This window comes from Lycium ferocissimum, chromosome 8, assembly GCF_029784015.1.
Source record: "Lycium ferocissimum isolate CSIRO_LF1 chromosome 8, AGI_CSIRO_Lferr_CH_V1, whole genome shotgun sequence".
Classification (NCBI taxonomy): Eukaryota; Viridiplantae; Streptophyta; class Magnoliopsida; order Solanales; family Solanaceae; genus Lycium; species Lycium ferocissimum.
This window is the reverse complement of record NC_081349.1, coordinates 25,846,783-25,990,961: the sequence shown is the minus strand read 5'-3', so window position 1 is coordinate 25,990,961 and position 144,179 is coordinate 25,846,783. Positions and strand designations below refer to the sequence as shown.

General features: G+C 35.7%; 10 protein-coding genes across 11 annotated transcripts in view; 5 read left to right on the top strand and 5 right to left on the bottom strand.

Moving 5' to 3' along the window:
- LOC132067727 (protein decapping 5) overlaps nt 1-7,461 on the top strand; it is a 7,871-nt gene extending 410 nt beyond the window's left edge. Inside the window, exons 2-8 of the mRNA XM_059461031.1 lie at nt 2,145-2,245; nt 3,551-3,622; nt 3,698-4,639; nt 5,596-5,661; nt 6,529-6,711; nt 6,817-6,927; nt 7,002-7,461. Coding sequence (XP_059317014.1) covers nt 2,145-2,245; nt 3,551-3,622; nt 3,698-4,639; nt 5,596-5,661; nt 6,529-6,711; nt 6,817-6,927; nt 7,002-7,193 — 1,667 coding nt within the window. The 3' untranslated portion in view covers nt 7,194-7,461. The remainder of the gene's footprint in view (nt 1-2,144; nt 2,246-3,550; nt 3,623-3,697; nt 4,640-5,595; nt 5,662-6,528; nt 6,712-6,816; nt 6,928-7,001) is intronic.
- Nucleotides 7,462-8,187: 726 nt separating this feature from the next.
- Nucleotides 8,188-11,703, bottom strand: LOC132066173 (uncharacterized). Its single transcript, XM_059459538.1, has 5 exons — nt 10,976-11,703; nt 10,454-10,525; nt 9,889-9,981; nt 9,676-9,789; nt 8,188-8,676 (listed from the first exon to the last, which is right to left on the bottom strand). The coding sequence occupies exons 1-5, from the start codon at nt 11,570-11,572 to the stop codon at nt 8,515-8,517; spliced, it is 1,038 nt and encodes a 345-aa protein (XP_059315521.1). The 5' UTR covers nt 11,573-11,703; the 3' UTR covers nt 8,188-8,514.
- Nucleotides 11,704-12,937: 1,234 nt separating this feature from the next.
- LOC132066760 (clavaminate synthase-like protein At3g21360) lies at nt 12,938-15,606 on the bottom strand. Its single transcript, XM_059459978.1, has 3 exons — nt 15,104-15,606; nt 14,393-14,646; nt 12,938-13,582 (listed from the first exon to the last, which is right to left on the bottom strand). The coding sequence occupies exons 1-3, from the start codon at nt 15,467-15,469 to the stop codon at nt 13,237-13,239; spliced, it is 966 nt and encodes a 321-aa protein (XP_059315961.1). The 5' UTR covers nt 15,470-15,606; the 3' UTR covers nt 12,938-13,236.
- A 15,183-nt stretch (nt 15,607-30,789) lies between these two features.
- Nucleotides 30,790-34,354, top strand: LOC132067726 (probable transmembrane ascorbate ferrireductase 4). Its single transcript, XM_059461030.1, has 4 exons — nt 30,790-31,093; nt 31,187-31,238; nt 31,686-31,882; nt 33,774-34,354. The coding sequence occupies exons 1-4, from the start codon at nt 30,941-30,943 to the stop codon at nt 34,092-34,094; spliced, it is 723 nt and encodes a 240-aa protein (XP_059317013.1). The 5' UTR covers nt 30,790-30,940; the 3' UTR covers nt 34,095-34,354.
- Nucleotides 34,355-40,707: 6,353 nt separating this feature from the next.
- LOC132067724 (uncharacterized) lies at nt 40,708-49,222 on the top strand. 2 transcript variants are annotated; one of them, XM_059461029.1, is made up of 11 exons: nt 40,708-40,982; nt 41,841-41,927; nt 42,294-42,467; nt 45,243-45,358; nt 45,491-45,579; nt 45,690-45,787; nt 46,105-46,207; nt 46,338-46,413; nt 46,509-46,623; nt 47,116-47,647; nt 48,863-49,222. In XM_059461029.1, exons 1-11 carry the CDS (start codon nt 40,733-40,735, stop codon nt 48,951-48,953), a joined length of 1,731 nt encoding a protein of 576 aa, XP_059317012.1. In that variant the 5' UTR covers nt 40,708-40,732; the 3' UTR covers nt 48,954-49,222. The 2 variants fall into 2 exon arrangements, with proteins under 2 accessions (XP_059317012.1, XP_059317011.1); XM_059461028.1 differs by having other exon boundaries at nt 45,684-45,787.
- An 11,412-nt stretch (nt 49,223-60,634) lies between these two features.
- LOC132067722 (protein CHUP1, chloroplastic) lies at nt 60,635-66,656 on the top strand. Its single transcript, XM_059461026.1, has 9 exons — nt 60,635-61,230; nt 61,421-61,512; nt 61,814-62,566; nt 63,050-64,426; nt 64,511-64,642; nt 65,121-65,302; nt 65,507-65,618; nt 66,159-66,302; nt 66,420-66,656. Exons 1-9 carry the CDS (start codon nt 61,119-61,121, stop codon nt 66,510-66,512), a joined length of 2,997 nt encoding a protein of 998 aa, XP_059317009.1. The 5' UTR covers nt 60,635-61,118; the 3' UTR covers nt 66,513-66,656.
- Nucleotides 66,657-67,216: 560 nt separating this feature from the next.
- On the bottom strand, nt 67,217-72,625 carry LOC132067723 (uncharacterized protein At1g26090, chloroplastic). The gene is made up of 7 exons (XM_059461027.1): nt 72,329-72,625; nt 70,021-70,164; nt 69,862-69,936; nt 69,535-69,725; nt 69,283-69,454; nt 68,804-69,205; nt 67,217-67,614 (listed from the first exon to the last, which is right to left on the bottom strand). The coding sequence occupies exons 1-7, from the start codon at nt 72,578-72,580 to the stop codon at nt 67,483-67,485; spliced, it is 1,368 nt and encodes a 455-aa protein (XP_059317010.1). The 5' UTR covers nt 72,581-72,625; the 3' UTR covers nt 67,217-67,482.
- A 2,584-nt stretch (nt 72,626-75,209) lies between these two features.
- LOC132066759 (uncharacterized) lies at nt 75,210-76,921 on the bottom strand. Its single transcript, XM_059459977.1, has 2 exons — nt 76,481-76,921; nt 75,210-75,329 (listed from the first exon to the last, which is right to left on the bottom strand). Exons 1-2 carry the CDS (start codon nt 76,827-76,829, stop codon nt 75,316-75,318), a joined length of 363 nt encoding a protein of 120 aa, XP_059315960.1. The 5' UTR covers nt 76,830-76,921; the 3' UTR covers nt 75,210-75,315.
- Nucleotides 76,922-89,301: 12,380 nt separating this feature from the next.
- Nucleotides 89,302-91,829, top strand: LOC132067721 (uncharacterized). The gene is made up of 6 exons (XM_059461025.1): nt 89,302-89,456; nt 89,564-89,643; nt 90,427-90,535; nt 90,657-90,816; nt 91,014-91,177; nt 91,275-91,829. The coding sequence occupies exons 1-6, from the start codon at nt 89,349-89,351 to the stop codon at nt 91,602-91,604; spliced, it is 951 nt and encodes a 316-aa protein (XP_059317008.1). The 5' UTR covers nt 89,302-89,348; the 3' UTR covers nt 91,605-91,829.
- A 41,619-nt stretch (nt 91,830-133,448) lies between these two features.
- On the bottom strand, nt 133,449-135,102 carry LOC132067720 (transcription factor CYCLOIDEA-like). Its single transcript, XM_059461024.1, has one exon. It carries the CDS (start codon nt 134,778-134,780, stop codon nt 133,656-133,658), a length of 1,125 nt encoding a protein of 374 aa, XP_059317007.1. The 5' UTR covers nt 134,781-135,102; the 3' UTR covers nt 133,449-133,655.
- Nucleotides 135,103-144,179: the final 9,077 nt, after the last annotated feature.

Here is a 144,179-nt window from a genome sequence, read left to right as displayed (position 1 = left end):
TTTTAGTTTACTTTTTTTTCAGTTTTAATAGAAAAGTTATGTTGAATTATATGCGTTATTCAAAGTTATTGAAAATTGAGATGTTTCCTGTTTAAGAGCTTATTTGAGTATGTTCTTTAGTTAGTCACAAAGCTGGCTGGAAATTAAGTTTTTTTTTTTTTTTTCAGTTTTAAGATAAATATTGAGTTGAATTATGTGCTTTATTCAAAGTTTATTGAGAGTTTTACTGCAATTTTTGGTGATTTTATTGATTTTTTAAAGTTTGATCCTTGTTTATTTGATTGATGATTGACTTCTCTAGCTAATTTTGTGTGTTTAGGCGATGTTGCTTGCTTAATGGAAAGCATGCTGGAAATTAATTTTTTTTTTTTCAGTTTTAAGATAAAAATTTGAGTTGAATTATGTGCTTTATTCAAAGTTTATTGAAAATTGATATTTTTCCTTCTGAGATAAGTTCCTTCAGTTAATCGCTTACTAAATTTTACTGCAATTTTTGGTGATTTTATCGATTTTTGAAGTTAGATCCTTGTTTATTTGATTGATGATTGACTTGTATAGCTATGTATAGCTAATTTAGTGTGTTTAGGCGATGTTATTTGCTTATCGCGTCTTTCGAGTTTTAAGAGAAAATTTGAGGGTCTTTCGAGTTCTAAGATTCTTGGAGTTTTAATTGAGGAGCTTTTGAGTTTTAAATGAAAAATTGAGCTGAAATATGTGCTTTATTCAAAGTTACTGAAAATTGAGAGTCCAGTATCGGTCTTCATAACAGTACTTTATGTAGTTGCTCAGCACAAAGCTGGTTGAAAATTAGGATTTTTTTTCGTTTTCAAATATTTTCAGTTTTAAGAGAAAATTGAGTTGAATGATGTGATTTGTTCAAATCTTATCAAAAGTTGAGATTTTTCCTGTTTAAGAGCAAACTTGAGTTGAATTATGTGCTTTGATGTGTTTCGTTGGGTTCTTATACTATATTAATACATGATTTAGTTTATTTTTTAATCTTATAATTTTTGGTGATTCCGGCATTTCAAAAAAATCAAATCTGTATTTGTGCGATCCATTACTGATTATGTGCTTAGTTCAAAGCTCGTAGAAAGTTGAGATTTTTATTGTTCGAAGAGCAAAAATGATGTGAATTTGGTGCTTTGGTGTGTTTTTGAGAATTTGTATATTGCATTTTTTGAGTATGTTAGTGTAAGGATGTGCTTCTGCATGTCGAACCTTTGGTAAGATGATGGAATTTTGCTGCCGGTATCTGGTATCAGGGCGCTTGTGTCTTTGTAACAAAACTGAACTTATGATGGATGAGTTTAGATAATTCATTGCAGAATTTTTGGAAATAAGTTCACTAATTCAAAGTACTACAACAACAACAACAACATACCCAATGAATCCCACAATGTGGGGTCTGGGGAGGGTAGAGTGTATGCAGACCTTACCCCTACCTTAGGTAGAGAGGTCTTTTCCTGAAGACCCTCGGCCAAGAAAAGGCATATGAAAGGTTAGATACGGCAAACAATTCAAGCAATTATGAAAATGAATACAACGAAAGTGAATAAGCCATGATAAACCATTCTCAAAACAAATATCGCGAGAAATCAAGGGATAAGAAACTAAAGATCAATGCAGCTACTCGCAAGAAAGGATAAACGTGACTACCTACTAGCCTTCTACCCTGATCTGAGTCCTCCATACCCTCCTATCTAAGGTCATGTCCTCGGTAAGCTGGAGATGCGCCATGTCCTGTCTAATCACCTCTCCCCTATACTTCTTCGGCCTACCTCTACCTCTTGTCAAACCGTCCATAGCCAGCCTCTCGCACCTCCGCACTGGGGCATTTGCATCTCTCCGCATCACATGCCCAAAGTTCACTAATTCAAAGTAGCATTCTGAAAATTGATCCTTACATAGAACCATATCTGTAGTCGTACTTTTCTACTTTGAAATTCAAAGAAAAAGTTAAGCTTTGGTCCACAAAGCCTAAATGAGGAGAAATATTGATTTTTTTGTTGTTGGAAAATTAAATTTTGTTGTACTTGTACCATGATAGAGTTTTCTAGGTTGAGCTTTTGTTATTAATAGTGTGTTCATTGAAGTATAAAGTAACTTTTAGGATCTGACAATTGGTTAACTTGTCATTGCAGTAAGATCATTTGGAACAGAGGGAAGAAAGAAGGATGGTCCTCAAGTACCTCCAAGCGACAAGATTTATGAGTACATACTTTTTCGTGGAAGTGATATCAAGGTAATGTGCTCTAACTCTAGTCTGCTATGGACTTTTATGTTGTTTCGGTTGCCTTGTATACTGAAATGCTTTCACCTAGCTCTTGGCATCGTATTCTTTTTGTTCTGTCAGATCTCTCTCCTTTTATTTATTAATAGTTCTGTAGATATCTTTAATGCATTTATTTCTTCAAAAAGTTTCTAGTATTTTAATTGTTCAAAAGCTTATTTTAGAAGTTGGAGCATGCTTCTCTCTGGATTTATGGTACTTTGGTATCCAATTTTATCAAATTATATGAAGAGCCGAACTTTGGGATTGGTGTAGGAAAGAAAAAAAGCACTTAATAAAAGTCTGAACTTGTTTTTCAGCCTAGTTCGCACCTTTCTTTTGATCTTTGTGATCAATAAACAAGTTAACTACATTATGTAGCCCCTGCATTTGGTTGGATTGACCCTTAAGTCTAAGTCTTTGTTTTTTTAGCATGGTCCTTAGGTAAGAGGATAGTGTCAATATCCTTTTGATTTGATTATCTGATCAGCAAATCATTTTCATTGATGGAAGTTAGAATACTCAGTTATAGGGTGAGAGAAAGTTATTTTATCAAAAGAGGGTCAGGAAAAATACAAACAAGAGGTTTTCAGATTTGTTCAAGATGGTGAAACCAATAAGCACCTTTTCTTACACTGCAAGACAGCTACAATGTGGAACATTTTCTTTTGTATCCTTGGTATCAATTGGCCTATGCCTAATACTACTGTGGAGCTTCTCAGATGCTGGAAGAGTGTAGGAAAGAGAGGTGGAGAAGAAGACTGGTGGCAGATCATCCCAGCTTGTGTTTGGTGGACAATATGGAAGGAAAGGAACGCTAGAATTTTTGAGGGCCCTAATTGCTCTATCCAGAAAATTAGGATGAATTGTCTGAATCTCTTCTATTTTTGGTGTAAACAAAATTTTTTTTTTTGGGGGGGGAGGAGATAGGAGACCTGGTAGATTTAATAGGACAAGTCTAAGTGTAAGTTTTTGTTGGGTGCTCCTTATAGTTTTGCTGTAAAGATTACAATTCAGCTTCAATTGAGGCTGAATTTTACTGTGAATACAAGTTGTTACCAATTTCCAAAAAACAAAAAAGAGGGTGAGGAAAATTATCATTTGTGCGTCATATTGTCATCTATTTGCGTGCCAAGTCAGTATCTTTAAATGCAGACATTTAGTGAGAGGGTGGTTGTAGATCAGCCCTCAGCTCTTCTTTCAAAATTCTCGAAGATGATGACTTATCGGCTTCTTTTCTTTGTTCCTAAAATTGATTAAATGTTTTGCTTCTTGCAGGATTTACAAGTTAAGTCTTCGCCACCTCTTCAACCTACACCAGCTATAAACAACGACCCAGCTATTATCCAGGTAAGTAGAAAGAAATTGCACCGATGTTTAATATTATGTTTGATTGAATCCTAATTCTTCTAACCAACCTTTCAGTCGCACTATCCTCGACCACCTACCACATCTGCAAGTTTACCTGCTGCTGTTGGTGGATCTTTGACGGATCTAAGTTCCCATTCTGCTCAGCCAGGACATCCTGGCTCAGCATTCCAAAGTGGCCTGCCTTTGTATCAACCTGGAGGGAATATAGGATCTTGGGGTCCATCACCTCCTCCTCCAAATGCCGGTGCTGGTGGACTTGGTATGCCAATGTATTGGCAAGGTTTTTATAGTGCACCTAATGGACTACCACAAATGCAGCAACAATCTTTGCTTCGTCCTCCTCCTGGACTTGCCATGCCTCCTTCCATGCCGCAGCCTCCTTCCATGCCGCAAATGCAGTTTTCTGGTTTCAATTCGTCTTTGCCAACTGGAGGATCAAGCCTACAAGCGTCTAACTTGCCAGAATACCCTTCTTCATTGATGCCTACAACTACTAGTTTAACCTCTGGCACTTTACCTACTGCTACTTTGCCTTCCAGTGTGTCCCCTCTGCAACCTGTGGTACCTGCCACTGAAACAATATCCAGCCTTTCAAAGAAGGCTTCTGTATCTGCTATCCCTGCGTCGACATTAAGTGCTAGTTTACCGACTTTACCTCCTTTGACAACAAGTCCTGATGTAAATCCTGTTGTTCCGCCAGTATCTATTAAACCCAACCCAGTACCTAGCCCAACTTTGTCTCAGTCTGTATCTACTGTTGTGGGGCCATCCAGTTCTAATCTAGCGGAGACACCCACACCGTCGCTGGTAACACCAGGGCAGCTGTTGCAATCTGGACCAATTGATGTTCCATCAACTCAATCTTCGCAGACAGCTCAAAAAGATGTAGAAGTGGTTCAAGTATTGCCCACACCATCTTCAGAACCTCCAGCTCCTGTTAAAGCAGAAGCTCAGCCACCAATATTACCATTACCACCTCAGACCCGTCAACAGAAGGTGCTCTATTATGGTTATTTGTTTTATACTGAGTGTTCGGAAGTTTTATTTACTTATTCGTTTATTTTTACGTTTTGATCTTCCTGAGTGGACAATATTTGGCTAATTATTCCTATTTCCCAGGGTATTATAATCTTGTTTGAACTTCTAATTTGAAAAAAATAGTGGATGCTTGTGATGTAAGGGGGCTATCCGTAATTAAGTTGGGCTACTTGATTAAGTGCTTAATTAGCATATATTTAGCTGCCTTTTCTGGCAAAAATTAATGAAGGCCTTTTATTTCACGGTTTATTTACTTGTAATAACGAAAGAAGGAGATAATTCTTCAATCTCAAAAAAAAGAAAAAAAAAAGAAAAGAAAAGAGGAGACAATTCTGCGAACATCGGGTTAATCTGACTAGATGTTGCTGTAAGGTTGCTATGCAGTCTGCTCTAGACAATAATCATGGCTGTTGCCTTTTAAATGGTGTCCTGTGCTCCAGACTTTGAAACATGATGGCTATTAACAGTGGAAGGGATGATAAAAAGTTTGGTGTCAGTTTAGTTAAGCCATACTATCTACTACCTTTATATGTATTTGATGCTTACGTTATGACTGGAGCATGTTAATAATATTCCAAGGCTGCTTGGTTAAGAAAATACTTTAAAGTGACCAGTCATCTGTCAGTCTTTACATGGCAATGTTCTGAATGCCTCTTTTGCTTTCCCTCTATTGCTTCCATCTCTTCATCATGGATCTTTGGCAAGAAAATTAGACCCGTGACTTAAAAAATAAAAGGGTAGGACTCGTGATGATGTACTTCACAATGATGTGGTGGCTGACACTTATACTTTTGTGGCTGACACTTATGTCATCCTTTGCATTATACATATGCCAAAAATTTCCTAACTGGTGGCAAAATCATATGATATTGATTGGGAAGCTAATAATCTCCTTTCATTTTCTTTTCTTCTAGACAAATGGAGCTCCATATCAGCCGCGTTACAACAACTACAGAGGGCGTGGTGGAAGAGGAATGGGGGTAATGGATTATGTGCATATTTAAGCCATTATTAACCTAGATCTTTTTATGGCATTATAGTCATAGCTGTATCTGATGTATTATAGTTTAATCCATCTGTTCTTTGTAATTAGTTTCAGTCTGGAGTTATAAGTCCTTTTATGGAGGTCACAAATTCCAAATGTGGCCCTTTCAGTGATAAAAGCTTTCTTCTGTGATGAATGGCCAAAAGGGGATTACTCCAAGATTCTTTCATTCAATCTAAACCCTAATAGTTGAGTTAATAGTTGTATATAATTCAAGCTATGCATTGGAGCTGGGTTTACCCTGTGTGCACCCCAAGGGTAGCGGCTGCCGGTTCCCATGTCACCAAAAAAAATAATTCAAGCTATGCATTCATTGTAGGGGACTCTGTAGGCAGAGTATTTCTTAGAACATTGATTTGCTAGTAGCTGTTATTAGCATTACCAAACATTTGAGAGTGCATGAACATACAAGTTATGTAGGAAGGTTTGATAACAAAATACAAGTAACGAAGATTGGTACATGATACCACTTCTGTCTGACCTTTTGAGTTTCATTGTCATTGACCCTATTTTGCAGTTCTGATAGCTGTTATAATAGTTGGACTTGTATGTTTGTTCAAGTTTCTGCTACATTTATGAACATGACAGCTAGCTCCCATATTTCTAGGATTTGCTATCTGTGTTTTGACTTCACCGTTCAATATTTTCACGTAATCTACATGCAACCTTACATTGAAGAATGAAACTTAATTCCATAATTTGTGCCCTCCAATGTACAATTTGACTCATTTGCTTAAATGATTAGTAGACGACCATTTCTGGGAGTAGTCAATGATGATAGATTGATTAACTTCCTTGCCAGGTTTCAAGACCAGTAACAAAGTTTGATGAGGATTTTGATTTTATGGCCATGAACGAGAAGTTCAAGAAAGATGAAGTATGGGGTCATCTTGGCAAAAGTAACAGAGAAGGAGATGGAAATGGCAGTGATGAGGATATTTCTTACATTGACTACGAGGATGATCTTCCTAAGATTGATGTCAAGGTGTTCATTTAAATTCTCCTCAACCTCAATTTATAGTACATAGCAATTTCCATGCATTTTGGACGTATCTTTGTATTTATGTTTAATCTACCTTTTTTCCTGCAGCCTGTTTACAATAAGGATGACTTTTTTGACTCTTTATCAAGTAATGCACTTGACCATGACTCAAATCATGGAAGGACCAGGTTTTCTGAGCAAAGGAAGATAGATGTTGAGGTATATCTGATTCTTCTGCTCTACTTCTTGACTATGATTATTCTTCAACGAGCTAATCTGTTCTATGGGTGCAGACATTCGGAGATTTCTCAAGATACAGGGGCGGCCGTGGTGGTCGTGGTCCTGGACGTGGTGGACGTTCTCGAGGAGGATATGGAAATTATGGAAGGGGAGGATATGGAAGTGGAAACGGAAATGGATATGGATATGGTTATGGCTATGGTGGTAGGGGCAGAGGCCGTGGTGTGCCATACCGTGCTTCGTAAATGCAGTTGGTGTATTTTCAAGGTTGACTAGAAGCAAATATCTGGCTCTTGTAGGCAAGGATATTGTTAGTACTATGTAATTCTGTAACGTTTGTGCATTGTCTAGTTTCCGAAGAATAAATTCAGGCTGTAAAAGTATGCTCGATTTTCCTCGGGCTAGAGCTCAGTCTTCTAGCTGCAAATTTCACAATCACAATGGCTGTAGTCATTGGATGTAGTTTGCTAGTCGATTGCAATGTGAAAATTCGACATTTCCTATTTTCCTTCAGTAATGTTCTGTGTACAACTCCATCAACTTTGAAGAAGTTTTATGAAATTTCAGTTGGCGCTTGGACAATATGTGTTTGAAGCTGAAAAGAGTATTCGAAAGTTGTATGTTGGGACATGAACTTCACCTGGAAACAAGGTTTATGAAAGTTGAGATTTGTGAATAGGAACACTTTTATTTCACTTGAAATATTCAAATAGACATTTTATATTTAACCAGTGTTTGAATTCTGTATGTGCAAAAAAAATGATGGTCAATACCAGTGTTTGCAAATATTCGCGTATGGATACAATATGAAGTAGTGAATTTTCCTAGGGAAGCCAAGTGGGTAGCATTCTTTTAGCAAGTCTTAAAGTCCAAAATTTTGACGGATCAATTTGGTTCATCTCACTTTAACATGCCGTTCTCTCAAAAGGGCGGATTACATAAACTTGATTAATTTTGACACCTCTATATTTTGAACTTCTTTTTTCTCTTAAACTGCTTTTGGAAGCTGCACACAAAGTTAATCCGCACGCCTCTAGTTTAAATAGTAAATGATGTTTCATATTTCATAAATTCTGATACAAAGCATTTGGTGAGATAACATAATGATACTTGTACGAAGTATCTTAATATATTGAAATTCTACTAGTACAATTTACTTCAAACTTCATAAATGAAAACTTGGTAATGCATAAATTCTACGCATAACAGCAGTTCATTATATGCAAACATATCCACAAAACCCTGAATTCACAAATCTAAAAGGAATGAAACAAGTTTACAGTTTGGCTAAAAAACAGACTAAAGAAGACTGGCAGTTCTTCACTATGCAATCATATCCACAAATCTAAAAAGGAATGAAACAATTTTACACATTGACTATAAGCAAACTAAAGAACACCTTTTACCAAATTGGAAAACGAATCCTGAAGCTTACTTATTGAAAGAATACTAAAGAATGCAGCTAACCTATACTGACTTAAATGGCAGTTAACTAGTTCTTCTATGACTCGTGAATCTAATCCAGTTAGTCCTTTTTTTCGCTGAATTGACTTGAGTAACAAGGTCTCAGAAATTGGTGAGTTTATAGTAGCAATTATTTCCACTTAGCAGAATCTGATAGCCTTTACCACAGGGACATTTGAAATGAAGTATCAGACAGCTTCCCATTCTCTCAACCCACACTGCTTCCTCACACAATGGTTCTCCTCCACTCTCTGTCTCATCATCCTAGTGGAAAACAAGAAAGAAAAAAACTCATCAGCAAACAACACTAATTTTAAGTGTTTTAAAAGGTAATTCTCTTTTGCTCTATCATGAACATTAAACACAACAGCAAGAATCCCATCACAAATTCACAGTAAACAAAATTAAGAGTTTAAAAAGTAAATCGTTTTTGCTCTATTAGTGAACATTAAACAAAACAGCAAGAACCCATCACAGTAAACAAAACTCATTCTAAGTATTTAGAAGGCAAATCTTTTCTGCTCTGTTATGAACATTAAGCAAAACAGCAAGAACCCCATCACACTAAACAAAACAAATTCTAAGTGTTATAGAGGTAGAGTAAATATTTTTTGCTCTATTATGAACATTAAACACAACAGCAAGAACCCCATCACGGTAAACAAAACTAATTCTAAGTGTTTTAGAGGTAGAATAAATCCATTTGCTCTATTCTGAACATTAACCACAACAGGAAGAGCCCCATCACAGTAAACAAAACTAATTCTAAGTGTTTTAAAGGTAGAATACATCCTTTTTGCTCTATTATGAACATTAAACACAACATCAAGAATCCCATCACAGTAAACAAAAATAATTCTAAGTGTTTTAGAGGTAGACTAAATCCTTTTTGCTCTATTATGAGCATTAAACACAACACCAAGAACCCCATCACAGTAAACAAACTAACTATAAGTGATTAAAAGGTAAACTTTTTTTTTTTCTTTTGGTTGCTCTATTTTGAACATTAAACACAACAGTAAAGAACCCCAACACAGTAAATAGAACTAATTCTAAGGGGTGGAGTAAATCTTTTTTGCTCTAACATGAACAATAAATAAATCAGCAGGAACCCCATCATGGTCACAGAAAAAAAACAATTCTAAGTGACTTAAAAGATAAACTTTTTTTTTGGTCTATTACATTAAAAAGCAGATCAGCAAGAACCCCAATATCATAGAAAATGAAAATTTCAAAGGTAAAGAAGGCAAAATTGTTGAATACCTTTACAATCTTGTTTTCTTCAGGTTCAGTTTCTTCTTGAACATCTTCTTCTTGAATCATAAGGTCACACCATTGTCTCATTTCTCTCATTCCATCCTTCATTCTCTTCAGCCTCTGCAAATTACACAAACAAAACAGTAAAGATCCCAACATTGAGAAAAAGAAACTGAAATTGGAAATCAGCTAAAAAATGAATAAGTTATAGAAACAAACCATTGCAGTAGGAGATTCTCCATTGTTAATAGAGACACCTAATTCTTGAACATTTGGTGACCAACTAGCTGTTCTTGTAAGATTAGGAGATTTCTGGAAATTGAAATTGAAAGAAAGAGAAATACCTCAATATTAATAGACTAGAAATCTCAATATAAAAAACTGCACAAACACAAAAACTAGACCAACTATAACATAAGTTGTACCTCAAGAATTTGCATCAAACTCTAGAAAATAGAAAAAATAGCAAAAAAGACAAAATTGCACCTTCAAACATGAGTTATTAAAGCTAAATCTTTTTTATAAAACAACTTCCGTTAGGCATAATTTGTTAAATATTTGAAGAAAATCATAAGGGATAATTTTTTGTTATCTTTTCAAGTGTTTGCTACTGTCATATTATTGCCAATCTAAATGCAACACCAAAAGAGTGCTAAAATACAGAAGTTAGTTAGTGGAAGATGCATATTGGTGGCCACCACTGATATTAAGATCAAAAGAAAATTTTAAAAATCGAAATCCAAATATGACAAAAAGAAAAAATATCCAAGATTTAGAAACAAACCATAGTAGTTGGAGAATCTCCATTTGATGACCAACTAGCTGTTCTTGTGAGAGCATAGTGATTAGGGGACTTCTGGTAATCGAAAGAGAAACACACCAATATTAATAGAAACAAAATTTAACAAATCGAAAACCCAAATATGAAAAAATGAAACAAACCACGGTAGAAAAAGTGCGTACTAATAACATTAATAAACTTGAAAAGGACCCATAATTTTGACTCAAACACGTAATACATGTGAGTACTACTATGATTTATATATTTATCAACTAAATTCTTTTATATCAGTAACTTTTAAGCATTTATCACAAATAACCATTCCTTCGTCATCATGCAAATGACTATGATCAACTAGGCATTCTAATTAACACAATGTGTAATTAGTTACTAGGAGTATGCAATTATGGGCCAAGGTGGACAAAAAAAACGCTGTGTAAACTGCGACTAATTCAAAGATAAGGACATTAGTTATAACCACAAAACTAAAACATATTTGATATTTCTAACAATTTAGAAACATACCATAGTAGTTGGAGATTCCTCATTTGGTGACCAACTAGTTGTTCTTGCAAGGGTATGGTGAGGTGGCGGAGTAGGCGATTTTCTCTTGTAAGAACAAGAACCTGTCGGGTCAGAAAAAGTCCGATAAAGTGGTGGTGGTAATGGTGGCTTTGCTGGAGATGGAGTTGTTGAAGTTTCAAACTGTTGGGGTTTCAAGAAAGCCTGAGTTTCAAGATTACGGTGGTTTTCAAGTGGGAGTTTGATGAATCCTTGCAAATGGTTGTTGTTGTTGTCATTGGATATGGTGGAAATGGTTGGTAAAAGGGTGACAGTGGCAGTTCTTTTCGGAAAGGGTTCTTCAAGAGATGAAGAGAAACGAGTGTTTGAATATCTCTTCTTTGTCTTAGTAGTGGAAATGGGTGGTAAAAGGGTAGTTTTTTCGGGTGAGAAATGTGGTTGTTGTTGTTGTTGATTATTGAGGGAATCAAAAGAATGGCATTGTTGTTCTGTGGTGGAGTTGTGGTGGTGGATACCGGTGGTGGTGGTGTTGAGATGGAGCATGGCTAATTGAGAATCAACTGAATGTTGTTGTTCGTCTTGTGGTTCTTGAAAATTCATTTCTATGTGGAAGAAACTGTATTAACTGAATTGATGAAGTGATTTAACCGCCACAGTATTATTAGGCTGTGTTTGTTTGGATATTTATAGAGTAAAGTACAAGTTTTTTCGCTTATTCTACTTTTCTTCATGGGATTTCTGTAGAGTATGACCTTTTTGCTTATTCATTTTTTTAATATTCAATTTAGTTGTGGTATGTTCAATTTCTAAAAAAAAAAAGATTGTTTAATCATTTTGTATTCAAAATTCATGACCCCTACTAATTCAAATTCGAGTCGCGTAGAGACAGTGGGGGAGCTACATGCATCCAAGGGGTGTCACCTTCGCCAAAAAATTACACTGGGTAAATACGTAAAAAGAACTTTTTTAGTATGTAAATATACTATGTGTTGAACTCCCTTAATTTTGTCGTATTTATACTTTTTTGTATTTTGACACCCCTTAGTAAAAATCCTAGTTCCGCCACTGTGTAGAGACCAATTTAAAGGGAAAGCATTTTCTATTATGAATCGTTTTATTCCTTTGACTCAAATTCGAGACATCTAATTAAAGATGAAGAGATCCCATCAATATTGCCTTTACGTCCCTTAGTGATAATTTTCTATACCTGTTTTTTCTTCTTTTGCTCCTCTTTCGATTTATTGATCCCCCGGCCCCTCCCCCGTGTATCATTTTACTTTTGTATATGATGCATAAGCCTATTGTTACAAGTCTTTAATTGAATAGATCAGTACCGGCTAATTAAAAGTACGAGCCAATATTGGTTGAGATAAATATAAGTTGAATGTCATGATATACCACTATTCTCCTAACTCAAGGTTAATATTTTTTCCTTCAGCCATTTTTTGTGGACCTTAAGTTTAATCCAAGGATGATGAAAAAAAAAATATTTCTATAATTTAAATTCTACTTTGATATGCGGAATTCACTGACCCGACTAATTCAGATTTGTGTCTTGTAGGACTCATGTAAGAGCGAAATGCTCTCTGCCCATGACTTTTTCATTCTCAAAGCTCAAATTCGAGAATTCTAATTAAGGATGAAGGCATGTCATCCATTCCACTGCGCCCCTTAGTAGTCCTAGACATAATTATATCTTTATTTCGTTTTCGGATAGAAACATAAGAAACTATTATAGTCAAAATAAAGTGTAAAGAATCAACAATTGTGTAATATAATTTTGGCAAATTTTAGTCGAAAACTTTGACGGATCACTTTGGATTTAACTCATTTTTGACATCTGATTATCTGAAGCTTAGATTGTTTTTGACAATTTGAACACAGTGAGCTAATTTGGACACCTCTAGTTTGAAATACATAAACAGATACTTCATATTTCAAAATCTAGGAGGACTCAGATGAAACAACATAACGGTACATCTCCAAATTACATTTATTACGAAATTCTACTAGTACATTTTATTTCAAACTCACAAACAAAAGCTTGATAATACATAAAACTCTAGGAAGAATCTGGTGATGTAGCAAAATGATACATCTCCAAAGTCTCTACTTCCCTTATTTTCATACTCTAATAATACCAACTTAAAATGATTAACTTATTTTTCGACACGCCTCCTCGCGTAGAAACCATCCCGATTATTTTTCATGAGCTGAACACGTGAAAATTCTCTTCTCTTCTCAGCTCAGCTCAGAAATTTAATTTACTTGCAAGTAGCAACAAGGACCTTCCTAGGTGGAAGAGAAGGCCTTCTACCATGAAGTGTAGCTAAGTTATCAAGGAAGAGAACATCATTCTTTTGCCATTTGAATTGTATGCTTTCTTCTTCAATTATCTCTTCACATTTTTTTACTATTTCCTTTGGTATTTCAGTTCCATCAAACATCATGGCTGAGCTTATATCTTTACCATACATGCCAACCAATGTGTTGAACCACATTCTTCTTCCTTTTCTCCCATCAAACACCTTTGTTAAATATCTTGGTCCCAAGATCGCCTTTACACCACCATTGGGTAGCCATTCCATCTCCATTCCAAGTGCTTTAGCCCTGGAAAAAAATGCATCAAGATTGAAGGTATGGAGTTAAATAATGGATGTTTGCTTAACAGTGTTTATGAGTTAATTTCACGTATAATTACTGAATTGCATTCACTGTAAAGTAAAGTTAGAGAACTATTTGTTGTAACATTAGAGTAATCGAACTATACTTGTGAATTGCTCAGGAAATACAGAATGACTAGAAGGTTTAAAGTCTCTTATGGTTAAACTATTTTTTATGGTCATCTTGTATTTTTCGTGCAATTTGCATGTAGTTTAGTTATTTTAATGTGATAAGGTATCATGATCTCCATGTGATCGCCACACCATAGTTTGTTCTTTTTGGATAAGAGTAGTGTTTACGCTCGTTTAATTTGCGGACACGTACATCTCGACTATTCCTCCAAATACTTGCTACCTTCCACTAGCATAAATATCGAATGACTCTACTTGCCAAAACTTAGGCGGTTCACAACCATTGTTTCATAAATTTCACTAATTGTTACTTATTGATTATGTTGGGGAAAAAAATCATATTCATTCTTTCCTTGGGCTACTAATGAGAACTCAAATTGATAAAGTATTGGTAAGGATGTAGAGCGGTAAGTGATATTTCATCCTTAACCAAAAGTTTCGAGTGTAGGGAGTTAGCACTTTACTCTCCGGAAAAGTTTCGAGTGTAGGGAGTTAGCACTTTACTCTCCGGCGCGAATCTAGATTAGTCGGCCATAAAACGAGTACCGACCACCGGATAGAAACCAAAAAAATGTACCAGTATATATGTTTACCATTGGATGAGGTAGAAAAATGATTTACTTACCTTCTTTCAGCTTCAGCAGGATCAGAAGTACCAAAAGTATCCTCCCAGCCTCTGCCTCTCATGGAACCTTCGTCATTCTTACTTGGAGCACTGAATGTATATTTCAGTCCTTTCTTTTCTATTTCTTCAACAGCTTCTGGGAATTCCTCTATCATTCTTTCTGTTACTCTAAAACTTGGAACAAAGGGTGTTTCCCCACCTTCTGGTGGTGGTATTTCACAGTACAGTATCACTTTCTTTGGGAATTCCTTTATCTAAAGTATGTATACAATAAAAAAGTTAGTTTAATCACTCAGATTTAACTTATATACTGAGTGTGTAAATATAACTTTAATATCCAGTTATCCACTCGAGCAGTCATGGATCTTTAAAGGAAAATTTCCTAATAATTTCCTTCCTATGTTAATTAATTAAGTTGGAGGATTTAGAAGAACATCAATGTTCTGGCACAATATTAGGCTTTGGCAAACTAAATTTGTTTTAAATATTTGACGTTTTATAAAAAATAAGACGCATTTAGTGTACTTTTCCCCAAATATACACCCTTATAGTTTAAGTGAGACGTTCAATGAGAGATAAAGGGCAGTTTAAATAAATATTGTTATGTGATTAAAAATCTTAAACGTCTTTTTTAAAGAGTGTGCAAATTTTTTGAAAGACAGATAATACAAGCAAAGGAGTGAAAAAATTGAGAATTAAGAAAATACTTACAAGGACCATTTCATGATGATAATATATGAATTCAGAAAGAGGTCCTTCATTAGCAGTCCATACTCTCTTGTAAATATGTGTCCTTGGTGCTGGTCCAACATATCTAATATCTTCCCAACCAAAAGTTTCAATAATGTCATTGAAATTTTGTGCATTTTGCACATCAAATCCTCTTAGAAGAACAGCACTATTTTTTGTGATCATATTATCAAACCATTCCTTGTTATTGTCCAAAGCTTCAAGCAATGATTTGATGTCATTCTTGTTTGGTTCAATAGGGTTTAGAACTAATGGCATAGTTTCACCATCTACCAATTTTTCTCCTTCACATTTGCCCACCTTAAAATCCTTGCAAGTGTATTCCATTTCTCTCTTAATTTCTTTGTGTTTATTCTTCTTGTAATTGGCTCTTTGTTTTCTTGGTTTTTTTGGCTATGGATTCTTGAATTGGAAAGGAAAGGGGTTATGGTATTTATAGAAGAAAAGAGAGGTGAATTATGGTACAAAGGGAATTAATCAAAATAATGACTTGGTGATAAATGGCCAACTTTGGTCTTGGGATTCCTCATTTGTCTTTGTGTGGTTAGTTATTTGTAAATTGGGTTGGTGTTTTGTTTGTGTCATTTTATTAATATTGCTAGGTACTCACGTACTTTGTAAACAACTACAAGATTAGTTAGAAAAGGGGACAAAACCAAAAGAGGTAATCTTGCTAATTATATATATTCTTACTACTCCATTTGTTCCTTGTTAATTTTCCAACATACTAAAAATAAGTTTTTATTTTACATGTCTACTTTAGCAAATTGGGATAATTTTTTTCCCAACTTTATTCTTAAACCATTTGACAATCTAATTGGAGTACCAATAATCAAACTTAGATTTTCAAAGTATCATTACGTAAGGATAATTTAGTAAAACAAACACTTAATTGGTGCTTTCGTAAGGAGTGCAGAAAACAACTGGACAAGTAAAAGAGAATGTATTAATCTTACTACTTGCATCTCTACGATACTTATCTTGTGCATATTTTGAACATTGTTGGGACTCTATAGTTATTCAACATATCTACAAAACGAGTCTCATATTAATGTGGATGCTAAGGTGAATTTGTGTTGAATTACAAATATTCGACAAAATCATAAATCATCACAATCGGCATAAGGGGCAAGCTTAGCACATATAGAAAATATAAGATAAAAGAATGTCGTTCGACGTAAGTTTGTCATGTCCTACGTCGACAACCAGGTGCATCAGTCTATGGGTGTACGTGAAACTCATAGTGAATGAAAATATTAAAGTGGCAGACCTAAAATCACATAAAAGACTCAAATATTGTAATCTCTTGAATTAATCCATATAGACTTAGCGAAAAATAGGCCACAATAAAAATGAAGATCTATATAAGCAATACCATTGAACTGTGATTATATTTCGCCATGTAAGTATATTTTTAGGTCCAATATTTGCTAGAATTTAACGAAGCGTCAGTATAAGAAAGTTGTTAAGCTTATGAATAGCAGTCTCTAAAACAGAAGAAACTAAGAGGTCCAATTTGTCTTAATCCCGTCCTTTTAATTAGCTTGACTTTTACCTGAAAAACTCAGTAACATTGTTGACATCGAACTGTAATAAAGAAATGTGATGAGAAACCTTTGTGGTAACGAAAAAGTTCTTACATATGCTAGTTAATTAATTAATTAACTTATGGAATTATGGACAACTACTAATGGACATATGCTGCAAAATTGGGGGCATCGACAACTGAGGCACTTCATTTTAGATATAACAATGACCTCAAGAGAATCCCCAGAAAAATGCTATTACAGTCAAACCATTTTATAAAGATATCTTTTGTTTGAATATTTTTTGATTGCTATAGTGAAATGTTTGTTATAGAGAACATATAATATAACATAAAATAAAAAGTTCGACTCCAAATAAAACTTGACTTGTAGTGAAATGTTATTGTAAAGAAAAATTATTACAGAGAGATCTGACAATACTATCCATCTTCTCAATTGAAAGAGCTTGAATATTATAACTGAAGCGACCAGATTCATTGACATTAATCTAAGAGTGTATTTGGAAAGCCACATGAGAATTGGATTTGCGGGTAATTACGAAGTACTAATTATAAGTAATTAATTACTTTCATGTTGTGGCTTGTTTGTCCGATCAACTAATTATGCGGTCAAGAATAAATTGAGTGTAAGTAATCCAAGAAGTGCACTTCTATTTTATTTTATTTTTAATTCTCAAGGGGGTTAAAAATTGGTGGTAACTATATCTCGTAATTACGTAACTATTTAGATATTCTTTTAAATGAAAAAACTGGTATAAGTACCCGCGCGATGCGCGGAGAACAACAAAAGAAAACAATCACATTATGTATTATGCACAAACTATTTATAAAACCAAAATTAACTGTAACATAAATGTTTAAACAGTTATTATAAGATGTTTAAAAGCCTAACTCGATTTTATACTCGGATGCCTTCATTGCATTGGATGAACCTTGAGCATAAGAAAAAAATGACATTAAGAATAGCAACACCATTACCGCCATAGCAATGACCTCCCGTGCTTGAATCTCCTGCATAAAGCTATGTAAATAAGAAACACTAACAACTTCGAGTAAAAATGTGAACAATATTAACTTATCAGTTGAATTAATATTCTTGTTCACTACACTACTTTTAATATAATATAACATAAATAAATAAAACCTTTTGCCTGAGTTATCTTTTATTTACTTTTTATATTATTTTTCACAAGTTGTCTAAAATTATAGATACTACTCTTTAAATTATTTAATTATTAATTTTATTTTTAAAATGATTCAAATGTATAAATGACCTCACGTTATCTCTATCTGTACGTTTTTTGTACCTTCATAATTTAATTGGTCTTCTCTTGTTTGTTATTTTACCTATTATGAAATATTGTCATGGTTAAAATTAAGATACAACTTTGAATTCGTCCAAAGTATAAAAAGAAAAATTCTTATTATTATATTATCAAGAAATGTACTGATATTTGTCAATGATTGTTATTCTTCATTACGTGTAGAACTTAAAATTTTCTTCTTTGTTATTATCAATATAAAATTTGAATTTTAATTATAAAAAAATTAACCATATTTGTAAAAGTATACTGCTCTTTATTCATTTGCCTACTATCTATATTTTAATTAGCTTTTACCTATAATCCAAATAATATCATATTTTACCCTAAATTGTAATTTTGAAGTAATCTAGAAACAAATATATAAGTCCTTTGAATATTTTGTTGCAAAATCTATTTATATTTTTATAATTATTTCTTATATTAATTATAATAAGAAATTGAATTTTCTGCTCTCTTTTGTTATCATTATAAAATTTTAAGATTTAATTTTTCATTTTGAAATTACCTATATGAAAATTGCATTAGTTCTTTTACTTGATTTAATATCCAATTCCCGCAACTCTTCTTTTAATTTATATAAGATAGATATAAATAGAAGTAGAATCTATTATTATTGAAATAATTTTTTTATATATATATATTTATGGTATAAATTCTATTGCTCAAAATTCTTCGTTGTTTAAGCTTATCAATAATATATTTAAGTATTTATTATTTACTTTTTATTTTATTTAATGTAGCAATTCTAAATTTAGATGCCATTATATCATCTGTATTTTATTTTCATTATAATTTTTTTTTTTTTTTTTTTGTTATGACTGTCCTGCTTCAATTATGTGGTATTATTACAATGCTTTAATGTTTTTGTCCAAAAACTATCATGTGGCTTTTTCTAACGCATCACTTGACTTAATAAGTTAATATCCAAGCTTACGAAGAGAAGATAAATTGCTTTTAAGAAATTTATACCAACTCAAATTTCAAAATAGTATCAGTTAATGAACTGTTAGGAACATAATTTTTTTAATCAGAAAAAAAATGTATAGGATTTTAAGATCCTGTTATTCTTATACTTCAAAGATATGACTTTCTAGATAAGCCCGGCAAAAATTGAATGGCATTGTTATGAACAATTAACTAATTTTACAACTCTTAGTATATTTCTTTCCATATGAAGTTGCATTGAGTATGTTGACAAAAGGATAAGTGTATATTTAAAGTGTCATGCCTACTTCATGATTCAAGCATGCTTGTTCCTTCCAATTGAGTTGGTACATTAGTACAGTATGTGTTCTCCTTCAATAATGATATGAATTTTTATGAAACTTACCTCTTCCTGGTCTCAGACCCTTTGGCTCCCCCGGGAATATCCTCTTTGAAACGCAACAATGGTCGTTCCTGGCCAATTAGAATAATAAGAAATCGATATCGTGATCTTCATTTCATTTTAATTTTTGTGTATTGGAGAAAAAGATGTTGCACTCGACAATGATGCTCTCATTGTGCTTTGGCTGTAGCGCCCCCTTTTTAGGAGGGTGCCACTTACGAATCAAAAGCAAATTTCATACCTCAACGTTCAAAATAAATTCACTCAATAAGACATTCACGATAATTTAGTAGCGAAAATAGGCCCATGGAAACAAATTTCAAAGTGCATACCTAAGTGTGTGTGGATTATATACAAGTCCCCCAACATATGCAAAATGAACATGCTCGTGCAAATGTGATCTTCTTTTAAGCTTCCAAATAGTCTACCTCGATAAAGTAGTCCTTAAGTCTCCCTCGGAACATCACCTACGATAGTAACAAACTATCGTAAGCGTGAAGCTTAGTGGTACATAACTTAACTAGCATTTCGTTTCAAAAAGAGAGACGGAAATTAGGAGCACACAATAAATTCTAGGAATCGGCTTGTCAAAATTATCATAAAGTACATAACGATAGTATAATGGTTTCGAGGAGATGAAATATCAACAAGTTCTAAATCAAGGTACCATTCCTTCGAGAACGTAAGTATCATATATTCAAATAGTTAAAGATATCAATATTCAAAACCTCGCGTATCAAGAAGCTTTCCAAAGCAATTCCAAGAATTTCCACCCTTTGGTAAATTTGTATATATGAATCAAATATAAGTATATTCAAGACGTATATTTGAGTTATATAAGTAGTTAATATATATATTTGAGAGGGTCGCTAAGCCATAAGATAATTCAAGATACTAATATTTCAAATACTAAGTGTCAAGAATGCCTTCGAAGTTTCAAATACGTCTCAAGAATGCTTTCGAAGCTTCAAATACCCGGTGTCAAGAAGGCTTTCGAATCTAATTCACGAACGTCATTTAGTTAGTTAATTTCGCCCGAACGCATACTTCATGCTATCACATCAAGCACTATCAAATATCAAGAAGGACCGAAGCCCGTATCAAGAGGGACCGAAGGCCATATCAAGGACCGAAGTCCGTATCAAGGGGACCTTTCCGTATCAGGGGACCAAAGTCCAATCAAGGGGGACCGAAGTCCGTATCAAGGGGACCGAAGTCCATATCGAGAAGGGTCGTCACCCAATAATCAAGAGAATCAAGAGCCATTTTGAAAGTGGCTTTCCACTCGTACTCGAAAATGGACGAAAACCCATCGTCAAGACGAAATGCAAATCCAAGGTCAAGATGGGCAAGATCCGAAATCAAGAAGAATCGTCACCCCATAATCAAGAATGCAATAATGCTCGAAGCAATCCGTATGTGTGGGCGAATTAAGTCGTCGTACGAAAATGCTTCATAAAACACCAATGTGATTTTAGCATACTTGAACCTCAATTTACAAGTCATACTCTCAATGATCACGTTGCCATATTGATGTGTCTCAAGATATTCTTCACAGCCCACAAAGCAAATAAACTATCCAAGTAGCACCAAACTCAATATGCCAACAAATTTTACGTGGTTATTATTTCACCAAGATTAAAGCTTCTCACAACATCTCCAAACCAAATAAATTGAAAGCAAAGTTCAAGTTTAGGTGCAAACCTTAGAGCTTTAGAGCTAAAGCTCAAACAAACGTCAAGAACTTATAAACCTCCGAACACGATCAAGTAGATATGTCGACTTCCTTAGCCAAATTTTCCTTAGTTTGTATAAGAGTATATATATGCCTTAACACGCAATCAAATATCTAATTAAGTTCAATAGTTTCAGCACATCAAAACTACCCACAATATTAGCGAAAATCACCTTAAACTGGAAAAACAGAATTTCTGGACAGTTCTACTGTCTTGTATTGTCGCTCAGTTTCGAAGGAGTAATTGACAAAAATAGACTTGGTGGCCTCAATTAAAGTTGTATATATATGTCTTAGGGTCTTAGGGAAATTTGAATCACTCCTATATCAATTTTATACAAAGAGATATGCTCAAAATACTAACAGCAGTACATGCAGGTTTTTGCAAAACGAAAATCTGGGCAGCACCTGCCCTGTACTTCTTGGCCCCTTTTCGGGTGGATACAAGCAAAACTGGGTTTTAGGGCCTGAACGAAAGTTTTAGGTATATGAATTAGCTTTCCAAAACATCTTGAATCACTCAAAACGGAGCTTTACACAAGGAGTGATGCTAAAAATACTAACAGCAGTCCAATCTAAAAACGGGTTTGAAACTTACCTTAATCGCGTGGAGTTGTTTGGGGCTCCTCCAAGGAAATTCTTGAGGATTGATTTAGTAGATGAATGTTATGAGAGGAGAGAAGTTTCTAGGTCTCCTTTGTCTATAGAGAAAACGAAATTGTGGAGGTGGGAGGAAAAATAAGAGACAAGGGATACTTATCTTACTTAATAAGATTTGAAGAAATCAATAAAATATTTTGTATCTTCCTTGAGAAGTTTGCAAGAATTTATTAAAATGAATCAAGTATCATACTTGATAAGATTGCAAGAATTTAAATAAAATAATCTAAAAAGGCTTGCCGCTTTTGTAAATATCCATCTAATCCATCAAATAAATTACTAAGATAATAATGGGAGTATTTTACATACTACACCATAACACCTCAAACAAGTTTCAAATGTCGTCAAGTCCATATTCGCGAAATGTGAAGTACCATATGCCCTTACTATCAAGATGTGGTCGGTTGACAATTCAAGTGTTAGTAAAAAAATTTCGAGGTGTTACATTGGCCGTGGACAACAGAACATTATCTGCCATTGCTGCAGAATTTTAATTGTTCATCGGCAACTTTTGTGGCCATGCCATTATTTTGTGTGTGTGTGTATTGTGTTTTTTTTTTCTTTTCCTCAAAAGATGTTTAAGAAAACAGAGTCAGCTTATTATGAGGAAGTTAAACATTTTTATGTGTGTAGTGTTAGTGTGTGGTTGTGTGCACGGAAATAGGGGTAGTTAACGTTCATATTTTGGATTGTGGGATTTGGGACGTGGAAAGTTAATGTTCATTTTAGGGATTTTTCACTTTAATATATATATATTTATATATATATATATATATATATATATATATATATATATATATATATATATATATATATATATATATATATATATATATATATATATATATATATATAATACATAAAATACACATGGCTAAATCAAACGTTAATGTTTCACCTTTATTCCAAATACTATCATATTTTATTTTAATTTGTGATGTTGAAGTAAATAGAAAAGCTCGTTTATAAGTTTGCTATGAAATCTAGGTTTTCTTTTATTATAGTAGGATGTATTATATAAGTAATTTCAAATTCAAAAACTTAAACTGCTTAGGATATTTATTTGGACAAATACAAATTCAATATAAGAAAAAAGGAGACAAAAACTTGTGTTTTAGTTGCTACAAAGAAGGAGCCTAAAAATCGGTGTTTTAACCGTGCATGTGTGTGTTTGTGAATTAGTGGGGTAATGCGGCAAGTGACGTGCACTTGGGTAATTTTTTTTTTTTTTTTTTTTTTTTTTTTTTGTCTTTTTATCATTTTGTCGTCTTATCTTTGTTCTTTTTCTTTTTATTTTTTAAGGATAAAAATAGGGTAGTAATTCTTTTTTTTGGCAATAAAATATGAAAGAGTAGTAATTCTTGTTCATAAAAAAAAATGTGTTTATTTTTCAAATAATTTATGTTCTAATCTAAATTCTTTATCTTTTAATTTAAATTAATCCAATTTATAGATTTATGTGTTTCCTTTAAAAAAATAGATACTTAATTATTTTTAAATTAAAAAAGCAATAACTAATAACTAATTATTAACTAATTAACTACTTTTTGTCCTAAAACTACTACTTGTCATAATCCTACGCTGCCACTTGTCACAATCCTAGGGTAAACTATCCTCTTTTTAATAATATATATAGATATTCCTTAAAACTACTCCTGGTTTCTTCAAACCTTCTTAAACATCTCCTAATCTATTTTTCAGCTGTGTTTTAAAAGGCGGGGCCGTAAGGCGAGTCGTTTCACATATGTCTCGGCGAGGCGTAAACCCCAAGGCACAGGGCGTAAGCCCTATGGGTGTGTGTGTGCGCGCTCGCTTGGTCCTCACAAAAAACTAATCAAAACAATCTATTATACGCCACTTATACCTTGCAATTATATGTCACATAATTTTACAAGTATAAACAATACAATGAAATAAAAGCTATTATGAAATGCAAATCAACTTAACATCTTAACTTTCAAACAATGAAAAAATCAAAATTTCTTAAAACAATATTACTATCATACTATTCATTTTGTCTCCCTATAAGCAAATAATCAATAAACTATATCAGTATTATAATTAAAACGTAACTCCTTCAAGAATAGAAATAAAATAACTTTCAAATAGCGAAATAATAAAATATGATAATTTTGATACATAGGACAAAAGACCAATGACAAGTGAAAATGTACAATTCGGCTATGCATTTAAAAAATAAATATATTGAGTGATAGTCACCCTCAGGATGTTCTCAAATAGTAAATATGCAATACTATGACTTGTTAGTTGAATTACAACCAATCTTCTTATTTCTATAGATGAAAAACTATTAAGTATCATTCATTTGTTAAAAAATTATGAGGATCAACGATTTTAATTAATGAATTTAACATATAATTTGTGTAAGAACTGTTAGGTAAGCCTAGAGCGTTGAGCGTTAAGTGTGTACAGTCGGGTGCTTAGGGCATAAGCCTCACAGGAACTAAGCCCATGAGCCCCGAGCGTTGAGCGTTAGGTGTGTACAGTCGGGCACTTAGGGCGTAAGCCTCACAGGAACTAAGCCCTGCACGTGAGCCCTGGGGCGTTTTGCCAGTGACCGGCCTCAAGGCAAGCCCCGACGCGAGTCCTGAAACTACCTTTTAAAACACTATTTTTTAGTACAAATATTTGTTATCAGAAAAAGACGTTCATGTATAAACAAATTTTAATCAGATTATATATTATCATATCACAACCTTAATATAAACGTACTTTCATATTCAGAAACTTAGTAGGCGTTTGGCCATAAAAATTATTCACTTTTTTCCGGAATTTTTTTTCACTTTTTTTACTTTTAGCGTTTGGCCATAAAAAGGGAAAAGGGTCAAAAATACCCCTCTACTTTGGAAAAATGGCTAAAAATATCCCCCGAACTTATTTTGGGTCAAAAATACCCCTCTCATCCTTAAAGTTTTCAAATATACCCCTGTCTTGACGGATATTATTCCCCAAAATAACCCGAAATCATTATTTAAACCCGTTCCATCATTTAAACCTGATCCAACTAAATAATAACCCATAAGATCCCTTTATTCCCCCAATTCGCTCAAACTTCAAACTTACGTATTGGGGGAATATGGGGATTTTATGGGTTATTATTTAGTTGGGTCGGGTTTAAATGATGGAGCGGGTTTCAAAAATGATTTCGAGTTATTTTGGGAGATAATTTCCGTCAAGACAGGGGTATATTTGAAAACTTTAAGGATGGGAGGGGTATTTTTGACCTAAAATAAGTTTGGAGGATATTTTTAGCCCTTTTTCTAAAGTAGAGGGGTATTTTTGACCCTTTTCCCCCATAAAAATTATTCACTTTTTTCCGGAGTTGTATTCTGGAATACTAAAAACAAGAAAAACTTGTTTTTCAAAAAATTTCAACTTTTTTCACTTTTTTACACTACATTTCACCAAAAACTACAATTTCAAAAACTATGGTCAAACACAACTCCAACTCCAACTTCAAAAATTCCAAAAAAAGTGAAAAAGTTTTTGGTATTTATGGCCAAACGGGCCCTTAATTTGCTTATCATTCAAGGCCGGCTCGGCAGTATTGTATATCTATATTGTAGAAATTATTCTTATTATTTTGTTTTTGGAATATGGTAGAGAGATTTTTTTTTAAATAGACAATGTTATGTAGATAAATATTTAAATTTCATAACATGCAATATGTATAAAATATATATATATATATATTGATGACGAATTAATAATGAAAAGACAAAAACAAAAACAAAAACAAAGTCTTTTGTAGTACTTTTTTAGAGTAGATTATTTCTTGTAAAGAGTGGATGAATTCATTTTTACAATTCGGAATAGACTTGAACTATTCTAAATGTCTGAAATTATTTTAACATCTACTTAGTAGCGAGTACAAAATAATTGAGATCATTACATGAAGAAAACTTATAAAAATAATATATGTACTATGGTGTTTGTAATAAAAATATTCCTGTAACCTTGGTGAATAGAGTTACTAGATTGCTTCGATGGCGGGAGCTAGTAAGTGGTCGAATATGATCAAGATTAGAGGTGGATCCAGGATATAAATTTTATGAGTTTAATGTTTAAGTTTCTTAGTATTGAACTCACTGTATTAGTAAAACTACGGGTTGGAGTGACTATTTTTGCAATCTTAGTGATTCTTTATACATAAATTTGTGTTTTGCGTTAAAAGTATTGAATTCAAATAAACCCGATATTTACATGTTGCATCCGCCATGGGTGAAGATGTAAAGATAGACCATACACAATCATTACAAAACGAAAAGAAAACAAATATATAAATTTTATTAATTAAATTTAGGGCCTTTTTTGTGAAGGTTGGCTTTAGGCCACCAATTTCGTTGAGCCGCCCCTGTTATCATTCTTATCGCAATTTCATTGTAAAGAAGAAAAAGGAAAAAGTAATTAAGCCAAAGTCATAAGCGGCCCCCTAAACTTGTCATGAGATTCCTCATAGCCACCTGAACTGACGCTTGTTCCAATTGAACACCTGTATTCCTAAAAATTTGTACTTATTAAACACTTTTTGCTGATGTGGCAAAGTGTGTATAATACACACAAGAGAGGCGCGTGACATTATTTACCCTATTTTTTTTATTTTATTTTTTTAATTTCTTCCCCTTCTTCTTCACGTTTTCTCCTTACCGTTGACGCCGCCGCCACCGGCAAACTCTAGTCCCTCCACTACGTACGAACCACTGTTCCCTCATCTCCCCCTCTCTTCATTTTCTGTCGTCTTCTCCGCCTTCACCAGAGAAGTCATCTCTGTCGAACCACAAGCAACCACGACACCACCACCACCGGCGAACTCGTCTTCCTGCTCAAACCTTCCCGCAACTAATTTCCCATCCCCCATTCCCCGTATCTCTCTCTATCTCTACCATTCTTCTTCTTTTTTTTTTTTTAATTTCTTCTTCTACCATTCTTCTTCTTCTTCTCTCTCCATCCCCCATTCTTCTTGCTTTGCCATCTCTCTCTATGTCGTCTTCCTTCTTTCTTTTTTAATTTTTAATCTCTACCATTTTTAATTTGTTTTTATTCATAATCAGATCTAGATATTAAAAATCCGGCAAAGCTCCATGTTTGGGAGTGGGAGCTAGTGGAGCGGGGAGTGGGCTCGATGGAGAGGAGGAAGAGTGTTTTGGGGGGGGGGGGGGGACGCAGATGATTTTTTTTTTTTTTTTTTACTTATAATTATTTTGGACCCAATGTCACATGTCATTTTTTAATTAGTTATTTTGCCACGTCATCGCGAGTGTATCACACACACTTTATATTTTTTGTTGATTATCAAAAAGGTGCTTAATGGGTTCAAATGTGTACTGGTTTAAGTGTCAAATTGGAACAAGCGTCAGTTTAGGTGACCACGAGGAATCTCAGGATAAGTTTAGGGGCCGCTTATGACTTTATCCGAAACTAATGTTGCACATTTGTTTTTGTTTTTTTTTTTTTTTTTTTTTTCTCTCTTTTCAAAACTACGTGACAAGAGGGGCGCGTAAAAAAGAATTAGTTTCACGTAGACCCTCTAAGGTATTTCTTGAATTCAGCAATGACTTGACAGTTACCACGAGTAGTTCTACTACTGCATCCTGAAGTCAACATTATTAAAAACGCAATGGAACAATTTGATTTCTTGGTACAGAAAACGTAGATAAAAAGTGACATTAATTTGCAAGAAGTTAAGACCTTCATTAATGCAATTTAAATTACTCCACAATACACGGGTTTGTGTTTACTTGTAAATCCGTCCCATAATTTGTCACGTTTGGCTTTTTCAAGTCAAATTACATAAAGTTTGATTAATATTTGACTCTGTCAACTAGTACTCCCTCTGTTTCAATTTATGTGAACACATTTTGACTGGGCACGACATTTAAAAAAGAGGAAAGACTTTTGAAACTTGTGGTTCAAAATACGTCTTGAATATTTGTGTGGCTGTAAATCATTCATAAAGTGAATTTGTTTCCAAATTAGGAAAGAAGTCATTTATTTTGACACGAATTAAAAAGAAAATAGGTTCACATAAATTTAAACAGAGAGTGTGGTAATTAATTTTGTAATAACTCCCACCTTTCGCTGCCCCTATTCCCTCCTATTCACTTCTTGGCCCTTTATCATTCTTATCGTAAGGGACTAGAGTGAGCCGTCTAACCTTTCAAGCTAGACGCTCACCATTTTTGTCTGGGTGGAAGCTGGCGGACAGGGCTTGCTTAACCGGATACACGAAATTGGGATCTTTGTTGCATGCAGATCTTTCTATGTTCTTTCACCATATTGATATGAGAACAATTGCAATTTACAATACTTTTCCTATAGTTTTTGAATTTATAAAATTTAATTTTAAAATATTAAATTAATCTAATCCAATTAAATTTAGAAAATTAATCAAATTGACTCTCAGAAAGCCACCCTAGCCCATTGAGTGCTCTACCTCGGGCTATCGACATCATATGCTTTACTGAAATAGATTTCGTGAAAAAATGAGTTGGTGGCATTTTGCACCCTTAATGTGTGTTCTATTTTGCAATTTGCACCCTATCATATTATTTTTATTGACTTGCACCCTAACCTCTTTAATTTCTTGCAAAACAATAAAATTACTCTTTTATATAATTTTATATGAGGGCAAAATAGGAAATACAAATGAGAGGGAAAAATTAAAAAATAAATGACATTACATTTAAAGAGAGCTGAAATAATTTTTTTTGTCTCACTCCCCTTCGAAACCAAACTTTCAGGCTAACATTGCTAAACATTAAGCTAAGAACATTCGTCCACCAATTCACCCACATAAAAACCATCGAAAACCCCTTTCCTCTATTCCTCAAAATCCATGGTTGTCAAAAAGGATCAACAAGAATCAAAACAAGGGACATTATCACTTCGGCTGGAGCCTAATTGTCTTGTTACACAAATCTCCATTGCTAAAGAGTTGCCGATCAAGAGTGTGCACAGCAAAGGTGTTGGTTATTTTTTTTTTTTACCACTGGAAGTATTTTAGCTGAAAAGAGGAATTCTTAAAAAAAAAAAAAAAATGATCCAAGCAGACATCAATACAACTCATACTTTATGTTTCCACTGTTGGCATTGCAGTTCAACCACATCAGGTTTATTGTTGACAATTTATTCAATTTCAAAGCACAAAATCACTCTCTTTTACTTAGTTGTGATTTATAGACGCCTTGCATAAATCAAGATCCAACCTTTTTGTTCCTTTGGAAAAATATGTTTTGGGATAGCCAATTCTATACATTTATTTAGGTGGCGGGATGAGCGATTAAAAAGGAAAAAGCATAACTAGAGCATAGAATTAGCAAGAGGAAACAGAGCTCCAAGAATTGATCATATTAATAAGTTTACAACTTTATAGCAAAGCTACAAAGGTAACTGGTAGAAATTAGCCAATGAAAACTAATCATGACCATCAATATAACTCTACTAATGAAGCAGATAACAAGAATAAAAGATAAGACATCAAAGTTTCATGAAAATACAAGCAGACGGATAAATAAAGAACCCAAATCAACAATCTTTTAACATTTTCTTCATAATAAAGTACAGTGAGAGAGAGAGAGAGAGAGAGAGAGAGAGTAACGAATTCCAAGAATTGTTTAAGCTCTCTTTAATGTACTTTTATTTGTATTTCCTATTTTGCCCTCATCTAAAATTTATCAAAACAGTAGTTTTATTGTTTTGCAAGAGATTAAAGAGGTTAGGGTGCAAGTCATAAAAAATAATAGGATAGAGTGTAAATCACAAAATATAACACACATTAAGGGTGCAAAACGCCACAGACTCTGAAAAAATAGATATATCCGATCTTGGTTGGCCTTTCACCCCCTAGCCAGAAGTAATCCCCGTATTTTTCCACATACGTGAATTCGATCCTCCAAAGCCCGTTAAAGCTCTCTTTTTGTTACAACTATTTTGAGATGAAGGGAGTGCATTTTTAAGTCGTGGTGCTCAATTGCCTTAAATTTTGAAGTACATAATACTGTGAGGATAAATTTGGATCTTTTTGCTATATTCTATTTTTGGTATAGAGTTTTATTTATTTATTTAGGAAACTATTACAACAAATTATAAAAAGTGATCATCAAAAGTGTCCCGTTTAAAAGAAGGTGACCAATACACAAACTCAATGATATTAGTGGTAAAAAGTAAAAAAGGAAACGAAAAAAAGGGTCAAGATGTGATTGAATGAAGGCCTAAAATAAGTTGTAACGTATAATTGGATCAACGCTTGTGATATTAGCCTCTTTTGTAGTGACATGATTTGCCCACCCCACACACTGTTACTCCTAAATGATGCCGATTTAATTTAATCCTTAGAAAGAATAAAGTTACAATTTTTGACAGTGACAACTACTAAGTGTCGTTTGGTAGCTGGTTATGAGTTATATTATTCTTGTTTTAAGTCCAACATGTCAAAAATATCCATTTATTTTGAAAAAAAGGCTAATAATATTCTCCGAATTTATTTTGGGTAAAAAATATCTCTCCTGTCCTTAAAGTTTTCAAATATACCCCAGCCTTGACGGAAATTATCCCCCCAAATAACTCGAAATCCTTTTTTAAACATGTTCCATCATTTAAATTCGACCCAACTAAATAATAACCTATAAGATTCCCTTATTCTCCCAATACGTAGGTATGAAGTTTGAGGGAATTGAGGGAATACGGGGATCTTATGGATTATTATTTAGTTGAGTCGGATTTAAAAAAATAATTTCGGGTTATTTTGAGGGATAATTTCCGTCAAGAGAGGAATATATTTGAAAACTTTAAGAACGGGAGGGGTATTTTTTACTAAAATAAATTCGGAGGATATTTTTAGTCCTTTTTCCAAAAGAGAAGAGTATTTTTAACCCTTTTCCCTAAATAATATCATGTTTAGTAGTATTTTTTTGCTATGCATAAGTTACAAGAAAATGGCAGGATATGGAAGTACGTGAATAACTATACCTGCATAATTAATTTATGTATAATATAATAGATAAATTTCTTCACAATTAATACCCGAATAACGCTACCCAAGCTACCAAACAACTCCAATTATTAGCATACAAACAATTGTAATACATTAAACAATTCTATTTCTAGGCGTTGCATTGCTTTATTCAAAAGTATAAAAATCAGTGTCGGTAGCTCAGTGCAAAATAGCATAAACACTACTACTTCCATGGCTACTTCACTATCACTTTCACCATTTTCACTACTTGTCTTAGCAAGATTTTCAGCTTCCATTGTTGCTCTTCTTGTTCTTACTTGGGCTCTTCACTTCAAGACTAGCTTTTACTCTCATTCTTCTTCTCAAGAAGACCTTATTTATGCTGTAAAGTGACCTTTTCTTCCCTTTAATGTACTGCATTTGAGCTAGAATTTGTTGGTTTTGAGTTATATGATCCTTTGGTTTTTGGTTTGACAGGTGCTTCATCCATTATTAATGGTAATTGGGTTCATTCTTGTAAGTGGAGAAGGTGAGCTTAACTTCCTTTTTTTTCTTGAAGTGATTTTAGAAGGTGGGGTTTTTTCTTTCTTTCTTTATTTATCTTGTCAAAAGCTTTAGTGCATTTTGCATAGAGTACTTAACTTCTTTTTATCTGCAAGTGATTTTGTAAAGTGGGGTTTTTGTTTTCTTTCTTTATCTTGTTAAAAATTAAATCTTTTTTTTTTCTGGTAATGTAGCCATTTTAGTGCATTATGCATAGACTACTTAATTTTTTTTTCTTTTCTGGAAGTGATTTTGAAAAGTGGAGGTTTTCTTTCTTTATCTTGTTAAAAATCAATTCTTTTATCTTTTTTGAGTATTGTAGTCATTTTAGTGCATAGATGACTTCTTTTTCTGGAAGTGATTTTGGAAAGTGGGGCTTGTTCTTTCTTTCTTTATCTAGTGAAATCAATTTTTTTTTCTCTTGGTATTGTAGCTATTTTGGTGCATAGATGGTTGCCAGGTTCAAGAAATTTGAAGAAATCAGTGCACTTGTGTCTGCAAGGGCTAGCTTTGGCTTGTGGGATTTTTGGGATATGGACAAAATTTCATAGTAGAGATGGGATTGTGGCTAATTTCTTCAGTTTGCATTCTTGGATGGGTCTCATTTGTGTTTCCCTATTTGGTGCTCAGGTATTTCTTCTTCACATTTTGTCAGCAAATTCCTTGAATTAAAGAAAAAAAAAATGAAGAAGTGAGGATTCATATGGTAGACCCCGACTTATTTGGGATTAAGCCGAAGTAGTTGTTGTAAAGAAAAAATGACATTGAAAAGGCAGAAAGATAGAAAGGTTCTACATTGAGTTTCAAGAATGTCATTGAAACTGATTCTGAAAGTTGCCTTATCTTTTGAGAATGTAAAAATTACTTATCATACATGAGTACTGTTTATCCTATTAAAGTATAGAGTATCTTATGAGGTACTCTGTTTTTACTTCCTATTTGAGTAGTTTGGTGGCATGTCACATCTTTCAAGTTAGCATTAAATCACTTATTTGTGCAATAATTGTGCATAGAGAAGCTTCGACGTGGCCTAGAGATTTGATAGCTGTACTACGTGTTTATTTGAGCAAAGAGATATTTAAGGGCATGTAGAAATGGTCCTACTATTGGGGTCTTGAAAACTTGATAGTTGTGTGTTGGAATGGACAGTGAAAAGAAGGGTAACTAGAGAATATACCTACAAGGAAAGTGATCTATAAGCCTCCCTGTAGATCAAGCAAAGAAGGAACCAGCGGGATGACAACTAGTTCTTTTGGGCTATGTTGCTCGGATTCTTCAAAAATGTCGTTAGGTGTGTGTCGTCAGATCCGCTAGAAGTAGTGCATCTTTGGAGGATCCAACATGAGTGCGGAGACATTTTTGGCGAGTCCGAGCAACATAACTTTTGGGATGCTGAGTCTCTTCTATAACTTGGTAGTGCCGGTAAATATATTTGGTCGAATCTACATTATCTCCTGGTGCAATAGGCTTAGGATTTTAATGGACTACACACGCTTTTGGTTAGAGCATTCATGAGCTATGATGCTTGGATCCTTCAATAAATCAGATCCTCCAAAACTAATGCAATATTGGAGGGATCCGACAGGGGTTCAGCTGTATATTTTGGTGGATCCGAGGGACATAGCTCATGAGCACATGCTTCAGGTTAGCGCAGAGAACCTTTTTGAGTAGCCAAGACCACAACAAATTTAGCACATACAGCACATACCTTACTGGATTCACAACTTTCTTCTGCTCTAGAGTTGAAAAAGAGTGCAATAATGGATTATGGAGTAAACTAATAGGTACATCAATCAGCTTCTAAAAGAAATTGTTCCGATATCTGTGTGCGAGATCATACACATTGTACTGTGCTCAGGAAAAGAAAAATTATGTGCTTTGTACCTGCATTGTGTAAGTGGGAGGGGGTTAATAGGGTAATCTTTCATAAGGCGCAGACTTAATTTCTTGACAGAGCAATTGGTTATATATCATTGCTACTATTCTTGTTCACATTACAAATTCACCTAGTCAAAATCCAACTCCTACAAGTTACATTTCTGCTCAAGGAGATCATAAAATAAAAATGATTAGCATGAAGTAAAGTATAATTTGAGCAGAAATTTGGGGACAACTGTTTAGTAAAATGACGCTCTTTTTATTTCTCTTGCAACTTATGGACCTTTTAGACCGCAGTCTAAAGATCCCTTTTGAGCAAACTGAAAATCTTATAAAGAAACACTAGACCACCGTTTAAAATTTTGTAGATTTTAATTAATGTTGACAGTCCCAAGGGCTATATTTACACAATTTTTTAAAAGAGAGACAAAATCTAAAAGGTGGCGGTAGAAAGCACATTTGCTTAAATCACCCGGAATTTAGCGGTTTTGCACTGTAGAATTGTGCAGAATAGTTTATTTATCAGAGAGAGAAATTTTGTTCTGCTCAAGAACTAGTGAAAAAGTCAAGCATAATGTTTCTGTTTGCATCTCAACTTGTTTGTTTAGATTTATTTATGTGATGCTGTTTCATGTTACTGCAGTGGTTGATGGGCTTCTTAAGCTTTTGGCACAGAGGAGAAGTGCGAATGACAAGAATACGTATTCTTCCATGGCATGTATTCCTCGGCCTGTACACATACGGCTTGGCAGTGGCAACAGCCGAGACAGGACTTCTCGAGAAGTTAACCTTCTTGCAAACAAAGGGAGCTGTGCAGAAACGTTGCACTGAGTCCATGATCGTAAATGGTATGGGGCTCGGTTTAGCTCTTCTTAGTGGCATGGTAATATTTGCTGCTGTGTTGCCTAAGCATCAAACGCCACATTCGAAAAGTGTTTACTCTAGTAATAAGTTACATTCTTAGTTTTTCATACATGGCTATACCGATAATTCTCATGTAAATACGCTCTTTGTCGGTGCTGTTTATAAATGAAGAAGGTCCAATAAGTTCCTTTTTTCAATCTTTCTGGCAATTTTGGTAGGCCAGAATCGTCTTGCTGGTTCTTCTTCAGTGTGCTTGGCATCTTCCAAGGGTTGTATTTGTGCTTTTTGCTAGGTTTTGTATATTTGATTTTAAGAAATTTGCCTAAACATAGGTCAAAAAAAAGGGTTGAGTTTGCCAACTTTGCGTATGATCTAAATTTGTCTATAGCTGCTGCAGGGGCGGATGTAGCTTAGTATATGGGGGTTCCCAGGAACCCCATGTATTTGTTCGGATCCTGTAGTTGTATTGAAAAATTCAGTAAATATATATCCAATACGACTTAGGAACCCACAAGCATAACCATTCTCTTTATATTTTTTAATTTGATATGGGTTGGAACCCACAAGCATCAAATCCTGAATCCGCCTCTGAGCTGCTGCTATTAACCAAATTCAAGCCATTTTGGTAACGACTGGGGTAGGAATGAGACACTTCTAACGGAGGGTAAAATTGTTTCATTTCGCATATTTTGGGAGTATTGTAGACCCTTTACCCTTTTACTTCTAGTAGGTGTTTGGACATGCGATTTCATGTCATGATTTCAAGTCATGAGATGAAATCAGCGTTTACATGCAATTTCATAAATCCCAAATTATCCAAAAAGGCATAATTTGGGATTTCAAATCATGATTTCAAAATTTTTAAATGTAAAATTTGACCTATAAGTTTATATCTTGTAAAAAAATCCATAAGTTGATATATATTTTTTTAACAATTACTCCTACCAGTCATTTACTAACTTCATTAGCTTCTACCAACAATTATTTATGTTCGTACCATGTGGGAGGATTATATTAAAGAGTAGTTACATTACTATACATGTTAAATTTTTCATTTTATTGAAATAAAGTTTGACAAATTGATGTTGCATTTTTTAGAAAGGTCTTCTAGTAACGTATTAATTTTGTTATGAATTATGAATTGTTCATTTGGTAAGATTGTATAAAAATTGAGAAAGTTTTGATAGTTTTCACAACTTGTGGGATTTTTATGTCTATAAAAAAAAACTTAAGAAATTGAAATTGCATGTCGAAACATATTTTCAACTTACGGTTTCAAATTATGATTTCAAATCATGTCCAAACGGCTCCTAGTATCGTAAAACTTAGTAAAATTCTTTATCGAGTTGCGAGCTTCCTTTTTTTTTAAAAAGACATCATACTATAAGTTCAAGTGAAGTCCATCTTTTTTGGTTTGATAATCGCTATGTATGAGCCTTTGATGGAATTCGAACCTTGGTTATCATTCCAGTTAGTACCATCTTTTACACTTCACCATGCGATAAATTCGCGTTGGAGAAGCTTTGGCTTACAATATGCACAAGTATACACTGCATTTCAATGCCTTAAAAAAGTAAATCTGACCTACAAAAGATAAAACAACCAAACAAAAAAGGAAAAAGGGAGAGAAATAGTCTTTCCTTTCTATTACTATAAAAAATTATACCAAAATTAAAATAGATTTATAAAATTAAGGGAAAGAAAAAGAAAAAAAAAAGAACAAGAGCATTGCACCTTTTCTTTTCATCTTTTGTTGTATTTCAAAATTGAAATCTATTGACCGATTAATCTACATTTGCATCAATAGACATTAAATTGTGTAAACAAATTTTAATTCAAACCTCAAACAAACTAGAAGTTTTTTTTTTTTTTTTTTTTTTTTGTTGCTTAACCATCTGATATCCAAAATATACTAAATACAATCATAAGGTCTCGTATTTAAATGGCATAATATATAAACAAGTCTTCAAACTTGGCTTCAGCTGGCAAGTATGCCCTTCAACTTTGAGTGTGCACAAGTAGGCATCTTAACTTGTACAAAGTTGATGTAGCAACCCCCTAGGGAGGATACTGCTAATCGAAATTCATTCATACTAACTAAATTAAATATTCGTCCCGAAAGTATTTTTGCAAAATAGACTAATAACTAAATTTAAGGATAAAATTTATGACAACATGTTCACGAGTAGAACAAAATAATAAATACATATGTATTCAAGCGTACCACAAAATGTAGAAGAAACAAATTTAAGACAATGACTTGATCATGTGGTAGCGGAAATAGGCCCATATGAATAAGTTTCGAAATACGACATATCAACATAGTAGGATATAAAAGAAACCTCTAAAAAAAAAATAGAAATATCCAATCATAAAAATGGACAACACCTATTTTGAGTTAAATCAACACTTTAGAATTCATCAAACACGTAGTGGAGGAATATTTTTCATGCTACAACATATAAGGCTCATACCAAGCATGAAATTCAACTCCAAATCTCAAAATACAAACTAGTTAAGTTCCCAAGTTCAACACAAGTACTGAATTTAAAATATTACAAGACTTGGGCATGGACACTCGCAAAATAGTCGAGTCATTCATCAAAACCAAGTTACAACATATTAGCATCATGACCCGAATTTCATTCAAAAGTGCATATCTAAGTGTATCACATAGATCACGTACAAGTCCCCCAAAGTATACAAAATGAACATGCTCATGCAAATGTGATCTTCATCTAAGCATCCGAGAGTCTACTTCAAATGACCATCCTCAAGTCTCTTTCGGAACATCACTTAAGATAGTAACAAACTATCGCTAAGCATAAAGCTTAGTGGCACATAAACTTAACTAACACTTAAAATAAAAATATAATGTAAGGAGTACAAGAATAAATTCTAGGAATAAGCTTGTCAAAATCACCATCAAGAACTAAATGAAGGTACAATCCTTTCAAGAAAATAAAATATCAAATATTAAAATAGTTCAAGATATCAATATTCAAAATCTCAAATATCGAGAAGCTTTCCAAAGCAAATCCAAGAAATTTCACCATTTGGTTAATTTCGCCCAACACATACATCATGCAATTACATCAAAGCATAATCGAATAACAAGAAGGACCGGAGTCCAAATCAAGTACGGTCGTCACCCAATAATCAAGATAATCAAGAACCATGTTGAAAGTGGCTTCCCCATTCATACTTAAGATGGACCAAGATCCATAATTAAGATGAAATGTGAATCCAAAGTCAAGATGGGACAAGATTCGAATAATCTCAAGAGGTATGCCAATATAAGTGACAAAGTCACTATCACGAAGAGGACAAAGTCCCAACGAGAATGCAATAATGCCCAAGCAATCCGTATATGTGTGGCGAGTTAGTTTGTCTTACAAAAGCATTCCACATGATACCAAATGATATTCAAAGTTGCTCAGTGACTCAAAGTATTCATACACAATTAAACATAGCAAAATAAGAATTTAATTAGTAACAACCGAATAAGATAGCAAAATAAAGTAAAGACAAGTTTTACCCAAGCTTAAGATATTCAAAAGACTTCAACTAAATAAAATGTGAAATTCAAGAATATGTGCAAACCTTGGAGCTTTAGTGCCTCTAAAGCTTAAGAAAAACACCAAGAAGTTACAATTCCCAAAGCAATGATCAAGCAATTATATCGACTTCCTTAGCTTTTACAAGAGCCTCTTGTACCTTAAATACACAATGGAATACTCACTTAAGGTCTAGAGTTTAACGATATAGAAGCTAAATCATGACGAACAAAAACGGGGCTAAATGGGTCGCCATTATTGCAAACTTTTAAGTAGAAAAATTTCTGGACAGCAGCTATGTACTGCCTTGCAGCCCATTTTTGACATAGTAAACAGAGAAATTAGAATTTTCGCAAAACACGAAAGTTGTGGGTAATTTTCTTATCTTTCCACAGCCTTTTGAATCACCAAATTCCAATTTATAGATAAAAAGTTATGGTCAAAATACTAACTGTTTCCAGCTCCAAAAACGTGATTACATTTCCTTACTTTAAGGTTTCAAAATCTCTAACAAAAACTTGAATATTTCACCCAATAAAATGTGGAATAACAAACTTACCACAAGATTAATTGAGCTTCTTCACAAATCCAAAACCTAGGATTATCAAAACAAGGCTTAACCTATTTGATTCTTGATGGCAACCTTCCAAAATATATACAAAGAATGAAAACTAGAAGGATCTTAATGATATTTGAAAAGTAGTTTATGTGGATTGAAGTCTCTAATGGGGGGTTTAGGAGAAGAAGAAGAAGAAGTAGAGAGTTTTTTTTTTTTTTTTTTTTGAAGGGTGATGAAATAGTCTTTACCCTTTTGATATAGGAAGCTAATACCCCTTTTGATCAAGTGGGTCTAAGAGCCTGTTTGGATGGGCTTAAAAAAAGTTAGGCCAAACGAGCACAATTATTTTTGGGCAATTCCCAGAATTGCCCTTCTTTTGGGGTGGTCTTTAAATTTTGCCCCTCATATTTGAAATGTTTAAATTTTGCCCTTCTTTAACACCCATAGGTTCTAGGTTCGAACCCACGCGCGGTAAAATTTTAAAAAAAAAATTCGCAAGGCAGTTTAAATTTCGCTATGCCGCCAACGGCATACACTTGTGAAGGAATTACCAAAGTTATGCCGGACCCATCATACTTATGCCTTGTGGGCAGACTTGGCATAAGTATGCCGGGTCCGCATAACTTTGATAATTCCTTCACAAAGTTATGCGGATCCGCATAAAAGTTTGCCCATTAAAAGTATGCCGCCCCCACCGCATAACTTTGTGAAGGAATTATCAAAGTTATCGCCTAGTCCCAACAAATAAATATTTGAGTGATAAGTCATAGCATGTTTTGTTACCGATTATCCCGGAAAGTGGTTCAAAATATTCATCATTCTTGTGGAAGCTTGCTAGGTGTATCACGTGGAGGACCTAAAGTTTCGACATTGTGGATAGCATTCAGGTGCTTGGTGACCATCTATAGCTAGCTAACTTACACCGAATTATTGTCTTTAGCTTTATCTAAGATTTACTTCGACAGGAATAAACATGCTCTTGTCTTTGGTGGAAATGGTACGTAATCTGGTGCAAATGCAATTCATGATGAGGTTGTCAATCGTGCGTACGTGTTAATATTGTTAAGTTTGGATTCGTTTATTTTAATTAGGATGGGCGTAGTTAAAAATTATGTGAAGAATCGACTTTTCTTGAATACTTATGCGCATGGCAGATTGCATAAGTATCTCGTCCCAGATAACTTTGATAATTCCTTCACAAAGTTATGCCGGTGGGGGCATACTTTTAACGGGCAAACTTTTATCTTAGATGCATAATCTTTGTGAAGGAATTATCAAAGTTATGCCGACCCGCATACTTATGCCAAGTCCGCCCACAAGGCATAAGTTTGCCGAGTCCCATAACTTTGGTAATTCCTTAACAAAAGTATGCCGGGTCCCAAGATAGCGAAATTTAAATTTCGCCTTGCGAATTTTTTTTTAAAATTTTGACCGCGCGTGGGTTCGAACCTGGAACCTATGGGTAAATAGTCAAGGGCAAATTTTAAAGATTTCAAATATGAAGAAAATTTAAAGACCACCCTAAAAGAAGTGGACTCCGCGCAAAAAAAACGATGATTATTTTTGGGCTTGTTTTAAGCATAAAATGGCTTATAATTTAAAACACTCAAAAAAGAAAGAACTTATGTTCGTTTTCACCTACTTATAAGCCAATCCAAATGGGCTCTAACATATGGGCTTCATCCAATAAATATGACAAGTCTCAATTTTTTTTTCAAACAAAAACTAAAATTTTAAACTCAAGAAAAATAATAAAAGTAGTTACTACAAGAGCAAGATTATTTAAATGTCAATAATAAATTTAGGGTGTTACAGTTGAACACGTAAACACAAATGTTAACATGGCACTGACGTGACATATAAATTTTGGAGGTGTCTAGATAATCATTTTATAAGTTGGAGTGTTCAACTGACAAAGTGGAGACAAGTTGAGCTGCCTACTTATGCACACTCAAAGTTGGAGGTCATACTTGCCAGCTGAAGCCAAGCTTGAGGGCCTATTTTTGTATTATGCCTATTTAAATTGCAGCAGATGCGAACACACTAGATGATTTCTTCCCGTCTATCTTAGTTTGGTGGACAGAATTACTCGGTACATGTGTTGACCGGAGATAGCAGATATCTCGTAAAAATTTAAAATTATTCCATACCTAGTATTTATACTAATCCGATAAACATTTGACACACATCTTGAAATACAATCTTATCATTGGATTATACTTGACAAATTCTCACTTTAGTTTATGCCTTAATAATAATAAATTAATATAATTTGATATAAATATCACGTGTAAATAATTTTTTATCCTTACAAAATCAATAAAAATGTGCACAATTATAAAATAAATAAATAAAAAATAAAAAGGAAAAATCAGTACTCCAACTTATCCAAATTTGCATAATAGTACATCAAAAGGAACACTAAAAAAATTGAGAGCAGAGATTCCATTGATAAGAGCATCATCACAGTTAGGTGTCTGCATTGATGCTACTTCATACTCAACTCTCCTCACTAGAAGAAATGAAGAACAACTTCAAACTCCAAATTCTTCCCTTTTTACCATTCTAAACCCTACAAAACATTACATACATAACCTAAAACCCTAATAAAACAGTCAAGAAATGTGTTCTTCTATAACCCCATTTTCACTTACTTTTCCACAAAAATTCCCTTTCATTAACCATCAAGATTTCATTTTTCCCTCACACCCTTTTCTCCTAAAGACTAGAAATCCTAAATTTTCACTCTCAAATTCAGTTTCAGAAAATACTGAAAAAGTTTCTTGGAATATTTCTGATCCAAATGCTTTTGATGAGTACAATGGTTGGGACTTTGTGGAACCTCCAGTTATCAAGAAAAAGAAAAAGAAAGGTAATTTTCTTAGTTGCAATTTGCCCCATGTTAGTTTTGGATTAAGTTGTAGCTGATTGATTGGCTTTTTTGAGGTTTGATATGAATAAAAACTTAATCTTTTGTCAAGAAGGAAAAAAAAAAGAAAAGTGTTTTTGTTAGTTACATTTGCCTCATGTAGTTTGGGATTTCTTTTTGAGGTTTGATATGAATAAAAATTTAATCTTTTGTCAAGAAAAAGAAGAAACAGAAAGGTAATTTTCTTAATTACAATTTGCCCCATGTAGTTTGGGATTAAGCTGTAGCTGATTGATTGGCTTTTTTGAGGTTTGCTATGAATAAAAACTTAATCTTTTGTCAAGAAGAAGAAAAAGAAAGGTATTTTGCTTAATTAAAATTTTCCTCATGTAGTTTTGGATTAAGTTGTAGCTGATTGATTGGCTTTTTGAGGTTTGATATTAATAAAAACTTAATCTTTTGTCAAGAAGAAGAAAAAGAAAGGTATTTTTAATTGCAATTTATTTTGAGTTTTGGTATGAAATTGGTTCGAAAAGAGGGAATTAGGGAAATAGATATAGAGGATTTGTATAGCCCACCCCAACTAGTTTGGGATTAAGGTAGCTATTGGTTGGCTTTTTGAGGTTTGGTATGAGTAAATATTTAATCTTGTGATTTCTTTGAGGATTGAGGTTTGTCGAAATTTTGGTTATATAAATGTAAATAATAGCTAAATAGATAAAATGTATTTATATAGCCCACCCTAGCTAGTTTGGGATTAAGATATAATTGATTGCTTGATTTTCTGAGTTTCGGTATGAATAAACATTTAATTTTGTGATTTCTTTGAGAATTGAGGTAATTAGAAATTGGGTTTTGCAGGTTTGTCGAAATTCTTGGTTATTGGTATGGCAGTGTCTCTTGCTGCTGGACTTGGTGTTGCTTCCTACTTTTCACTATACCAGAAAGGTATGATTTTGGGATTGTTGGATTGCTTTTGTTAAGGTTGTGTTCGGTATGGAGTTTTCCATTTTTTCCATGTTCGGTTGGTCAAAACTTTTGAAAAACGTTTTCTATAGGAAAACAAGTTCCTAAAAAATGAGGAAAATGACTTCCCTAGTGAAAGTAGGGATTTCCTTATATACAAATGCTTTGGATAATATTTTTCGCTTACATACCAAACACAAGAAAACAAGTAAGAAATCCACTTATTTCTCTGAAAAACATTTTCCATGGAAAACATTTTTCCTTCGTACCGAACACACCATAAGTGGGTAGTTTATAGTGCTTTGTGGAACTGTAGTTCAATTTTTGGCTTACTTGTGCTCCTTACAGGATTCAAATTTCAATTTACTGGGCCATTCCATGGGTCGCATGATAATTTAGAACCTAATGAGGCTGCTAGTAAGGGAGAAGATGCTGAAACTGCTGCTTTGTCAATGGAAAGTGCTCAGATTTCTGAAACAGTGGGGGGAGTTTCTGATTTGGATGATACAAATGCTGTCTTGGGTAAGGTTTAGAGCTTGATATGTTCAATGCCACCAAAATACGTTATGCTGTTTGCTTGTTTAAAATAAGCTGTGCATATGATTACTGTAATTGCATTAGTCTCGATAAAATGCTTGTAAAAGGTGTTGACTTGTTTCTTTCTTCCTTTGAACTAGTCTAATGTGAAATGCTAGTCTTTGCATGGACTTTTTGAATCATGTAATGATACTTCTTTAGAGTGTTCTTATTTGGGTTGGGAGTAATTTGCCTATTCTGGAATTTCTTCCTTCTTTCAGAAATAATTGGCTTGTCTGCCCCCTTCCCATCCTTTGCTGTATCAATGAAAATAATTTGAAATAGAAATTATAGTAGAAGACAATTGAATAGAATTCCTCATTCAAGGCAGGCCAGCATTCACCCATGTCATGTCATTTTATTTTGAGCTCGATTCGGTGCTTACCTTTTTTTTTTTTTTTTTGCAATTAAAGGAAATTTTATTAATTACCAAGTGAGCAACATTACGAAACCAAGGGGGATATTCCTAATCCACCCTTCTCCAGAAAAATACCACCAGTCCACAATTCCTACAAGACAACTGAACAACCATTGCTAACAAACTATCCAGCCTAGTATGAGCCAATACATTCCTCCAATCTCCAATTTCCTCTAACCCTGATGCATGGTCCAAGTTGTATCTGCTGTGAAGAATAACAGCAATTGGTTTAGATTTGGTCTGAAATACTCGTGTTTCTCTCAATTCATATGGAGTAGATCACAGCAGCAAAGCTTGCCGTCAAGATAGTGCCTCTTGCCCCTTTGCTTCTAGAGTTCTGTTTGACCCATTTCCATTCAGTTTCCCAGCTTTGTATCATCCTATGCCATTTTGCCACTCTTTAACATGGCCTTCCATAATGTTTGAGTGTAAGGACACTAAAAAAATAAGTGGTCAGCAGTTTCAGGTGCTTGAGAGCACAGCACACAAGTAGCAGGCATAGATATACCCCATTTCAACAACACATCTTTAGTTCTCAGTCTGCCTCACAATTGTGGCCATAAAATGAAAGTCTGCTTAGGTTCAGCACAGTTGTGGCAGACCAAGTGTTTCCATTCTACATTTTGAACATCACCCCTAATTTTAGTGTAGACTTTAGAGATAAGGAATTTTCCTCCCTGAATCAAATTGGTGATATCACCAAGTGTTTGCCATATTTTCCTCATTTTCAGGATTTTTCTGACCATCCAAGAAGCTTGAGTAGGGATATTCACAGTGTCAATGGATTGCTTCTTTATATAGTAAGTATGGATCCAGGTTATCCACAGTTTCTCCTTCTTTAAACTCAATGCCCATAATAGCTTGCAAATATTAGCATGGTTCCACATCTTCAGGTCCAGTAGGTTTAAACCACCAACTCCTCTAGGGAAGCATACATTGTCCCAGGCCACCAGTGCTCTCTCTTAGAAATTGTAGCTTCATCTATCCAGAGGTAACTTCTGCATACAGCCTCAATCATTTTCATTACCTTCTTAGGCAGTAAGAACAGTTGAACCCTGCACGGCTGGACTTCAAGTAGAACAGCTTTGATAAGTTGAACCTTCCTGCATATGAAGGTGATCTTGGCAGTTATTCTCAAAAAATGAAGGTGATCTTGGCAGTGTTTTTGTTCACCAGTGGTTTGTTTTGTAATATAAGTCAGTCCCTTGGTTGATAAAGGGACACCAAGGTACTTAGAAGGTAACTCACCCAACTCATACCCCAAAACATCCAAAATTCTCTGTTGTGTTGTCAAGTCTACACCCCCAAACTAGACTTGACTCTTGCTAAGATTTGCTTTCAGTCCAGCTGAAAATAGATCAAAGTTCAAACTTTCTCCTTTAATAGCTGCACAAATGTCTCATCTCCCCTTGCAAACATCAATAGATCATCCGCAAACAGAGGTGAACAATCCCCATTTTCTGGCACCTTGGATGATAATTGAAATCAGGTTCTTGTTGTAGAGTTCCCAAACATCTGACTAGATTTCCATTACTATAACAAAAATATAAGGAGACATTGGGTCCCCTTGTCTGAGACCTGTCTTAGCTGGGATAGTTTCTGATATAGCACCATTTAGCATGAAAGTATAACTGACTGTTCTTATGCATATCATGATCCACTGAACCATTTTACTGGGAAAACCAATCTCCCTCAACATCTGCTCAATGAAAACCCATTCAATGGAGTCATATGCTTTTTGTAAGTCCACTTTAATCATGCATCTGGGGAGATCTGTTTCCTGGTGTATCCCTTAATCAGCTCATGACTCGGGATGATATTATCAGAAATAAGCCTACCTGGTATGAAAGCTGATTGACTTTGGCCAATTTTCTCTTCCAAAACTCCTTTAATTCTGTTTGAAATTATCTTTGATATCACTTTGTAGACTCTGGAGCAACATGCTATTGGTCTGAAATCTCTTACAGTTTCAGGATGAGAAGTTTTGGGCACTAGAGTAACCACTGTATTGTTGACAGCCTTCAGAAGCTTGTTGTACTGAAAAAAATCCTGAACTGCTTTGAATGATCTTCATGAATGATATCCCTAGCCTTTTTGAAGAAATAGGCATTAAAGCCATCTATCCGTGGTGCCTTACTATTAGATGTTCTTTTTTAATTTACTTACTGTAATGGTGTGTACCAGTTTCCTTTTTTTTTTTTTTTTTTGGGTTGAATTTAGAATGGTGGCTGTCCTGTTTATTAGCTCTGAATTTAATTTTATTCCTCACTGGCGTAAACCTCTGGTTCTTTGTCATTTTGAAGAGACAAGCCATGTTACAACTAAAGGAGTAACCAGAGTAGTACTTGGACGTATTACAATTCCATTTGCTGTAGATTCTACTCAAGAAGAAGCTCTTTTTGTGTTGAAGAAACTCAAGGTATAGTTGCCTGACCATTATTCCATTAAAAGTAATAAGCTTTCCTGCTGCTATTGTTCATTTTTCTATCCAGAGTTATAGTTTAGATTTGGTTCCAATCATAGTTTCACCATTATAATATAAAGTATACAGATCATTGAAGATGCTGTTAAAGCAGATGAATTATGTACAAGGAGGGAATATGCAAGATGGTTAGTAAATGCAAATATACAACTGGAAAGGTAATTTTGGATCAACAGCATTTGTTTTGGCTAGTTTTTTTTAGAAGGAAGCTACAATGTGAGTAGCACTAACTAGATCTTTGTAACATTTTTTTGACTTGTAGGAGTAGAAAGCATCGGATAGTTCCATCAGTTGTGCTTTCTGGTTCTACAATTGCTGCCTTCGATGATGTGAGTGTTGAAGACCCTGATTTTGCCACCATTCAATGTAAGCTGGACATGTTGTTACCAAGCATAATATATACTCCCTCTGTCCCAATTTATGTGACACTTTCCTTTTTTAGTCAGTCCCAAAAAGAATGACATCTTTCTATAAATAGAAACAATTTAACTTTAAACTTTCCATTTTACCCCCCACACAAATATCTATGGCTTGTTTTAGAGCACAAGTTTCAAAAGTCTTCCATTCATTCTTAAACTCCGTGCTCAGTCAAACACCTTCACATAAATTGGGACAGAGGGAGAGGGAGTAGCATCATTGAAAGAGCTAATATTTTCAGTTTTTCCTTGAAAATTGTGATCCAGCCCTAGCTGAGGCTGGTATTATTCCTAGCAAGCTGTCAAATAAGGAGTTTGCTTCCACTCCAAATGTTTCAGAAGATCAGGGCGTCTGTTTTTTCCCCAATAGGTACTTCGATGTTTGGCTCCCCCTCCTGTCCCTTCCCTTTTTGTTGGTTTTTTTGCACTTCATTTCATTTCAACCTTTGTTACCTTCGTCTATGCTTCTACTTAAGTTAATGTCTGTTTTTCTGTTTCAGTTTTTTATCTCGTCAAGATCTAATTAGTTGGAAAGCCAAAATAGAGTATGAAGTCATGCCAGGGATAGACAAAGAGGTAGGGGAAGAGCCATGCTCCGGCATTGTGTTCCAACTTTCTGAGATTTTGGCATCCTTTATCTGCCTGAATGTCTGACTCCGTTTACAGTTCAGATATCAAGGAAGAACATAGGTTTTCTGGATGTAAGGGACATCAGTTCTGAAGCTTTGGTGGAACTTTTTGTGGATTTACGGGCTGGTGAACAGAGCATTCTTCGGAGAGTTTTTGGTCTCTTTCTTTCTCTGTTATGCACTATTACACAAAGAATTAGATTTATAGGGTGCACACTGCAAAAATGTCACCGCTCACAAACTACTTGCATGTCGCCCAATCATTCGTTGACATGTGCAAACATCTTACCCCCTCCGCTCCAATTTATGTGACGCTCTTTCGTTCTTAGTCAGTCCCAAAAAGAATGACACCTTTCTATATTTAGTACAATTTAGCTTTAAACTTCCCATTTTATCCTTAACGACACGATTTATAGCCACATAAATATCTATGATTTTTTTAGCTCCACAACCTTCACATAAATTGGGACGGAGGGAGTACTAATTTACTTAATTCAGTCAAATCATTTTTTTTTTGGGTGGGGGGGGGGGGGGGATGGGGATGGAGATGAAAAAATATAGGAGGAATTTAGTGCATACAAGACAGTCTAAGTACACTAAAACTATGAATTGGGAAGTTTGTTGATCGCCTATATATGATCATTTACAGGACAGGCAAAACGATTTCAGCCTGATAAACCATCCACGAAAGCTCAGGCAGCTGTGTCACTGACAAGTGGGAGAATGCAAGAATATATACAAAGTGAACTGTCAAAACTTGAAGCAGAGAATTTATCAAGACTAATGGCAATGGAAGAAATCAAGTCTGAGCTTCTTGATAGAGGAGAAATACAGAGGATTTGGGAGAGTAAAATGGAAGTAGAAAGAAGTCGTGGTTTAGAGGTAGAGAATGCTTATCTGGATTCTGTTAGTGATTTAGAACAGGAAAAGATTCTACAAGAGAATGCTCTAGCTGAACTTCTGAGGCAAAAGGCAGCTCTAGATTGTCAGAAGCAGCTACTTTCTAGTCTGAAGGAAGAGGTTGATGAGATGTCCGAAAGGCTTGCATGTGAGAAGTTTAAGCATGTGGATGAGCAGTGTAGTTTAAGTGCTACAATTCATGATTTGGAGGTTAAGCATGAAGCTTTGCTTGACACAAAATCTATGCTGGAAGCTGAGGTTGAAGCTTTGCGAAAACTAAGGTACAAATATGTGTTAATTGTAGCTTTTGTTTTTTTCCTCTGTCTTTTTTTGAAATTGGTAATAGTTGTTTTCTTTTTCTTGTTATATACTTTATGGAGTTTCAAGTCCTATGTTGCTCGGACTCTTCAAAAATGTCAACGGGTGCGTGTCGGATTCGCCAAAAGTAGTGTATTTTTGGAGAATCCGCCACGGGTGCAAAGATCGAAAGTGAAGAGTCCGCACAACTTAGGTTTCAACATCTAGAAGTTCAGTGAATGTTAATGGTGTGTTTGGTACGAAGAAAAATGTTTATGAAAAATTTCCTAGAAAATGTTTTCTTGGAAATTAAGCTGGTTTCTTGCTTATTTTATTTTTTTGGTAGGAAAGATTTGCTAGTGTTTGGTAAGGAGAAAAATATTACTCCAAGAGCATTTATGTAATATAGCAAAACATTATGGGTGGGATGGGGTGGGGAGTTGGGGTGGCAGGGGGTGGAATGGTCAAGGCATGGGGGTTGGGTAGAGAGGAGACAATGAACTTGGAATGTCACTTTTGAAACTTGTTTTTCCGTTAGGGAAGTCTTTATCCTCAGTTTTAAGGAACTTAAGAGGAACTTATATTTTTAGAGAGAATGTCTTCCACAACATTTTGGACCAACAAACATGAGAAAATTGGAAAATATTTTCTGGAAAATGATTTCTTCCATACCAAACACACCTTAAATAGCTATAGGAGATTTTACTAATCTCGCTAAGGCATACATCTGCTGTATCGTGCATAGATTGGAGACCACATAAGAGTTATATATTTGTTGCGAAGTTGATGAAGAAGCTTAAACTAAGGGCATCTTCTATTAGCAAACATGATCATAGTACTTCTGAAAGACTTTTTGATGAATTACTCTTGTAACATAGTTAGAGGGATCGTCTGGAAGGAGATTTAAGGGAAATATTATTTTGCATGTGCCACAATTCGTTCAGAAATTACAATTCTTAGAAAAAGATTAATTACAGAACTGAGGAGTTTCACATGTTACATTTAAGATTTTTTTTTTTGTCAAGTTTGATATTGTAAAGTTCAGGTTTGGTGAGGGGAACTAATTCTTTTGATCTGATGGTGTATTTTCTGGTTCTATTTACACTTGTTAGCGGAAGTGATTGAAGTGGCCTGAAACTGTAGAAATTTTGACTCTGGATAATGTTAGGTGGTTGACAATGCATGTTTTGTTGAAACAGATCATGGGTCGAGGATGAAGCGAGGAAAAGTCAGGCTCGTGTTAAAGTTCTCGAGGAGGTTGAACGAAGATGGAAATGGGAGGAGCAATAGGAAGGAGGGGTCCTATAAGTTAAATAATCCAGCTGTTTTGATATGCACACTTTGTCAATGTCATGATCATTTTTCCTCATAAATATTTCCTTGGTAGTACCTTGTAATCTATTAAGAGGAGTTGATCTCTTCTCTCTCTCAATTTATTTTATGGATGAGAGTTGATCTTTGTCACTAGTAAAAGAAATTTCAAGAAATTGAAGAGTAACTTTTTGTTGTATTTTGAAGAATGAACTGTTTTTATAAGAAAGTGAATCTCTTCAGTTGGACGATGGAAAGTAATGGAGGCACAAACACAATTTTCTTGAAAGAGTATGGTCGATGTGTGGTCAGGAGGTCATTTTAAGTCGTGGAAACAATTTTTTGCAGATATGCAATGTAAGATTGCGTACCATAGACTTTATGTTACTTGGTTATTTGGTTCTTTTGTGGACGCTATGTGAGATTACGTACAACAAACTTTATATGGCTAAAAATGGTAAAAACATTGTCACTGTCTTGCCGGTATGCGGGCCCAAGACTTTTGTAACCTAAAATAAATTTTTGGAATCAAAATAACCCATTAAAAAAAGTAAAATTTTCACATACAGCTACCTTGTAACTCTTTCTAACAACCTATAACTACATATTCTATATTTACAATTCGTAATTAGATGACCCTATATTTATGTAGTAGTCGGGTATACCAAAATATAAAGATAAATATAGCGGAAATATAGACGCGAGCTTTAACTGACAACTATATTTATGGAAACAAAATCTTTTCAATTTTAATTAGAATCTATTATATTGCTCCCTGATTCACGCAAATATCCTCCCATTCCATATCCGATTCCATATCTCATTCAAATGCCTAACAAATTCAAAAAAAATTTGAATTCAAACATTACAATCATATTTTTAACCAAAAATAAAAAGGTTGAAAAACCTTTGAAAAATAACAATATCAAAACAATGAACATAGCTTGATTATCACGACGAATATATATTTGATTTCATCAAGTTGAGTTCATAATTGAGGTAACGATTTTTTTGTTGCAAACTTTTTTTTTTTTGTTCGTCTTTTCCGAAATTGTTTTAGCTAAATTGAATTTAACACATTGCTGTATTCGAAAACAACAGGATAATGACAAGCGTAACTGCGTTGATCCGTCATTCGGTTTTAACGATCGAACTGTTTTGTGAATTACAAAATTGATCTTTGTTGTGTTCATTGATAATTGCAATTACGATGAGTTAGTTTGTACGATTATAAATCAATTAGGCGTGATACCGTTAGGAAAACTATTTCAATAAAATATACTGTTGAAGGCGATTTTCAACCAATTGAAATACACAACGATATGGGAGTTCGTGTGTACGTTGAGCTTAAGAGAGAAAACAGAGTTTTGGGGATGTATCCAATGTGCGTTAGTATTCATGATTTGGATGTTGAGGATTGTGCAACTGGTAATCGTATTATTGGAGATGATGTGCTGCAAATTGGATATAGCGAGAATCGGGATGGTATGAAAGTTTGTGATTCTACTGTAAACACTGTTGTTTTGTTTGGGAACGATAACAATTTGATAATTTCGAAACCGGAAGCGAAAAGGAGTTTTTGTCGATCAAATTTACCGGGATAAGGAAACTTTGAAAATTGCGATGACGAAATACGCAATTCGTGAAAGATTCAATTTCAAAACGAGAGAGATCGAATGCTATAAGGTATGATTTTTGTATTCGGTAACGAGAAAGTGCGATGTATTTTTGTTATATTTGTACCGTATTGATATGATCCGTTAACTTATTTAGCAATAATGTTAATTTTAAAAATGTTTGATGCAATATATTCGATATATTTTTTTATATATTTATCTTTTGTATTTAATTAATTCAATATGTACTATTTGAATTGTATTATGTAGCTACACTACGGCATGCTTGGTCGCCGGAATGTAAATGGAAATTCGGAGCGTCGAGAATTGGGGGGATTCGAAATGTTCGGGGTTAGACTTTCGATGACGAACATACATGTACGTTGAAGGATAAGGTGTATTCACAAAGCTGGCCACAAGTTGGTTTTATTGGAGAAGCGGTTGTGAAGGCGAAAATAACTAACCATAAAAGGAAGGTCACACTGGGGATATAATAGATGATGTTAAGAATGAATTCGGCGTAGATGTTTCTTATATGATGGCATGGAGAGCTAGAGAGAAGGCTATAAAAGATTTCGAGGTGATCCGGTTCGATTCATACAAGAAGTTGCCTAAGATATATATATACTTGATAAAGCGTATCTGGATCGCTCGTTAAAATGCATAAATCACCAGAAAATGAGTTTATGTATTTGTTTGTAGCACTAAACATTCATAAAGGGATTCGAGGTGTTGTAGACCAATAGTTGTAGTGGATGGTGCACACCTTAAATCAACGTATAATGGTACATTTGTGTCGGCAAGTACTTTGGATGGAGCGGTATGTGTAATTCTATTCTACGAATGTTTTTTTATAAATACAACATTATGCATATTGATTTGCAAATAAAGTTGCTAAAAACATACTGGATGTATTCTTGGTGTAAATTTGTGAATATTATATGATGAAATACTTTGTAAATATGAGGTAAATATATTGTAAATATATCTTTTGTTTTATAAATGATGGTGCTAAAAATACGGTGTGAGATCAAATTCGGTTGAAATATGTGTTGAATATATTATAAATATAAACCGATTTTTGTAGGTAATATCCTACCACTAGCGTATGGTGTGATAGATTCGAGAATAATAAGTCGTGGACGTGGTTCTTTGAACTCGTTCAATGAGGCTTATGGTGTTAGGCAAAATATGTGTGTCGTGTCCGATAGACATGAAAGCATAATACACACGATTTCTAAGGTGTATCCCTCTTGTTCCTCATTTGAAAACTTGTATGGCATTTGTGGAAAAATGTGACAAAGCAATACACAACAAACGGTGAGGTGTTGAGTCCTATATTTTATTCACTAGCGAAAGCATACGGCGGGATGAGTTCGATAAATTGATGGAGAAGATTGGGAATGTTGATATTCGGGTAAAACGATACCTAGAAGATCTTGCTGGAAGAGATAAATGGTCTAGGCTTTATTCACTGTTAATAGAGGATGGACAATGACTTCGAATATAGCGAATGTATTAATGGAAAAGGCTGATTTCTTTGCAAGAGAGTTACATATTTTTGATTTCCTTGAAGAAGTGAGGAAGATGTTTGGTAGATGGAATTGCACAAATAGAAAAAATGGCACCTATATACATTCACAACATTACGAGGCGGTATCAAGAGATGTTGTCGATCAACGAGTACAAATCAATACGAATGAGGGTATCTTTGTTTGCAACACAAAAATTTAATCTACATTTTTACTATATGTAATGTATATTTATATATATTCCTAATATGGTAAAAGCTGCTCGAGGAGAATGTCTTGTTTATTTGTTAAATGGTTCTCGAGTTGAAGCGTCAACCGAATATGTTTACACGGTGAATGATGGACCGAGGCGTTTCATAATAGATTTGAAGAAGAAAACTTTGGCATTGCAGATGTTCCAACTAGACGAGATACCGTGTTCTCATGCATGGGCGGTATTGAAGAATAAAAATTTGACTAGCGATGTATATTGTTCGGATTTATTCAAGCTTCTGAAACGATTGTGAACACATATGATGTGCCAGTTGATCCTCTTCCCGATGAGACCAAGGATACTCATTATATCTCCCGTCCTCTACAACATCAAAATGGATCCTTGGTATGTTTGTTGAGTTCGGCTCACCACAATGTACCCACGTATTTATGAAATACAATATTGCCATCTTGTTGCGTCATCCCCTTTTATCATCCCAGCACGAAGCCTTGTTGAAACACTCAATAAGCTCGTGTCTTTTAACCGGGCAATTGATTCTCCCGATTTCTACCAAAATACTCCACCATAAGCCTATTCGGTTTGAGTTATCATAAACAAAATCATTTTCATCGGATACACAATCTAGCCCGGTGATCGGTAAAATTCTCGAGGCCAAAACGCGAGAACTTTACCATTTATTTCAAATGTAAAGCACCTATATGTCTGCCCCAAGTTCTTTGACCATAAAGCAGAAAATGCAGTAACTTCGTACATCCAATCTTTGCATTAAAGAGATATTTACCAAGATATTCCTACCAACGGTCCATACGTGGATGCGTTAGTTTACCTCTAATATCTTGCATTACATTAACATTCGTGTATCTACACATAGATGGTGCCACGGTGGGGTTGGTAACCAAAAATTTAGATACAGAAACAACATGCCAAAAAACACGTATGATTAACATATATCGACTAAATGTACTTAAAAATATACACAAAATAAACGTCAACAAAATAATAATGAATGTACTTAAAAATCTTAAAAATCAACGCCAATAAACTGTCAACAAAATATACACAAAAATAACTGAATGTACTTAAAAATCTTAAAAATCACAGTTATGGTGAAGAAAAATACGCACGAAATAACTGAAGAAACAAGTGTAAAAAAAAACACAGAAAATATACTTAAAATGCACACAAAATATAGATCTGTTTAATTCATAGATCTGTAATAACTGAACAAAAAAAAAAGAACTAAATATACTGAAAATACAACAAAAATATACCTCTTCATCATTATCCTCATCCACATTACGTTTGGCTTTAGCAATTTTCTTGCCCTTAACATTAACAACATTGTCACCCTTTCTCTCTTCTTTTGTTTCTCCATTTGAGAAACATTTTTCAATTTTTCTTGTTGTTTTACTCTTCGAATCAACATATTCCTTATAACGCCTAGGATCGTTAATTCTTTTTGAACGATTCTCGACGCATAAAACTGCAATGGCGATTTCGTGTTGAGAAATTCCCAAAGAAAAATTAGGAATCGCACATTCGGGTTCTATGCACTCGTATTTCTCATCGAATTAGCGAAATTTCTTAGTCATTCCAATTGAATCTAGAAAAAAAACCAAGAACAAACAGCGATAGTTACTTACTTAGACTTGCATTCCCGATTCAAACGAAAAAAAAAAACACCCAAAATATAGGTTAAATACACGGTAAAAAATAAAAATCTGTATAGAATCTTACTTTATTTTGGGAATTAGATTTGAAACGTGAGAGAAATCAATGAGTAGTTAATTAGAGATAAAAAAGGAAGTTGAATAATTGAAAAAGCTGATTTGAAATTGGATGAAAGTAATGGATATGGTGAATAATGGCGTCTATTTAGGATGAAGGAGAGAGACACGTTTTTTTTTTTGCTTAAATTTAGGGGAGTGGGAAGTTATCAGATGAGTGGTAAAAACATGGTAGCTATGTGAAGTAAATATGATATATTTTAGCTACTAAATATAATTATTGAAAAGTTTAGTTATGTTCCATAAATAGGTAATAATGGAACCTATGCCAAGTAAATTTTACTTAAAAAAAAATGGAACGTAAATAGGCTTTACGCACAGATTATGTGCTTAAAAGGACCAAAGTGTATATTTACACTTCGGTTCTTTACGCGCGACGAATCGCGTGCGTAAGCAGGTCGAATATATCAGCTCCTCCTTCCCCACTGGTCCCCTCTATTCAAAAAAAAAAAAAATGAAAATCACGAAAATCAGCCATTAAAGGTCCCTTTCCGAGGTCCCACGCAATCAAAAGCATCATTTTCTTGTTGATTTCCAAACAAAAGTGATATATTGAAGTCAAGGAATAAGTTTAACTTCGATAAAGTGGCATATAATTCAATTCAAAAACTCAAAATCAAAGCTTCAATCTAGGTATTTCACTACGATTTTTCTATTACACTATTAACCTAAGCATTACTATTGTGGGAACGTGGACAAAAAAAATACTTTTACGCACTTTTTTTTGTGCGCAAAAGGGCTGTTTTCAGCCCGTTTTTAATTTTTTTTTTTAATTTTTTTTTTGTTCATTTGTTGTTAATTGTTTATTTATTAACCTAAGCATTACTATTGTGTGAATATGGACAAAAAAAAAAATTTACGCACTTTTTTTGTCTTGTAAAAGAAATCGTTTTTCAGCTTTTTTCATTTTTTTTTATTTGTTTAGTAGTTGTTAATTTGTTAGTTGCTTATTTAGTATTTGGTAATTGTTAGATTAGTTATTTCAATTTTTGGACTAGCTAATTATTTATTTAGTTTTTGTTAAGCCAATTGTTTATTTGTTAATAATTTGTTAATTATTTGATTAGTTAGTTAATTGTTTATTTAATAATTATATGCTAATTAATTTTTTATTATTTGATTAGTTAGTTAATTGTTTATTTATTAATTATATGCTAGCTAATTGTTAATTTTTTGATTTGTTAATTATTAATCTTTATATATTTAATTGTTAATTTATTTATTTGCTAATTAGAAATTGAAAATCCTTAGTTTAGGATTCATTCCTTTGTATAATTTCTCGGTAAAAGATTACATAACTAATACTACGTATTAGAGATTAATTAAAAAAATAATGATTAATTTAAAATGCGTAAAAAATATACCACTTTAATCCTTACTTCATGTATTAATGATTAATTTAAAATGCCTAAAATAGATAGGACACCACCACGGAGCGGGACCACTTCGACAACAGAGAGGTACTTTATCTACGACGAGCATAGTCCCGATATGTATGGGATGCAACTGCATCCTCTAAGAGAGTGGTCCGTACCCCGTGCGGGGAGTCGCACGAGATATTCTAGAGGCTATTCCCCCATATCCCCGTGTCATAGATATACTACGTCGGGACGATATCTGCCGGTGCATCGAGGTTGGTTGGCTTGTGCACGATGGGCTCTGTGACGGCCGGCCATGATTGAGCGCGGCCGACCGAGGAGACCCACACATTTCATCTCCGCACCGGCGAGGCTACCATCACCTGGGATGTCGAGGTGATTTATGGTCTACAGATTGATGGATAGGAATTGTATAGAGTGGAGTCTCCGGAGATGCTGCCGTATCGCCAAGAGTTGGCTAGGCTCACTGGTTTCGAGCCTCTGCAGAGGGATATGCATGAACGGAGTTGGTTGTTGCGGTCCTCCCTCCATGCACACTTGCGCCTCGTAGATCTGCAGCATTCGATTGGCGAGGCGACGCCTCAGGCTGATGTTGACCGATGTGCTCGCTTATATTTTCTCATCATATTCGGGGGCATCATATTCTCGAACATGTCGGGTGCGGATATGAGCATTAGTTATCTGCTCTTTATTGAGGACCTAGACCAGCTGGGATATTATAGTTGGGGGCCCGCTGTCCTAGCTTACATGTACAGAGGATTTGATCGAGCCTCTATGGGCGAGAGGCCGAGGTCGCATTTAGCCCTTTCTTCGGCAATATATTTAAGTGTGTGTAGATAAAACACTAAATATATTTTTTTTCGAAACGACGACCGATAAATAATTTTTTTGATGACTATGACGTATATGGGTGTGGACTAGGTTGAGACCTTTTTCGCCCACATAGCTACTACCCTCCCGACGACTATGTTGCGAGGATATGCCATACGCGCGGAGATGGTCGCGACGCCGTACTCGAGGTGTGGAGACGCACCATCTCATTCTCCCGTTTAGGATCGGTTAGACCGCACGACGGCGCCCGAGGTAAGTTTTTTTTTATTTAACATTAGTTTGTTATTTTTGTTAGTCTTTTATTGTTAATTAGTTGAATTCCTTTTATAGGCTTTCATATGGACGCCGTATGATCAGATTTTGGGTCAGCTGCCGGCGTTTTGTAAGGCTGGTGAGCACATGTGGACTGCACGGTGTCCATTGATCCATATGGACATCGTTAAGCATCACGTACCCAACCGCGTATTACGACAATTTGGGCATGCGCAGAACATACCCACGGCTACACATTGGGAGCACACCCACTACACCAGGGACGAGCGTTCGATAGACAGTGCGGCATGGCGGGGGCATATGCATCAGGAAGTCGATGCATGGAACGCGAGGATGACGACTCTAGCGGCGGTCGGACATGACACTCTGGTCCATGAGTACATGACGTGGTACATGCATAACACTCGCTCTTTGATTGCCAACCCCTCGACGCCGCGTTCTGATGGCCGAGGATATGCATCACCCTCAAGAGCGTATGAGGTGCTGGTAAGTTTCTTCAATCGTTGTCTTATTATGTATTACTTTATGAATTTATTCAATTCTTAAAATTTGCAAATATATGCAGCTACGGATGACTCTGATAATACGCCATGAGAGCATTCCCCTTACGGAGTCCACCGATCCCGGGATAGCGGCATGTGCAGCACGGATAGTTCATCTTACCTAAAACTGCATGACACAGTACGGTGGTGGCATCGTGTCGACGAGGATGTACCGGAGGTGTTCCTGAGGGTGGTAGGGCTGATAGAGGTGGGCGGGCTGATAGAGGTGGTCGGGCTGGCAGAGGTCTAGTAGATGAGCCTGATGATATAGCCCGTCAGGCTCCGTCGGCTACAGATATACCGTCGACTTCTTCTTCCAGGACGTCGATTTCACAGAGACTTGGATATACGCCAGAGATGATCCCACATTATGATCCTTGGTCATCATTTCCACAGGTGCCAGTTGGTGATCTACATATGGGAGGTGGAGATGAGGACTTGGATATTATTTTCGATGACTACTTTCTTCGTTCTATAGCCGGGCCTACGGCACCATCTGCATCTCCGGCTCCGCGGGCCGCTCAGGAGCCCTCTCACATGCTATCTCTGGAGCCCGTCGACACAGGTTTATTTTTTTACAATAAAATAATGTATTAATTAATTATTTTATTAATCTAAACTAAATTATTTACATGTATTATAGATTCATTCTTCTGCGCCTGTGGAGCCGTCTCCGCCCATTCAGATTGACCCGTCTCCACCTCCAGCTATAGCTCCGGGTAACGCTCGGTGAGACCGTCGAGAGCCGGGCCTAAGGAGCCCTCTGACCAGCCATCTCAGGAGGCCGTCGACACACAGGTTTTTTTTTTTTTTACAAAGAAATAATTTATTAAATAATTGTTTATATGTTATTTCATGTCTAGTTTATGATAAATCTAAATTAAATTGTTTATATGTTATTTCAGGTTCATTCTTCTGCTCCTGTGTCCAGTCTCCTCCGATTGAGTCATCTCCTGAGGCATCTACTGAGGCTACTCAGGTGGAGACCACCGCCGTCTCCCGCAGGAAGCATATTTTCACCTGTGGCCTGAAGAAGGGAAGAAAGGATGATCATGCCATAAATCATCCCGTTATTAAGAGGAGAGAGGATCCCGATGATAGTGAGGGTGGTGGGGTTAGGAGGATCCTTAGGCCTTAGTGAGATCGTATATTTGTAAATAAAATGTACATTTTATGTTAATATTATATATATTTTTGGGTATTATTTTTTTAATGATAATTAGTTATTTTAGTATTTATTGTGGATTAATAATAACTCGTGCGACGTTCATAATTAATTAGAACCCTATAACGACGATCTAAATGTATATGTATAATAAGTTTTCAAACTTACTTTGGAGTACTTTACAACCTCTAAAACGACGATCTAAATGTATATGTATACTTGATGTAATGAGTCGATATTATTGTACACGAAAAAAAATATTAAGTTCTATATAAAATATTTATATTCTCAAGTGTTTTGAAACGTCACTAATTTTCGGTCAAAGTATGGAAAAAAGCTTAATTGAGTTTGATTTCCAAAGAATGAAAGTTTGGGTTTGGGGGGAAAGGCACTTCACGCACAGATGAAGTGTAAATGTACACTTTGGTCCTTTTACGCACGTAATCTGTGCGTAAAGCCTATTTACGTTTTTTTTTTTTTTTAATGGGTTAGTTTGGTTCCAAAAATTTATTTTTGAGTTAGAAAAGTGCCGGGCTCCCGGTACACTAAAGAACATTTTCATCTAAATTTTTCTTTATTTTATAATAAACTCTTTTTCTATAATTGAGAATCTGATTTCGTATCTTGTTCGGTACATTTATTGTTACGCATGGAAAATTTTATATTGTTTTTCTTTTGTATGATACAAAATGTTAATGTCATTTTCAAAAGAATTTCATAATTAAAAAAAAAATCTTAAAATTAATAAATTTGTGGGGCTCGCACAAGCTTTCGACAAATATTCCCCATGCTGTGTGTTTTTACCTTTTACAAAAGTGGGTTAACATTGCAAAATTATCCAAATACAGAATGCACATATGTTTTGTTGCTCTTACTTGTACATCGTGTACTGGAAAGACAATTTTAAAAAAATTAAAAAAAAATAATATCCAAATTTTAAGAAATAAAAATAATTTTTACAGCTGATCAATTTCCAATCTAATTGCAGGGACTAATAGCTTTACATGGAAGCTTATATTTTTTTTGGTTTCCACTCGGTGTTCTTTGTCCGTATTGGAGCTCCGATTAATTCAGATTCACATTGTGTAGGATTTTTTCCATACCCAGAGCTCGAATCTGCCCAGTTAAGAATGAAGATACGTTTTGTTTTCTTAATGAGACAAAGTTTATCCAAATGTAAGACGAGACAAAGGACCACAAATTATGCCAAAAAGAGACTTGCATTCGGTAATAATGTCAAACTGTGTAAAGTTATCACTAAACTGCTTTACGTAGGCTAATATAGTCCATACACAAGAATCCATATAAGCTAAGGCTGGAATTAAATCTCAACTTTGCTCTTTTTGCTTCTGCATTGCCCCAACTGTATTATTAGGCCAACATCCAAACACTTTAAATAAATTTTTGAAAGTAGATTGAGCTTTTGAACCCCACCATTCATGTGGATCCCTCCTTTAATATCACATTATTTTCTTGATTCAGAGATTCAAATTGAGAAATACACTTTCCGGCTAAGAGTATATTTGACGTGATATAGCTTTAGTAAAGTAACTTTTCTGTTACAAAGTAAAGAAACGTGACTTTGGTACACTATTATTAATAGTTGAGTGATCTTATTATTACAAAATAAAAAAATATCTTTGTTACGCCGTTTTTAATAGTTGAATAATCATATAAGCTTTCAAGTCATGGAATAGACACGTTTAAAGAACTTGCCAATATAAAAGCAGTCATATATTAAAGAGGCATATCATCCTATTGACCCGACCTTCTTTCCTGTATAGAATTGACTCTTGTGGTATGTAATCTAAGTTCTACCTACATAATTGGAAACCCAATAAATTAACAAAAAGGCCACCTTATTAGCTGGATAATGGCAAAGAATAATGGGACATTATTCATGCATTAAAAGACAAAATTTTACTCCAAATTAGTACCTAAAAAGTTTTTAACAAAATTTCATAATTTTTTTTTATAATCCAGAAATCCTAAGGTTACCCACGGTCTCATGCTCGGTGGATAATAAGTCCGTCCCTCTATTTTTCTCCGCTTAAACACCAAATTGGTTCAGCCTATAACAAAAACTTTTAAACCACACATCATTTGGTTTCTCACCTGGTGTTCGATACCTTTAACCGGCCCCGACTAAATTCAAATTCTGATCGGGAAGTTTCACATTAGAGCCTCCCTAACAAAGATGACTCCGTATTTAAGGCTCAAATCCGACACTTTCTTATTAAGGATGAAAGAGTAGTTACGGCTCTATGACATAGTCTTATGACAACTAAAATTTCACAACTAGGATATACAGATCTTGAGTAAAGAATGCAGAAATCTTAGGTGGCACCAGTTCCAACTTCCAAGTTCATATTTTTACTATAACTCCAGTCCCTTTCTGCTTAAATATTCCTCTGATATCAACAAGTATACAAGTCTAGACCCAACCCCATAATTCCAAAATGTCAATCTTCTTTGGCCAAACACTGTCCACTCAACAAACTGGTGGTTCCCTATAGTTCTATGTGTTTGTTTTTGACAGTTGTGTATCAGAATTCTACTTATCAACAACTCTTTGCATAAAAAACCAAACTTTTTTTCTTTCTTGATAAGATGATAATTCTCCTTCAAGAACTACATAGGTGACTTTTTAGACTATTTCCAATTGTGGGTATTGTTCTTTTTCCATTTTTGATGAGCCCATGGTTTGAGTTTTGAGCTATGGGGTCTCATAAAATATGTGTGGGGATTATTTTATGTTATTAAATGAGTGGAAGCTTCAATTTTTTCCATTGAAAAAATACCTACATGATAGTCAGGGTAGGTTTAGTAGTTGCTGCTTCTATAGCTGCTTATGCAGTTAAGCAGATAAATTTAAAACCCAAAAAGCCATCATCTAAACCTCTAGCCAAACCTTCAGGTAATTTTCTTGATCAGTTGCAATATATGTAAAGATTCAATTTTTAATCAGTATTTGGTTTTGGACATTGATAGAACAGTTTCTGTAAAGTTTCAATTTTTAAGGGAAAATTTATTCAAATGTATGATTAGAGTTTGTTTTATGTGCCTAATTTGTGTTTATGTTATGGTTTTATGAACTTGGTGAGTAGAAAATGGTGAACCATTGCCTGAACAACGAGGCGATGAAGAGGACGAAAAGAAGCAGCTCTTGTATTCGACAGATAGCCTCAAAGAAGTGGTTGTAAGTATAGAGAAAAAGTTTTGTAGCCCTTTTTTTGCTTAGAAGTGTTGATATCTTCTTTAGGAACAATCTGATACTGAGTTATAGTTGAACCTCTCTGTAACAACGTCGTTTGTTTCGATATTTTTTTGGTTGTTATAGCGAAATGTTGTCATAGAGAACATATAATATAACATAACATGAATGATCGGTTCCACAAAAAACATGGCTGGTATAGTGAAATGTTGTTATAGAGAAGTCTGACTATATTTGGAAATTTGTTTTTTTTTTTTTTTTTTTTTTTTTGTTTGACAACTTGTAGGATGAGGAAGAGGAGAAAGAAGAAGTTAAATTAATCAATGGAATTATAAATCCAGCACAGGGTAACCAGCTTGATCTTGATGATGATCTTTTCCCTGAATTCGAAGATCTTTTATCTGGTGAGATCGAATTTCCGTTACCGAACGACAAATATGATACAGCAAGAGAAGAGAGAGAGAAGGTTTACCAAACCGAGATGGCCTACAACGCGAACGAACTGGAAAGATTACGAAACCTTGTTAAGGAACTCGAGGAAAGGGAAGTGAAGCTCGAAGGGGAGTTGTTGGAGTATTATGGTTTGAAGGAACAAGAATCGGATATTGTCGACTTACAAAAGCAGCTCAAGATTAAGTCTGTTGAGATTGACATGCTCAATATTACTATAAATAGCTTGCAGGCCGAGAAACAAAAGCTTCAAGAAGAGGTTTTTCACGGAACTACTGCTCGGAAAGATCTAGAAGCTGCTAGGAGCAAGATTAAAGAGTTGCAACGGCAGATGCAACTTGAAGCTAATCAAACAAAAGCTCAGTTGTTGCTGCTCAAACAACATGTTAGCGGACTTCAAGAAAAGGAAGAAGAAGCTTTCAAGAGAGATTCTGACATTGACAAGAAACTTAAAATTGTGAAGGAGTTGGAAGTGGAGGTTATGGAGCTTAAGAGGAAGAACAGAGAACTTCAGCATGAAAAGAGAGAGCTTGTTATTAAATTGGATGCTGCCGAATCTAAAATAGCAAACCTATCCAATATGACAGAGGTAAATTTGATTCTCTGATACCAGTTTTTTCATGTAATTGATCAAGTTTAGGACAAACTTTCTGTGTTTCCAGCTTATAGCTCTTCTTTCTTTATGCATCTACTTCCTATTTTCAAGTCTGCAAAAATGTTTCGGAAATGTAGAGTGGTGAGCAGAGGCGGAGCTAGGATTTTGAGTTTATGGGTTCTGGTTTCTAGATAGACAACTTAAAGGGTTCTGGATGAATTATTTATACATATTAAGTGGATTTTTAAAACAAATACTGGGTCTAGGCCAAAGTTTGTGGGTTCTACCGAACCCGTAGACAAGGTTGTAGCACCAGTCTTATTGATTTGATTAGCTGGCTGTTCGCAAGAAATTTCGTGTACGGAAATTAATAACTGCAATCACGAAACAAATGTAAAGAAATTTTAGTGATGTTTTTGGTTAGTGTGTGAACTGGTGCCATCTAATTCCTGACTTGTATTTGGCATGCTGCTGCAGAATGAAATGGTTGCCCATGTAAGGGAAGAGGTAACTAATTTGAAGCACACAAATGAAGATCTTCTAAAACAAGTAGAAGGACTTCAGATGAACAGATTCAGTGAAGTTGAAGAGCTAGTTTATCTTCGTTGGGTCAACGCATGCTTAAGATTTGAACTACGGAACTACCAAACTCCTCAAGGAAAGGTATCGGCTCGTGATCTCAGTAAAAATCTGAGCCCGAGATCTCAGCAGAAGGCCAAACAGTTGATGTTAGAATACGCAGGATCGGAACGAGGCCAAGGAGATACGGATCTCGAAAGCAATTTCTCGCAGCCATCTTCACCCGGTAGTGAAGACTTTGATAATGTTTCTATTGACAGTTCCACTAGCAGATTTAGTAATTTCAGTAAAAAGCCCAACTTAATCCAGAAGTTGAAGAAATGGGGCAGCCGAGGTAAAGACGATTCTAGTGTTATGTCTTCACCAGCAAGATCTCTTGGGGGAGCATCTCCTGCTAGGATGAGTATGAGCGTTAGGCCGCGGGGCCCGCTAGAATCCTTAATGCTTAGGAACGCAGGTGATGGAGTAGCCATTACTAGTTTCGGAACAGCTGAGCAGGAATATGATTCCCCTGAAATGCCAAGGCTTCCGCCGATTAGGACACAAGAGAATTCTGCTGAGGCACTGAACTCAGTTGCATCGTCCTTCTCTCTAATGTCGAAATCGGTTGAAGGAGTTTTAGATGAGAAGTATCCAGCATTCAAAGATAGACATAAGCTGGCAGTAGAACGAGAGAAGCAAATTAAGGTAAAAGCCGAGCAAGCAAGAGTAGCAAGGTTCGAGAAGTCCTTGCCTCCAAAACTTTCTCAGCTGAAAGAGAAGCCGGTGTCATTGCCAGGGTCTGTAGCAGTTTTTCCGGTGGTCTCTACCTCTGGTGACTCAGCTGAGCAGTCCAGTGATAGCAAAACCGACTCTCAAGCGGTGAGCAAAATGAAACTCGTTAATATTGAGAAAAGACCTACTAGGACTCCTCGTCCACCTCCTACACGATCAGGAGGTGGACCTGCTCCAGCTGGTAATAATGTTACAGGTGGAGCACCTGGCGGTGGGGGCCCACCCCCACCACCTCCACCGCCTGGTGCTCCACCACCGCCACCGCCACCTGGCGGAGGCGCTCCTAGACCACCACCTCCTCCTGGATCTCTAATGAAAGGAGGGGCTGGTGGTGATAAGGTCCATCGTGCTCCTGAATTAGTTGAATTCTACCAATCATTGATGAAACGCGAGTCAAAGAAGGAGACATCATCAGCTTTAGTAACCACTACTTCAAACACATCAGATGCAAGAAGCAACATGATCGGGGAGATAGCAAACAAATCCACATTCCTCTTAGCTGTATGTAGAACTTCTCTTTTACTCTGAATAATGCATGTGCTTATTACCCTATTCTGACCCAAAGGAGAATTGTGCAAAACCCAGGTGAAAGCTGATGTGGAAAGTCAAGGTGAATTCGTCGAGTCATTGGCATCTGAAGTTCGTGCTGCTTCATTTACCAATATCGAGGATCTAGTGTCGTTCGTGAACTGGCTAGATGAAGAACTCTCCTTCTTGGTATTTCCTCTTGACAATTATACCTTCAAGTTCCCTATTTCTTAAATAGGACCTGAACATCACTATATTCTTAAGGATACTTCTATCTGGTGGATTTGAAAATTGATGCTTAAATTTATAGGTGTTTGAACATAAAGTGAGTGATATTTGGAAAGTAGTAGTATTTGAAAGTTGAAGTCGTGTTTGGACATGCATTTCACTTGAAAAAGAGGTTGAAGTTTTGTGAGTGGAAAAAAATTGAAAAACTGGTTTTCAAATTTGAAAAACTCGTCTTTCGAACTAACCAAAGAATCATTCCATGCATAACCAAACAATGTTTCAATTTTTTTTTATTTTTTATTTTTTTGAAAAAAAAGGGAGAAAAAGAAACTCATGTCCAAACGGGCCCTTAATCTCTCTCAAGCGACAAGACCATGCAATTTCTTCATTATATACCTTCAGCATTCATTAACGGTGTATCCCATTGATTCTTTTCAAGGTTGACGAACGAGCTGTACTCAAGCACTTTGATTGGCCTGAGGGAAAAGCGGATGCATTGAGGGAGGCTGCTTTCGAATATCAAGATCTAATGAAACTAGAAAAGCATGTAACCACCTTTGTAGATGACCCAAATCTTCAATGTGATGCTGCTTTGAAAAAAATGTACAGGTTGCTTGAAAAGTAAGTCTCTAATGAAATTGATGCCTCTTGTCTTCAAACTAGAGAATTTAGGTTATTAAACAAACTATTTTCAGACCATATTTAAACTTCCACTTATTTGGAATTGGTACCCTTTCATGTGTGGTAGTTCCTTTTTATCATTTCATTCTTGTCTATAGCTAGCTCATTTTGTTTATCTTACCCCTTTAATTTTCTGGATTCCAGGGTGGAACAGAGTGTTTATGCACTATTGCGTACTCGTGATATGGCTGCATCACGATACAGAGAATTTGGCATTCCTACTGATTGGTTGCAAGATTCAGGTGTTGTTGGCAAGGTATGTTCTCATATAGAAATGATGCTGTGGCGTTCTTTGTGAAATTTGTTGAGTACAACAATGAAAGAAAAAGAAACTGGTTTGAAAAAACTTCCTTTCTCAAGGATTTTAACATAAGAGCACAAGCTTTTCCACCAAGAACCATGCTCCAAGAAAACCTCAGAATGTGATGTTTCACTTCATTTTTTCCAAAGGCGGGTCTAGGATTTGAAGTTTATGGGTTCTGAATTCTAACCCTTTTGAGTTAGTGGGTTCTAAATAGTATTTCTTTTTACATAATATGAAATTTTTTCAAAAAAAAATTACCGGGTTTGGACCAAAGCTACTTCAGTCTGCCAAACCTGTACCTTCTACTCTAACCTTTGCCTATGATTTTTCCCTAATTCGAGTTAGGCTGTGCACTTCAACGTGTTTTCACAAATTTCAAGGATTTGTCAACCTCTTTAACTAATATACAATACGATTTCACTTCATTGTACGTCCAAAAGAAAGAAAAAAGTTTGCAGAGAGATGATCCAATTATGTTTTATTCTTCTGCAGATCAAGCTTTCATCAGTACAATTGGCGAGGAAGTACATGAAACGTGTAGCATCAGAGCTTGATGCCATGGGTGGACCTGAAAAGGAACCAAACAGAGAATTTTTGATTCTACAAGGGGTTCGTTTTGCTTTCAGAGTTCATCAGGTATAGACACCACACCAGCATTTTGTTCACTTAGCAAATATATACAGATTGAAGAATTTCCAAGCTGACTTTGAAAATCTTTCTTTTTTTTTTTTTTTTTTTTTTTCCTCTTTTTAGTTTGCTGGAGGATTTGATGCTGAAAGCATGAAGGCATTTGAAGAACTAAGGAGCCGTGTCGCCTCACAAACAAGAGAAGAGAATACACAATAACCATGACAATATTTGTAATTTGGTTTTGGTCATTGTATATTTCCTCATTTTCTCCAAGTATAGCAAACATACTTTATCTTGGACATTTGTACAATTCAAAAGGTTCAACTCAAGGAGAATATCAGATAACACAGATTATTTAAAGAAGTTGCAGGAATAAACATTTTGTACATCAATTCATGAAAAGGAAATAAAATGCAGTAAGTTGCCACGATGTTAGTCCTTTGTTCTGCTTCAGAAACAAAAGTGAAAATCCTGTCCCTCTTCCAGGGCCAAGAGCTACAAGGCAAAAATCCTCATTTCTGTTAAATTTGAGTATATATTACCTCGCAAAAATGAATGTGGAAGACTTGGATACATTATTCATTATAGTCCTGCAAATTCTAATTGATATTGTGCCGCCCCTGATGGAGGGCTGGCTGACAAGGGCAGGTCAAGCATGATTGACAGGCTTCTGAAGATGAGGTGCACATGACACCTTAGACAAGTCTCACACCGGAACGGGAGAGAAAAGTGAAGAGCTTTGTAAGGACGTTAGGCGCGCGTTTGGAGCTCGATTTAGCGTAGCCTGAAAAGAAAAAAAAATCGTGTAGGCCTAAGCCTAAAGCAGGCAATAGGTGCCCTGAACTTGGGTCGTGACAAATATAACTATTGAATACAAAGGAATTCGAGCATTTTGTCGTATTAACTTCAAACTTGAAGGATGGCATCCCCAACGACGATTTGTGACTATGACCATACGAATAGTGTACAAGAAACTTGAGAATTTTAATCTGTGGTGAATCAATCATCAGTATCTTTTTCTCCATATAACATCATCAACCCCACAGTGTAAACAAATGGGAAAAAGATTTATTGATTGACCAAGTAGAAGCTCATAAAATTAATGATGTTACAACAGCTGATATGAAGTAACTCTTTCTGCATGCTTGTAGCTAAATATGTTGTTGAAGTTTCTTGATTTCATCTGCTATCGCATTGTGATAACAAGACTTCTGTCTGTAAATTTGGCACCTCCAACCTTCCCTTGAAGTTGAGATGGTAGGCGAATGACACGTCTCTGATCACCAGCCTCCACCAACAACTCAGACCCTCCTCTAAACTGTAATAACCAGAAATTCTGATTAGTTTAACCCTATAGTTTGGTTTTCAGTAGTAAAAACTGCAAGAAGACGGTGAAAACAAAAACAAATACTCTCCCCGTCTCAATTTATGTGACATTCTTTCCCTTTTAGTTAGTCTAAAAAAGAATTGACATCTTTCTATATTTAGTACCAAGGTGATTTTAAACTTCCTATTCTATTTTACCCTTAATGAAATGATTTTTAGCCACAGAAATTTCTCATGCTTGTTTTAGACCACAAGTTACAAAAGTCTTTCTTTTTCTCTTAAACTTTATGGCCAGTCAAACACCTTCACATAAATTGGGATGGAGGGAGTAAAAAAACACCAAAAAGGAGAACAAAACTTAGCAGCAATGAGCCTTTGGTGACTCTCAACTTGGATAACCTATCACAAATTAGATGTCATAAGAACTTTTCATGTTCTATATTAACAGCAAAAATCATATCACATCCTCGAACAGGAAGCTACGGATGATCTAAATCGCTCAACTACATAATATAGTGTTTCATATAAACGTAAGCATCTCTTAAATGTTTCATTAGTCAGAAGTCTTTGCAGTTTTGTCCATTTGGATAACTTGATTAGCTTTAACAAACTTCAATGTACTAGACAGGTATGGAGACTAAGCAGGTAAACTGAGTCTTAAGCCCTGAAGAAGCAGATCATTTTTGAGATATACCTCCACGTTTTTTAGCTAGAGAAGAGTTTTAGAAGTTTTATTGCAAATGCTTACAAAAATTATCAATTAGCAAATGCTTATCCTATTCCAGAGATTTAATTCCCCTTCACTCGTGAAAACTAATACTCCCTCCGTCCCAATTTATGTGGCACCATTTGACTTGGCATGGAGTTTAAGAAAGAAAGAAAGACTTTTGAAATGTGTGGTCCAAAACAAGCCTTATATAAATGTGTGGCTGTAAATCATCTCATAAAGTTAAATTGTTTCTAAATATAGAAATGTGACATTCTTTTTGGGACAGACCAAAAAGGAAATGGTGCCACATAAATTGGGACAGAGGGAGCATTAAAATGCTCTGTTAGACTGTTACCACATGAACCCAATATCTAGTGAAGAATTTCATTGCATTGAAGTTCACAAGAGGATCACTATTTGGCATCATAGTATACACAAAATGCAGAAAGGTGAAACAAACCAGACTACATACTTGATATAGCTTGATTTCTGATTTGTCAAAACCGGGCATGAGAAGTGTGACATTCTTTTTGGTTGGATCAAAGATAACTGGAGGAATGCTGGTCTTATGAGCTGTTACAGTCAGAAGATTCCGTGCACTCTCGCTATGACTATCCTGCATAATCTTGTTCCAATCTAAACGGTGTCCCACTGAGATATGTGGAACGAAAGCAGAAGGCAAAGGTGAAAACTCCTCAATTGTTGCCCCTAATTCTCCGCTTGAATTAAGAGCAAATGCACCAGAAACCTGAGCACCAGCCTGGATTATGCAACCCCAGTAACGTAAAGCAGAAGCCAAAGACAGAGGGCTGTTTCGATCCACCACAATATAGCAACCAAACCTTTTCGGTTCTGAAAATATTGTAGACCCTCTCTGCAGCATGCAAATCATTAGAACCTTAGTTTAAAATAGATGGTATCTTCAAAACAGATTAGCAGTAACTGGTATACCTCCAATACTTGTTCTAGAAGGTCCCAAATTTCTGAACTCATTTTCCCATTCAGATTAAGTTTTCTACCGCTTAGAGTCATGGCTTCTTCTGCAAGTCTCAAAAGTGAGGGACTTGCCAGCCTACCCAAATCAGTTTTTTCAGCTACATTGCGGATATATTTTAAGTATAATCTGCGTGTGAAAAATAAAGATATGATACTCCAGATCAGTTTTGGCATAGAGACATTTAACAAGTCCTGATAAGAACTAACCTTGCTTTGCTGGTCGCACCAATCATCCTAATCGTTTCTTCAGTACTCATGCCATCATATATAATGATGTCAAATTTCTCTTTTTTGTTGTTCTGTTGAACCACACCAAAAAATCCTACCAGCTGCTCTAGTGCTAGGGACGAAAATATGGAATCCATTCCAGGAAGTACTCCGAGCTCTTCTCCGACCACCTACTACATTTTGAAGAAAGTTACTCCAAGAGTGACTCATCCATTTTCTGGCAAAAGAAATCCAGACAATTGCACCAATATTTTTTTTCCTGATAAGGATTTAAAAAAATGGTGCACCATTAAGTTACATAGCTACCCCTTCAAGAACTCCTTGAGTCATATTAAGACGAGCATCCGCTTGCTTCAGTTTATTGAGAGGTTCGAGGAGCATCTGCATTTACTGATGATTGTTCAGCCTAAATGAATTGCAACCAAATGTATAATCTCAATATTGCAGGGTTAAACAAGAACAGACTTTTGTAGTTTCCAATCTAACGGCTGAAAGGTTGTCATTGCACGCTATTGGCGATGTCCCAATCTTACAATTCAGAAGATATTCAGCTGTAGGATCTTGAGAATGTATAACCAAGCATGTTTTGAGCCCTGCCATTGCATAATGCTGGTAAGATAAGAACATGGCCAGTTAGTCTACCTAACTTTATCATATTCAAGAGGTGATGAGGTTTTACAGGGGAAAAAGACAACAGCAGATTGAGGGGTCGATGTGGATTGCCTCTTTATTTATATGTGTGAGTACTAGATGAACATGTAATAACATCACAGAACATACAGTGAAAAGTGAAAGGGAGAAAACAACACAAATGGTGAAAAAAAGGGAAAGAAATGCTGTAGTTTTTTTTAAGGTGCTCCCTTGGAAAAAAAAAAAACTTCTAAACAATTCACGAGGTTTCTTCATTTCCGACCCCCTCCCCCTTACTTCTGGGTGTTCTTTTTTACCTTTCTTTGCTCCATTGCCGCAGAGTCCAAGGAAAAGAAAAAGGAAGAAAAAGAGTAGCAATTTTTTTTTTTTTTTTTTTAATATAAATGAGAGGGTGATGAGCTTGTGACAAGAGAAAATGTGAATTTGCTAGTGTATTTGTTGCAGTATCATGAATAGAGGTATTAAAGTTGGAATCTTCTGATTTTAAATATGTATTAAAAGATTGGTATACCTCCTTGTCAACAGTTTTTGTATATAGATAATTTTTACTTAAGCCAAATGAACTAAATAATGACTTGTTCTTCTACTCAGAGCTTTGTTGGAAAATTAAAAAACAAAATCATAGCTTGACTCAGTTAAAAAAAAACATTTAACTCATTAGAAAAAATCTTTACTTCGTTTTGGTTAAAATTCAGTTGCCTTGCTCTTTAAAACAAGTAATAGACAGCACTATTCAACTTCAAAGCTAAATATTCTATCAACAGTGAGACTATAAAGCATTTAACAGCATTAATCATGAGTGCACGAAGAGCTCATTCGAGTACACCTATTAAGCTTTACATCCTTTGACTGACATTTATAAGCGAAGAATCAGAGGATGCTCTCGTTTGACAAGAAAATACAAAATATCCCAAACTTTTTTGCTCACACAATTCAAATATAGCGCTACCATCTTTCTCTTGATTTATATACTCAAAATTTAAGTGTATAAATCTTCATCTAAAAATTCAACAAAAACTTGATACTTTGCTAAGTTGAGTAATCTCCTGTTTTCATCGAAAACCATAAGCCATTCTTCAAGCAAATTTTAATAGTATCATACAAGTTCTACGTAGAACAATGAAAACTTATATCTTACATATGTGACGGGGTTATTGACACTTTTGGTCCCTCAGTTACTAGTAAATTCTTTGTTTAGTCCCAATGATATCTGACTACGCACATTAAACCTTTGATCAATTGAATTGTGCACTTTTGCTTCATTTGCTTGTGAATATTCACAAATTTACCATAAGTAGTAACAGTTCCACCACTTAATTTACTCATGTATTATGTTAAGTTTGAAGTGTTACTCCAAATTTGATGGTACTACAATCTATGTAGCTCGGACTCTTCAAAAATGTTGCCACATGCACTACTTTTGAAGGATCCGATAAACACTCGATGGCATTTTAGAAGAGTCCAGTCAACATACAACAACAACAACAACATACCCAGTGAAAGTGGGGTATGTCCACGCAACATAGAATACAGTTATATAAATAGTCAAATGCAACATATTTTCAATACAAAGGGACCAAAAGCACACATTCTAATTAATTGAAGGTTAATTGTGCTAGTTTATATATCACAAGGACCAAAAACAGAATTTACCAATAACTTAGGGATCAAAAATGTTATTATCCTATCTGACGAACAAGCATTTATTATCCTCTCACAGAAGCCAGGGATAGAATTTTATTACATTCAATTCAGTCCCAAATGATTCAAGAAGCATCAATACAATCCCACATTTTCAACTAAACAAACAACATTCCCATCTACTGCTTATAAAAAGAGAAAATGACCAGAAAGTTAGAATCTTTAGAGCAAAACTTAATACTCCCTCCCTTTCAATTTGTCTGTCTTACTTCTTTTTTGGTCTGTCTTTCATATTTAGTAACTCTTTACCCCCAACGGCCTACATGACATATTTAAAACAACAAGACTCAAAGGACATTTTAGTATATTAAACAAATTTTTAGTCTAAGACCACAAAATTCAGAAGTTCACTTTATTTTTTTGAACTCCCTGTCGAGTTAAACTAAGACAAATAAATTGAAACGAGAGTTAATTGACTAACCTGAGCAGCAAATATAGCAGAAGTGGTTTTTCCAGAACCCCCTTTACCTAAAAAGGTAATTAGCTTGGTGGGGTTTTCATTGTTATCTGAATTAACACTTGTCATGGCTACAATCTCTATTCTTGATCTCCTTCTTCTTGTTTTGGTAGGATATTTTATCTTTTTTACTGGCTGGTTAAAAAAATTGGAATATGGGTAATTTTGGGTGGAGAATGAAGATGTTGTTAAGATTTGCATAGTGGAACAAGACATTTTTTCTATGGTTTAAGATGTATATGAGAGAGTAGTAGATTCAGTATTCAGACAAGTTTAGGCCTGAGAGTGGTTGTAAGCTGGAAAGTACCTTTTTTGTGCTTCCAAAATTTTAGCAGATTGGTCCTTGGTACTTTTCTATTTCTTTCTAGCAATTTTGTTTTTCTTACTTTTTCTTTCTATTTTATACTACCTTTGTTTAGTTAAAGTCAATTAGTTAACTTTGCAATTTGTCAATTCGAATACTATACTATGGGTAAGAGTAAAAGAAATGACGATTTAGGCATTAGGGAGTATAAAGAAATTAACCTTATGATGCTTGTAAAATACTGAAGCAAATTGGAAATTCAAATGATCTTTGGTCTAATATTGCTAGAAATAAATATTTGGTCTTGATTGCCTAGGCACAATGCAACCTAATTTTGAAAAGGCTTATGAAATGAGAAAATACATAAAATCACCCCTAAACTTGCATGAAAAATTTACTTTAGCATTATAATTTTACGTGCATTTTTTTTTACCACCCCTAATCTCGTTCAAAGTGTAATTTATTCCCCCACTTGACAAATAAAAATGTGAACCTTTTGATTTCTGGATACTTTTCAAGATTCAACATTTACATATCCACCAATCAATTAAGCAACTAAACCGATAATCTTGACGACAAAAATGGAAAATGGGAAACCAATCTTCCGATTTAATTGAACGTTAACATGAAGCTCTGACAGAAATTGAAAAGAGGAAGAAAGGAAAGAAACAATTGGAATTTTTGGTAAGGCTTAGAAATGAGGTTTGATTTAGGAATTAGGGGTATTTGTGTACGAATGAGTCTGGGTTCTTTATTTGGGGTGGGTTGAGATTTATTTAATTATCTTTTAGTTAGTTTTGACGAATTTATATATATATATATATATATATATATATATATATATATATATATATATATATATATATATATATATATATATATATATATATTAAATGACGTAGACGAATCACAAAGCGAGTGGTGAAACAACACCTAACTCTCCAGTATGGGCAAAGTAAGGTTGAACATAAGTCACTTATAAGTTGTTTAGGGTGGGGGGAAAGAATTGCCCGTAAAGTTTAATTACTAAAATGAGTTTTCGATGCAAGTTTAGGGATGAATTTATGTATTTTCTCTATGAAAATTAAAAAACTTAAGGGGGCAAATGATATTTCGGCCATGAAAGATATAGAGGCTGTTTGGATTAACTTATTTTAAGTGTTTATTAGCTTTTAAGCAATTTTCTACTTTTTGTGGTGTTTGAGAAAAAGATAAAAAGTGTTTTTAAACACTTACCAACTCATGACTTTTAGCTTTTAACTTATAAGCTACTTATAAAAGTCAATCCAAACACTCTCCTACGCCCTCTGTCCCAATTTATGTGATACATTTTTTTTTTTTAGTCTATTCCAAAAAGAATTTTATGCGACACATTTTTTTTTTTAGTCTATTTCAAAAAAAAAATTATATTTTTAAACTTAAGACTTTTCCTTTTACGCTTGAAGAGGAGTGTTTGAGAGAGTAGATATTATTGAAAGTGGCAGACAACCAAACGCTCACTGTCTTATATAGAAGCGGGTACCGAGAGAAGCTTCGGGTCGTAGGGATATTTTGAAGGATTTGGGGTTTATCTGATTTAATTCTCTGAGCTAAAGATTTGGTTTTATTCTTTCTTTCATAAACTGTTAAATTATATCACATAAATTGAGACAGACGGAGTAATAAATTTTTGGTTTGGTTACGGACCAGTGACGAGGAACTTATTGATAAAGTTGCTGTTGATACTGACCACGTTGACACATTGGTTAAAGTTTCTAGTGTGTTGTTGCATGCAGAATGTGATATTCTTGTAGCTCATTTTCTTGATACATTTCAAATAAGCACTATTTTATTTCAGATAGTGTTATTTCCAGTCAAAATCACATGGAAATTTTTTCTTCCAAATCGACATATGAGATTATTTGTGATACATAACTACCTTATATGACAGGCAATGAAATTATATATGGAAGTTTCGCATTCTTGAGAAGTTAAAATATTTTATGTGGCTTGTCAAACATAATAAATTTTTGTCCAATAAACTTCGATTTACAAAGACGATAATTGAGTCATCAAAATGTGAACGATGTGATGATAATGTGGAGGTCTCCTCACATATTATCAGGACCGGTCCAAAATCCAAACATGTATGAAACTATAGAGAATTGGGCTCGCCAAATGAGATTAGTGTTGTGAATGCTAAGACAATGCTTCAATGACTCGATGATATTATAGAAAATTAAATACCTAGCGACCCTCTTATAGTGATAATGTTATAATCTTAATTATGTGACATATTAAAAGAGCAAATAGCATTTGGTTACCCACTTATTATCAAACTTCAAGGCTACTATTACATATATTCGGAGGGAAACGAACAAATATGTACACTTTCTAGTAAATGAAGGAGATGCAGAAAATTTGATAATCTACAAAGCAAAAGTTTTTTCCCTTTGCTGATTCAAGCCTTATTTAGTCTTCTTTAATTTAATGTAAGCAAAACTGAAATAGTTAAAATGAAAGCACAAAATAAATTAGAAAGAAAGATAGAACGAGTGATTTTAATGGTCAGAGTATTGTAATTGTACATGTTAGTTCTACTTGTAACGCAACTTCTCTTCTCTTATCATGTGAGGTGTCATTAGACCATACTCCATTATTTACAGTCTTACATATTGCTGACTGAAATTATTCAATCTAAAGTGATCAATACAACAAGGGGTTAAAGATAAGAAAACGAAACTTAAAAACAAAAAAAGTTAACCTGCATTCTAAAAAGAAAATTAATTTTGATTCACGTCTCTTGAATAAGAAAAATTATATAAATGTGCTCCAAAATCACAAAACTCACAACAAAAGAAGCACGTCCTGTTAGGTATTTGGTGTGAATGGGAAATGAAAGTTTTATTTCCTTTGCCTTTTTCGGAAAAATATTTTTTTGCCGAAAAGGCACATGCCTTTTCAGAAAAGACACACCTATTTCCTTAACAGACACCTGTTGTTGGTTATAAATCTCTAGTCATCCCTTCAGATTTTCCTGACGAAATTTCTGAATTCTTCTATCTTTTTCCTTCTGCACTTCATAAAATTCTTGTGTGATTCTGACCTTCGAGTGATTATTTTGTCACCAAAGTTTGCGATACCGCTACTACGGTGAGTAAATCTATCCTGGTGGATATATTCCACAACCTCGGGTACATTGGGGGAATAATTTCCTTACAGGACACCTTGTGCATTCGGTGGAAGCTCGATTTAATTCCTACACATATTTTCGAATCTTGTTCTTGATTTTCGTTTAAAATTTGCTTTCTGTTTAAGTATATTTTCGAATACAGGTTACTAACACGTCCAAAAGTAAACCAACCGGTAAATATATTTAAAGCAGTACGATCAATATTAGTGGGGCAAAAATCATCCAGCATATCCTAACTATTATTCTAAACTGCCCAAAAATACAAAAATCACTGGTAATTAACATCTTGCATTTTGTTAATTCAAAGAGGGAGTACATTATATCCATACCAAGAAAACACCAAAGAAAAAAAAAACTCAAGAGTAAACAAAAATTTCTATAGATAAAGTTAAATTAATAATCATGAGGTTTCAACTTCAAATTTCAGTAGAGACAAAAATATTAAGTAATTTCTTCCCATCTCGGGTATGTGCGCTAGTGGAAAATTAGTCGAGGTGCGCACAAACTGATCCGAACACCACAATTATAAAGAATAAAAATAAAAAACTAAATTAGCAAGCATATCTTGACATATGACTGGCTCTTGGTGATCTTGGAAGTTCAGAAACCCTATTTCCAGAAGGATCATAAAATAAAACACCTGAAAATTGTGGTGGCTGGCATTTTTCACCCATTATAATTGCTTTTTGCCACAATCCCTCTTCTCCGGCTACTTCTCCGGTCACATCTCCGGTCGGGTTGCCAGATTCTTCATCGACTCTTTTATTTTTATTTTTGTTAGGGAGTCCTAGTGGTGACAACCTTGGAACAATTTTGCATGCATTAGTTTTGATTTTTTCATGTGTAGACATGGATTTTCTTGAAGGTTTTTTTGCATGTTTAGCACATAGCGCTACAAGGGCTAGTATTGAAAGAAATAAACCAATTGCTAATGGCATTGAAGTACATAAATTTTCACCATTAATTCTTGACAATGTTAGACGAACCATTTTAACAAAAAAGGGTATTTGGATATTTGATAGTTCAAGTTGGAAGAGAAGGAGATGGAAAGAAATTAGAGGAATGGTTAAAGAAATGGAGAGTCTTGATTGTGGAGGAGTATATAAATTGGCCCGGGGGTGGGGGCGGGGTTGCTTATTGTATAGTATATAGATTTTATTACTCTTGTACATGATTGATAACCTTAAAAAATGGAAAGCAATCTTCTATATATGGTCAAAATAAATTGATAGTAAAAAAAAACTTTATATATGCCTATAATTTAAACATTATTTTATTTTATGGTGCAGTGATTTCAACCCTAGTTGTAGCAGTTGCGAGGTGAGAGGAATTTTTCAACTTAAATCTTAAGTATCGGTATAATTCAATGACTCAATCATTAAACTTATGAAGGTTTTATTGTTTTCGTATTTTATGATTAGGTAGTCAATTCCAAAAATTACAAGACAAAAGAGATCACTTTGTATAAGAAATTATTTCATGGTTTGTTTCTTTCAAGACTTTTATCAAGTAAAGTTAAACAACTAATGAATTTTTATAAGGCCTTACAGAAATTGATGATACAAAATAGGCCAGCTAGTAATATTTTATTTTCCTTGTAGCTGGAGGACAACGTCCTTAAGGAAAAATTAAGAAGAAAAAAGAGTTAATAATTAATGCAAAACGCGGACAAGACTTATAAATTAGCTAAGCTACAACTGCAATTTTGACTAATGTCTTTATTTTGCGAGTTTATTCAAGCACTATTTTCATTTTTAGTACCCCTCAGCTCATTGAAGACGTGTGTATCAATTATTTAAGTATGGATTAGGTCAACATATGATAGATTCGTTCATTTATTAAGTGAGCAATATTCCAATTATCGTCAAAGGTCACCTACTCTCACGAAACAATTTCTAGAATATTGATTTGATTTTTTAATTTCTAAATTTTACAAGCCAAATGAAGAGGAAAAAGAAAAATATCCATCTCCCATTTATAGATATTGTACATCACTAGATTTTCTCAATATTCTACCGGATTACTGTGTCAAACGGTAAAATCGGCTAAACTTTCCAACTTATAAACATGTAAGTCAGCTCAGTTAATGTTGTAAAGAATATAATTTTTCTATAAACATTAGTTTATTTGATATACTATGTCTTAAGATGAGTTATATAGAGTAATGCGATCAACGAAGATTTGAGACATATATAGTTCTAGAGTCAATTCCACTTCACGCCTTAACATTTAAGAGTTGGGAAACAATACCTTCTTCACATATTGAATGGAAACGGTAATCCCTTTATGCAATATTTTCAGTGAGGATTTTTTCCTAAAAATATAATATTCTTATTCTAAGGTGTTAAGATTATTACGTTTATTTATTGTTGTTTGCTTCTTCTTCTTCTTTTTTATTTTAAAAAAAGGTCTAAAAATATCCATGAGAAAATGTTGGTGATTGGAAGCTTAGTCGTATCTAAAATTGTATATCAAAATATTGTGTAGTTAATATTGGAACCTTCAACATATTTAAAAGACTAGCCTGCTCGTATTTTGAGGAGGACTAAGAGCATAACGAACCATCCCAACAAACTATTTTTTGTAGTTAGTACTTATTAATTCACACTGAATCTATAGTATGACACCTACACGTGGCATTGATAGTGATTTGCAATAGAGACGATGGTGCTCCATGAGTGTGGACGACTAAGTAATTAGGCATTTATCATAGAAAAATCTTTGACATAGATGAGCAAATTATTGTGTTGTATGCTTAATCTTTTCTTTTGGTTTTTAAATAGTTTAATTTAAAATATGAAGTATAGAATTGAGTTATGTGTGTTTTGATGATGAGTAACACATGAAATGTATTTGTAAGGTAATAAATGGAACAAGTGAAGAATCAAATGTTCTTTGTGTTTCATTTTAGATGGCGATTTTGGTTTTGATTTTGGGTTCATAATAAGCTTAATATTTTGACGGTATTAATTAAAATGTTTTTGGCACGCTCACAGAGATTTCGAATCAAACAAGAATTATTGATTTATGAGGAAAAGATATATATTTTCGTATTTTTTTTTTAAATCTTATTTTAAAAAATGAAAAATCTCACCGTAAAGTATTGCATAAGGGGTTATCGTTCCCTTTCAATATGTAAAGGGGGTATTGTTTCCTAACTCTTAAATGTCAAGGGGGTAAAATGAATAACCAAAAAAGAAAAGGGGTAAAATGAAATTGACTCATATTTTTATTCTGTACTGGCAACTAGGGACAGTAAAATTAGCATATGACAACATGATCTTCTGAGCGGTTTAGTGACCCGTTCAATTATCAACTCAGGCCCATTTTAACTCGCTCTATTCAACTCATTTAATTTTGCTGATTTGGATTAAATATGTAGTTCAAATTGACCTATGAGAAACTTTTCCAAATTGATTTTTTTTTTTTTAATATCTGATACCATATGTTAGTATACCTATTTAACGCTTCTACCGGCAGCATCTCAGCAGGAGTTATATATAATGAGAGTACACTTGAATAATGTTCAGGCTGTTGAATATTGACATCTCACCGACAAATCATTATACATGGGAATGCAGGCAAGGTGGTCATGTATATAGTAGTTTGGTACTGGACTTTTTATTTTTCAACAATCAGATGCATATGTATATATTATTATCCAATTAATTTTTGTGCGATAATACGTGCTTCCCATGATAATTAGTAGAAATTAACAAACATGCATTCCAATATCATCATTCCTTACAACACCCTCACCTTAAAACTATACAAAAAAAATTCTAGCAAAAATTCCGCTATGTACTCTTCCTCTTGTTTTTCTTTTTCAGAAATTTTGTATGCATGTTCGATATCAACGTGTCAAAATCAGAATGTGGTGAGTCTAAGATCAACTGCATTTCTGTCTTTGTTGTTTTTTGCTTTTAACAGAATTATATCTTTTTCCCTTGCACTTCTATAAAAAGATCTTGACTTTAGGTTAAGGGAACCAAAAATACAAACTAACCACAATGACCTTAAAAGGATTTAAGACATTGTCAATTCACCATGATTGAAAAAAAGGGACAATAAGAAAAGCCGAAGAGATATTGTCTTTATTGAGTGATGAAGAGTGGGGGGAGGAGGAGGAGGTTAAGGCGTTTTAGATTTGGGGAAATTTCATAAATATACAATTTGCTCACTTCCATTGCAAAAAAATAGTCCAAAACTTACATTGCAAAGCTTTGGCCCAAAAATACTTTTATATAATTTTATACACTTATATATAAAAGACAAGTACATTATGTATATAGGTGTTTGAAGGTGTATAATGTGTAGGTATATACACTAAAAAAATTTAATTATACAGTATCATACAAGAAAATACACACTTATACATATTTACACACAATGATACAATATTGTATAAGTGGGTATAACCGTATATTTGGGCTGGTTTTGAATATTATACACCTATAGACATAAGTATACAAGACAAATACATTATGTATATAGGTGTATAAAAATGTATAATATTGTATAAGAGGGTGTATACACCCATATACACTATTATACACCCACTACCCTGCACCTACCGGTTTCTCCATTGCCGACCTCAACCACCTTCAGCGACTCCCACAGCCAGTAATTTCATCTCCACCACCTGCGCTCCACCACCACCTCGATGAGTTTTCTGATAGATCTAGATCTAGCAGATCTAGATCTAGGTAATTTCTGGCTAGATCTGAGCCACCGCAGCGAAAGAGGCGGCGTCAGAAGTGAGTACAGCGCTTAGGCAGTGGAACAGAAGTCGTTGTCGCCGAAAAACTTCCGGCGAGGAAGAGAAGTTGCAGCAGAGAGAGAGAGAGAGAGGAGGAGGAGGGAGTAATTCCGGTGAGCTTCACCGGCCGGGAAGACAGTGACCAACGATGGTGGAGATTGGGAAAAAGTTTGGGTCAGTTTATGTAAGATTTAAAAATATGAGTCAATTTTGGTAGCGTTGATACCCTAATTGAACACAGTGTAATTATCTCTATCTAAAATTCTTATTCTCAAAAAATTTGAACGCACGCGGTGTCCACTTATTTCATGTTAGAGCTTCGTTGATGGCAAATGAAAGCTCATTTTGTGGATCCAACTGAATTTTGTTTATTCAAGTTCATTTTGTTTATTCAAACTCATTTTGTAGATCAATACTTAATTTGAAAATGACGAAATTGGAAGTACATAAGTGAAAGTTAATTTGAAAAAGACTCTTCAAATGTGTTTTTATTAGAAGGGAAATATTGAATGGTTAGTGATGTTTGTCTAACCTAGTTAAGAAGGCAAAAGCAAGGACCATCTTCTCGAGTAGACGATTTATTGGGGTAACAACAGTTAGAAAATGATATTTCACTTTAATTTGTTCCATCAATGAAAAGGTTAAGAGTCAATTTATTAACTTTCTACCACAGCCATCATGAGGAGGAAAGGCGGGACAGAGGACATCATCTTCCTTTTTGTTCCTTTATAGTTTATACTTTAGCTAAGAAACTAAATGACCTACAAAGATATATCTTGTATATTTTATTTACAGATATCTAGTTTAGGTGCAATAATGAGTCTCAGAGTGGGAGAGATATATAGTTACCATTTTGGAAAACAAAAGTTACTGCACCCTTTACTTTATAACACCAAACTGGTTGCAGTGAATACATAACATATGTTTTTGCATTGTGTATATAAACTATTTATCACTTAGTTAATCGTAATAACTGATATGTATTTTCTCTTTAATTTGTAATTTTATAAGTTAAATTATTTATTTAGTGTAAAATTGGGTGAAAATAAATATTTTTCATAGTTTAATGTTGCGAATTATGGCTGACTTTAATTTTGTGGCTACTTTTATGAGATATCCCTTTTTTGTAAATTTTCTCCCAAAGAAAACTAATTAAAATTCTATAACTTTTTCTAAAATTTCTCATTGGTCATGTAAAGTTCTAAACCATTTTTCATAGTCGATCGTGATTAAATCTCCATCTTTTTTTGCTTTAACCAAGAGCTCGCACAATAAAAGTGATAATTATATTAATACGATCTCTCCGTCCAATTTAACTGTCCACTTTAACTATTTTTACGTTTATTAATTAGATAATAATAATAATAATAATAATAATAATAATAATAATAATAATAATAATAATACAAGTTACTCCTATAATTTACTTAGTTACTCCTATAATAAAAGTATGCAATTAAGGTTATAGTTGGAAATAATTATCAACTTAGTCTTCAATTTATAAAGTGACGATTATTTTGAGATAATTTTTTGAGCTAAGTGACTGTTAATTTTGGGCCAGAAGGAGTAGTAATTAAATTTTCAAACATGTGATACAAAAACATAAAGCAACTAGTTTAATAGTACTGATTACCCACCGCTAATCATTTAGTATTTTCACGCTGGAAAGTAACTTCTTCTGGACAAACATCACCATCGCGAGCAAATAAAAATTAGTAGCTCAAAAGTGAATTGTCTAAACTTCAATGTCACTTTTCTAACTTTTGTAAGATTCAGCATAATTGCATATATTTTGCAATGGATTGTTTATGCATTCTCAAGCAATTAATTTTGATCATGTTAGCTTTTCCTTTTCTTTTTTATTGAGAAATTAAATGTTACTATCATGAGTTTCGTTGAGAGAAATTAAAGCACCGTTCTTATAGAAGTTCATGACATTTTGGTCCTTTTACAAGAATAGTGTTAAAAAAAAAAATCAAGTCGAGTTGTTGATTAATTTAATTTGTTTCTCCCAAAACTCAAAAGTACCCAAACCCTTAAAAGAAGACCCTAAAAAATAATGTAAAACGTGTTTCCCTTTTCGTAATACTCTTTCCTTTCGGTTTGTTTCAAAAAGAATAACCGGAAAATATAACTTTAATTTTCTCAAATTTTTACCTTTATTGATATGTTTTCATATATATCACAAAAATGTCATGTCATGTGTAAATAAGACTACAAGTTCTAAAATCGTGCCCAATCAAATAATGTCACGTAAATGGATGGAGTATCTCTCTTGGTCCTTTAATGAGAACAAAGAAATGTATTGAAAGCCTCGGTGGAACTGAATTCAAAGTTACTGCTTAAAAGGCTCTTGTCGATATCACTAAACTATAAGAGGATCGATGAATGTTTCCTTTTAAAATGTGCTATTATGTAAGTGTGATGTGTATTTGTATTTGTACATTTGTTATACATTAAAAATTAGTTGCATCACGGCACCTGGACATATTCAATATAGACGATACAGATTATTATAAATTAATTTTGCACAATAGTAAATTAAATTACATGAATAAAAAAGTTAGGACCAATTTGGAGACAAACCTTTAGATATCATGGCTATAGTATTTGCTAGATATCACCCAACTTTTCACGTGCATCGCACACTCTCTAGCCTTTAGCCTTCAACAATACTGACCAACAACATCAATTAATTTCATAACTATGATGTTAGCTAATAAGTAGTCTATATTCCCCTCCATTGCCGTGCCGTTACAGCTACTCATGTGCTCCCTTAACTTTCTTTCATTCACCAAACTTAACTTTGTACCATCAAAGGTTATCATAGGTGGTAGTTACCCCTTTATTTTTAATTATAAGAGGTATCGGAGAGGAACTTAAAAAATAGAGTCACTTTGTTGAGAACATTTACCCCCTAAGTGGGACTTCCCTGCACTAAACCGACTAGTCGGATTCAGAAGCGGATATTTTTGGAAATAGATCACCTTTAGTAGGGAGGATTTACTCCTTAAAGTGGGACTTCCCGACACTAAATCAGATTATTCGGGTTTCAAAGTAGTTACGACACATCGGATAGAAAACAAAAAAGAAAACCTAATTTTGCCTTAATTTTCAAGCAATTTATTGTTCAATCAAAAGTTTTATACATCATAGTAAAGATTAATATATATAATGGTGACATACTTATAAATGTTTTCAAGCTAACATAAATATACCTAAGGAAAACTAATGTTATAATCAAGCTTTTAGTACATGTACAAGATGCAAAAAAAAAAAAAAAAAAAAAAAAAAAAAAAAAAAAAAACTTACTAAATCATACACGATGATTTCTTCAAGAATAAAACAATAGGAAGCTTGGTTGTGTTATTTTCCTCCAAAACCCTAATGGTGCAATGGGTTCGGACCGGTCGGGACGAGGCGTTTTTCGACACCATATCGTTGATCGATCTCACTTCCGACTGGCTCCGGTTGCTCGTGGACGTCTGCCTGGGAATGTTTCCGGTGGTGGTGCGGGTGACCATTTTTGACGAAAGGGGTGAAGTCAAAATTGCTTGCTATGAGTGTTTTTCTTTGACCAAACAAATGGTGGTGATTATTAGATATGATGATTTTTTTGTTGGTTTTCAAGAATTTGAATTCTTGAAAGAGGAGAAGAAGTAGAGAGAGCCAAAGAATAAAGCATATTACGTGAGGAACCTTTAAGCCCATGTTGAAAGAAAATAGTGCTCACAATAGGAAACATGGATGATCATCAATGAAATAAAGGAGATAGAAATATTAAGGGATCAATTTTTTTTCTCCTCTTCTTGGAGATTGAGAAACTTTGAAGGTTGACAGCTTGAATCTAATGGACAAATATGGAGCTTTGCTTGCATGTGAGACTTGTGAATAAGCAAATAAGCTAATTTAATGTGGTGTATAATAAGGAAAGCTAAGGTGGAGAGAGTTGTGTGAGGAGTTGGGTGGAATTTAAAGGAATAGGGCGGTAGACCCTTTTCCCAATAAATGTTCCTTAGATATCAAGGAATAAAAAAGGGTCATTATGTATGTGGATTGTCAAAACCCCTGAATTATACCATATAGATTTTGAAATCAAGAGGTATTATTGTTTGAGCTGTGGGATTATTTCGAGATAAACCAAGACAATTATTATATGAGGTTTACCCAATGTTAAATACAGAGACGATCAACATTACTCAACACATAATAGATCGATATGAATATCACGAGTTGTTCCGTAATAAAACGGGTTATTACTGATACTTTCTTCTCTATTCCTTCTTTCGTAACCAAAGGTCGCAAGGGAAGAAATAAGATCATACGGAAATGTAGTGAAAAATCATAACATAATAGAATATGATCCTAAAGAAAGTATTAAATTTCGTGTTTAGTATGACTTTAACTTCAATATATACTACTCTCTTTTTTTTATTACATTAGGAGATGGAGATGGAGATCGAGGAGAAGGGAATGGAAGGATCTGGCATTAGGTATCTAGTACTCATAGATTGGAAAGTCCTACTTTGGAAGATAAAGCATTTCGAGTATGACTCGAACCTACAATATCTAATAAAAGATGAGGAATATTCATCACTCCACCACAACCTCGATTGATAAGTAAAGTAGTTACCTAAAAAAATAAGATACGCAATACAAGTCAAATTGTATTGATAGTGTTAAACTTTTTCTCCTTTTTCTCCTTTTGTTTGTTTGTTTGTTTTTTTTGTTTTAATAAAAGTCAACTCTCTCTTCTCTCTTCCTACTATAGGGCGAACATGAATATCGGTACCAATAAGAGAAGTTCCATTCGCTTTTCATACTGTTTCGACTAAATTGCTAAGTGTATTTGCCGTAGGGCGTGGGGGAACAAGTGTAATCCATATTATCATTCTACCAAGCAATCTACGCACGGCTTGGAAAAAGTGAACCTAGTTATATTGTATTGACGGTGTCACATAGGAGTATATATATGTGAAAAGAAATGATAAGCAATAATAGAAGTGCACTAAATTTCAGTGGCATTTATCTTGAAAGGATTTCACATTCTCTATTATGGACTACAGTTAAGGTTAGGGACAATCACCCAAATCTCCGGCCGTTATGATATTGAAGAAAAGAAAAGGAAAAAAACATTTGTTATGTGATTATGACAAAGAAGATCAAAGAAGAGAAGTGCCTCCAAAACTTATATGATTATGAAAAAGAAGATCAAAGAAGAGAAGTGCCTCAAGTTTTTTGGACTGCGATGTCAGACTTAAAATAAAAATATCTAAGTTTTGCTTATTTTCTAATTGCATGCATGAAGTTAGTTTTTGGCAAGCCGAACTTCAGAAGTGTATGTCTGAACTTCAGATGTGTCCGAATTTTGCACAAGAAATAAGCCAAACTTTAACCAATTTTGTAATTTTAATCGCATATGTCGAAGTTGATCATAAATTGGCTAAACTTACAAAAACTTATACACTGCGCCTATGCCTTAAATAGGAGACCTAAAATCCAGAAATTTTCTATAGTTGTCCCTTTTTGCGACATTTGTTTAGTAAATGCTCTCCTTTTTATTTCTTTTGCAATTATGGATCTTTTAGACCACGGTCTAAACATCGCTTTTGAGCAGATTGAAAAATGAGAAAACATTAGAGACGATCTAAAATTTTGTAAAGTATTACAAATGTTAGACGATAATCTAATATTGTCTGCAAAGTTGAACAATATATGAGAAAACATCAAACCCAAGTTCCGCAAGGATAAATTTTCGAATGTTATATCTGCACAATTTTTTTAAAAAAGAGACACAATCTAAATGCTAGTCTAGAAAAGAGACACGTGTAAATCAGCCCCCTAATATCACTATCTGGGCACTTGCCTCTTTCCTAAATACTCAAATTCTCTACTCCGTTACGTTTGAAGAAATTTCACGGTGCGTCCTTCAAATGGGTTGGTCTTTAATTTTTGTCCTTCAAAATATATCTTCTGCCTAATAGGGCATAAATTATTTAAGGGTCCTGACATAATTTGTGTGATATTATGATGTAAAAATATAAATTTATGTCTCGAAAAAAAAAAATTGTCATGAGGGGCAGAAATTAGGGCAAGTTCCACGATTGCCCTTATTTGGGGGTGGTCTTTAATTTTTGCCCCTCAAATTGCTGATCTTTAATTTTTGACCTTCCCCTAAAATACCTCGAGGTTCTGAGTTCGAACCGTGCTCAGTAAAAAAAAATAAAAAATCGCAAGACAGAATTTCCTAGCAAAATTAGGACTGTTTTGTAGAATTCCAGCAGAGTAAAAAAAAAAAATCTGCCTTGCAAAAGTTTGCCCCGGGCAAACTTGGGCCGTAAGGCAAATTTTTCACAAAGCCATGCGTTGTGATTTTTTTTTTTTTTACTGAGCGGGGGTTCAAACCCAGAACTTCGGGTATTTTCGGCCAATTTTTTAAGCAAAGGAAAATAATTAAAGACCAGCGCATTTGAAGTACAATCCATGCAAACAAATGCAGAAATTAAAGAGCTTTTTTTTTTTGCACGGATTTCCCTTCATTTGGGGTGGTCTTTGATTTTTGTCCTTCAAATTGGTGGTCTTTAATTTTTTTTCCTTCGCCTAATACCCTGAGGTTATGAGTTCGAACCTCAGCTCAATAAAAAAAAAAAAAATGAATTTTCGCAAGGCATTTGCCTTCAAAACTTTGCCTTGCAGAATTTTACCTTCAAGCCAAAATTCTACCTTGCAATTTTTTTTTAAAATTTTGACTAAATGGGAGTTTGAACCCGAAATGAAGAGATTTTTAGCAAAGATTAAAAATTAAAGACCACCAATTTGAGGGATAAAAATTAAAGACCACCCCAGCGAAAGACAATCCTGCAAATTGTCCATTAAAGACCAGTACCAAAGTGCAAATGACAATGTTTAGTGGACTTTATTTAGTCCAGGCCCATCAATCAAGTGCAATATGGGCTTTTGCCGCCTTAGTCCATTCCCTTAACGGTGTCGTTTCCTTCACATATAAAACCATCAATCAATCCCCAAATTGCAATCAAATCCAATAAAAGTATCTAAATCGATAAAAGAACAAAAAAAAAAATGGTACGTACATCATTAAATTTTCGTTAATCATGATTAATTCGTAATTTTTACTGTTTTTGTTTGTTCATCTTAATTTTTGTACAACATCTAGGGTTTATATCAATGTTTTTTTTAATTTTGATTTTGAGTTGTTATTGTTGGTTATGTATAGATATTGTAAATATGACCTGTCCTGAAAAACGCTGCTATATGATTAGTTAATATTGAAAATTAGTTATGAAAAGTTGCTTTATAGATGTATTAAAGCATAATACATTTGGCTGCTGATTGTATAATTGTGATGAGCTGTTATTTGATTAGAGTATCTACAGATATGATTGGTACAATACAATTGTTGTTCTTTAGAGGCTTGTAGACATGTTCGGTACGTTGATTTTATTAACGAAACAGTAAAATAAGCATGATATATAGTTATACATGTATTTAGGGTTATCATAAACTAAAGCATAATCTTGATTCTGAGGCGAAACGTGGCGTGGGTAGAAACCCAATATACCTTAATCGCTCCAAAACTTGAAGAAAAGGTCTGAACTTTTGAAGAAGAATGTTGGCTATGTAAGTTTTGCATCGTGTAGCCGGTCCTAAGTCCAGATAAAAGGGTGAGGGTATTGGTTTGGTGACAGTCAGTTTGAGGTGTTGTTAGTTAGTTGATGGTCCTAAGTCCAGACTATAGCTTACTGCAACTAGTTTGAGTTTGAGGTGTTGTTAGTTACTTGATGGATTTGATGATTTCTCTCTCCATTTCAATTTGTGTATCTTACTTTCCTTTTTAGTCTGTTTCAAAAAAGAATGTCTCTTTTTTTTTTTTTTTGGGGGAAACTCTTTAGTTCCAATTTTCCACACGGCATGTTTAAGACCACCAGATTAAAGGGCATTTTGGTACATTCTACATATCTTTAGTTTGAGACCACAAGATTCAAAAGTCTTCATTACTTTCTTACACTCCGTGTCAAGTCAAAACCGGACAAAAAAATTTGAAACGGAGGGAGTATTAATTTGGGCGTTAGTATTTAGTTCTAAGAATGGGCTTTAGAGGATCTTTCAGTATAATATCTTCACAGATGGATAGGAGTTCATATGTTTTAATAATGAAATGAAACCTATGACACTATCTGAAATTGTGATCCATTCCTTCTAATTATATGTTTGATTCATGTAAGGATACGACAAGGGAAAAGGGAAGGGGGCTTTCTGCATTTTATCCCATGAGAACTACTTCGTTGCGTCCTCTTTTTTTGTAAGATTGTAAGAGGTGTGAGGAGGTTTTACTCTTAATTTTTTTTTTTTTCCCATTTTGTTGGGAGGTTGAGAAAGCTAATATGGAGAGAACATTTGGCCTTCCACTCATTTCTTCCTAACAGATAGGACATGTGTCTCTCCTCTTTTACTTGCCCTTCTTATCATCTCAGTTGCTCTTTCTTTTTCTTACCCATCCAACATTGTCAAATGCTCTATAATTCATCAGGGAGCTCTGTATATTTTCTTGTATTCTTATCGATCTTCCCAGTTGTGTGATAAATAACCGTGCAAAAGACTGATCTTTAACTAACTGTACAATAGGTGCAGTATCACAATTTATAGCACAACCCTGCCTAAGCTACTAATAAACTTTCCGCTTGAGTTCTAATTTTTTTTTTTTTTTTTTTTTAAATTTTTAACTTTCTAAATGCTAGAACTAAATTGTTGTTTATTATTTTTATGTGTTTTGCAGTCTTCACTTGCAGCTGCTAGGGCAGACAACTTTTACTATCCTCCAGAATGGTCTCCCAAGAAGGTAAGTAGTTATAGATATTGTTGCTGATTTTATATTATTTTATTCTGTATCTAGTGGAATGTTGGATTCAAAAAAGTGTTCTAGTTAGTAATTCATTTTTCTTTCAGGGTTCACTGAACAAGTTCAATGGTCAACATGCGCTCAGAGAGAGAGCAAGAAAGATAGACCAGGGTATTTTAATTATAAGGTACTTGTTCTTAACATTATGAACAGCATAAAAAACATTTTGAACTGGAAGCCAATAATCTGGATGGGGAGAAGAAAGATGCACATGTATTTTTGGATTGAAGAATTTAAAGCGAGTTTGCCACCACGTTGCATTTGTTACCTATTGCTTTCTTTACCACCACATTGCATTTGTTACCTATTGCTTTGGTGTCAAATGGACTTCAAGATATCTTAATTTTATTCTTTTTATCCAAAACAAAAGTGACATTTACCATGTTGTTAAACCGCTACTCTAAGGAACATCTCATAAAACCTTCCTCATTTGTCAGTAAAGCATTTATATTCCTCATAAAACTTTGTAATGCATGTTACTTATTTAAATAGAAAAAAGAGAGGCGTAGTCGGACTTGCTTCCTTTGTCTTATAATTGCTAAACCTGGAGAATTTGTCAGCATAATTTTATTTTTTAACTGAGAATATTAAGATTCATATAAACACATTGGGGTCTCAGGTGGATTCTGTTTCTCGCTTCAATTGACATCGGTAAGCATGATGGTTCAAGATGCATACTTGAACCTGAAAGTTTTGGGAAGTATCCTGCTTAACAACATTGATAGTTCACTAAGTTCAATATCTCGGAAATGATGATGGTGGAAATCGGTGCGGTTACAAAGATGGAAAAATAAATTGTGTCTTGCTCATGCATCATTTTCTCATTAGTATTCTCATGCATTATTTTTTTTTCTAGCTCTGCTGTTCTGAGCATCGTCACTCACTACCCAATGATACCCTTTTGTTATAGGTTTGAGATGCCATACAATATCTGGTGTGGGGGATGTCAGTCGATGATTGCCAAGGGTGTGAGGTTCAATGCTGAGAAAAAGCAAGTAGGAAATTATTACTCCACAAAGGTAAGCTTTTTTCATGATGCAGTTAATGAGACAGAAAATTCTCACTTCTACACCAAAACCTTGCCAACTCAAATGACTCTTAGTTTTCTGTTTGCTGATCGTAATTCCCTACTTGTGTTAGATATGGAGCTTTACAATGAAATCTGCATGCTGCAAGCATGAAATTGTCATTCAAACAGATCCAAAAAACTGTGCGTATGTAATTATTAGCGGAGCTCAAAAGAAGACTGAAGATTATGATGCTGAAGATGCTGAAACCTTAGTACTCCCAGTAGATGAAGGTAAGCGTTATCGTTACATTGAAGAATTGTTTGGTGCATTTCGTCATATTACAATTGTCACTTAGAGAAGCTATTGCATGGACAGGTGCATAGAAGTAACTTCTGCAATATTTCATACAGTATTTTTTTTTTATTGTACTCTTATTATTAGGAGGAATTAAGTTTGTTAATACATGATCTACTTTTCTATCCAACAGACAAAACTAAGTTGGTGGATCCTTTTTATCGCCTTGAGCACCAGGAGGAAGACTTGAAGAAGAAGAAAGAAGCTGAGCCTTTACTTGTTCGTCTTCGGCGAGTATCTGACACTAGACATTCAGATGATTATGCCATGAACAAGGCTCTGCGAGCCAAGCTTAGGGTATGCTCTTGTTATTGATAGTTTTCTTCACTTTCTTCTTTTTCCCTTTATCTCTTAACACTTTGAGTCCTTATCATCCTCTGTTGCATGTGTACAGGGTCAAAAGAAAAGAGTTGCCGAGGAAGAGGCTGCTGCTAAGAAAATAGGACTTGGTATTAGGTTACTACCACCTTCTGCAGAGGATGCTGCAACTGCTGCAAGTGTTAAATTTACTCATAAGTTCGATAGGAACAGAAGGGATAAACGGGCCATCATTTACTCTGGATCAATCTTCTCTGGATCGTCTGGTTCCTCCAAGCATTCAGAGCTAGAATCTAAGAGGAGAAAAATAAACGCCTCTGCTGCATCAAAGCTGCTGGTTGGAGGATTTAAGCCGTCGTCGTGGTCTGAGGCTGCCGTTTCATCTAAGAGACAAAGGCGAATCTAACAAAATGATTCCAAGTGCTTTCCTCCTGCCAATATTTTCTTGGTTTACCTCGTTGAAACTTCTGCTTAAAATGTGTTGCCTTCTACTTGTAGTTAGTTTCAACCTTGTTTTGATAGGCAGTTCAGTTACTTGTACAGAGTTTATGTGTGTTGAGTGGTTTTCTCTCCGCTTCCAACGGTGTTTGTATCTGTCAATCTGAATAAAAATGCATTTGTATTACTGATCCATCTGGTGGTGTAAATCTTGGTTCTTTAGCTTCAGCATACAGAAAATTCTTGGAAGTCGATTCAGTACTTGAATGATTGAATCAAATTTCATTGTGCTTCTGTAGAAGTTAGAAGTTAGATTCGATTTACTGTGTACTAGACAAAGTCTGAGGAATTTCTTCAAGTAAAATTACTAGATGTTTTGAATGATTGAATAAATGGGAGTACTGCTATTCCTGCTTATTTGGATTTCTTTGAGACTTTTCTTCTTATTTTTGTCCTATATAATCCCTGCCACTCCTAAAGAAAATTCTAGTTCTGCATGATTGTTTATTCACCTATTTTGTTCTTACTAGTATCAGTAGTATCCTATGCTAAGTACCAAAAATTTACCCACAAGTCTAAGAAACCTGACACTTCAAAATTCACCACGCAACATCAGCCTCATTTCGTGCAACCCTTTATTTTTGTCCAAGAAGACGGCTCTAGAAAAAGAAAAAGAAAAAGAAAAATGAAAAATGATCTTTGTCCAAAATGACTTGTCCAGAAAATGTCCGAAGAAACTGTAAATAAGTGCATTAGGAAAGGTTACAATGCAATTTAGGCGCCGAGCTTTCCCTCCAAAATACTTAACAATTCCCTCCAAAAAATAATTTATTGATTAACGTGTTATCACATAGAATATTGTGCAAATAAAAAGAACTTTTCAGCAATTTATCTTAGGCGTGCTTCCATAATTTTCCATACAAAATTTTATCATCTTCCTTCCTTTAGAATCTTCATATACAACACAAATTTATCTTGAAAATTCATTCATTTTGGGTGTGTTCGGTATGGAGGAAACCATTTTTCGGAAAATGTTTTTCAATTTTCCCATGTTCGTTTGATAAAAAAATTTGAAAAATATTTTCTTTAGGAAAACAAGTTCCTCAAAAATGAGGAAAATGACTTCTCTAATAAAAGTACGGAAAACAAGTCTATAAGTGCATTCCACCAACCACCCAACCCAACCCCAACCACTCCCACCACCCCACCCCTTCGCCCACCCCAGTCCACCCACCCCTGCCCCACCCCCTGGCAAAAAAAAAAATTAATTTGTTCTGAAAAAAAGTTTTGAATTTTTTTTTTTTTGGTTTTTTCCACCACGCCGCCCCACCCCACCACCCACGCCCACGCCCATCCTCACCCCACGCACCCCTGCCTCACCCCCACGCACCCCTGCCCCACCCCCAACCGCCTCCCCAAAAAAAATAATTTTGTTTTGAAAAAAAGTTTTGAATTTTTTTGTTTTTGTTTTTTGCACCACCCACTCCGCCCCACCCCCACGCCACCCACCCCATCCACTCTCCCCCATCGCACCCCCTCCCAAAAAAAAATTAATTTTATTTGAAAAAAAGTTTTGAATTTTTTTATATTTGTTTTCTGCACCACCCACCCCACTCTTGCCCCTACCCACCCCCGCCCACCCCACCCCCCATCCCAAATTAATAAGTTTTGAATTTTTTTTTTTTTTTTTTTTTACCACCCTACCCCTAGCCCACCCCCCTCCCAAAAAAAAATTAGTTTTGTTTTGAAAAAAAAAGTTTTGAATTTTTTTTTGTTTTTTTGTTTTTTTGCACCACCCACCTCACTCCCGCGCCACCCCCACCCCACCAAACCTTGCCCCACCCCCGCGCCCCCTCCCAACAAAAATTAATTTTGTTTTGAAAAAAAATTTTTGATTTTTTTTTTTGGTTTTTTGCACCACCCACCCCACCCACCCTCGCCTCACCCCCCTCCCCCCCCTCCCAAAAAAAAATTAATTTTGTTTTGAATTTTTTTTTTTTTTGGTTTTCTCCCCCACCCCCCTTTCTCGACACCCCACCACCCCTTCCAAAAAAAAAATGAGGGTGCGGGCGTGGGGGGTGGGTGGTTGTGGGGGTTGGTGTGGTATAGGTCGACACCGGGGGGTGGGGTTGGGGTGGAGTTGTGGGGCTTGGGTGGATATTTTTGTGAAAATATTTTTTACCAACCAAACGAACATGAGAAAATAAGTAAGAAATTCACTTATTTTCCGCTACTCAAATGAACACGAGAAAATAAGTAGAAATTCACTTATTTTCCAAGAACACATTTTCGATGAAAACATTTTCCTTCATACCGAACACACCCTAACTGTTTTCTTTTTCTGCAGGTAGGCCTTTTGGCTTTGACAAGTTTGAGGGATAGATCGGTCACAATTTAGGTGTGTTAGTTTGACTTGACACGAAATTTAAGAAATAAAAAGGAAATTTTTGAATCTTGTGGCTTTAAATTAAAAATGTGTAAGGTAACAAAAAGTTATTTAAATATTGTGGTTATAAAATTGTCATGTAAAATGTTTGAATTGTCAACTTACTTAATATAAAAAGAGGCACTTTTTTTTGGACTAATCAAAAAAGAAAGTAAGACACTTAAATTGGAATGGATGGAGAAATATTTTTTAGAGTTCATGACGTGGATCTACTTTTGAAGTTGATATGAAATTACGGGTGTGTTCGGTATGGAGGAAAACATTTTCTCATTTTTCAATTTTCTCATGTTCGTTTGATCAAAAATTTTGGAAAACATTTTCCTCAAAATTGAGGAAAATGACTTCCCTAATAAAAGTAGGGAAAACAAGTTCACAAGTTCATTCCACTAACCACCCTATCACCACCCAACCCAATCCCAACCACTCCCAACCCCCCACGCACCCCACCCCCACGCACCCACCACCCTAGCCCGCCCAAAAATAATTTTGCTTTGGAAAAAAAGTTGACATTATTTTTGGTTTTTTGCACCCCCCACCCAAACCCCGTACCCTACTCCCCCCCCCCCCCCCAAAAAAAATATTTTTGCAAAAAAACGTTTTGACGTTTTTTTTTGTTTTTTGCACCCCCCGCCCAAACCTAGCACCCTACTCCCCCTCCCTCCCCCCCCGCAAAAAAAAATATTTTTGAAAAAAAAAGTTTTGACATTTTTTTTGGTTTTTTGCACCCCTCCCACCCCGCACCCCCCCCCCCCCCACCCCCCCCAAAATATTTTTTTTTTTTGAAAAAAGAATTTTGACATTTGTTTTGTTTTTTTGCAAACCACCCCCCCCCCCCCTCTAAAAAAAATGAAAAGAAGTTGATAATTATAAAAATTGAATGTTTGCGTGGTTAAAAATTATAACTTTTGGAAGGGGTGATGGGGTATTTTGGGGGGGGGGTGGGGGTGTGTGGTGAAAAGATTTTTTTTGGGGTAGGGGGTGTCTGGGGGTGTAGAAACCCACAAAAGACAATAAAAAAAAATGTTGGGGTTGGGCAGGGGGGTGTTGGTGTGGTATGGGTTCCACGCAAGGGGGGAGGGGGTGGTGTATGAGTTACTGGAGTGGTTGGGGGTGGGGGTGCAAAAAATAAAAAATAATAAAAAATGAAGGGGGTGGGGGCGTAGGGGTGGGTGAGTGGGAGTGGGGGTGGGGGGTATGGGGTTGGGTTGGAGTTGGTGAGGGTTGGGGTGGGGGTGCAAAAAACAAAAATAAAAATCAAAAGATATTTTTTTTTGGAGGGGGTGGGGGTGTAGGTGGGTAGGTGGGAGTGGGGTGTGGGTGGGGTTGGATTGGAGTTGGTGAGGCTTGGATGAGTATTTTCCGAAAAACGTTTCTATCAACCAAACGAACATGAGAAAATAAGTAAGAAATTTACTTATTTTCCACTATCGACACGAACATGAGAAAATAAGGGGAAATTCACTTATTTTCTAGGAAAACATTTTCCTCCATACCGAACACACCCTTTATCTTTCCTTTGCTCTTCCATTGCTTAGCCGTGGGTTCATAATTTTCCCTCTCAAATTTTGTAATCTTCCTTTATACTCTTCATCTACAACACAAATTAACCTTCCCTTTGAAATTTCACCTTATCGTCCAATTTTTTTTGTTTTCATTATATTGAAAGAAAATGGATCGTGAAACTAGCGAAGAATTTTCTAGTTCTTCTAGTGAAGTATCTTGTGATCCCAACAATCTAAAGAACCCCATGGTTGAAGTTCAGTGACGATAATGGTGCATTTTACGGTGACGATTCATAAAATTCAACAGAAAATGTAGGCTTGGAAAATTGCATTGGGATCATATGCAAGTTGTTGAACATACGTATGCTCCTGAAAAAAGGACATGGTATGATGCTGAAAAAGGACATCGGGTATGATCCTGAAAAAGGCCTTGTGGCACGTATGCAATTCCTAACCCTAGATGATTTTTATGGTTTTATAAGGAACGTGCTAGACTGAATGGGTTTGGATAATTAGGAGATCAGTGACTAATGACTTGAATAGCAATACTCCTAAGTATGTGCTATACACTTGTGATAAAGCTGGAAAATGTAGAGACCCCAAGATCAGTAAGAGAAGCGAATGTCCAGCTAGGGTTAACGCTACGTTTGATTGTGATGGATTTTGACGTATAACTAGGACTATTTTACATCACTCGCACGAATTGGATCCTTCAATATCTAGACTTATGGCTAGACATAGGGTTATGTCTAGTCATTTGAAGATGACACTGGAAGCTAATGATAGAGCAGGTGTTAGAGTTGCTAAGAATATTAGAGCAAACCAGGCTCAAGCAGGGGGCCTGCCAAATTGGGATGTTTGTCGGAGGATTGCAGAAATTACATTCACGGTACTAGGAGGTTGAGAATGGATGAAACTGATGCTCAGTCACTGAAGAAGTTCTTTTGTTAAATGCAAAAGAAGGAAAAAGACTTCTTTGATTTGGTCGACTTAGATGGTCTTGGGCGATTGAGGAATGTAATTTGGGTGCATCCTCAATATAAGGCAGCTAACCAAGAATTTCATGATGTGGTTAGCTTTGATACTACGTATCTAGTTAACAAACGTGGGATGCCTTTGCTTCATTCGTAGGTGTCAACCACCATTGTCAATCGGTTCTTCGCGGTTGTGCAATAATATCACATGAGACTACAGAGACATACCGTTCGTTGTTGAAACATTTAGTGAAGCCATGGGGGGGGGGGGGGTGTTAAACCTATGAACATATATTGACTGATCAAGATGAGAGTATCAGGGCAGCAACCGTTTATGCATATGGCATATCTTTGGAAAGGTACCTAAGAAATTCAAGGGTCTTGGAGATAGTTACGATGATGCAAAGGATGTGTTCACGTCTATCGTGCTGGGAAGCTTAACCAAAGATGAATTTGAAGCTAGATGGCCAGATTCCGTAAGAAGGTATGGAATGGAAAGGAGCGAATGACTGATAAAGATGTACCTGGAAAGGCAAAATTGGGTTCCAGTTTACTTGAGACATTACTTTTGGGCTGGAATGAAATCAATGCAGAGGAGCGGGCAATGCATGTGTACTTTGATGACTATGTAAATGGCAGGAACACACTGAAAACTTTTGTGGAACAGTACGAGGTTGCACTTCGGGATAAGCATGAACAGGAGTTGAAAGTTGAGCACAAGTCCAAGTACACCAAGATTAAGTGTGAATCTGGCTTTTATTGGGAAGTCCAACTGCATAATGTGCTAACACGAACCATATTTAAGATGATTCAAGCACAAATCGCTAAAATGGTGCACTGTAATTTGTCTCCTTTTGTTGGTGAATCGACACCTGATGCCCAGAAATTCAATATTAGAGATGATTCCATAGGGAATGACTTTTATGGGAATGAATTATATTCATAGTTGAATACAGGACTAAAGGCGATTACCTTAGCTGCAACTGCATGTGCTTCGAGTTCCATGACATTATTTGTTGTTACATAATGAAAGTAATGCCCCACCTAGAAATTAAAAAAGTACATTTTAAGAAGATGGAGGAAGGATGTTTCTCACCCTCATTTGAAAAAAGTTTTTCTACGGAGTTTACCCACAAATGACTAAGGAGTATAAGCAATACAAGGAGGCGGTGACTTGTGTTGGTATGGACTCGAAGGACAAGATGGATTACATCAAGTTGAAGTTGTTGGAATTGGAGAAAGACTTGTTAAATTGGGACGACAAAATGGCCAAAGCAGCACGTAATGCATTTCCTAATTTTGGTGAAGATGGTACCGCTCCCATCCTTGATCCTTCTCTAGCTTGACGAAAAGCGAGGCCAAAAACGAATCGTAATAAGGCTAGAACGGAAAAAGGAACGAAGAAGGTGAGAAAGAAGGTGGGTAAAAAAAGGATGGGTCAACCCGTATGAGGGATCGTGGACTAGTGGAGATGTTCGAATACTTGATATTGCAGGAGGGGAAGGGATTACAGTGTAGCTGATTGAGGTCGAGGTCGAGGTCGAGGTCGTGGACGACGTGGACATTTCCTAATAGATGAAGGAGAGGAAAACTCCAACAGCGGATGAGGTGTTGAGCATTGAGTTTAGGGATATCCATGCTTTGTATTGATTTTTATGTTACTAAATTTAATATTAATGTTCGTTAACGATTATCCTCGGTGTTTACATGAATGTTCAGCAATTTGCTATTTATAACTCATTTTAGTTCATAGTTACTTCAATATTTAAAGTGGCTTAAATCATTACGTATTATGTTAAGAAATAAGGAGTTGACACTACATTCAAAGTATAAGAATCGTCAATGTGTTATCTTAAAACAAATGAGTATGTAGTAGGACATTTCATTCTAAGTCTAAGTTTTTTTTTAATCAAATAGCAAAACTAAGTGAGTTTTGTTGTTCAAAAAAATTAAAGTACTTTGGTACATCATTTGTTGAAGTTTTGGTGATCATCTAAGTAACAAAATAAAATTGAAAATAAAATGTTTTTAACTGAACGCACACACCTAGACTCGAACTCGGGAACTAAGGGTTCTAAACGGAGATTGTGACTAATTTGCTAGAATAGCATCATCTGTCCATTCTTGTCACCGTTATTATTTTAGACTTCGTTTTTGAAGAGAGCAAAATGGTAGAAAAAATTGAGTTTTCAAAATATAGGTTTGTTGCATTCTCATAATCAAATTGGTAACAATTTATAATGTTCATGCTTTGTATTGATTTTTATGTTATAATATTCAAAAAAATTCACGAGCAAACTGTCACGCCCCGAACCATGGCCTGGGCGAAACACGACACTCAGTGCCTTACTGCATGTGACCGAGCGAACCACATGGCTTGTTGAATCATCATGAGGCATAACATGAGCGGAATATAACGTGAATGCATGATGAGCGTTTATAAAACGTAATAAGTCATAATACTTAATAAAAATACTTGTTTAAACATGAGTGCGGAAATAACATGAATGAGCCAAAAATGGCTATGCGACTCCGAAAGTCTGACATAACATAACTGACTTGTCTACTCTATGAAACCTTTATCATGAGTCTGACCGGAAAACATGCTTGCTGGGACAAGGCCCCCAAAGATACCTTAGATGCATAACTAATTATAAAACAAAGAGTTGACTAAAACCCGAATGAGATGGGGCTCACCAATAAGCCGATACGAGTGCTTCCCCTGCGAGCGATACGTCGTCCCGTAGAATCAAGACTTGCATCGTGAAATGCGGGCCCCGGCAATAGAAAGGGCGTCCACTTTGAATGTACTGGTATGTAAAGCAACTGAATGAAATAACATGAGACATAAAATAATAATGATAAGAACTGAAAGTGAAACTGAAACCTGGTCATGAACATGAATACATACATATATATAACATGGTAAAAATATCATAAGTAGGGAGAGCAATAACTTATACGGATCCATGGTGCGTGCATGCGTCCTTGACAACAGTAACACTCGATCCTTGCCGAGGAACATGAGATTTAATAAAATATGAAAGGATCCAGTCATTATGAGAGATCATCCGGGACATGGGTGGAGCGATCCTCATCCTACAGTGGCTACGTAGTTTTAGGCTATCTGAAGCCTTCATCGGTAATTAAAGCAACTCCCAAAAACTTGAACATGTAAAATAAGTGGCACTTGTCACCATGGTTTTCATGAATATAACTTGTTGTACATGGATATCATGAATTATAGCTTGCTTGCATGAACTTGTAAAACATATATAGTATTTTCTTGAAAATAACATAATATATCATAAACTAGCATGCATGAACCCATGGAATGAGATATATGGGTTTTCATGGATTACGGACGTATTCTTAATAATCATAAAGAAATATTAAGAACTCAATGATGGAATTATAACAATTCATACATAATATAATCATGGACATGGACCTAGGGTTATCATGAACATGGTATAGAAACCCTAGTTTTCGTAAAGAATCATAATTTATGGATTATGAGGCGTGGGGAAGAACAATGATGTTCCCACACGTTGATAGTAACTCTACATACCTTAGTCGCTCCAAAACTTAAATTAAAGACTTGAGCTTTGAAGAAGATTTCCAAAATCTTGAATTCTTGAACCTTGAGATGGGTTTTCTTGAAAACCCTATGTTAAGAATGATGAATTCTTGCTTAATGATCATGAACGTATGTTGGAATTGACTTAGAAGGCTTGGAATACGCTTATGCCTTGAAATGGTTTGGAGGAGAAGAACTTCGTCCTTAGGGCTTGAGAGACTTCTTTAGGGTTCTTTTCTTTAGAAAAAATGGTTTAAAACGAAGTGGAAATGAATATAACGAAGTTGGGATTTTAACAGGTCGTGTTCGGTGCCCGGCTGCACAGCTGGAGGCCCACTTCGCACAGGTGATCACGCAGCGAAGGCAGTAACACTGTCTCTAGTGCGCAATCGCGCACTTGAAGGGTACTTCGCGCAAAAATGGTCATAACTTATAGCACACATATCTGTTTGAGCTCTATAATATATGGTTGGAAAGGTATTTCAAAGGCCTACAACTTTCATGTTTTGAGTTTTCTCAAATTACTAACGCAAATACCGCAAAAATGGTCATAAGTACGAACGCCTCGGACTTAGGCGAATTTAGAAGGCCTTAAGAACTTCACTTTTTGGTTTGACTTCAAAACGATTGTTTATCACCCGAGTTCATCCCGAATGGATTAGTATAGCTAAAATATCACCTTTATACTAGATTCATACATTCACACCTATCGCGGATTTATGGGATGTTACACAAACACTAAGGAGTCAACGGTGGTTTAATATGCAATCATGATTTTTCTACCCACAATTGCAGCATAGAGTATTATTCTTTGACGAGGATAGCTCGTGGTCTCATTTTCCTCTCTCTTTCCTTCAGTTCTTACTCTCTCTTCTTTTTATTCCCACATTTTCCTTACTTGCACTACACTAAGAAAGAAAAAGACATAGTATATCACACATATGTTGCTCTATAGAGTTTTCTAGCAAAAAGAAAGAAATATTAAATATTTTAAAGACTATTCCATTTAAGTAAACAACTTGTTTGAATGACTACATAATGTACTGCGCAATAGCTAGAAGCTTGAATACGGTTCGGCGAAACTAATAATTTTTACCTCAACACTATATTTGTGTTAAGAAATTCATTAATTATGTAAACACATTAAATTTTGCATCTAGTTATTAGCACTTAAAATCCGTCATTCCAAAGTTTAAAAACCCATAAAGTTAAAATTCTGACTCCGCCTCTGACAATATTGTATTATACTGTATTACAACAAGAAAACATACCCAGTTTAATCCCACAAGTGGGGTCTGGGGAGAGTAGGATGTACGTAGACCTTACCTCCATCTTTGCGGGGTAGCGACTCTATTTCCGATAGACCCTCGGCTCAATGTATTATACTGTATTGTTTTGATAAATATAACGCTAATGTATTATCAAGATGTGTATATAATAAATTGACGTTAATTATTCACTGAAACTTGTACTATACTTCATGTATAAATAATTATTCAAAAATTTATTTTAAAATATATTATATTATAAAATCATATACTCCGTATTACATAACTTGATATGTACAAGCCGAAAATAGCTAGTTATTGTAAAACGGGGGAAAGAATAGAGAAAATGAAAAACCCATCTAAGAGAATGTACAAACAAAAAAGTGAGTGATTTTGAGAGATCGAAAAACCTACGTAAGAGAGCCATATGAGTTGTCTAATTTGCATTGATAAGCGAATATATAAAATTCCAAAAATTTTATTTTTTACATTCGCTTCCCACCTCCACCCACCAACGCGCAAAAATCCGAGCATTCTGTTCATAAGTATTTTGTTTCACTATTTTCTGCTTCGCTGTTCGCTTTCTTCTCTAGCTTTTCTCTTCGAACCAACCATGTTATTCACCTTAAGAGAGAAACGAAATATTATTTTGACAATCTCAGTCATTTGCTTTATTGCGTCTGGTTTGTTAATGTGTTGGTATACCCATGAGTTAGCTGAACGTAAAACTAAGATGCATTATTACATTTGCTCTGCAATTGTAGAAAGTCAGCTAAAATAAAGAGAATGTCGTTTGGATCCAAATACTGGAGTAAAAGGTGGTCAGATTGTGCCGGATTTCACATCATTACATCTCTATCACCTTTTATATAAGAAGGGGTCGGATTGTGTCTTAGAGTCTAATAAATAAGCTCCTTTGAAAATTTGAACTCTGAAATGGATTTTGCTATTACTACATTAAAAGTTCAAGCTTCACATATTTTAGTTGCTTACATCACATAAATAATAATTAAAAAAGTTATACTAATTACTTGTATTTTTAAAGTGGTAAGTGAGAGAAAGTAGTTTGAAACTAAAACCTTTAAGTTGCTTACTTCGCACTAATTACATATAGTTTAGACACATTTTGGACATCCCCTTTTTTACATACTTTTTTGGATAAACAATCACATGCATAAAATATTAATATACATATCGAATAGTAATCAAATGTATAGCTCTGAATGTTATGTTAAAATCGGGATCAAAGCTTATTTTATGTCAAACTAAGCTCTTATACCACTTTTTTGTTTTTGTTTTTTAATCTTTTTAACAAATAAAGATATATTCATTATCTCTAACACCCATATTGTACTTCTTATTATATTTTCTTAGTTTGAACATGTTTTATACTATTATTTTTAATTCGAAATAATATATAAATGAAATGTTAATGATAATTTTTTACAGTTCAGAAGTTTTAGATAACATGAGACACGTTCCTGGTTTATCTTAATTGTAGACACCTACATGAAAATAAAGTAGAAACTCAAAAATAATTTCGTGCTTGTTTCACTTTAACTCAAAAATAATTTCGTGCTTGTTTCACTTTGGGATAAATGAATTTTTAGAGTGTGACACGCCCCTAATGATATTAATCAAAAATAATTTTGTCAATATTAACCTTTAGATAATGAGGTAGTTTTGTGGGAAAAAATCAATATATCTTTGGACTTTATAAAAAATCAAGAGAGATTTATTAATCTTAACAATGTTAAATAACCACAAATTTAGCATTGAGTGGAGAAAATTTATGGATGATAATAATCTGAAAAAGGGGACATATTTACATTTAAAGAGATGTTATTCTTTATATTATTCAAATTTTGCTTTGAAAATCTACATTTAACTTTTATTTACTTAATATTTATGTTTTTTCATCAAACCAATTTCCTTTTTCCTCTCTCTAGTTGACATATAGTCAATTTGTGTAATCTTTCATAAGACATTATTAGGCATATATAAATTATTGTGCGTCAAATAGCAAAAAAAAAAAAGTGTTCAGATCTTAGGCAAGTTTTTATTGATTTTAGTTTTAAAAACTTTTTTCAATTGAGTCAATTGTTATACAAACTATTAACATTATTCTATATGTACGAGAATATATAAAAATAGAATTAAGACCCACCTAATTGTGTAGGCCAATTAGAGTATTATTTTTTGTTTGTATAATATCACTTATTACTTTTAATTCCAAAAATAGATCTAAACTAAGGATGCAAACCAAGGTAGGTCAGTCCGTTAACGGATCGGACAAACTCACTTTTCGTCCGGATCGGATCCGCCTTATATATTCATGGACTCTATTGCTTCCTCTTTTAATTATTGTGAGCATATATGAGGAACCGGCCCATTGGAATTTCTAAGGAAGCTGACAAAGATTTTTGGAGTTTTTTTTTATCTTTTATCTCAAAACTCAAGTGATGTACATATGTTTCTTAGTTATTCTCAGTATTTTTGTGAAGTTGTTCTAGATATTGTTAGTGCATTATTCAACTTGTGAAAACAAGGTAATTTCTAATAGTTTAAGATCATGACCAATAATTATAAAACTATAATCTAACTAAGATATATGAATTTAGTTCCCGTGTCAAGGAATGGGATAGGAAAAAAGTACCTTCATAAATGTCAATGAGTTATTTCCTTGAAGTGTCTCCTAATTTCTTTTGTTTTTCCATCAGGTTGCCCATCTTTTAATGTTCCTAATTTCATTTGGTTTTGTATATTATGTAATTAATCTGGAGGCCGTAAATCAAAAGATTGCGAAAGTCAGGGAAATTATTGTATACAGAGAAAATCGCATAGAATGAGGAAATGATGACTTTAACAACGCGTATGGTTTTTTTTTTTTTTTAGTATAATACCCTAACATCATAAATTTACAAAAGTGTTGTCAGCTCCTAAAACTAACTTGTTTGAAAGACCTCTAAGTTGTAAATTAATAACCACCAGCACTGGTCTTAACAATAACTACCATAGTAGAAGACTAAAAAGGTATATCAAGATGATACTTAATTAACACGATTAACACGAGTGGAGTAACACAAGTCGAACATCAAGTCTCTCCTGATTTTAGCGTAACCTTGATCGCCCCATTATCAGTAGTCTGAGCAGGGGTAGTCTGAAACAAAAAATATAAGAATTAAGTTAATCACCTTTGAAGAACACAAAAGATAAAAAGAGAAATAGGTGATTAGTTACCTTATCAGTAGTCTGAGCAGTGGTGGTAGTCTGAGCAGGGTCAGAAACAAAATACATAAGAACTAAGTTAATCACAAAACTTTTGCCCTGCCCCGCCCTGCCCCATTTAATTCACTACCCCATTTAGGTCCAGCCCTACCCTGCCCTGTTTAGCCCCGCCTTGCCCTTCCCCGTTTAGCCCTGTTTTCACATGTTCATTATTTTTGTTGTCAAAATTAATTATTTATGTCGATCAAATACGTCTAACATAATTTTCAAATTTCTTTCATAATTTATGCAATTTTCTTGTTTATTAGTTTTACTTGAATGTTAACCCGTTTTGATTTTGTAACTATTCTCACATGGTTTGCTTCATAGTAAGACATTACAGTGAAACTCATTAGAATTTGTCTCCACTGAGACTAAGATTAAAATAACGTGTGAATTCTAACAAAAATTTTGTGAGGCACTGTTGCAAGGAAATTAATAAGAAATCTAAGATTAAAATAATGTTTCGAACATTAAAGCTTTGACCTGCCCTGCCCTGCCCTGTTTACCCTTTTCCCTGCCCCGCCCTGCCCCAGTTGCCATCCCTAATCACCTTAGAAGAACACAAAAGATAAAAAGAGAAAAGAGCCTGATTAGTTACCTTATCAGACAGATTTGTCTCAATAACAATCAAAATCACTTATATTCAGTCCCCCAGCATCAACAGTTGGATCTATATCATCATCATCATCATCATCATCATTAGCTTGAGATCCAGATCTATCGGCACCTTCTGTATGCTCGTCATCTGATTGATCATCCTCTTCGATTACTGGACTCAAAGTAGATTTTTTTAGATCTACTGGCTCTCTTAGAATTAAGTAGATGTTGTAGATCTTTTTAATCTCTTTGCTGCTTTAATTCCTAATTAAGCTTTAATCTTATTCAGATTAGCTTTAATAATATTCATTTCTGCTTCAAGTAGTTCCTGCTTTTCTTTATTAATAACTTGCATATCCTGTTCATATGCTTTCTTTCCTAGCCATTTTTTTTTTATCAACCGTGGATTATTTTTAGCAATGTATTGTTGGAACTTCGTTTGAACTGATTCTCTGTCGTACTTACCCGATCTAATCTTGCCAAAATTTCACAGTCACTCCCAATACAATATTGATCTAATAAGCATCTGCTGCAATCAGCACTTTGAAATCCAATCCAACATGCTTTACAATCTATTTTACCAGGTGGCTTATTCGACATGGTCACTGGGTTAGTTTGGAGAGAAAGAGATTGGAGGGGTGATTTAGGTTTAGGTTTACGTTTTTGTGTGGAAAAAGGCGAGGTTTTTGTGGGGAGAGGCCCAAGCCCATACAACTTCTTTCTCACTTTATTTATTGGCTTGGAAAATGTAGGCTTGGAAAATTGCATTGGGATCATATGCAAGTTGTTGAACATACGTATGATCCTGAAAAAAGGATATGTTATGATGCTGAAAAAGGACATCGGGTATGATCCTGAAAAAGGCCCTGTGGCAGGCTCTATATGTCTAATTTCGTGCTTGTTTCACTTTAGGATAAATGAATTTTTAGAGTGTGACACGCCCCTAGTGACATTAATCAAAAATAATTTTGTCAATATTAACCTTTAGATAATGAGGTAATCTTGTGGGAAAAATATCAATATATCTTTGGACTTTATAAAAAATCAAGAGAGATTTATTAATCTTAACAATGTTAAATAATCACAAATTTAGCATTGAGTGGAGAAAATTTATGGATGATAATATCTAAAAAAGGGGACAGATTTGCATTTAAAGAGATGTTATTCTTTATATTATTCAAATTTTGCTTTGAAAATTTACATTTAACTTTTATTTACTTAATATTTATGTTTTTACATCAAACCAATTTCCTTTTTCCTCTCTCTAGTTGACATATAGTCGATTTGTGTAATCTTTCATACGACATTATTAGGCATATATAAATTATTGTACGTCAAATAGCAAAAAAAAGTGTTTAGATCTTAGGCAAGTTTTTATTGAATTTAGTTTTAAAAAACTTTTTTCAATTGAGTCAATTGTTATACAAACTATTAACATTATTCTATATGTAGGAGAATATATAAAAATAGAATTAAGCCCCACCTGATTGTGTAGGCAAATTAGAGTATTATTTTTCGTTTGTATAATATCACTTATTACTTTTAATTCCAAAAATAGATCTAAACTAAGGATGCAGCATCCTTAATTCGAAAAATAGAATTAAGATGCACCTGATCAATAATTTCATATTCGTTCCATCTGTTGGCTCTTTTCGGATATGCAACATCCGCACACAATCTAAATTTCATTACATATGAGAAAACGCATTAATGAAAGCCAGGATAAAATCCACATTTATCTCGCATGTAGCATCTTTTGGATAGTCAAACACCCTTGGGAGATGATCAGCAAGTTGTTGAGTCGAGAGTTCCACAACTTCTGCCTCGTATGGGCTTGTTGATTAGGGTATTCCCAATATATACTAATAAATATTTTAACTTATATATAGTTTCATCAATTTTTGTACCATACTTATAAAATATAGTTGTTACAGTTACTAGATAAAACAATTCTCAGTTGAAGATATTTTGAAGCAATTGATAAGAAAGAAGAGAGATAGAATAGATAGAGTTGGATGAATTTTATTCAAGTAGGGTGTTGCTTTAACATGTTCATGTAAGCAATCTATTGATGATGTGAGTGACGTAGTTGCGTTGGTATGTCTTCTATCTTGAAGAACATGAAACCGCATGCTGGATAGAAACATAATTTATATTAGAGAGAAGGAGATTAGTTATAATAGGTCATTAATTTATTGTAATTGTTCATGATAGAAAAATAAAGAAATGTTTAACTAATTGATTTTCTTCTATTGAAATTATAACATATATTAATCTGCCATATTTTAATATATTTATGATTGTGCAAAGCTCGAATAAATTTACTAGTTGTCCCTCTAATTGTTGTCTCAACCTAATTATTTCCTAGATCCCTTCCCCTCCCTTCTTTTCTTCTTCCTTAGACAAAATCAATGAGATCCCAAGTTAAAATTTACAATAAGAGTCCACTTATTTGTTGCTCGGATGATACGAAAAAATATGACACCTTTTCTTCTATAAATGGTGGAGTGTGCTATCCATTTCAACAGAATAACCGATTTTTTTTGTTCTCAAAGCTTCAAATCCTTCCCACGTTTAGCCTCACACCCTCAAACATGCACTGATCACAGTACGACTTCTATTACTTTTAGCTTTCCAACATTTATGCTCAGAATCGATGAACGATGAGAGTATAAATGTCGGAAGTCCAAAATCATGGAACCTGTGTAACAAACGATTTGTTGTGCAATGCATAAAAAATCCATTCGATGCAAGCTAACAACACTGGTTCTATTACTTTGGGCTTTCCTACATTGATGCTCCGAACAGATAAATGATGACAACATCAATGTGGAAAATCCAAAGTAGTAGGATTGGTGTTACCAACTATTTTCAAAAGCGGAATCTAAGATGGAGTATAAGTGAATAACCAGTCAAATTTGTGATAATGCATAGAAGCTTCTTAAAGTCTCTATTTGGCAAAGGGAGACGGAGAGGAACTTAGAAGTCGGGCTTTAGCGAGAACAGCTGTAATTGAATCGGGAATGGAAAGACTTCACTTCAACTCAATAAATGACGTCCCTTCAAAGTCTCGCACGCTCTTTTCCGAAACATATAAAATGCGGTTAATCTCGCCGTGGCCCAAGCTATTATTGCGAAAATGCATTTTTCTTCGATCATAGGTTGGTCCAAAGAACGAGAGTCGGCATTCTTAGTCTTTGCTTTAGGGATCGTTCTTGCGCATCTCCTTACTTTATAGCAGTTATTGCTCCGGTCCCAGAAGGTATAGCTCTCGCCTCAGCTTACGCAAAGGTAGAACACCATGGAAACTTCGCTGACTTTATCATCATCCTTGATTATCAATCATTCCATTTCAGAAACAAGTCCCCCCTGAATAAGTAAGGCCACGTGATCCTTTTTGTATAAAACATATTGACTATAAATTGAACTAAAGAAATAATGTTGACTTCGTTGACATGTTCGAGCCGCCACCTTTGTTGAACACCTTATAATGTTGTTTGTGTTTTTTATTTGTGTTGTGACGGTGCAATTTTAAAACAGTTCTCTTTTGTTTAACTTTCTAAATTTTGTTATCCAAATTCAAACTTTTGATCTATATTTAGCACATACTATTAGAGCTTATAATTGATTGGAACAACATATCTATCTTTAGAAGTAGGGCGAGTGAGTCCGTTCCTTTCCCGTGAAGGTTTTGAGATATGTGACTAGATACTTCCTCTATAATAACCACTACGTATGTTTCATTCTCTTCGATCTTCTCTTTGATTGTTTTTTATGAAGTCGCACCAGGAGCTATAAACAGAGGCACATAATAGACAGAGGCGCACGTTAGGTTCGTTCCATTCATAGGGAAAGATCCACTAGAAAGATTGGAGTGGTATCTTCATTATCCAGAAGGAATTTCTCGAAACTGCTGCCTTCCATTATAAGCCTTACACCACCGGACTGCCAAATCTGAAAAAAAAAACAGAGGTTATTTGTATTCCTCATAAACCCCTGCCATCAAATAACTGTTCTAAGTCAGGTGGAGCACTTTGCACATCCGACCTAGTTGAAGAAAGGGTAGCAGAGCTACACCCAAAGAAACAACAATTATTATGCCCCTATTAGTAAAGCAGAAGCTAGAGAACCTAAGTCTGAAAAAGAGTCTTGGTTTGAAGTATAGGGAGAGAGGGAAACCACTGAATCAGTTGGCTCCACCCACACAGCTTCCTCACAAGGTGCTTCTATTCCAGTCTCTGTCTCATCCTCCTTTTCAATATAGGTAGGAGGTGGTGACACACGACGACTAATCCTGAAAGACCACTCTTTCGTCCCTTGCTTGCCCTTTTAGTTTTGTAAGCCGAAGGGCATTACATTATAACAATACGTGCTAGACCTAGTTATGAAAGAGGTTTTTTCTCGATCCTCCAGGTCCATTTGTATTTGGTTGTACCCGGAGTAGGCATCGAGGAAACTCAGCGTGTCGTGACCCGCAGTAGCGTCGATCATGCGATCGATGCTGGGTAAAGGAAATGAATCCTTTGGGCAAGCCTTGTTTAAATCTTTATAATCTACGCACATTCTAAATTTATTTCCCCTTTTAGGCACTACCACAACGTTAGCTAACCAACCCGGGTATTTTACCTCCCGAATGGACCCTATGTTAAGGAGCTTGGTTACCTCGTCTTTGACGAATGCATGTTTTACCTCGGGCTGTGGCTTCCGCTTCTGTCTGACAGGAAGAAAACTTGGATCCAGACTCAACTTGTGTGTTGTCATATCCGGTGGAATACCTGTTATGTCTAAATGGGACCAAGCAAAGCAATCTGAGTCATTTTTAAGAAATTCAATCAATTTTCCCCTGAGCTCGAGGGTTAACCCCGTGCCCAGATATACCTTCTTATCCGGTGGATGAGCGAACAGTATGATTTGCTTGAGTTCTTTGACTGTGGATTTAGTGGCATCAGAATCATCGGGCACCACAAAGGTCCTCGGTACTCCGAACTTTAACTCTTCGTCTGGTGTGTCTCCGTTCCGATCTTCTGATAACTCCGGGATCGGAATCTGTGATTGCTATTTGGCATTCTTCCCTTCATTCCGATCCGGCACCTTTATAATCTTAACAGATTCTTCGACCGCGAACATTTCCTTTGCGGCCTGTTGTTTACCACGGACTGTTTTGACACCTTCTGGGGTCGGGAATTTCAATACCTAATGCATAGTTGAAGGGACTGCTCTCACGAGGTGAATCCATGGTCTTCCTAGCAATGCATTGTATCCCATGTCTCCCTCTATCACATAAAATTTTGTCTGCTGCGTAGTTCCTGCCATATTGATCGGTAAAGTGATCTCACCCTTTATCGTCTCGCATGCCATGTTGAATCTGTTGAGGACTTGTATTGCTGGCACGATCTGATCTAGTAGTCCCAGTTGCTCAATGACTCTCCATCAGATGATAGTAGCCGAGCTACCTGGATCAATTAGCACACGTTTGATTATAAATTTATTGACAAGGACAGATATTACCAGTGCGTCGTTATGAGGCTGCGCGATGCCTTCTATGTCCTCATCATTGAACGAGATGGGACCGTCGGGGTCATCATTCCGGATACGCTTTTCCCTTGTTATGGAAATTTTGGTGTGTTTTACAACCGGCCCAATGGGAACGTCAGTTCCTCCCATGATCATGTGTATCACCTGCTGAGGCTCTTCCGGCCTATCCTGCTTGTTGGAGTCCAGGTTCTTGAAATGAATTTTCGCTCGTTCATTTTAGGAATTCTCGAAGGTGTCCCAAATTGAACAGACGAGCAAACTCCTCTCTCAACTGCCGACAATCTTCGGTTCGATGGCCATGAGTGTGATGATATTTAAAAATGAGACTTTTATCCCGCTTTTTCGGATCAGATTGGATTGGCCTTGGATGCCTTGTTTCTTTGTTACGGATAACAGCCGCCGCTATGGTTGCTACATCGACGCAAAAATTATACTCGGATAACCTTGGATTTTCTCTGTTTCCTAGGGCTCTATCGACAGCATTTCTGTTTATCAATCCACGACTACTTTGGCCTCGATCATTCCTTCAATCATTCCTCCTATCATTCTTGCCCGATTCGCTGTTGTGCCCGTTTTCCCTTCGATCGAGTGGGTAAGGCTGGTACCTGTCGTATGACGATCTGGAATCCCTATATACCGCTCTCTTCGATCGATCACTCCCTTTACCAGAATGCCATGATACCGAAGCGGCCCTCAGAATCTTATCATCTTCGACCCTGATCTTCGATTGATACCTGTTGTGTACATCAGCCCAGGCGATCGTCGGGTACTCTATCAGATTTTTCTTTAGCTCTATTGAAGTGATCGAGCTTCTTGAATTGAGCCCTTGAGTGAAAGCCTGAACGGCCCAATCATCAGTGACCGGAGGCAAGTCCATGCGCTCCATTTGAAATCGAGCCACAAACTCGTGGAGGGTCTCGTCATCTCGCTGCTTGACGTTGAATAAGTCCGATTTTCGTGTTTCGACCTTGATGGCCCCGGCATGGTCCTTGACGAAAGCATCAGCGAGCATGGCAAATGAATCAATTGAATGCTCGGGCAAGTTATGATACCAAATCATCGCCCCCTTTGACAGGGTTTTCCCGAATTTCTTAAGTAGCACTGATTCTCTTTCGTCATCGGCGAGATCGTTGCCCCTAATAGCACATGTGTATGCAGCAAATACATGTTCATTTGGGTCCGTCGTCCTATTATACTTCGGGATATCGAGCATGCGAAATCTCTTAGGGATTTTCATTGGTGCTGCACTCGGCGGAAATGGCATTTAAACAAAAAATTTCGAATCCGGTCCCTTCAACACCGGTGGGGCCCCTGGAATCTGATCGACCCTCGAGTTGTAGTTCTCCACCTTTTTATCGTTCGCCTCTATCTTCTTTTCGCCGGACTCGACTCGCTTCGTCAATTCTTTAAGCATTCTTATCAATTCGCTGCTCTGCCCGGGGTGGTTCTCGTTACTCTATGGGACGTGCCTTTCCTCCATATCCTGGGTTTGTTCTGATGGAGCAATATTGAGTGCCTGACTCCGGTTCTGCAATTGCGCTATGATCTCTTGCTGGGCCTATAATTGAGCCATAGCCATGTCTAACTGGTTTTCGAGCTGTTGCATAAAGATGGCTCCGTTATTTTCGCCGGCTGGTACGTTACCCACCGATGATCCGGCTTGAACAGGATTAACGGGGGGCGCGTTGTTATTTGGTACGCCCCCATCGTTATGCTCGTGATGGCTTGGCTCGACTTGGAAGTTGACGGAATGGGAATCCGACATTTCTGGTATACCTGAAATCAAACCTTAAAAAACAAGTGTAAAATATCGAGTGTAACCAGAATTTTGTATTGAACCGCCACTACTATCTCTGGCCCCACGGTGGGCTCCAAACTGTTTAACCTTAAAATGGAGAACAATTAAATTTATGCGTGATGCCAAAGATATGTGGCTAAATTCAATTGGAGATTAGATTACGAGACAAGCGAATAAGTAAATAAAGAAGCAGATCTGACCAAATATTAATTATGACTGGCCTCGGGTACCGGAACCGAGGTCGAACCCCTTGCCGGGTGCTTATACGATGAATAATGAAGATAAACTTAGAAACAATGTCAATGAACTCAGATGATTCTATTGCTTTTTTATATGAACTCCTTCTCTCTTTCTGTTGCCCAACCCCCCATAATGGATGGGAACCTCCTCTTTATATAATAGAGGAGTCCTAACCCTAGTACAATTCTAAGTAAGGAAAAGAAATCTGGTGACAGCTGTTGCCGAGATCGACGCCGAAATATCCGGTTGAGGGCGGATATTTCGGTCTTCTCCTTATGGTAGCTAACCGCCTCTCCTTTAACGCCTCATCCCAGATCGAGCTCGAAGCCTCATTCTCGATGAGCCAGTCGTATCATGCCCGAGCATAACCATGACAACGGAAAACTGAGCATGTCAGTATCTTCGGTTTTACCCGTATACAAAATTGTCTAATTTTTTAAATGCAAACATGAAAAAAATATTTGTATTAGTGACTTCTACTTGAGCTAAATTGATCATGCAATCAACAGATGTAGAATAATTAATTACGTTACTCACCAGTTGTGACATCAGGGATTAGTCGCAGCTTTCAATAAGTCATCACTTATCATAGAAGAAAATCGATTGTCACAGAATTGATGAATTATAACGAGGAATGCGCTGCAACATAAACAAATTAAATATCACTTTATTACCATAATTGTCATATGTGAGTACTCACTACTTTGAACCCCAAGCACTCGGTTAACGTCTGTGCATTAAGAAATTGCGACAACAAAATTGACTATTATCACGGCGAATATTTCAAAAAAAAAAAAAAAAAAAAAAAGCTATAGATCCCTATACTTTGGAATTTTAATAATACAACTAGATGTAAAATGCATTAGACATACGCATCCTGCACGAGAAAAAAGAGAAGAAGAAAGTAATGGATGTATGTTCATACTTTATTTTCTAAAGATCTATCTAAAACACGTAAATAAAAATATGTTAAAGGGGGTACTTTGACATGAAGTTGAAAATACCTTTGTGGACATGAAGAAGACGAAAACATACGATGAAAGAGAAATTTTAATTGTAAAGTTGTGGTCTATTTGACAGTAAAGTCCTAAAAATTAGGAAACAATGTTTTTTTTTTTTTTTTTTTTTTTTTACTTTTCTAAAACATATAGTATATTATTAGTGTTTATGTATGGCAAGCCTTTTGTTTTGATGACAATAGTTTTATGGCAGTTTTACGTGGACAGTTTTTCAGTTTATGGAAATTTTCCATAAGTTTAATTAATTTTACGTGGGCAGTTTTTAAGTTTTTGAAAATTTTCAGTTTATGGAAATTTTCGATAAGTTTAATTAGTTTTACGTGGGCAGTTTTTAAATTTTTGAAAATTTCCAGTTTATGGAAATTTTCCATAAGTTTAATTATGGAATCAAACGTATACTTATATTTGCCAAAGTAAAAAAGACCTCAAAAATAAATAATTAAATAATAATTTGAGGGAAATAATAAATAGCAATTTTGTCTATTATAGAGTTGCTTAATGAATGACAAAAAATTCAATCAACATTTCTAAGGCCCTTCGTGCTTTTTAATATAGTATAGGTAAACATTCTTTACCTTCAAAAGTTCTCCAAAATCTAAACTAAAGACTTTACTCTCTCTTCCCATCAATGCTTCCACAATACTTTTACTCAAGTCTGGCTGAGTGACAGAGTAAAGATAAAATTAGAAAGTTACTTTCCTTAAGGTATCGCATCAAGAACCTGGTTTTGCAGCAATTTTTCACTGCAATATGTGACACAATAATGGGAGAATCAAACATTAATTTTCTTAAATGATGAGCTTAAAATAATATATTCAAACACACATACAAACTCAGAGTCTTTAGTCTCTCCAACTGAAGTAACAACCTTTCTTTAACAGAACATATTGCTGCTTCTGTATTCTTCCAAAAATCAATTTTAAGAATAGAATAGAAGTGTTCCAAGCAGAATCCAATTTGGTGAAAGGACAATAAATGCTTAATAATTCTATCAAAAGTACACTGACTGTGTAATGACTTTTTACGCATCACTGTACTTATTTTAGCTGGTTAGTTGTCATCACTCAAATAATGTTTATCGAAGAATTTACCAATAATTACTTTACAAATATAGAAAATTAGTACTGTACTAATTAGTATAAAGTAAATAATACTAACTATATAAGATTATAAGTTAAAAATTATTTATGCATAAGTTAAAATTATTTAAGTATATATATTATATATCTATTAAATTTTGAATACTTTTAGCTTTGCTAGTGATTGTGGGAGTGGAGCTGCAGAATCTACACCACTTTTTTCTTGTTATATTTTCTATGTCAGAAGGTGAAAAAATATTGGAGAAAAAGGAACAATTTTTTTATGACGTTAAAATGAAAGTGATTTAACGGTAGGTGGAATAAAAAAGATGTAATATTTCCTTTCGTGATCCAAAATGTTTTGTGACCTTGTTTCCGGTATGTAGTAGTAATAACTAGTAACAAGAAATTACAATGTGTATAGGACATAATAGGAAATAAATCACAAAGAGAAAAAAGAAAAATAATGTTGTAATATCGCATTTTGGTTTAGATTCATACATTATCTAGGAGTTGATTTCTCATATAATCACTCAGCTAATAGTTATTTTTCACTTTTTTTGTTGAATGAAATTGAAATCAAGAAAAAGTGTGCCTTTTGAGATGACAACTATTAGTTGAGTGACCATGTGAGAAGTCTATCTTCTTGGGCTCATCCTGTCACGACCCGGGCTACGGGCCATGACGGGTATCCGGGGCTAACCACCGAACACCACGCATTCTATTACTCGTCTGCTCTCATTCATAATATATATGCTCATAATCATAGAAAACTATTATCATTTGAAACATATTTACTTTATATATATATAAGCCCTTCGGCTATCAAAATAATATATATACATGCATATACATGAAAGAGGCATAGACCATACTACCCACACTGCGTATCTACGAGCCTCTACTAGAGTGCTAGACATATGGACGGATAGGACCCCGTCGTGCCCAAATCATGAATATATACATATATGTACCAAAATAATAATCGGTGGCACCTCTCGGAAGAAGTGGGGTGCTCTCAAATCGGCTAATAGCTCCTATGGATACGCACCGTCTCCACCGCCTACCTGTGGGCATGAACACAGCGTCCAAAGAAAAAGGACGTCGGTACGAATATTGTACTGAGTATGTAAGCGAGTGCACGAAGTAAGCATAGTAAGGAAATCATAAGTCGTGGGATGAGGATACAACCTGTGTACTCTTTTAAGTATAGATACATTTCATATACATACATCATACATAAGCATATCGTGTGCATTATCATAGCGTATGCCTTATCATATCACATATACATCATCATACTATACTTGCATCATCATACCAATCATATATCATCAGGTCGCTAACCCGCGTCCGGGTAACAATCATATGCAGCCCACTAGTGGTGATCATGTCTTGCCTTGTAGGCGCGGTGGAATCATAGCAGCCAGCCGTAGCGGTGACATGTCCGGCCAATTAGGCACGGTGGAATCTCAAGCAGCCCGCCTTCGCGGTGACATGTCCGGCCAATTAGGCGCGGTGGAATCTCATCGTCATACATATCATGCATTTGTCATCATACATATCATAGACTCATCATTATTAATAGTCTCATAAGCATAGCATGGCTCTATCGTAATTTAATATCATTATACATTGATCATCAAGACATGCATTAGAACTTGGAAGCAACTATAGCTATATCGGGGTGACATAAGGTCGTGGACCCCCGATTACGTTATGAAGTAATCATAGTCGTCATATCTCACCTTGGAGGGACTAACATTTTAAGGTGAGTGTACATGAGGAAAACATCAATGAATCGTGGTCAACATCATTAACTTCGTAAAGACATCATATCATGAGCTCTAGGATCTTTAGACATAAGCTTATCATACTCATAACGTATCTCTTGTCTCATATAGCTATTCATGAACAAGGGCTCTTAGTTTGCTTGAAGATAGGACATTCATGAGAAAGAAGGAAAATCATGCCATAAGATTCATGCCTTAGAAAGAAAGTGTTATGTCCCGTATTTTTGTACATTGGGATATTTTAAGCTAATCGCGACAAGTTAAGGACAAGACAATTTTGGGATATGAGGTAGAGACTTTTAACCTCCGATTTAGTTTTAATGCACAAGTTGCTTATAAATTTTGTTTGGTGTGGAATTATTAATGAAGATTAGGGATTAATTAACCATGATTAGATTATTAAGTGGGATTAAAAGTTTAATTACTTCACTAATTAGCCATTAGTGGCCGTGTGGGCCCCACCCGTGACATGGCCAAGTGTGATTGGCTCAAGCCATGAGTGGGACATGTGTCCAACTTATAGGCATCATATTTAAGTCAATTGGATGACTCACAAACTCATTTCATCATCTCCAAACCTAAGAAACCTTAGAGATAGAAAGAGAGACTCTCGGCCATGGCTGGCCGAGATTGAAGTTCTTGAGTGTTGATCAAAAAATAATTTTCTTCAAGTATTTCAACCCTTTGGAAGGTGTATAACAACGTGGAATTGATCCTAGGGTAGCAAGAACAAGTATTAATTCAAGGCACAAATTCTAGCCAAGTTGAGAAGTCAAGTGTTAAAGGTAAGGTTTAATCTTCTTTCACATGTATTGAGGATGGTTTGAGCGTGTTGTAAGGTGTAGTTATAGATGAAATTCATGGAATTATGTATGTTGGTGTTGAGGCCGTGTAGGGGCTGTTTTGTGTAAGAATGGTGAACAAATTTTACTTAATATTTGGTTGTTGTTGTTATGGATTTTATGATGAGAATGAAGGGTTAAATGGTTTAAGTTGGAGTTGTAATTGTTTGTGGGCTGTTGTAGAAGCTAATATGATGTTAATGTAGTTTCTTGCATTTATGTGAATGATGTTGTTAACGTGTGGTTGTTGGTATAGTTCATGAATTTGGAAGAAAAGAATGTGTTGTTGTTATTCTTGTTGAACTTGGAAGATTATATGTTGTATTGTGTGTTGTTTGGGCTGTTTTGGAGTGTTGTACGGGCTGTCCGGGTGTTCTCGAGTCATGTTTGAATAGTCTCGGGTTGATACTTGAATGTATGATTAGTGATGTTGGCTTGGTTGTATGTGGTTGGTTTGAATATAAGCGAAACGTCGTCTAATTATCTAGAAAGGAATTATTAACGTTAGGATACGTTTTGAATCTCTCCGTAGTTTAATCGTAGTTCTTGACGTCTTAATATAGGTTGAGACACTATTGGGCAGCGTATACGTGTTGTGTCGCGAGTAAAAGCTAAAGGTATGTAAAGCCTATCCTTTCTTTCTTTTGGCATGTCCTAGATGTAAGTATGAAACGATATAAGGTTTGGGGTAACTCTATTCATAAGTTCCGAGCATGTTTATGATTCTTATTCACTTCTTGATATTAGAATTCTTAATGTAGTCGAGCTACTTTCCCGAGTCTTCTATATGATTGGATGGTAAATGATATATAAAAGTTCCTCGTTCTTAAAAGATTCTCATAACGAATAATGTCCTTAACTCTCATAAGCTATCTCGTATTAATTTGATACATGTCTATGATCCCCCGAGGCTTTTATTTGATATAGTTCATAACGACATTCAAAGTGGTACTTTAAGGTATGACCGTCATCCGATACTCGAGCGTCGATTTGTCTACTTATCTATTGAGTCCTAAAAGATGATTTATATATGCATATGGTTGCTCACTACTCGCTCGTGCATACTGTTATTACATCTTTCACCGAGTCCCGGGCTGGGTATGTTATCGTGCACAGTTTCACTGCATTGTTCACCGCGTCCCTCACTAGAGGGCCGGGTACGCTATATATATGTTATGGTGTTACGCTGTGTTATGGTGTTATGCTGTGTTATGGTGTTATGCTGTGATACGGAGTTATGCCGTGCTACGGAGTTATCTTGTGTTCTAGGTATCTTTGTGTTATGGTGCCAAAGACGGGGTGGCGACCATGTTCACCGAGTCCCATAATGGGTCGGATATAATATATGTGATATTGACATGCATGATTTGTGTTTCAAAAGCAAGCATTTTGGTATCCCGGTTATTGTACTCGTTTTTCCGTACTTCTTATTTCGGTTATAATCTTGTTTACATCGTATTTCATGCTTTATATACTCGGTACATATCTCGTACCGACCCCTTTCTTCGGGAGGGGGGGGGTCGCGTTTCATGCCCGCGTGCGGACGCTCGCTTTGGTAATCCGCCGACCTAGGATATCTATTCCTCGCTATCTTGGAGTGCTCCCTTGTTTCGGAGCCATATATTTTGGTACTGATCCTCTTGTTGTATATATGTGTTTATCCGGGGTATGGCGGGGCCGTCCCGTCATATGATACTGTTGTTACTCTAGAGGTCCGTAGACACGCGTGGGTTGTATATAGTTACGGTTCGGTTGTGTTCGTACGACTTATGTTTTGGGGCGTTCCCCATTCGTAGCGGCGTACCCCTTGTCGCTCGCGATATATATATATATATATATATATATATATATATATATATATGTTTTAAGCCGTGTGTTATGGTAGCCTTGTTGGCTCGTGTATGGCTGGAACGTTCCCCTATATTATGACAGCCTTGCCGGCTTATGTGTGATATTATCTGTTGAAAGTTGTAACTCCTCAGTTGTAACTCCTCAGGAGACAGGTTGTTGTGATATGTATATATATGCGACAGTTTTGAAACGACGTCATGCCTTTCTATATATAAGTTCTTTATTATGCTAGTTGTGGACGATTATAGTTATCAGGTGTATACGAGTGTCCAGCTCGGGCACTAGTCACGGCCTACGGGATTGGGTCGTGACAAAAGTGATATCAGAGCAGTTCATCCTCGGAGTGTCTACAGACCGTGTCTAGTAGAGTCTTGTTTATCGGTGTGTTGTGCACAACATTTATAAACAGGAGGCTACAGGACATTTAGGATGTTATCTTTCCTTCTTACTCTAGATCGTGCGATAGTAGCCGTATTATCGGGGATAATTCCTTCCTAACGGATTATTATGTTTACGCCGATGCCTCCAAAGAAAGCGAGACGACACCGCCTGTGGCGGTAAGTCGATGGAGAGACCGGCCCCGGACCGAGAGTTACTAGGGCCCGTGCCCGGCTTGTGCTCGAGGTTGTGCTCCGGTCGGCCGAGCTCGCTACACCGCCACTACCGCAGTGAGCGCAGAGCGCCAGCGCCCTACGGATCGTGGGGCGCTCCACCGGCCTCCCGAGGTTCCGCACCCCTAGCCTCCCGGCTCCTCGGCCGGGGCGGAGGATGTGGCCATGAGAGATGCGGTTCGATTCTGTCGACCGGATTAGCGGCGGCAGTGCGAGGCAGTACCCGATTCAGAGGTGACTATGCGGACGGACACATGATAGTTTGAGGGCCCGTGATTTCTTGACTTGTAATCCCCCGCAGTTCTACGGGTCCAAAGCCGCGGAGGATCGCGCAGGAGTTTATTCGGCGTATGCGGCGTACGTTGAGGATAATTAGGGCTTCGGGACCGAGTACGTCGAGTTGGCTTCGTATCGGTTGCGTGATGTAGGCGGTGAATGGTATGAGTCCCGGGAGTTGTCACAAGGCGAGGATGCTCACTCCGGCGGTATAGGATGAGTTCGCAGAGGCCTTTCTGGGCCATTTTCTACCTCCAGAGATGAGACGAGCCAGAGTTGATAGATTCTTGCATTTGAACGCGAGAATGGCGAGGGTGTTAGAGATTATAGTCTTGAGTTTGATTCGTTGGCTAGACACGCGCCCACCATTGTAGCCGATATGGGCGATAGATTACATCATTATGTGATGGGCCGGATCGTTACTTGATTGATAGGCTGTATGATAATGGCTTCTCGACGGGTATAGATATTGCTCGGGTACAAGCCTATGCACGGGGGTAGAGGATCGACACAGAGGCGTCGGTCGAACGAGAGATTATGATAGAGAGGCCGGCGATAAGGGCTAGATCGGCGGGTTATCCGGGTGAGTTTCGAGGCGGCGACCTCGACGGCGATATAGTAGATATCCTTCTCGGCCCAAAGACGGAGTGCACCCACATCGGTTCGGCCGGGTAGGAGATTTGATAGCACGGGATATTCAGGAGCTGGTCAGAGCTCCCGGGCTTTGAGTTCGCGAGGTGAACGAGAGGTTCCCGGTCGGCCGAGGCCACCACTTCGGTGTTCTCGATGTGGAGGCATCATTCGGGGGAGTGTTATCGTGCTACGGTGCTTATTTTTCTTGTGGCCGTCAAGGCCATATTATGAGGGAGTGTCCGTTCGGGGGTAGTCCAGTGTGGCGGCTCGGCCCTACGGGTCGGTTGCTAGTTCATCTGTTCGTAGCTACGCGCCCCATGGCGTGTACGCCGACACCGGCGGCCGTGGTAGAAGCCGTGGCGGAGCTTCCCGCCTCTAGCGGTCCTTCGAACCGCATATATGCTTTGGCTAGTAGACAAGATCGCAGGCCACCAAACGTGGTTGCGTATATTATCGATTTTCTCTCGGGACATATATGCATTGATAGATCCAAAGCTCCACCTTATCATATATGTCCCTTTGTTGCTAGTAGAATCGGAATAAAACCTCGAGTTGATTGAACCATTTGAGGTAGCTACACCTAGAGATTCCGTATAGCAAAGCAAGTATATAAACAAAGTGTTCGGTGAATATATAGTCGTTATACCTTGTGATTTGATAGAGTTAGATATGACCGAGTTTGATGTTATTATGGGTATGGATTGGTTAGCTTCTTGTTATGCTAACGTTGATTGTAGAAACAAGATAGTTCCTGTTTCGGTTTCAGGGGAGCCAACTATAGAATGGCTAGGGAATACGGCATCGCCAAGGGGTAAGTTTATTTCATACCTCAAGGCCAGGAAGATAGTTATAAAGGGTTATATTTATCATCTGGTTCGTGTGCATGACTTGAAAGCAAAGGCACCGACTCTTCGCCGATCCCGTAGTCAATGAATTTCCGATTTCAGGATAAATTCCAGTCTTCCTCCGGAGCGGAGATGTAGTTCACTATAGATGTGTTGCCGGATACCCACCCCCGTATATATTCCTCCTGCGTAACGGCACCGCAGAATCGAAAGAATTGAAGGAGCACCGAGGGATTTGTTGAAAAGGGCTTCATTAGGCCCAAGACATCACCTCGGGGAGCACCAAGATCGGTTTCGTGAGAAAGAAGGACGGGGTCGCCGTTGATGTGTATTGATTATAGGCAACGAACAAGGTGACCATAAAGAATAGATTTCCCCTCCCCAGATTGACGATTTATTTGACCAAATATAGGGCTAAGTGTTTCTCAAGATAGACCGCGGTCGAGCTATCACAGTGCGGGTAAGAGAGCGTATATTCCAAAGATCGCATTCAGACCCGATACGGCACTATGAGTTTAGGGTGATGTCTTTTGGCCGACCAATGCTCCAGAAGTTGTTTATGGATCCGATGAACCGAGTATTCAAGTCGTTCCTAGATATGTTCGTGATTGTATTTATTGATGATATTCTCGTTACTCACGATCGAGAGAGAGAGCACGCGGATCATCCGAGGACGGTATTGGGTGCTCCAAGACACCGAAATTATATGCCAAGTTCTCTAAATGTGAATTCGGTTGACTTCGGTAGCATTCTTAGGGCATATTATTGAGCCGATGGCATTCGGGTAGATACACGTAAGATTGAGGCCGTAAAGACTTGGCACTTTGCACTACGACACCTACCGAGGTACGTAGTTTTCTCGGGCTAGCAGATATTACAGAGATTTGTGGAGAAGTTTGCTTCGATTTCGTTGCTTTAACAAGGCTAACTCGGAAAGCCTAAGTTCCGGTGGGACCGATGCTTGTGAACGAAGCTTCCAAATAGAAAGTTGACTACGGCTCCAAGCCGACTCTTCCCCGAGGGACCAGATGGCTATGTCATTTATTGTGATGCTTCCGGTGTTGGGCTAGGTTGTGTATTAATGCAAGACGGCGCAGTTATAGCCTATGCCTCCCGCAAAATGTAAAACACATGAAAGAAATTATCCCACTCATGATCCGGAATTAGCAACGGTGATTCACGCTTTGAAGACATAGAGGCATTATCTATATGGCGTGCATGTTGATATTTATACGCATCACAAAAGCCTCCAAGATATCTTTAGCGAATGAGTCGAATTTGCATGCGTGAAGGTGGCTGTAGTTGTCAAGGATTATGATATCGATATTCTATACCATCCAGGGAAAGCAAATGTTGTAGCAGATGCACTTAGCCGTAAGTCTATGGGCGCTTGACGACGCGCAAACTGCAGCAAGGGAATAGTCCGTGAGATTCATCGCGCCTAGCTAGTCTTCGAGTTCGTTTGGCCGATTCTCGGAGATAGTGGGGTTCCGTCGGCGAGTCGTCGAATCCTCTATCATGGAAGAAGTAAAGCGACGTCGCACGAGGACCTCAGCGTTTGGTATAAGACAAGATAGAGATGCAGCCCTTCAAAAAGAGAAGGCCCCATTCGAGGTCACACCTGATGGAGTGCTACGATATGCAGGCAGATTATGTGTACCTGAGGTTGCAGGTATAGTTCATAAATTTGGAAGAAAAGAATGTGTTGTTGTTATTCTTGTTGAACTTGGAAGATTATATGTTGTATTGTGTGTTGGTTGGGCTGTTTTGGAGTGTTGTACGGGTCTGTCTCGGAGTGTTCTCGAGTCATGTTTGAATAGTCTCGGGTTGATACTTGAATGTATGATTAGTGATGTTGGCTTGTTGTAAGTGGTTGGTTTGAATATAAGCGAAACGTCGTCTAATTATCTAGAAAGGAATTATTAACGTTAGGATACGTTTTGAATCTCTCCGTAGTTTAATCGTAGTTCTTGACGTCTTAATATAGGTTGAGACACTATTGGGCAGCGTATACGTGTTGTGTCGCGAGTAAAAGCTAAAGGTATGTAAAGCCTATCCTTTCTTTCTTTTGGCATGTCCTAGATGTAAGTATGAAACGATATAAGCTTTGGGGTAACTCTATTCATAAGTTCCGAGCATGTTTATGATTCTTATTCACTTCTTGATATTAGAATTCTTAATGTAGTCGAGCTACGCCTCGAGTCTTCTATATGATTGGATGGTAAATGATATATAAAAGTTCCTCGTTCTTAAAAGATTCTCGTAACGAATAATGTCCTTAACTCTCATAAGCTATCTCGTATTAATTTGATACATGTCTATGATCCCCGAGGCGTTTATTTGATATAGTTCATAACGACATTCAAAGGGTACCGGGTATGACCGTCATCCCGATACTCGAGCGTTGATTTGTCTACTTATCTATCGAGTCCTAAAAGATGATTTATATGCATATGGTTGCTCACTACTCGCTCGCGCATACGTTGTTACATCTTTCACCGAGTCCCGGCCGGGGTATGTTATCGTGCACGCCACCGCATTGTTCCACCGCGTCCCTCACTGTAGGGGCCGGGTACGCTATATATATGTTATGGTGTTACGCCGTGTTACGGTGTTACGCCGTGTTATCTCGTTATCTTGGATACGGAGTTATGCCGTGCTACGGAGTTATGTCGCGTTCGGGAGTATACCGTGTTACGGTGCCAGACGGGGTGGCGACCATGTTCACCGAGTCCCATAACGGGCGGATATAATATATGTGATATCGACATGCATGATTTGTGTTTCAAAAGCAAGCATTTTGGTATCCCGGTTATTGTACTCGTTTTCTCGTACTTCTTATTTCGGCTATAATCCCGTTTACCGTATTTCATGCTTTATATACCGACATATCTCGTATCGACCCCTTTCTTCGGGGGGCGCGTTTCATGCCCGCAGTACGTACGCTCGCTTTGGTGATCCGCCAGCCTAGGATATCTATTCTGCTATCTTGGAGTGCTCCCTTGTTTCGGAGCCTATATTTTTGGTACAGATCCTCTTGTTGTATATATGTGTTTATCCAGGGGTATGGCGGGGCCCTGTCCCGTCATATGATATTGTTGTTACTCTTAGAGGTCTGTAGACATGTGTGTGGGTTGTATATAGTTACGGTTCAGTTGTGTCTGTATGACTTATGTTTTGGGGCGTTCCCATTCGTAGTGGCAGCCTTGTCGGCTTGCGTAGATATATATATATATATGTTTTGAAAGCCGTGTGTTATGGTAGCCTTGTCGTGTATGGCCGGAACGTTCCCCTATATTATGACGCCTTGCCGGCTTATGTGTGATATTATCCGTTGAAAGTTGTAACTCCTCAGAGACAAGTTGTTGTGATATGTATATATATGCGACAGTTTTGAAACGACGTCATGCCTTTCTATATATAATGTCACGACCCAACCCCGTAGGCCGTGACTGGCGCCCTAGTTGGGCACCCTGACGTACTTATTCAATCGAATCACACACAAATAGCATATACGGCCATAAATACTATATGCCGTCTCAAGCCATATCAAACTGTTCAAACACATCTCAACGCAACCGTATGCGGATATATATATATATATATGTCAAAAAGCCGGCAAGGCTATCAAATGGCACAACGGCCCAAAACATATACAGAATGCACGCCGACAAGGCTGCCATAACGAGTGGGATCATACAAACACACCTGTACAGAAGTAGGCACAACCCACATGTACGTCTACAGACCTCTAAACAGACCAACCGAAACATATGACGGGACAGGGCCCCGCCGTACCCATGAACAAATATACATAATGCAACAGACGAATATATACCAAAAATATAAGCTCCGGAAAGAGAGGAGCACTCCAAATAGCAGAAGAAGGTGTCCTAAACCGGTGGATCACCAAACTGTGCGTCTGTACCTGCGGGCATGAAACGCAGCCCCCGAAGAAAGGGGGTCAGTACGAAATATGTACTGAGTATGCAAAGCAGAATATACAGAAGATAAATCTGAGGCATAAACGAAACAGAAGTATAGAAAATAAGTACAAGTTCAAAATATCAAAATGTTTACTTTCAAAACATAAGTCATGCATAGGGCACAGAAAATATGGTCGCCCGCCCGTCGATGGCGCCATAACACAGCATAACACCAGAAGGTTTCAAATCTCCGTATCCCCGTCGCACAGCATAACGCCATACACAGCATACCACCATACACAAAGATAACACCAAATATAAGTGGAACCCGACCCTCTTTGGCGAGTAGCTCGGTGAACCATAAACACAAAGATAACTCCGGAGTATATCAAAGTGCGCACGACAAACTATCCGGCCGGACTCGGCGAAAGAGATAACGAGTAATGCACGAGTAGATTCGTGAGTAGTCATATGCATAAAATCATTACCATGAACTCAAACATAAGTAAAATGGTCATACTTGAAAATCGGAATAATAGTCATAACAAGTTCCTTCAAAAGTTTTCCGAATTACCTAAAGGAAAGTCGCGGGACCCACGGACAGGTATCGACCCGAGTCGGGCCCGCCTATGGAAAGCATACTCATTATACATCATGCAAACTCCTATAAAAATATTGGAGCAATCCGAGCCTTTATGCAAAAGATATGGCATTCCAAAAATTATGGAATTCTCTAAACGAACTTTTTGTGCAACATTTGGAAAACGATTATTTCGAAGACATAATGGTGCATATTCTTGTCAAATCATGCATAAGAGTGCCAAGAATTATATAAGGATCATATCATGCTCGGATTTCGAGTTTGGAATTCCCTTAAGGCTCTAATCTAGCCTATGTAAAACTAAGGCATGCCAAAAGAAGGAAGGTTGCTTTACATACCTCGACGCACTTCCAAGATAGCCAATCTAAAGCTAACCCGAATCTACGCCTCGGGCTCCCCAAGGTCTACAATTACGCCACAAATACCAAACATTAGCTAAGGGCGCTTAAGTCATTCATTCCAAACTAATCGGTAAATTCTACAGGAAATTCGGCAGCACTTCCCCTGTAAATAGGCCATCCCGAGAATTTAACTCGCTCAAAAACAACAACAACAACCACAATAACCAACCTAGCAACATCGATAATCAATTCGAAAGGCAAAATAACAATAGTAACTTTCTTTTACATCATTCAACAACTTTCCAATTATTCATATCAACGGCTTACCTTCAAGCCAACATCAACGCTTATACATTCAAATACTAACCCGAACTCATACTAACAATATTCAAGAACACTTTGAACAATTTGCATAATATTTCAACAATCCAACAATTGCTCCAATTTCACCCGAAAGCTGTCCCAACCGAGAGCAGCCCCTAAAACCGAAACAGTCCCCCATAACACATTCAATTTACTCCCAATACATGTACAAGAAGATTAAGCATGATTCCATCTAAACCTATCACCCACAGCTCACTTCAACTTCAACAACAACAATCCAATACCAACATGCAAAAATTATATACATTCAATTCATCATCTATACATGTTCATAATGTATCCAAACTCATTCTAAATGTAAAAGAAATAACCAATTCTTACCTTGAATACTTGGCTCCAATTTGTGTCTTAAATTCTCATACTTATTCTTGCTTCTCCACCTCCCTCTCCTTGTCTTCTCCTTAGAATTTTGTTAAATCACAAAACTGAATTTTTTTTTTCTCCAATCTGGCCGTGACCTCCTTCTCTTTCAACTCTTCTTTTTCTTGGTTTGTTTAGTTCTTGAAAGCTGGTTTTTTTCAACAAATGGAATTGGAAAGTGTCATTTGCACTATGCCTTATTTTATATATTATTCCCCCATATTGCTACACGTATTCCCTCTTTTGATGACTCACTTTTGCACCTTGTTTCTTTAATTTCCAGATTTTGATGCTTTCATTATATATTTTTTTTTTCGGGTGGGGCCCACACGGCCCCTTAGGCTTAATTAATTAATGAAGTGATTAAATTTTAATCCCACTTAATAATCTAATCATAGTTAATTTACCCCTAATCTCCAATAATATCTTTATACCAATAAAATTTATAAACAATTTATGTTTTTAATTAAAATTAAAAATTAACGATTTCTATTTCGTGTCCGAAAATAATTCCGCCTTTAACTTGATTCGACTTGCTTGCGAATAATTTGACGTATAAATATACGCAGCTCAATTGGTAAGAGGCGCTCCCTTGTGGAGACAAAGAGCCAGAGGTTCCGGGTTCGATACTCCCGTAGCGCTGCAGCGTGAAGAGGGATTAAATGGGGGCAAAGTCCCTGTGCGAATCGGCTGTACCCAGTGCTAACAATATCCAAGTATGCCAAGTCATGTCATGCATGAGGGGGCAACCCGACTCGCAAGGGGGTCGGATCCTCGCAAAAAAGACGCCTTTTTTGTGACGACCTCCCTCGGGAGTCTTGATCGTACATACTCAGGTATTGTCTATGCCGGTGCAGGCCGCTCGCACCTTAATCCCTTCTGCGCCGGCGCCGCTCATTTCGGGTATCGAACCCGAACTCGTGCCCTTTTTACATACTCCCTAAGGAGATCACCTCTTACCACCGAGTCAGCCGCGTGAGGGATTAAGGTGCGAACCGGGCGTACACGGCATGCGTACAATACCGAGTATGTACGATCAAGACTCCCGATGAGGTCGTCACATATAAGTTCTTTATTATGCTGGGGCTTGTGGACGATTATAGTTATCGTGTATACGAGTTGTCCGTCTCACGCACTAGTCACTACCACGGGTTTGGTCGTAAAGGACTAGCCTCACATACCTTTGTCGTTTAACTATTCTATCGCTTGCCCGCTTCTCCTTAATGCACTCGTTCTACCTTCAAGAGAATTCGTATCGACATTAGCTACACAATTGTAAGAACGGCTTAATAAAGCTGTAGAGAAAATCGCGCAAAGATTTCTTTGTTTATACTACTTCCTCCATATTCCATATCAACTCCCAAACATTCATAACGACAATCACAATATCGTAAACAACAAGCATCATTCACTTGCATTACCCACATTTAGCAATTTCACTTCAATTCGCAATAATCATGACCAAAGTTCACTATCGCGTTCTTTCTCATACAATTCTTATTCCATGTTCTAAATGTCATTTATAACGTATTTACAATCACAACATATCCATTTTCATGTTTCAATCCAAACTACCACTTAACAATGACACTATTCACCCATTTATGACCCATTTTCTATACTCTTCCGTAATCCAAGTGTTTCAACTTATCAATACTTCAAACATCATGAAAATACCATGAAACTTACCTTAGATAGCGTAGAAACAAGTCTTGAGTGGAAGTATCCTTCTTACACCAAAACCTTATTTCACTTCTCTCGGGGATTTCTTGACTAATGACTTTAACGTGTTTCACACTTTGATTCTTGTTGGTTTGACAAGTTGATCATCAATTTTGTATTCTCAGATGAAGCGTGGAGAGTATTCTAGAGGTTTCATGCCCAAAAATGGTAAAATAATGAATTTGGGTCGAATCGTTCTATATATAGCGGTCCGTAAAATTCCCGGGACCGACACAACATGCGATGAGCTTTGCTAGACGCAAAGCATGCTTTCGCTAATCGCATGTCGTGTCGCAAAGCTTGCGTAATCACCAAGCACCGGCACACTTTGCCGAGCAACTGCACGGCCGCAAAGCGCGCTTTGCTGCTCGCATGTTGTGCCACAAAGTGCGCCAGAATGTGATTTTTTGGCAAACTTCCACCGAAACTTAACTCCGATGATCCGACAAGTCTTAAACCTTCCCGAGGCTTACTAAACATGGTTCTACTCCATTATATACTCAAGATGGACATACCTATCCCCATGACCTCGAAAAAAAAAATTTGTCCTCTAGGACAATTAGCTTTTGGCGAAACTCAACGTATGAAAATGAGAGGTGTAACACATCCCCTTTTCAAAGATATTCCTTATACAATTTAGCAGAATTTCATCTGGTGACCCTCGAGATCCACTCTTGTTTATGATCAAGATAGGAAAGCATGTTTAGCGGTGCTCAACAGGTACGGCCCTGGTGCCTGTCATGGCCCTCCAATTTAGATCGTGACATAATTATTTGTTTTCAGGGGAAAGCGACATTCTTTCCCCATAACTCTTACCTAAATTTAAATGGCATATTGGATTTAGATCATTGTGACTCCCATGATGGAGGATGAGTCGTTGATGAAGGTGGGTCATAAAGAAGGATTGACAGGTTTTTAGGCTGGCAAGCTTCTAAAGAAGGGGTTCATATAATACCTTAAGCAAATTCCACATCTGAATGTGAGGAAAATAATGAAAGAATTTTATAAGGCATAACACAAGTTAATATAACCAACACTGGTTGTGGTGAGATTGTTGAGATCCCTCCACCCTTAACTTAGAGGTTTTGGGTTTGATCCCCTGGAAATGGAAAAAGTTATGTTAGGAGCGCCGCCCCCAGAAATGAGCCCTGCAATGCGCGATCCGAATTCAATTGGGCTCTAATGCGGTTACCATACACTAGGTGGGAAATAAAAAATTTAAAATAAAAAAAAACACATAAATTCATATGGTATGCTCGCTTTGTGCTCGATGATAGTATAGCCCGAGGGACAAATCTATAGAATATGTTCGGCCAAACCGGACAATACTAGTCATGATCTTGGGCAGTGACAGTCATGAAGCAGCGAAAGTTATATAAGCCTCCAGAGGTAACTTAAAAGCAGTTGCAGCAAAAGAAGGAATTGAATGGAAATATTACAGTTTTGCTGCTGAAGGACTTGTGTCTTTGACTCTACCTAAATGAATTTATTGAGTTGGTCACCTCAATTTACTATATTACAGGACAGTCAACTCAATAGAGTGACTTGTAGTATGTAATTCTTTGTACTTCTATATCTAGTACTTTTTTTTCAAAATGTTGCAATAGATATTAGGTTCCCATAATTCCCGTCCAATAGTGTTGTCCTTTTCTTTGTTGTACACTGCCAATAATTTAGTACTACAGAATGTAATATCATCAAGAAGTATATTATTGACATAAATATAAAATATAACATATTAAGTCCAATTACCTAGTTTAGACAACTTGCTAGGTTTCATCCCCATTAATTAAAAAAAATTAAACATAAATTGTTAGCGGTTTCAATTTGGAGATTCTCAGGCAAACTTTATGTAGTAACATTCAAGGATAAAATTGAAGAACCCGTGTGTATCAAGCTCAAAGGCTATGTTGCTCAGACTTTTTAAAAATATTGTCAGGTGTACGCCGGATCCTCCATAAGCCAAAGGCATATGTAGAGTACCGTTGTCACTTGTCGAGTTCATCTGAACCCAACACTTTCGACACGGAATATAAATTTATGTGTAAAAACTCACAAAAATTGCAACAAATGATAGATGTGAGCCCATAATTTTAAAAATACAATGAGTTCAACATTAGAACATAATTTAATGCCTAAAGCTAACTTCTTAATGCCTAAAGCTTAAATCCTGAATCCGTCTTTGCTAGAAACTACGCATTTTGGAGGATTTGATACGGGTCTGACAATATCTTTGGAAAATCTAATTAAGTAACCTTCCTCAGAGGTACAAGTAGAACTAGAATAGCAGAAAATCAGAATCATTTAGTCAGAAAGAACAAAAATAAATAAGTTGGAAATTGGACTCAACAAGTTCTCCTCTAGTAGAAACAACAATATATGAGTTCTTCTGCATATAACTGAATGAAAGTCAATATTTGTATTTGCAATTTATTTATCTTGACTGCTAAAGTTTGATGTACAAATTGGAAATTGCATTTGTTAATGATTTTGAGCTCAAAAGAATAGAAAAAACTAGAGTTTAAATTACATGCCCTGACAATACTATATAATGTTATTACATATCAGATTATTTTACCTGTAATAATGGATAACTGTTTATAACAAATATGATCTAATAATCTGAAAAAATAAGTAAATAATATAACTTGTTAAATCAAACTGATAGCATAATTTGAGAAAGTAGCTAATAAAAACTTGCCTGCAAAGTTTCATTCAATTGTATGTGCTGATATTTATTATTTTGAACATGACTTTTCTTTTACTTTGACTACATAACGGCTAATAACTACTAATAATAAGACACTGCACGAATTTGAGGGTACACAAAAAGTCAATGTTAAATAATGTGAGACGCCTGATACGCAATAAATTTTCCACAAGGAAACATTAATGTCTCTCCACAATTTGTAGGTACGTAGAAATTGCATTTGACTTGCTTTGTTACAAATAATAATTCAAAGATTTACTTATTACAGCAGTTGAATAAGAAGTGACCATAGCTTTGACACATATGTGATATCCTGGGAAAAATTAAGCTAGCTTAGTGTCCGTTTGGGACAAGGATCAAAACCAAATTGGATCTAAGTCACTATACTCAAATAGGATTAGATCATTTCTAATCAGCTTGATCACCTATTACATAATAGAGTACCCTAATTAACCAACAACCATAGAAGAAAACAGGAACTGGCTATGAAATTTATCTCTAAATAGCTCCTTAGCTAAAGGATTTTTTATAACATGTCGTTAAATAAAATAGAGCGATGGATTTTACTGTTTATTGATAAAAGATGTCCGTCGCTAACTCCAGTAATTCATTTTGTAGTGAATTAAAATGAACACTTAAACCGACTGATTTCAGCTTGATAAAGCCTTTATCTTTTTTAGTGTCGCACGCCTACATCATAAAATATCCTTAGCTAATTCATCTAGTTTTCGCAGTACAATTGTACCCTGAACTAATTTCGACATAATGGAAGAAAAGTAATGAAATTTTTTATGGTGGTTGAATAACTTCTTAAATTTTACTTTTTCAATAATATAGTGTTTAACCTTTGTATTCATTTGCAAAATCTTGTTCAGTTCCTCCTAAACTATGATATAGTTGACGTGTTTTGAAGTAGAAATTCTTCTCATATATTAGCTATTTATAGCTGAAATACATTCTGTTTCAAAATATGATTCAACGTTTTATTGTCTTATTGATGAGATTCAGTTTTTATCGGTATCTCTGCTTGTTCTTGTTTCCTTGCACTTAATTAGCTATATGACCTAGCAATAAGAACTCACTCATATATACATACTAAGAACCTTTTTTTTTTTTTTTAAAAAAAATTATACAGACTTCAAAGTTCATAATTCCATCTATATCATGAGCTTTGCAAAGTATAACAAGCTTTAATTGTAGATGGAGGATGAGGGTTGCTGTAAATTGTCGACCAATGTAATTATAGTCCATCTTCAATGAATCTTCTGAAAAATATATGGACCTAAATAAATGGAATATTCATATAGTTGACCCCAACTTTTTATAATTCGCATGTTCTACGTTTATGAAGTTTAGAGTCTACAATAGCTATCATATCCTCTTCTGAAAAATATCAAAAATATAAAACAGAAACAACTTCAGCAGGTGAAAAGCTTGTTTGTCACCGCAAGTTTTAGAACTATTTCTTTCTTTGTTAAACTTCGTGCTCAATTCAAGGGTGTCATGGAAATTGGTACAAAAGGAGTAACTCTATGTAAATTTTTGTTAGTTCTCAAGTCTCAACACATTTGTCTTTCTACAATCAAGCAACAAAGTCAACAAAAGCAAGTAGTACAAATATGAATTTTTTATTAGTTCTCAACACACTTGAGTCGCTACAATCAACCAGCAAAGTTCAAAAATAGACTTTGCCATATTCCATGAATCAACCAACCCAAAACAAAAAAGGAGAAAAAGCAGGTAGTTATAACATAGGATATTCTAGTTTATTTCAGTCTTAGTATCTGCAGGAGAAATGATTCTCTTGGTCCAAAAGCTAAAATTTATGAAACCTTGAATTGTCCCAATAAACTGAGCTAGGGTTATTACCTGCAAATGGGATTTGAGCCACCTCATTTGTCATTGTACAATTTTCAAGAAACCCCATGAAGCAATTGTCGGAAATATCTATGCTTCCTTTGATTAGTCCGCTGTTGTCATAGTCAAATATAGAAGTTATTGAAGAACAACTTGCACCACCTAAGTAACTTTCCATGATCCCAACATTAGCAGATTGATGTTCAAGAGGTTGTGAATTTGACCTTAAGTTATCAATATTTTTAGGGTTTGTTTCACACAATTCTTGATTGCACTTTTTGTTGTGGCCTGATTTAATCATTATTTTCTCTTTGGTTTTCTCCCTTGCCTTATCTCTTGGCTTGTCCCTTGACTCAATCTTTCTCAAATTTCTATGATCTTCATATTCACTCTTAGCTCCATTGTTGGCATGACTACTATAATTCTCTTGTGGGATGTTTCTTGAGAGCTCCTTGATGGCATTCTTGGACTTCGAAAACAACCATTCAATAGTTTCACTTGCCTTATCAAACCCTAACATGTCTTGTAGATCGAAGAACTTACGCGCTATTTGAAGGGACAATCTCATCCTCCGGTCTCTCACGCCTTGTGCTGTGCAAATCTTGCTATGCCTATCCTTTTTTCCTGCTCTTCTTCGTGGTTTTGCACTTAGTTTTCTCTTCTTTGACGATGGTGATGAGGCAGGCTCAAGAGGGTTTACCTTGCTGGCCGAATTTGAACTCTGGTCTCCCATGATTTTCGTGTTGAGTCGTGCAGATCTTGAATTGTCAGCACTATGGTTATCTTTGATGGCATTGTCAGGATCAGCTTGATCAGTGTCATGGTTATCACTAGCCTCTAGCTCTTGATGATGCTGTTGGGAAAATATTTGGCTTAATGGGAGTTCATGGTCATCAAGAAATGGCGAAGGAAAGTTCAAGAAAAAAGAATGGTCTGGCGAAGGAAAGTTCAAGAAAAAAGAATGGTCTTCTTCTACTATTGTTGAACTAGGGCTTTGGTGATAATGATGTGTATAAGACTCTTTAAGCAATTCTTGTGATTTGTTGGAAAAAGGGTCATGGATGATGTTGCTTTTAGGAGACATATATAGGGTTTTGTAAGAATAAATGAAAAGATCTCCAAAAGTTGGCCAATCAAGGTAGGGTTTTGTTTAATCTTTCAAGTTATCAAGAAACTTAGGTGTTGCTTGATGAAGTCTTGGGAGTGGGTATATTAGGGTAGAGACTAGGGCTTGACTAACATTTGAGTGACTAAAAACAGTGGGGATGAAGAAGAAGAAGAAGAAGAAGAAATGGCTATGATGGGGGAAAAGAGTGGGGGAATCCTGGAATAGTCTATAGATTGGGAAAGATCAATGGAAGTAAGAAAAAGTTACCTATTTATTTCTAAAATTTTGTTAACAAATTAAATTATCCTACATAGTAGATGTCCGGGTGATTGATAAGGAAGATCAGGTATGTGTTTGAATGAATTCAATAGCTTTGACTCGAACACTATATGTGTGTCAGAAACTTACTAAATAAGTATAAATTGTCGATTGCAAACCCAATAAATCAAATGACTTATGATAGAATCTTGAAATAAAATTCATAAAATTTAAATTATGAATCTGGCGCTCTTATCTATATATCTTATTTTTCAGATTATTAATCTACTTTTGTCAACATTTACTTGTGATTATCAATTAGACGACTTGATAAAAGTATATAGAAGTTAACTATTTTTGCCTAAGTTATTAAAAAAAAAAAAAAAAAAAAGGACTAGAATGTGAGTATGTGACACTGCCACGAGGCAGAAGGTGAGAGATAGGTTGATAGTAACTGGACCTAGTTAGAGGTCCTGTGATGGGCTGGGTGAAGGGGTAGGGAGAAGAAGAAAGATAGAGTGAGATTTTTTTCTTGTGGGCCTTTGTTGAGGTCTAAAAATTTAATAAGGGATTAAAAAGAGGTAGATGTTGCCGAAACCTATTGATAGCTACAAAAGCTAAAAAGGAAGACAATTATTTCAAGCAAAACATTACACTTGTTTGCTTTAACACCTATGGAGCTTCGAAAGTCATACACCTTTGACTACCTGTCTGTATGTCACTTTCCCAAGTAGTAGTATTTTTCTTTTTCATCTCATACAAGTTTTCAATAATTAGACTAATAAGGTCTTTTATGGCCAATTGGCCGTGTGGTCCAAACTCATAATTAGACTAATAAAGTCTTTTATGGCCAATTGGCCGTGTGATGTAACTAGGGGTGACAAAACTAGCCCAAACCCATTTGATCCGCCCAATCCGCCTAAGCTTTAATGGGTTTGGCTAGAGTGATTTTGAAGATGGTTGATTTGGGCTAAGCCCAAATTGACCCATCACAAATCATCAGCCCAAACTGGCCCATCAACTGAGTCCAAACTGACCCATCAATTGTCCTCCATGCATATATATATATATATATATAAAGCTACAAAATATGATTGACTTCTTTTTTAATTATTATTTAAATTTATTTTTATAATTATTTTTATTTTTAAAAATGTTTATTTTTAATTTTTTAGAAAAAATATTTTTGGATATGCTCCGTGTGAATTAGTGTTGGATCGTAAGCACTTCGAGACTGACCTCTAAGAATTATTGAATGACAAGCTTTTTCTATACCTTGTGAAATTATGAACTTCACTCCATACTCTGCCCAGGCAAGACAATATTTTAGGTTCACCTCTTCTATGGTGTTAGCCTTACAAGACTAGATAGCATACAATACCCATGTAATTTCATTAATGATATACGTATGAAAAAATGTTCATCACTGTAGCTCAGAGTTATGTTTATTAAGCTAGTTTGGAACTATCATTTTGTTTGAGTCTGATCAAATTTAAAATTACAATAGTAGCAACAGATACTTATTCTCTCCACACAGTAACTAAACTAGTACTGTAGTACTAATTAATTGCCTTGAGTTTGCAGTAATATCTCCTGACGTACATGATTCTTTATTATTAATAGTTGCTCTCTTAAATGGCAAATCTCGAATACCGTATCGAAATTTACCCAATCGAAATTTGATTTACCGAACTTTTTCAATTCGATATTTGGTCTCTACTTTCAATTACCGATTACCGAATTACCGAACCCGAATTTTGAAAACACCGAACCGAATACCGAACGCCCACCCCTACTTATGAGGAAATATTTACAGCGAATATCTTTATAATTTTGAGTAAAAGCATACGTTTGAGTTTTTTCTTTTTATATCCAAAAAGCATTTAAAGTTGATTTTTTCAAAACACCATTTATTTAGAAAAGCATGAGCGAGAGAATATTTGCAATCAAAGAATATCAATATTTTTTAGTTTCTCAAAATGTTGAAAAGGTGAGTTAAGTTGGGCGGGTTGGGTTATGACCCTTCATTTAGCCAATCTTGACTCAGCCTATCTTAGCCCAAACAAGCTTTGGGCAGGGTTGGGCTTTGGCCCATCTTGACCTGCCCAACTTTAGCCCAAACGGCCCATTTACCACCCCTAGATGTAACACGTTAAGTTGCATCCACAAGGCATGACAGAATTGTCATGTTATATATATAAAGAGTTTAAAGACCACATATTACACTAAAAGAAAGTACAGAAATGGCAACAGCTTCTTTGGCAACAAAAATAATATAATTGGCAAAATTCAATATTTGGCAATAACTTAGTTTTTTTGTTGGCATTTATGATGAATCTCTGAAAAGTAAACTTTTTTGGTTGTCAAACAATTTAATTTTGTTGTCATAGTATTGACTATTATTGCAAAAAGTACTTTTGGCAACAACAAAAAAGTTGTTGCGCGTCGTTCCAATAACAAAATGTGGGAAAAGTTTATGCAACAGCAAAAAAAATATTATTGCCAAAAGTACTTTTTGCAACAATAGTCTATCTATGGCAACCAAAAAAAAAAAAAATTGTTGGCAAATATCTTCTTTCTTGTAGTTTGAAAGATTTTGAAGTGAAGGTTGCCTATGGTAAGTCCAAGTGGGGAAGATAGTTCGGATCGGAGTTATAATCGAACAAGATACTTACTTAATGGGCTTGATTAAGAAATAAAGTGACGCATTTAAAATTAACTATAGTTTTTGACATTATAATAAATGTTTGATCTTAACAAGTGGTTTTAGAGATAACGTCATGGATTCAATTACTAGGAACAACTTGCTACAGGTGCAGGGATGACTCGAATCGGGGTCAGCGTTGAATATGATGATTGCTTAATGGACTTGGTTAAGAAATTAAGTTGCACCCTTATTGTTAGTTTTGTGAATTATTAAAGTTAATTTTTTGGAAGAATAAATATCATAGATATTTAGAAGATAATCTAGAAGGTTATATTGGAATATCTTAGATATTTAGTTTACTTAAGAAAAATCTAGATGCTCTAGAATCTTGGATATTTATAGTTATATAGAATTATCTAGAATAGTCTAGTGTAGGATCTTGATAATTATCCTAAAGAAAAAATCTAGATATTCTAGAGCAAGGAGATAAAGATGATTAGATTTTTCTTATGGATGTATCTAGAATAATATCTAGAAGCATCCCTAGACAAGTATAAATAGGGATGACATTAGGCATTTGTAATCAAGCCAAACCAACCCCAATTGTAAGTCATTCAAGTAATTTAAGAAAGTCTTTCTTCCATAATCAAATTCTCCTTTTCATAGCTTCCTCTTCTTTAGTTGAATCTTCCGATCTTAGTAACGATCTTGGGCTAGCAGAAGGTTTCTCCGAATTACTATTCTTCTGCTATATTTCTCTACATGGTATCAGAGCCATAGCCACAAGTTGGCTTTTGGATTTTATTCAAGATCGGGTTTGTGGTAGATTCAACTAGTTTCTCTAAATGGATTTGAGCGGCCGTGTTAACGGACTCGGGATGGAGTTGTTGAATCGCTAATTACAAGGTATGGAAGACATGTATGGAGTCATACCTTGCGGGAGAGGATTTGTGGGATGTTGTCGATAGTAGTTACACAAGTCCTCCTATTGACGGACCGAAAAATAGACACATACAAAGTGGAAGCAAGGTTATTAATGCGAAAGCGGAGTTCATCTTAAAGAGGTCCATTTCTCACAACTTATTTGATCATATTATTAGGTGCAAATCAGCTCATGAGATATGGAGGACCCTTGATCGTTTGTTTAACAAGAAGGATGAAGCCCTGTTCTATACAAATACGGAGAATGAATCGCGAACACCACTCGAAGGTAATCTTTCTATTGCCGAGTATTTTTTGAGGATTAAGAACATATGTTCGTAAATCTCTTTATTAAATCCGACGAGGCTATCTTCGAAGCACGAATGAGAAGAATTATCATTCGTGTGTCCGTTTTAATATATTCCTTTGTTACATCAATTCAAGGATGGGCTCAACAACCATCCTTGGAGGAGTTTGAGAATTTGTTGTCATCACGAGCTACTAGCCAAACGTATGGCTAGTGTGTCATCAAAGAAGGGGAAGGAAATGCTCTTGTAGCTTACAAGAGGAATTTTAAAGGAAGACCAAAGCAAAGTAGCTCAAGAGAGATGACACATTCTCAATTCCACGAGGGTCAAGCTCGCTAAGACAAAGGAAGAGTCTTCTAATAATGGCAAGAAGACTATTAAATGTTATCGATGTGGTGAAGTAGACACATAAAAGATTTTGCCAAGCCAAGGAAAGCTACATGGCCTCAAACCGAGAGACTCCCGACAGAAGAAGATCGGGGAAGGTGCTTTGTAGCCGAGACTCGAGTAGATACCTTGGCTTCTCTCAATTTCGAAAGAGGGCCGGGATCGTGGATTTAGGATGTGGGCACCATCTCACCGAAGACGAATCTAAAATTTTCAACTTCCAAGAAAACAATGGTTGTGATGTCGTTGTGACAAACAGACAATACGGTCCATCACGTGGAGAAGGAAGACATTGGTGTCATCATCAAAAAGCAAGAAGATTCCAAAGACGTTCGTACTAGTGACGTGGTACTGCTACCGAGGAAATCAACGAACGGCATCCCGAACCGGGTAATAAAAATGCTGACGAGAGGATGTTGAAGTAGATCCTAAGCATACGACGTTTCGAAACCTATACGACAACGGTGACCATTACGGAGAAAGCATTGAGGAGTTGTAGTGGAAGTTGAAGTCTCTCGGCCAATCATCCGCCATACGTACCAATCACTAGCTCGATCAAATACCTAGCTATGGAGAAGCCGACGATCAAATAAATAAAGAGGTTGACGTTGAAGGCTCAATTTCATATGGGAGAGACAGATAATATGGTTCTGGGATGCTCAAGCCGACAAAGCGGGGCCTATCGAGGAGCTGAAAAGGATTCTGCGTGGATCCTACGTAGTGCTAAGTCTTCACAGAAATTAACGCTCGGATCGTCACCGACTCGGTGTTTCTCCGTATAACACAATTGTTGGGCGAGCCAAGACAAAGGGGGAGTCGAAAACTCAAGAATGTGAAATTCAAGATGAAGATGATTCACGTGGTTTGCAAAAGAAAAAGAAATAGCAAGTCTACCCGCTGCAGAGATGAAAATATTATCAAGACGTATTCATGTTTCTTTGGAGGCCCAATTATCGCGGAAAACCATCATCATTTGAAGGAGGAAGAAGTGTCGGAAAACATTGCCGAGATCTTCACCAAGGCACGTCCAAAAGCTTCGTCTGAGTTCTTCCACGACAAGTTCAGGATAGCTTCCAAAAAATTACTTTAAGGGGGAGTGTGAATTATTAAAGTTAATTTTTTGGAAGAATAAATATCATAGATATTTAGAAGATAATCTAGAAGGTTATATTGGAATATCTTAGATATTTAGTTTACTTAAGAAAAATCTAGATGCTCTAGAATCTTGGATATTTATAAATGACATAGAATTATCTGTATGATACAGTGTATATGTCTTTGATAATTATCCTAAAGAAAAATCTAGATATTCTGAAAGAAGAGATAAAGATGATTAGATTTTTCTTATGGACGTATCTAGTAATAATATCTAAGATCCAGACAAGATAAATAGGGATGACATTAGGCATTTGTAATCAAGTCCAAACCAACCCCAATCGTAAAATATTCAAGAATTTAAGAAAGCTCTTCTTCCATAATCAAATTCTCCTTTTCATAAACCTTCCTTCTTCTTTCGAATCTTCCGATCTTAGTAACGATCTTGGGCTAGCAGAAGGTTTCTCCGAATTACTATTCTTCTGCTATGTTTCTCTACAAGTTTTAGTTTTTCGCATGATGATAAGAGTTTGATTTTAACAAGTAGAAACGGGTCATCATTGCCAAGTTTCGAAGGTTGCCTTGATCTTAAAAATTGGTCCCAGACTAATTTTTGTATCGATCATAAAGAAAGATCATCATGCGTGGATTGCGTGCGAACTCAATATGTATATATATATATGGACAAAAGAAAATTCAACGTGTCTATAACTCTTCCATTGCCCAAGACATTCCCACTATAGACTTTTCAGTTCGTAAATCAAGTGCTGAATTTGGGCAAATCGTAGTACTTGTATTCTACCTAACATCGACACGAAACAGAAGTAATATTTTTAGTTTATGAGTCTTTGACTATAATTGATTTTGTTACTGAATTCTAGATAAATTATTTATACATATTAAATGAATTTATTAATATAACATATAAGATTTAAGTCAAAAACTACTGCATTTTGCCGAATTTATAACTATAATGGTGACCCGCCCTGACTAACACAATCTACATATCACCTCAAGACTTGTGTGCTTTTTGAACAATAACGTTCTATATTGAGTGAACGTTAACCATGATGCTCTAAAAGCCCAACAAGTGCTCATCATACCATAGGAAAGGGGTCGGGATTAACCAAGGGCGACTCTATGATATTTGCAGCTTAAAGTCAAACTTCGATTAGAGGCCTTGAAAAAAAAATTTAAAAAAATATCCTTACATATCAAATGAACAAATAGCAACCAAAAAAAAAAAAACACACAATGAATTAATCCAATATAAATAAACATGTTATAATACGTAAATTTGTTTTATTTTTCAGATTATTCATCCTGGTTTATCTGGATAATTTGTTATAGTTATCTTCTGAAATTATATAATATTATAAAAAAATATTTACACTAGTATAAAAAAATTCGATAGCCTTGGTAAAGTTGTTTAACTTTGGCGCTTTAATTGTAGAGTCAAAATAAGACAAGATTTCTTAGAAATTTATTGGTCTATAAGTCTATTGATTGAATTGACTTATTATTATACAAAACGGAAGTTAAAGTTAAGAACAATTAGACCGAAGAGTTGTCCTCATAAGAATTCGTTTTCTCCTTGTCAAAGTTTCTTAATGATGGAACTTAATTATTTCTTAATGTGTAGGGTCGTAAAATATATGGAATTTAAATACTTTTTAATGTGTAGGACCTAAAGAGTATACCAATTACTCTCAAGAAAGTATGATGCACGTTTGTATTCTTTTGTCGACTTCAATTTTAATATTTTTCTTTTTCTTTCTCTTTCCTTTGTTTATTGCATAATATTTCCGGAATAATGCTCCGTTTGGCCATGAGAATAATTTACTTTTTTCCCGGAATAATTTTTCACTTTATTTCAAATGTTTGATTATAAAATTTCTGAATTTAACTTGGAGAATTAGATTTAAATTTGAGAAAGTACTCCAAGCCTATTTTTCAACTCCATCTTCATAAATTTAATTTCAAATAAAGTGTTATCTTCTCTCCTCTGTAGAAAGTATAACCAAACGTAACTACAACTTCATACATTCCAAATAAAGTGAAAAATATATATTTGGAATCTGTGGCCAAATGCCTACTTATTTTGTCAAAATTGAAAGCAATTATAAAACCTAAAACAGTTAGACAAATATAACAAATTTTCTAGGACGATGTGGATATGAATCCAAGATAATTATTATAGCTTATACAATGTGATTTTTTTGGATACAGAGGCGAAGCCGGAATTTGAAACATTCGGGATTCTAATTCTTTTACGCTCTTAGGTTGTAACTTAATAATTTCTACATATTCAATAGATTTCTAAGGCAATTAGATGGTTTGGATCAAAGTTACATAATGAGTGCGGCCGAATCCGTAGCGTACACTAGCTCCGTCCCTTCTATATTTGATTATGACAACAACGGAATAAGACCACGTATAATCTTGATTTTCTTCTTGCGAGATTCAATTTGATTTGACCTATCCCTCACACAAATATTATAGCATATTTAAGATTACAAAATTTGAAAATTTTCTTAAAATGTGCTAAGTCAATTTATATCAACAAATCCGAATGTAGGGAGTTACAATTATAATTCATGTGATTTGGTCGGATGAGAAATATAAATAATTTTCCAAACACTTTTATGGGACCTCAGAATATCCCTAAATTGGAAAGAATTTTCAGAGACAAAATTATGTGTTTCAAGTGTGTGTTTGATAGAGAGACACATTGAGGGTTATTAATGGAAAAATTGGATGGGACATAGCTATAGGACCAGGGGCGGAGCCACATTGGCTTATTCCCAAGGTTCATCCAACTCTGCGCAAAAAATTACAACAGTTTTAAAGTTAAAATTATTTTGTTATGTGTATATAGTACGTATTTCGAACCCTGAAAACACTTCGTATTTACCTTTTAGAATTTTTGAACCCCCTGGATGAAAATCCTGGCTCCGCCACTGTATAGGACCACATGAAATTAATATTTTTTTTTTTTTCAAATATACGTTGTTTATAACCACATCTTGGTATATTTTTTTCTATGGTCTTTCAATGCAGCAATAATATAATACTCTTTTGCGCCGACCATAAAGTTTTTTTGTACCAGAGTAATTCAAGTCATACCTACAGAAAAGAAATTGTCAATTACCAAAACTTTGTATAGAAACAAGAAACTGATTGGAAAAATATAGAAAACAGAAAAACAAACAAACAACTAAGACAAATTATTATAATAGATATATGTAACATATAGTTATCTGTTACTATAAATAAATGTAATAGCAATTCTAACGTCGGGAATTGAACAGATGCATTACAATTCGTTCAGAAGTACTAGGGACGAGGCATTATCGATGGGATGATGCTTCTGAAGTTCGCCATGTCTAATTGTCCTAAAGCTCATCAACCTATTCAAGGGATGACGATGGCAATGTCAGAGGGAACCATCCTCTTCCTCTTTCTTTTTTAAGATAAGAATGTGAAAGTTCCTGTACATGCAAACGGAGCCCATTCAAATAGACTAATAACATGCCGGTCAAATTTTCAAAATCTGCTTATTTTGAAATTTGTTTTCTAGCAAAAGTGATTTTCGAAAAAGTATTTCTAAAGAGTAGCAATTCATGTTTAGCTAATCGTATAAAACCCACTTATATCAATATTAAAACAACAATATTAAAACAACTTCTCCTTGGTTAAGGTTCCAAAAATGCTTCTGAAAATAACTATTTTTCTTAACTTCTGAGAAACAACTTTTGT

Excerpts from the sequence above, each read along its gene's own strand:
- LOC132066173 (XM_059459538.1), bottom strand. The coding sequence starts at position 11,572 with ATGAATTTTCAAGAACCACAAGACGAACAACAACATTCAGTTGATTCT. Across the intron at positions 10,526-10,975 it reads AGGAATCTCCAACTACTATG|AAGTCCCCTAATCACTATGC; the intron begins GTATGTTTCTAA and ends TTCGATTACCAG. Across the intron at positions 8,677-9,675 it reads AAGAAAACAAGATTGTAAAG|GATGATGAGACAGAGAGTGG; the intron begins GTATTCAACAAT and ends GTTTTCCACTAG.
- LOC132066760 (XM_059459978.1), bottom strand. The coding sequence starts at position 15,469 with ATGGAATACACTTGCAAGGATTTTAAGGTGGGCAAATGTGAAGGAGAA. Across the intron at positions 14,647-15,103 it reads ATCATCATGAAATGGTCCTT|ATAAAGGAATTCCCAAAGAA; the intron begins GTAAGTATTTTC and ends TACATACTTTAG. Across the intron at positions 13,583-14,392 it reads CCTGCTGAAGCTGAAAGAAG|GGCTAAAGCACTTGGAATGG; the intron begins GTAAGTAAATCA and ends ATTTTTTTCCAG.
- LOC132067726 (XM_059461030.1), top strand. The coding sequence starts at position 30,941 with ATGGCTACTTCACTATCACTTTCACCATTTTCACTACTTGTCTTAGCA. Across the intron at positions 31,094-31,186 it reads AAGAAGACCTTATTTATGCT|GTGCTTCATCCATTATTAAT; the intron begins GTAAAGTGACCT and ends TTGGTTTGACAG. Across the intron at positions 31,239-31,685 it reads CATTCTTGTAAGTGGAGAAG|CTATTTTGGTGCATAGATGG; the intron begins GTGAGCTTAACT and ends TTGGTATTGTAG.
- LOC132067724 (XM_059461028.1), top strand. The coding sequence starts at position 40,733 with ATGTGTTCTTCTATAACCCCATTTTCACTTACTTTTCCACAAAAATTC. Across the intron at positions 46,414-46,508 it reads TGCCAGGGATAGACAAAGAG|ATATCAAGGAAGAACATAGG; the intron begins GTAGGGGAAGAG and ends TTTACAGTTCAG. Across the intron at positions 46,624-47,115 it reads CATTCTTCGGAGAGTTTTTG|GACAGGCAAAACGATTTCAG; the intron begins GTCTCTTTCTTT and ends GATCATTTACAG.
- LOC132067722 (XM_059461026.1), top strand. The coding sequence starts at position 61,119 with ATGATAGTCAGGGTAGGTTTAGTAGTTGCTGCTTCTATAGCTGCTTAT. Across the intron at positions 61,513-61,813 it reads ATAGCCTCAAAGAAGTGGTT|GATGAGGAAGAGGAGAAAGA; the intron begins GTAAGTATAGAG and ends GACAACTTGTAG. Across the intron at positions 65,619-66,158 it reads ATTCAGGTGTTGTTGGCAAG|ATCAAGCTTTCATCAGTACA; the intron begins GTATGTTCTCAT and ends ATTCTTCTGCAG.
- LOC132067723 (XM_059461027.1), bottom strand. The coding sequence starts at position 72,580 with ATGTCTTGTTCCACTATGCAAATCTTAACAACATCTTCATTCTCCACC. Across the intron at positions 70,165-72,328 it reads CTGCTATATTTGCTGCTCAG|CATTATGCAATGGCAGGGCT; the intron begins GTTAGTCAATTA and ends TTATCTTACCAG. Across the intron at positions 69,206-69,282 it reads TTCTAGAACAAGTATTGGAG|AGAGGGTCTACAATATTTTC; the intron begins GTATACCAGTTA and ends TGCATGCTGCAG.
- LOC132066759 (XM_059459977.1), bottom strand. The coding sequence starts at position 76,829 with ATGGTTCGTCTAACATTGTCAAGAATTAATGGTGAAAATTTATGTACT.
- LOC132067721 (XM_059461025.1), top strand. The coding sequence starts at position 89,349 with ATGCTAGAACTAAATTGTTGTTTATTATTTTTATGTGTTTTGCAGTCT. Across the intron at positions 89,644-90,426 it reads CAGGGTATTTTAATTATAAG|GTTTGAGATGCCATACAATA; the intron begins GTACTTGTTCTT and ends CTTTTGTTATAG. Across the intron at positions 91,178-91,274 it reads CTCTGCGAGCCAAGCTTAGG|GGTCAAAAGAAAAGAGTTGC; the intron begins GTATGCTCTTGT and ends GCATGTGTACAG.
- LOC132067720 (XM_059461024.1), bottom strand. The coding sequence starts at position 134,780 with ATGTCTCCTAAAAGCAACATCATCCATGACCCTTTTTCCAACAAATCA.